Raw genomic sequence first — 144,179 nt, forward strand, 5'->3', positions numbered from 1 at the left:
GACGATATTATGTACAATATTCACCGAAATTGTATGAGAGGTCGTATTTGAAGTTCCTAGTAGCTACTACAGGCTGTGACAGAAAATTGTCTATACAGATCCCGCTCTTTGTATAGCTCCGATAGAACGGTACCTCCCTATATTCGGTTTATTGATGATTTTAGCTACATTATTCACCGTTTTTTTTTCTAGTTTCGTATTTGAATATTTTAATGGCTTATGACAAAAGTTGCCTATGCAGGTCCAGGTCTTCGTATAGACCCCAAAATAATGGCTATATTCGGTGTTTTTTAGATTTTAAGAGGATTTTCAACGGATTTAATTGTTTTATTTTTTTTTTATTTATTTATTTTTTTTTTTTAATTCCAAATTCGGTCCAAATATTTATTTAATGGTATTTAAAGTTTGGCACGGCAGAACTTTGGCTTTTTTTACTTGTTTTTTGTTTTTTTTTTTTAATTTTGAGTTAGTGACCCGTAGAGCTAACTTCAAATTTCACAGCCCCCTAAAACTGACTCCGAATTTTTTTTCGAGAAATTTTTCCAATCTCGAATTGTCTTTGTGATTTTTAATTGGTCTGCTAAACTTGCACTTGCCTCAATTATTCCAATATTATCTACGAATCACATTTGTTAATAGAACTAACATAAATACTTGCTTTCTTAATATCAAAACAATTTTCAAGATTTTTTTTTCATTGTTCTTAGACATTTAATAAATTGTTTAAATTAGAGACTTTCAAATTCTATTTTGTTATTATTACATATTTGTATATTTTAAATTTTTTAAACCATCATGTAAATATTTATAATGTTATAATTTTAGGTTTTTTTACAAATTCTTGTTTTGTTTTTTTTTTTTTTAATATGAAATTATAATTGTGCTTCCTCCTCGATTCAATGTTAAACATTGGCTAAAAAAATTATTACTATTTTTAATGAATATTATTATTTAATAAAAATTTATCAAAGAGAAAAAAAGAAAAATATATATATATGAAAAATACAAAAAAGAGGTCTTTTATTTATCGAGAAAATGGTGGAGAATTATTTGAAAACCATCTCTAAGTTATGTGGATAGGGATAGATAAATTAAGTAACATGTGCCTTTTCTTTTTTGTATCAGAATATGGTTAAAAATATCCTTACTCTATAGTGTCTTGTAACGTTGGGCGCCATTTTTACCTTAATTAATAATTTAATATATATTATTATTTTAAAAAATGCATCAAAGAAAAATAAATAAATACAGGGTGAGATGAAAAAACTGCAACCAACTTCAGGCTGCTGTCATTAATAAGCCACTCGTCCGATAGCTGTTAAAATTATTCCAGTGACAGATCTTTATATTTTTTACAAGGGTACAAAAGCATTTTGGTGAGAACTTTCCAGAAAAAAAGTTATTCGTTATGGAATTCAAGCGTGAGTCCTTATATTTGGCTGGAAAACCACAAGGTGCTATCGTTAGAGCACTCCAGCATTTATCTTTAAGATAAATTGTTTGTGTCTCGTACCATCTCTCGGTACCGTGACACTGGTAGCATATCCCGACGTCAAGGAAGTGGACGGAAATGGTTCGAAAAGCAAAGAAGCGACTTGATCGAAACAGCAAGAAAATAGACTTCTAAGAGCTAAAGAGTTGCTTCGCTTGGCCGAAAGTGGTGAACTGCCGAATTTGGTACACTCCGATCAGAAAACATTCGTTGTCCAGCAGTTTGTAAACAAACAAAATGATCGTGTTTACTTGCCAAAGAGGTCAGCTGAAACGGTTGGACACCAGAACTCAAGCGCCGGCCATGGTAATGGTTTGGGCCGCCTTGGACAATCGAACAAGACTCAGCACCAACTCACACAGCACACGCCACCCAAGAATGGTTACAAAATGAGGTTCCTCGCTTAATTTCCAGCGTACAATGACCACCAAAATCTCCGGATATCAATCCATTGGACTATTGTGTCTGGAGTATTTTGGAAAGAAAGGTTGGCACTAAAAAATAAGTCATGCCAAACATGACAAATTCGAACAAATCTAAACTTATTCTAAAATTTGATGCTAACATTTTTGCTTTCATTCAATAAAATTTAGAAAAAATGTAAAAATTATGGCGTTTGACTTTGTTGCAGTATTTTTATCTCACCCTGCAAAATACAAAAGAGAGGTATTTTATCTATTGAGAAAAAAACAAGCAGCTAAGTTCGGCCGGTCCGAAATTTTAATACCCTGCACCATTTGGAAGGAAATGAAAAAAAATGGACTGAAAAAAATCAAAAAAAAAAAAAAAAATCCGAAAACTGCCACTTAAATGATTGTCCCTTTCGTAAACCTGGATATGAAATTTTTTGTCATAGGCTGTAATCACCATTACGAACTTCAAATACGAAGACGTGGACCTGCGTACGAATATTTTTGCCATAAGTTGTAGTACCCATTAAGATCTATCAATACGAAATTTGAAACGATTCCGGAGAATATTGTTTCTGAAATCGTCAAAATACCGACTATCGGGGGTACCGTTATATGGGGGCTATACGAAGACGTGGACCTGCATATAAACATTTTTGTCATAGGCTACAGTATCAATTACGAACTTCAAATACGAAATTCGAAATAATTCCGGTAAATAATAAAAATACCGAATATCGGGAGGTACTGTTATATGGAGGCTACAGGAAAACGTGGACCGACATGACCCATAACTTAACCTGCCTACTGGTAAACCATGCATGTATGCAAAATTTTATCCTTCTATCTCAATTCGTTCCAAAGATAGCGTCATTAAAACAGACAGACGGATATCGCTAACCTTTTTAAAATTTTACGCTGATCGAGAATATATACTTTGTAGCGTCTATTATGAGTATTTGGAGGAGTTAGAAACGGAATGACAAAGTTAATATACCCTCCATAGAATGGTGGAGGGTATAAATAGGGGGAGACATTTTTGGAAACCATCTCTAACTTTTATGGATAGGGATACTTGAAATGGCATGTTCCTTCTGTTTTTGTTTTCTATCATGCTGCGATGTCGAAAAATTGCAACGTTGGGCGCCATTTTTGCCTTACCAAATAATTATGGGCCACCTAAAGACATTCCCATTCCCAAATAATTTGCACTACCTTGAAGGTTGTTTGTTTTTGTTATCATTTTTATTAGTAATCATATATAGGGGAGTTTCTTTTAGTTTAAATTTTAATGTTTTGCAATAAATGATGATATGTAATTACATTGCTAATTAAATTTATGAAACTTGTTTTCTTTAACATTTTTTTTTAATTAATGATTACTTATTGACTTTACAAATACAATGATGTTTGAATGTTTCCAAAAAGGGGAGGGAGGGAGTATAAAAAGATCAATTAAAAGAATTATGTTAAAAATTATATCAATTAGAAGAAAAATAGAGTAATAAGATTTTGTTTAAAGCAAAGTAAATGGGATCAATACATTGTTGTGTTTCTAACATTTAACATAAAAATAAAGGAATTGTTGGATCAATGTTATTGTTTCACTTTTGTTTTCTGTCTCTTGCCAGAGAGGGAAAAGTATTTCAATTTTTCTTTTACAATTAAATTACATGTTTATGTTTTTTTTTAATTGTTTTAGCAATAATAAATGTTCAACATTTAGGCACATACTACAATATTGCTTGGTTATTTTTGTTTTGTGTTTGTTGTTGCTGTTATAATTTTTTTTCGATAATATTTTATAACGCCCGCTCTATTTGAATTCCCTAGGGAAATCCAAAGAAACAAAAATACATGATAAATAAATGTTATACTTAAATTGAGAGAGAAAAAAATTATTAACAAAAAAAAAATATATATATAATTAGAGCTATAATTATAATCAAATCATTTAAAGTTTTTAAATCGTTTTTTTTTTTTCTTTTCATTTCAATTAATTAATAATTAGGAATCATTTATGTGTGTATTGGTTTTTTGTTTTTCAATTAAATGTAAATCTCATCAAAATATTTTCTCCTTCTCCATTGTTTTTGTTGTTTTTGCCTTTTTTGCCATTGCGTTCTTTTTTTTTGTGAATTTATGAATTATTTCGTTTGGGCGATGAAGTCAAGACTTTTTCTTTGGCCTTTTCGTGTTCGTCTTCGAAGATAATCTTGGTAATGACAATATCGCCAGTACTCAAGGTTTGTGATGCTGCGTCAATCATTTTTACTTGGCCTTTGTCCACGGTATTGCGTATAATCTGGTTGGCTGTGGGCGTGGTGCTGCGTTCACCAACACAATTGCAATTTTTCATGCTGTAAATAAAAGAGAGTAAAAACTTAGATTTATTCAAAGCAAGTATAACAAGTAAAATAACCTAGAGTTACGACTATTCAAATTGTTGACCCTTTATGGGGTCAATGTTGACCAATTCGTATCTGACCTAAGACTGATAAAAATATTACAACGTGTCAGATTTGGACTATATCGACAACTTCCAATACTTTATATGAGATCTGTGCAAATTTTTGGAAAATGTGGAAATATGCGTGATGTAATAGATATAGCGGTCCGAAGTATTCCAATTTCATACTTCATCTAATACAGATAAAAAAATTGGTATGGGCAAAATTTCAAAATTTCAAAATCCAATTTTATGCGAAATCATACATTTCGATAAATTCGATGTTCATCTGAGGTTTCTGGTTGAGAGAAATTTTTAGATATTTTAGTTGTAAAGAATCGCCAACTTGTTTCGCAAGTTATGACAGATATAAGTATTGGAAATTGTGACCCTTATTATCTTCACAACAGATCTTTCGTTAGCAAAAATATTTGGATGTGTGAAATTTGAGGAAAGTTAGATTCTTATTTCGCTTTGTTAAAAAAAAAAAAAAACTTGAACCATTGTGGGGGAGGTACCAGAACAAAATGATTCCATATCTGTCATCTTATAACAGATCTTTTGTTAATGGAAATATTGAGATGTACCAAGTCTGAATGGAATCGGATGTTTATTTCGCGTTTTAGAAGCTTCGTGGATATTCAAAATATTGACACTACCAGAAGGAGTGGTCCAATATATTCTATATGCATACCAGATCCTGGATTAATAAAAATATTGTGATTTGTGGAATTCGAAGACAATCGGACTCTTATATCACATTTTATAAGAGTTATAATTTTTCCAAATTTTGACCGTTTGGGGGGTGGTACTTGATGGAGTGGACCATTTTCCCACCTGACCTAACACCGATGCAAATATTAGGACTTGCAAAGTTGAAGCAAAATCGAATTAATCAATGTAATGCAATCAATATAAACATTAGGAACAAGGTCCTAAAATCGCTAGCCGGGGTGCGGACAAGGAAACCTTCTTGACCTCTTAGAAAGCGATAGGTCGGTCTGTGGTTAGCTATGCGGCTCCAGTGTGGTGTGCGAATACGAGTGCAAAGTATTCAGACCTGCCAGAATACCGCCCTGAAAACTGCAACAGGGTGACTCCTCATGACTCCTGTGGACCATTTACATGAGGAGACGTAGATTCTTCCCTTACCTGATATGTTTTCCTTGTAGTATCTGGGTGTTATCGTGGGAGTAATTCTAACCACCATATGGTGGACAGAACTACCCTACCCAGGCGTGTCAGGAAGGACCTGCATGATCTAGATAGAGAGGTCCAGCCCCTAGATCATGGAGCCTATCAAGCGGATCTGAATAGCATTCATACTGATGCTGTCGCAGACGTAGTTAACAATTACAGTATAAATGACATCCTCGTAGTCCACCCCCCATACATTGCAGCTGAAGAACGTCGTTTGCCTGGCCAACTACACGTCGTCTGTCTTGTCCCAACTACATTTAGGATGGTCCAGCCATTACAATTTATATTGGGCACGAATTAACGAAGATGTGCGAAACGCCTGCCCAGCGTACGATACCGGCCCGCACAAAATAATCGAACATTGGCTAATGGTATACATCTGTCGGCAAAACCGGCCGATACCTTTTTACTTGTTTTATTTTGAGGAAGGTCGGTCTATTCTTTCCCTCTTCCTTTTTTCGCAGCAAAAAATAATTAAAAATTTCAAATGGAAATTAAAGCTCCCACTTAAGTCGTTAGCATTTGTTCATCATGCAATTACAAACGCAATTTTCACCACTTAGCAATGATGACTAGTCCTAGTTATATGCGTTGAATTTCCGAACTCAATAATAAGAGATATTTTTAAAGGCTAAAAGTATCTATTCTAAGCGCTCGTTGTTTTTTGGAAAACCATTTAAGGAGAAATTGTTTCATTGAAGAAATTCTATTTGTAATTCCTTCTTCTCCGATCTTATTTAAGACCTTATGCTTTCAATATCATACAGCCTCTACTCCTCGCGATCTGTGTTCCATAATTTTTTTGAGAACAAATACTCTTTGTGCTCATTTTTGAAAATATGAATTTTAATTCGTTTTCTTTTTTCTCTCCCCCCCTTCTCACACTTACTTTTTCGTTTTTTCTCTGACGATCTGTAAGTTATCAGTTGTTGCTATGGTTGTGCCCAATTGGTCATTGGAAGTTATGATCTGAAAACAAAGAAAATAATTCAATATATAACAAAAAATACATTACAAAACATCACTTACCTGATCACTTGGCAATAGGGTCACAGCCGATAATATTGCTTCAAGTTTATCAATTTTGGCCACACGGTCCATAGATTGATTTGCCAAAATCTCATCCATCATTTGCATGGATTCGGTCAGGCTTGGTGGTTCTGAACTGAAACGTGGCGAAAAGGTGCCGGTCAATGAATTATCCGATGGCACTGAATCCAAACTGGGGAAATTTTCGTTGTCATTGGTCTCTTGTTCATCTTCGGAGTCACTTTGATCTCTGCATAGAGAAGCAGATAAGGACATAAAAAAAAAACATTTATATTGAACCTAAACAAACATATCCATTATTAACTTACTTATTCTGTTGTCCAGATGATTCCATTTTTTCCAATTTCTTGGCCACCTTATAGTAACCCTTTACACGTTCCTTTTCATCTTCAGTCAAGTCCATATATCTGCAGAAAAAGGAAAGGGATGATATAATTATCAAAAAAAAAATCAATTTTGTATTACCCTACCTTAACAAACGTATTTCCCGATTGGAAAGCACAATACTCTTGGTTTTGGTTTGAGCTAACTTCTGTTTGAGATCGGATACTTCAGTGGATATCTTTCGTTGTTTCTTGCGTATTTTCACTTCGTTTGGCTTGATATGCATGAGAATTTGTTCGGTACAAAGTTCAGAAAATAATTGCAGATTTTCTGGCTTTATTTGTCTGCAGAGAGAGAGAGAGAGGGATATAAAATATTATTCAAATTAGTTATATTCATTGATACTCCATTGGCTTACCTTGTCAGATTGCCATACAACTGATCATTGATTAAAACTAAAACATCTCCGGCAGCATAGAGCAACATTTCTCGGGTCAATGGCCGTTTGGCCCAATACTTTTGATCTCGTCTATAGATTTGTTTTAGTTGCTCTTTGATTGGATTTATGGGAGCATTATATTGTTCACACAGTGAATTTAAGGATATGTATTTGGCTTTGTACACCTGCTTACCGCTCTCCTGGTATTGTACAATAGCATGGGCAGCCTGAAAGTAAAATGTAAACAATTTTAATAATTGTATTAAATCGAAAAAGAAAAATTGGATAATTCTGTAGCATTTTAAGGTCTTTTAAAAAAGAAGACATTTCGCTAGATTTTTTAAGAAGGAAGATCTGCATAAACTGGAAGACCTTTATATGTCCTCTAAAAATAGAAAAAGATTCTAGATAGGAGAATGGAAGGCTTGAGGATATTCTCCAAATCTGTTCCTTTTTAAAGACCTCTTACAGGTCTTAAATAGAAGATTTATAGGTAGAAGATCTTGACAAGTCTTCTGGAGATAGAATACCATCTACAGCTTTTATTCAGATGGGTTTAGGAACAGGTTTTCAGTACTATATGTACGGCTATGACTGGTTCCTATAGATATATTATCATCTACAGATCTCCACTATATAGACGATTTTTTTCTATAGGTTGATTCTCTATAGATAAATACCTTCTATATGGCTTCTATATTTACATGTTCCCCTTAAAAAGGACCTGCAGAAGGTATTTATCCAATATAGATTTTCTATCTATAAAGACCAATAGATGGTCTTCTATATATGTATACCAGTCTTCTTTAGAATTTGATTTAAAGAAAGCCTGTAGAAAGAAGACCTTTAGACATTGTATTCCGAATATAAACATGTTGAAGAACCTGTATCTACTATTGAAGGTATGTGCAAAAGGCCTTCTGTCTATAGTCGACCTACAGAGAGCCGTCTGTCAATAAAAACTCTGTAAAAGCGTTTCTTTTAATAGACCCTAATAACTTCTCCCTTCCTTCCCCGCTCCACCTACCTGTGTATCGAAAACATTTCTCAGCAATATACCAAATTGTAGATATAAATTAACAGCATCATTGCGACAATCGTGGACCACCTTAATGACATTCTCGTGTTCCAGCAAGGCCTTCAAACCGCCATCATTAATCATTTCAGGACAGGTGCGCACATCAAATATGAATGCCTCACCACGTGTCGTACCGATTTCAATCAACGTAATTTCACCTTTTATGCCCAAATTGATGCCCTCACAGTCGAGTGACACCACAATCGATTGATTCTGTTGGGCAAACTTAAGCATTGTCTCCGTGACAAACAGCGACTGTTTAATATTCGCTATGACACTGGTATTCTGTAGAACCTTTATCTTCCAGGTATCACCCACGAAATAATTTTGACTAGGAGAATTATATGAATTGACATTTTGCAATGAGCTATGGCCCGACGAGGACGACGACGATGTGGTGTTATTTACATTTCCATGATTTGGACTGTGATGGGGTGAGTTCTGGGGATTGTAACCAACAGAGCCAGCCTGTTGATTGGCCATCGATTGTTTGTCTTTTTCATAGTTTTCGGCCAGGGTCCGTATGACCAGATTATTGATACGTTGTTTCAACGTTTGATTGGCACTGTTCAGACGTTCGGCAACTGGTGGTGGTGCCTGCAGTGGCAATGATATGGCAGGTGGTGTTGAGTGATTATTCTGGTTAGCCCCTCCTCCCGTATTTTGTTGATTTGAGGTGGCCCCGTAGGAGGAACAATTATTGGGTGCGGGATAATTGCGTTCACAAAGATTTTCCAATTTCATCTCTGAGATGGGTATGTAGCTATCGAAACCGGAATTGGGTTCGGAACGATTTTGTGACAAATCACCATTGGAACCAGACGATGCTGATGCATTGTGAGTGGTAACGGGAGCATTTAGCTTAAAATTGGGTGAAGCAATGCTATTGTTGTTGTTGTTATTATTGCTTGAAGTATTGTTGTTATTGTTTTGCAATGAGGAGTTGTTTTGTCCCACATTGTTGTTGCTGTGATTCAAGCGTGGCGACAACAAACGTTGCTGTACCGCACTAATGGCCGGTTGAGACGTTTGCTGCTGTTGCGACGACTGTTGCTGATGTTGACTATTCCGATTATTGTTCATAGCATTGTATTGCTCCCGGGACTTGGCCTGTGACTGTTGTATGTGAGAATCGCTTAGCTTAGGTTTTTGTAAGAGAGTGACTAGATTGGCTTGAATGTGAAAACAATCCGAGAAAAGTCGTAGGAAAGTCATCAAATCGCTGGGTGTTTTAAACATCCGCAGCCATTGTTCCTGGGGAAAATTGGTGGTAACCAAATGGAATAATTGATCGACCATGATGGGTCCCTTCATTTCAATGCACTGGGCAAAGAAATCCAACATCTGTTGCGTGGCCCTGGTGTCGATATTGGTCTGGGGCAAATGTAAACGATCACGGGCCGGCAAATCGGTCATATCCTCACAGCCCACCAAAACGACATGGTCATCCACCACATGAAAGGTGTCGGGATGCTTTAAGAGAAACTCCGTAAACTCTTTAATGTGTTGGCCTACAAAGAGAACAGAACAGAACAGAATAGAAGAGAAGAGTGTGAATAATGGTTATATGCGAATTATGTCACCCCAGCACATACCTGATATATGTCTGACTTGTGGTGATGCCTGTGATCTATGGCCCAACAAGCTGCGCACCGGCACCTCCACACCAATGCCATACTGCAGCAATTTATTTTTGAAATAGTCTTTTGCCTCCTGTATATAATCACGTCGGCCGCCATAACCGCCATCATCGGAATTGGAATGTTGGTAGCAGTTCACTTGAACATAATCACCATCGACCAGGAAAATGGAAGGATACTGAGCCAAGAACTTCTTTAAACCTGTGGAAAATATAGAAAAAGAAAACGTTGTTAGAAAAAGGTAAAACGAACACAAACAAACCTATGCATGAATGCAACAAATGTATATATTTGGCAATAAAGAAATGCACGTGAGTGGCCAGATCCCAAGTGAAGTTGGTGGGAAGCAAAAAAGGAAGTCATAACCTTCCTTAAGCATAAGGGTTTTTTTTTCTTTTTTTAATATGGACTATATAAAAAATATAAACAATTTTCTTAAGAGCTAGGGTATACAAAATGTAAGTTTGAGGAGGGTGGAGGACCTCTTTACCACAGATATTGCCAAGAAGCCAAAATCATATCTTTGCCATGCTGCTTTTCTGGCATCTTCATCTCCGTTGCTTATTTATTTATGAAAATAAAAGTGCAACCATGATGATATAATGCACGAGAAATGTAGACGTGCTGTGCCAAAAGAAATTGAAATTGCTGTCACGTTTGGGGCTTTATAGCTATATGCGGAACTTATTAGCAAATTGAATTAACATTGGGAAGTTGAAATATTGCTGGCAATATTTTTTTTTTTTTTTTTCAAAATGTTGTTAAAGTACAATTGTATTTATATTAAAAATGATGGACTCAGAAAGAAAGGTGTTCGACGATTCTTTCTACCAAATCCGTTGATATCGAAAACCACGTCCATAAGTTATGGATAGGAGACCGGGGAACTGGGGGCTCATTTCTTGTTTTAAGAAAAGTGAAGTTCTATGAAAAAGTGAAACCACATCCATAAGTTTGCTATGCATAGGTGACCTTGGGGTTAATTTTTGTTCTACGAAAAAGTTAAACGAAAAGAAGTTAGAAAGTATCAGTCGGTTTTGCCGACAGATGAATACCCTCAGCCAATGCTCGATTATTTAAAGTCATTTTGACTTGTGATATGATTAATCAAATTGTTGATCCTCTACGGAGTAGGTTCGGAAGGTATGGGCCAATATTGTCCATTTCGTATCGGTCCTAAATAAATATGACATAAATATTGCGACGTGCCAGGTTCGGACTAAATTGGTTACTTCCTAAAAAATCTGATAGTTTTTAGAAATTGTTAAAATGTGGGTGAGGTATAGTCAACCCATGTATTCCATTTTCATTCGAAATTCGAAAAGAAATGGATGCTTTTTTTTTCAAAATCTCTACCATCTTTACAACAAATCTTTTGTTGACAGAAATTTTGAGATGTACCAAGCCTGAATGGAATCGGATGTTAATTTCGCGTTTTATGAGCTTCATGGATATTCAAAATTTTGACCTTTTGTGGAGGAGGTACCAGAAGAAGTGGACCGATCTTCACAGCAGATCTTGTGTTAGTAGAAATAATGGGATGTGTGACATATGAAGAGAACAGGATGCTTATTTCGGATTTTATAATCGTTTTGGTTAATCAAAACTTTGATCCTTTGTGGGGAAGCTACCACAAGGAATGGTCCGGTATCTACCATCCTTATAACAAATCTTGTGTTGCCAGAAATATTGAGATATGCTAAGTCTGAATGAAATCGGATGTTAATTTCGCGTTTTATAAGCTTCATGGATATTCAAAAATTTGATTCTTTGTGGGGGAGGGGTACCAGAAGGAGTGGACCGATGTATTCCACCTTCACACCTGAACTTGGGTTAACAAAAATATTCTGGTGTGTATATATTAAAGAGAGCCGGATGCTTGTTTCCGATTTTATAATCGTTTTGGTTATGTGAAACGTTGGCCCTTTGTGAGGGAGGCACCAGAAAAAATGGTCTGATCTCTACCATATTTATTACAGATCTTGTGTTGATAGAAATATTGAGATGTGCCAATTCTGAATGGAATCGGATGTTGATCAGGCGTTTTATAAGCTTTATGGATTTTTAAAATTTTGACCATCTGTAGGGGAGGTACCAGGAGGAATGAACCGACATATCCCATCTTCACATTTTAGTAAAAATAATAGTATGTATGAAATATGAAATGAACTGGATGCTTATTTCGAATTTTTTGATCGTTTTTGGTTATTCAAAAATTTGACTCTTTGTGGGGGAATTACCAGAAGGAGTGGACAGACTTATTCCGTCTTCACACCAGACCTTGGGTTAATAAAAATGTTGTGACGTGTGTAATACGAAGACAATCAGAGTCTTACATCACATTTTATAAGTGTTATATTTATTCCAAATTTTGACCCTTTGTGGGGGAGGTACCTGATGGAGGGGTCCGATATCGTCCATTTTCGAACCCGACCTAGCACTGATACAAATATAAGCATTTGCAAAGTTTGAGCAAAATCGGATTATCCTTTATATTCCCGTGAAGTAAATTACATTTAAATGACATTTTGTGTGGGAGGTACCAGAAGGAATGGACCATTATTGCCCATCTCCGAACTCGGTCTAAGTTTGGTAATAATATTACGATGTACCATGATTGGACCAAATTGGATACTCCCTTTGAGAGTTATCGTGCACACCAGCCATCCACAGACAGACAGAAAGACGGATGATCGCTAGATCGACTCCAAATGTCCTGAAATGGATTTGGTCCACAGAGATCTAGGGTCTGAAACCGTTATTTCAATAAGGCACGCTTTGCCGTTTCAAATGATATATACCCTCTCTAGCCATATGGCTAACTATGGAGTTAGGAAGAAAGGGTTCGGCTATTCTTTCTACCAAAGCCGTTGATATCAGAGACCACCTCATTCATAGTCTTGTTCTATGTTACTTTTTCATAGAACAAGAATATGGATGAGTGAAAATAGAAAAGAATGAAAATAAAGAAAATAAATATCAAATGAAAAAAAATTGTAAAGGGAATATTTTTCATTTCAGATTTTTTTAGAAGAAGAGTCGAGCCTATTTGACAACTAAGCTTGCCGTCATATTGTGATTTGAAATTAAAAGAGAGTCAAATCAAAAACAAAAAAAAAAATGCAAAAACTAATGTTAAATTGTTGTAAAAAGTAGTCTTCTTGGCCGAAGTTATGAATTCTACCTTGGCGAGTCTCTACTAAAATAACAGTAGGAAAATCTCACAATAAAAGTCCCTGGAAAAAGGACTTTTGTCTATGGAAAACCATTTTTTCATATTCAAAGCCTAGTATCAAAATATCTTCCAGCTCTCATTATAAACTGAAATGACATCATCATTTTTTTTTTATATGAAAAGTGCATAACATTCCAGAGAAGCTCTGCCATATAAGGTAGCCTTACACAGCAGCGATGTAGTACAAAAAATAAAATAGATACGCCATTGAATATTATTATTTAAGTAAACATTGCACCACTATAACAAAGAGATTTCTGTGATCCCAGCTGACACACTACGTCCCTGCTGCACCCTCCCACCCAACCAATAAACGAACGTGCAGAATCTGCAATATCAACAAAAAAAAAACTGCAACAAATCATTATTGCAATGTAAACAACAACCAACATCATCATCATCATTCAACCCTAGAAGATATTCAGCACATTTTATTAGTTTTTATTTCAGTTCTTCTTCCCTCCCCATCCTTTTATAATGACATAGCAAACAACATAAATTCAGAATGACAAATTAATTCCACCATTAACGACAATGCTTAGCTTGTACTTTTGCCAAGCCACGAATGCGGATTAAGGTTTATTAAAAAAAGCCTCTGAAATTAAAACAAACATAACAATGCTAGACCTCGCCAGAAATCCTTGTTATTTCCTCTCACAACAGTTCGCATTGTGAAAATAATGTCAAAGACATCCCTATTCTGACAAGGAAACTGGCGACACAAGGTTCGGAAACTGCTGCGGAATGCAGCAGCAGCAACGGCTGCCACATGCCTATGGAAGTGATGTTGATCTATTGCGAGCCTTGTAATGTTACATGAGCTGAGATATGACATTATAACTTATTTAATAGTTAGCTTACACAGACACACACACACCCTTTGTCAGCCAAGCCGACAAGCTTATTTATGCATTCCGTCAGTCATGCAAACATTGAAGGAAAAAATACAGCCTCTCATGCAAACAATCTATTTGGTTCACAATGGGAATAGTTTTTTATAACAAGTCCATGGAAGATCTTCAATTCATAGAAGACCTTTAGAAGTTCTTCAATCCATGGAAGACCTGTAGAAAGTCTTCCATACATAGAAAACTTGTGAAAGGACTTTTATACATAGAAGACCTGTAGATGGTCTTCTATAATTATTTTCTTTCTCTAATCATAGCAGACCTGTAGAATGTGGAAGACCTGTAGAATGTGGAAGACCTGTAGAAGGTCTTCCATACATGGAAACCTAAAGAAATTCTTCTATCCATAGAGGAACTACAGAAGGCCTTCTATCCATAGAATACCTCTAGAAGGTCATATATTCTTGGAAGGCCTGTACAAGTTCTTTTATCCATGGAAGACCTTTAGAAGGTCTTCTATCCATAGAAGACATTTAGAAGGTCTTCTATTCTTGAAGGACTTGTACAAGTTCTTCTATCCTTAGAAGATTTTTAGAAAGTGTTCTATCCTTGGAAGACCTGTACAAGGTCTTCTAACTAAGAAGACCTGTAGAAGATCTTCTATCTTTGGAAGACCTGTAGAAGGTCTTCTATCTTTGGAAGACCTGTAGAAGGTCTTCTATCTTTGGAAGACCTGTGGAGGGTCTTCTATCCATAGAAGACTTGTACAACGCCTTCTATCATTAAAAGACTTGTAGAGGGTCTTCTATCTATAGAGGACCTCTAGAAGGTCTTCTACCCTTAGAAGAACTGTACAAGGTCATCTGTGAATAGAAGACCTGTAGGGTTTTTTTTAGCCATAGAAGTCCTGTAGGGTTTTTTAACCATAGAAGTCCTGTAGAAGGTCTTCTATCCATAGTAGACCTGTTCCACCCATAGAAGATCTGTAGAAGATCTTCTATCCTTAGAATACCTGTTCCACCCATAGAAGATCTTCTATCCATAGATCTTCTATCCTGTAGAAGGTCTTCTATCCTTTGGAGACCTGCACAAAGTTATCTATTCTTAGAAGTTCTTCTACCCACAGCAGACCTGTAGAGGGTCTTCTATCCTTAGAAGATCGGTACAAGGTCTTCCATCCTTAGAAAACTTTAAAAGACTGTAGAAATTCTTCTTTCCGTAGAAACCCCGAAGAAGGTCTTCCAACCATAGAAGACCTGTAGAAGGTCTTCTTTCTGTAGAAGACCCGGAGAAAGTCCGCAGGATACCTCTGGAATGTTTTTTTTCCGTAGAAGAACTATTGAATGTCTTTTCTCCCTAGAAAACCATTTGAAGGTATTCTCTCTATAGACGACCCATAAAAGCTTTCTTGAAAGTCTTCTATCTATACACGATCTCTTAAATATCCTCTACTCATAAAAGACCTCTTAAAGGTCTTCTCTCCAAGAAAAGCTCCTGAAGAATTTCTCTCCTCTGAAAGGTCTTTCTCCAAAGAAGACTTTTTAGAGATCCGCTATTCATAAAATACCTTTCGGCTCTTATCCATAAAAAAATCTCTGAGTTGTCTTCTATTCATAGAAGACTTCGTGAAAGTCTTCTATCCATAGAAGTCCCATTGGAGAAATTCTTCGAGATGTTCCAACTGTAAAAGGCATGCTGAATGGCATGTAACCACAAAATAACTTTTAAAGGTCTTCTATCTTTGGAAGATCTCTAGCAGGCCTTCATCGGCTTATTATTTTTAATTTCCAAACATTGCCCCCATTGTCTCTCTCAATGCATGTAAATCGGTTGCGGTGACGGGGGGCTCTTTTGAATGACAACGCCCGCTCACATGTGCGAGCACTCTGTGAACTGTGTTTAAAAAGCGTTAGTGAAGACGTAAACAAACACAAACACAAAAACGAAAAAGAAAACAGCGACGTTGACATAATTTGATGTAAATACTGCTGACAACGACGAAACGTTGCATGTCTGTCCCCCTTCTTTTTTGTGGGTAGAAGCAGCTTACCTCTCTCACACCGTGTGTTAGCTTGTGAGTGATTGTGACGTTCAATCAATGTTTAAAGAGAACAAAAAAATAATTGTTTGAAATTAATTCAATTATGTATGTGATTAAAAGAGCAACAACAATAGCATAATTTTAAACAATACCCCGAATGGGTTGAGGTGTTTGCTATGAGTGAGTATTGGCGATGATGGCATTTGTAATTTTTGGAAAATTTATTTGACGACTTCAGTGTAAACAAATTTTGGGTGACATGCTCCGTTAATTTTTCAAATTTCTGTTGAACGAAATTGAGCATTTAATGGCAAGTATCAAAAAGGAAGTGGAAATAATTTTAAATAGTAATGACTTCCAAATATGGGAATTGAATGTTTCAGAGATGCCATTTAGAGTACTTATATTAAATATTTGGATAAAGGGGATAAATAAACAAAATAATACGATCTGATACCCAACTACTGGTACAGTATAGGTTAAGAGAAAAGAATCGGTTAAATACAGTACACAATGATAAATAAATTACACAAACAAACCGAACCTCAATTTTTTATGCACATAACATGTTGTTTGAGGTCTATCTGTAGTTACCAAACACATCCATAACAAATAATGTTTTAAACAAATGCGCATTGCAAATTTCTGTTGATTGCAAAGAGACGTGACAAACCTAACAACATTGCACAAAAATCAAACATACTTCCACATTTCTCAATATGGTAAATTAATATAGGTAACCTTCCCAGAGCCATATATAATATAGGTTTTCCTTTGGCAAACAAAAAACTTTACGGACATGGTGGGAATTTTCAAAATTGGAATATGATTGGAAAATTATTGAAATAAACTTAATTTTTAAGCACGCAATATTTTAAAAGCCTTTAGCTGTGAATTTTAAAATAAAATTTTTAAGTTGCATCATCGTCAAAAATATGAATGCCTTAAATTAATTTTTCCAATGTCTAAAACGTAGATATTGGAATGTCTAAAACGTAGATATTTAGGGGCTTAAACGAGGAAATTAAAACATTATTTACAAGAGCTTTTCAAGACCTTAAAACAAGACTTGTTCAAAGCCTGACCTTTGTCCTTTTTCAAGACATTCAACAGACATCAAAGCCTAAAATGTGAACGTTAGTAAGAATTTTTAAAGATTTCCTAAATGTCTTACTAAAGGCCTAAAACGTAAGTTTTCCAAGACTTGCTCAAGATCCGAAAGGGTGAATTCTCAGTGATGGTTTAAGATATTCTAAAGGCCCTGTAACATGATTTTATTAAGTAAATGTTCAAAACCTTTTCAAAGCCCATAACGATATATTTTCTGTGGTTTTTTAAGATTTTGTAAAAGACAAGAATTTTCAAAGTTAAATCACATTTAAATATTTTAATATTCAAAATATTTGTTCTAGGCATTAAAAGAAAATTTAAAATATTTTTTTTAAGATTTTCAACGATTTTTCCTAAATTCCTTAAAACGATCAACGCTTAAAAAACGTTTTAGATCGCAAAAAATGGGGAACTTTCAAATATTTGTTCAAACGTAATCAGTCCTTCGGAACGTGGAATTTTCCAAGACCTCAAAATGTGTGAAGAATTGATGAATACCTCAAAACGTCGATTTTTCGAAGAATTTTTCAGCACAAATCCACGTTTAAGATTTTTCAAAGGATTTTTGAAGAAATAATTTCTCAAACATTTATTATTTAAGGTCTAAAGCGAGAATTTGTCAACGAATTTTTGTAGACATCACCTGGGTCTCAAACGTGGATTTTTTAAGGCTTTATTCGGGTCTCAATACGTGGATTTGTAAAAGAATCTTTCAAGGATTAATTTTCAAGACTCAATTAGGGTTTCAATACTTGAATATTTTAAATAATTTTCCAGGATTTATTCCAAAGTTGTACTATTCAAATAATTCTTTAAGTCTCATTTAGGATCATAGAACGTGGATATTTGAAATTTTGAAAAAAAATTTAAGCTATAAAATTAAAATTTTCAAAAAAAAAGAAACACCAAGTCTTTATCAGGTCCTCGAAGAGTTGAATTTTGAGGGATTTTCAAAACAATATCTTAAGGTCCTGAACTATGGAATATTAAAAAACTTTTTCGGCACAAGAACGTTAATTTTTTTAAATTAATTTTCAAGATGTGGATTATTTAAATAATTGTTCACGATCTATTCCGGTCATCATCATTTCGAGGCCTTAAAGCATGGAATTCCAAAGAATTTTTTAGAATTAATCAACTTTACAAAACCGGCAATTTTAAAGTTTTTTTTCGAGGCATACAATTCGGATTTCCAAAGTAAATTTCAAATCTGCCTCAAGATCTTAAAACGTGATATTTTTAAGGAAAGTTTCGAAACGTGTTCAAAGTCTATAAACGTGGATTTTAATGAGCATTTTCAAGACTTGCTCAGAGGGCCTGAAAATGTAGATTTTTCCAAAGAAAATTTCCAAAAAAAATAATAAAAAAAATTGATTGGAAAAAATCAAAATTTTAATTTATGCCCACAAGTATGTTTCAAAGACATATAATATAATAAGATGGGGCATTTTATTGTAGCTTTGATACAATAGATGACGTTGGTAGTAGAGAAATTTAAGAGTGCTGACACTTTGATAGGATTTTCGGTGATTTGTATCAATTCTATGAATTTTGAGACTATGTGTATCATATCCCCCATTTTTCGCGATTGTGGAATAACATATAATGGGCAACATTTTTGAAATTAAAAAAAAATTAACATCTTTTGTATCGTAAAACTTTGATTTTTCAAAGAAGGATTTTTAGACACAAAACAAATCTGGATGTTTAATATTCACATTTTCTTCTTCAGCTCCCTTGATCTCTCTGGGACTTTCAGCATTCGATACACACCATTTTTGTTTTACCTCGTCAAGAAATACTCATTTTCCTTCATCAGCTCCTCTATATAAAACTTACTCGTTTATAAAATAACCTCTCTACTTACAGCTCGTCTCTAAAGATTCCCTGTTCCTTCAGATAGCCCATAAAAATTTTTGGAACTTTATTTCGGCCTTTCATTCCCAAGAGGAATTTTCCTCCTCCAAATTTTCGATTCACAGTGTAGCAATAAGGTCTTAATACTTCTGTGCGTGTTCGTTGTTTTCTGTAAAGAAGTTCCTCTATTCTGTTCTCCATACTTCAATATTTTTAGGTTCCACTGTAGCTTCAAAATTCAAAAATGCCATGAAAAATCATTAATTCTCAAGTTGAAATACATGAAAACGAATGGAATTCTGGTCGGTTAAGCAATCTGCACAAAGCTTTGATTTGTTTGTTGTTGTTGTTATTGTGGCTTAATTAAGTATTTCTGAAGAGGCACGGAAGAGACTGACATTGCTTTCCGTTTCATACTTCGAGGTAAGCGATGGTTTTGGTCTTGGTGGTATGTCATTAGAGGTGGATCAACTTATTAATTAATTACGTTTAAGACAGAACTGGAGTTAATTGGACACAAAAACATATGATTGACATCATTAAATGAAAAGTTTCGTATTGAAACTTTACAGAGAAAATCTAAAACAGTGGTCAGTTTACTTTTCATATTTTTTTTTTCAAACAGTTGGATGTATGAGGTTTGTGACATTAACACTTTTATACATGATAGCATTGGTTGAGCTTATCTCTGCATTTGTCAAAATATTACTTTGGTACGAAGTGGGGGAGGGGACATATTTTGCACAAAAAAATTCAGTCATTTTTGCAAAAAAAAAACCAACCACTTGAGTAATGCCAACCAAAAACGTCACAAACAAGTTTCTTCACATGGCCATCAATGGCTGGCGGCAGGCACGCAGGCAGGTGGTTGTGTGTTGGCTGTCAATGATGGGAAATCGTTTCAGGTTTGCCAATTGTATGAGCCCCCCTTCTACAACAACCACATTCCGCACAACCATATTTATTTTTTGCACCAACTTTATTCACATCCATATGCCGGGGTTAGCGGTCTGTCACCGATGGACTAACTAATGTTTGAATGAGTGTTGGGAGGTGATAGATGACGGACGAGAGGCCCGGACAAGGGACAAAGACACATCGAAATGAACGAATTGCCTAATGGAATGTTGTTGTTCAAGTTAATGAATTGTTATTAGAAATCATTGGAAAACTGAAAATAAAAACAAAAACAAACTGTGGTCACACAACAAGGTAGCCAGCCTCATTATGACGTTTTGATTAAGGAATTAATTGCGGCGAAATGAAATTACGCCCATTTATCAAATGAAATAAAGAAAACAAGTTCCCCCTCCCTTTTTCCTCTACCACCTTGTACGTCACGATATGTGACATTGCACTTTTTCGGATGAAGTTAAGTGCTGTCATAATCTTCGCCTCTTAGTCAGCCACTGAAATTAAATGATTAATATCTTTTGCATTATCGCCGTTTAATATTAAAACATATAGCCGACTTCTGATCGGAGATAATGACAATGGATGACGTTTAGCTAGATTGACATCAAAATATTATTAATTTTTTGGAAGATAAATAGGCTGTTACCAAGTGAATGTTAATAGAAGTGTTTTCCAATTATTTTTGGTGCTAATTTTTGAGGTGATATATTGAAAGGCTTTTAATCTACACAAGTAAATTAAGTTCGGCCGGACCGAACTTTCAACGGGTAAAGAAAATATAAAAGTAAATGAAGTCAAACGTGTTCTACTTTAAACTACAAATACCAGTAACACCGTTTAGATGAAGCTGACAAACTTTTCAAGAAAAACATAAAGTGCGTGACGCCGTTATATGGGGGCTATACCAAAATGTGAACCTCAATAGACAATTTTATACTTCAAGGATTGTCATCTGCCAAATCTTCTTAAATACCAAATATGAAACAATTTCGTGGGTAAATGTGACTAGGATTACCAAAATATCGAATATCGGTGGGTATAGTTATATGTGCGCTATGGGAAAACATGGACCTAAATGTTCAATGGATGAAACTGATAAACTTTTCAAAAAGCATAAAGTGGGTGAGGTTTTTATATGGGGGCCATACCAAAACGAGAACCTCTATAGAATAACTTCGAGAATTTTCATCTACCAAATTTTCTTAAATAACAAATTTGAAACAATTTCGTGGGTAAATGTGACTAGGATCATCAAAATATCGAATATTGGTGGGTATCGTTATATGTGCGATGCATGAAAACGTGGACCAAAATATTCAATGTTCTGCCACCGGAATTAGAACCGATTATGAACTACATATACCAGTTTTTAGACAAATTCGTGGAAAAATGTGCCAAAAATTATCAAAATACCGAATATCGGGAGATGCCATTTTATGGTGAGGTGAGATAAAACAAGTTAAAAAGCAGTAAGTTCGGCCGGGCCGAACTTTTAATACCCTCCACCATTTGCAACGAATTTGGAAATTTTTAAAAAATAAAATCCTTAAAAAATTCTTTTAAAATTTTAAAAATACCGAATATAGCCGTTATATTCGGGTCTATACGACGTGGACATACATAGGCATTGTTTGTCATAAGCCATTACCATATTCAAATTCGAAACTTGAAATAAACAGTGAATAATGTAGCTAAAATCATCAAAATATCGTATATAAGGAGGTGCCGTTATATCGGAGCTGTGCGAAGACCTGGACCAGCATAGACAATTTTTTGTAACAGGCTGTAGCATCCATTACGAACTTCAAATACCACATCTCTAACAATTTCGGTGGGTATTGTACCTAAAATCGTCAAAATACCGAATATAGGGAGGTACTGATATATGGGGCCTATACGAAGACCTGGACCCGCACAGACAATTTTCTGTCACAGACTGTAGTTCCCATAACGAACTTCAAATACCAATTTTGAAACAATTCCGGTGAATAATGTTGCTAAAATCATCAAAATACCGAATATAGGGAGGTCCCGTTATATGGGGGCTATATGAAGACGTGGACCTGCACAGACAATTTTCCGTCTTATGGTGTAGTATCCATTTTGAACTTCAAATTGCAAATTTGAAACAATTCCCGTGAATAATGTCGCTAAAATCATCAAAATACCGAATATCGGGAGGTACCGTTATATGGGGGCTAATGGGTGTGAAGATAAATTGGAAAGTTAAATTGGATGTTAACAGACACAGTTACTTAACAGAGCTCTGTTAAGGACTTAACAGAGCTTTGTTAAAGACTGAGTAAAAAAGAAAATTTTGAAAAATATAAATATTTGTTAATTATTATATTAAAATTTATTACTTCGGTAATAAAAATAGCTTGAATACAGATAAAATAAATAATATGCAGCACCAACTATAGAACAAACCGTTTCAGACACCCGAATTGGCTCATATCTTTATTATGATGTAAAAAAACGGAATGGACCACTGTGCAAAGCCTATAAAACCTGCGCGGATCAAACTAGGTTTAAATGAAAGGTCTCTCCGAGCACTTTCAGCCCATATATAGGTTATAGTCCAAAACCGTTTCAGAGACCCAAATTGGACCCATCCTTAATAATAATAAGGTCCTAACAGATTGAACCACTGTGCAAAGCCTATAAAACCTGCGCGGATCAAACTAGGCTTAAATGAAAGGTCTCTCCGAGCACTTTCAGCCCATATATAGGTTATAGTCCAAAACCGTTTCAGAGACCCAAATTGGACCCATCCTTAATAATAATAAGGTCCTGACAGATTGAACCACTGTGCAAAGCCTCTAAAACCTGCGCGGATCAAACTAGGCTTAAATGAAAGGTCTCTCCGAGCACTTTCAGCCCATATATAGGTTATAGTCCAAAACCGTTTCAGAGACCCAAATTGGACCCATCCTTAATAATAATAAGGTCCTAACAGATTGAACCACTGTGCAAAGCCTATAAAACCTGCGCGGATCAAACTAGGCTTAAATGAAAGGTCTCTCCGAGCACTTTCAGCCCATATATAGGTTATAGTCCAAAACCGTTTCAGAGACCCAAATTGGACCCATCCTTAATAATAATAAGGTCCTAACAGATTGAACCACTGTGCAAAGCCTATAAAACCTGCGCGGATCAAACTAGGCTTAAATGAAAGGTCTCTCCGAGCACTTTCAGCCCATATATAGGTTATAGTCCAAAACCGTTTCAGAGACCCAAATTGGGCCCATCCTTAATAATAATAAGGTCCTAACAGATTGAACCACTGTGCAAAGCCTATAAAACCTGCGCGGATCAAACTAGGCTTAAATGAAAGGTCTCTCCGAGCACTTTCAGCCCATATATAGGTTATAGTTCAAAACCGTTTCAGAGACCCAAATTGGACCCATCCTTAATAATAATAAGGTCCTAACAGATTGAACCACTGTGCAAAGCCTATAAAACCTGCGCGGATCAAACTAGGCTTAAATGAAAGGTCTCTCCGAGCACTTTCAGCCCATATATAGGTTATAGTTCAAAGCCGTTTCAGAGACCCAAATTGGATCCATCCTTAATAATAATAAGGTCCTAACAGATTGAACCACTGTGCAAAGCCTATAAAACCTGTGCGGATCAAACTAGGCTTAAATTAAAGGTCTCTCCGAGCACTTTCAGCCCATATATAGGTTATAGTCCAAAACCGTTTCAGAGACCCAAATTGGACCCATCCTTAATAATAATAAGGTCCTAACAGATTGAACCACTGTACAAAGCCTATAAAACCTGCGCGGATCAAACTAGGCTTAAATGAAAGGTCTCTCCGAGCACTTTCAGCCCATATATAGGTTATAGTCCAAAACCGTTTCAGAGACCCAAATTGGGCCCATCCTTAATAATAATAAGGTCCTAACAGATTGAACCACTGTGCAAAGCCTATAAAACCTGCGCGGATCAAACTAGGCTTAAATGAAAGGTCTCTCCGAGCACTTTCAGCCCATATATAGGTTATAGTTCAAAACCGTTTCAGAGACCCAAATTGGACCCATCCTTAATAATAATAAGGTCCTAACAGATTGAACCACTGTGCAAAGCCTATAAAACCTGCGCGGATCAAACTAGGCTTAAATGAAAGGTCTCTCCGAGCACTTTCAGCCCATATATAGGTTATAGTTCAAAACCGTTTCAGAGACCCAAATTGGGCCCATCCTTAATAATAATAAGGTCCTAACAGATTGAACCACTGTGCAAAGCCTATAAAACCTGCGCGGATCAAACTAGGCTTAAATGAAAGGTCTCTCCGAGCACTTTCAGCCCATATATAGGTTATAGTTCAAAACCGTTTCAGAGACCCAAATTGGACCCATCCTTAATAATAATAAGGTCCTAACAGATTGAACCACTGTGCAAAGCCTATAAAACCTGCGCGGATCAAACTAGGCTTAAATGAAAGGTCTCTCCGAGCACTTTCAGCCCATATATAGGTTATAGTTCAAAGCCGTTTCAGAGACCCAAATTGGATCCATCCTTAATAATAATAAGGTCCTAACAGATTGAACCACTGTGCAAAGCCTATAAAACCTGTGCGGATCAAACTAGGCTTAAATTAAAGGTCTCTCCGAGCACTTTCAGCCCATATATAGGTTATAGTCCAAAACCGTTTCAGAGACCCAAATTGGACCCATCCTTAATAATAATAAGGTCCTAACAGATTGAACCACTGTACAAAGCCTATAAAACCTGCGCGGATCCACCTTAAAAAATTCCATGGGACATACACATGTATGCTTCACCAATATTTTTCTTTAACATTTCCTCTTTTATGTTTTATCGCTTAAGTTCTTATTTTATTTTTGTAATAAAACAAAATTCCCGTGCCGGGATTCGAACCTACGACCCAACAGATTTCTGCGAAACACTCAACCGACTCGGCCACTGCGCCAGTGGGAGCGCGTTGGCTTAAAGTTATTAACAGTGCCGTACAGTATGAGATCATTTTTGCTGTTGTCAACGTTGATAATCAAAACAAAATCGGTAACGAACATTTTATTGATTTCAGAACCTCTTATGCAGTGGGTTGCATATTGGCGTAGGTAGGAGGTAGGTTTTTTTACTTATACCTATATATTTAAATTTTTTTATTTATATTTATATTTTCTTTATTCCGTATTTATATTTATTATAATATATATCTTTATTCAAAAAAATATTTTATATATTATATTTTATTATAAATATGTTAAAATGTTATATTAAAACTAAGCCCTTTTTATACTTATTTATCATGTTGTTAAATACAAACATATTTTATTTTGAAATACCCACATCACGATATTTCACACATTCACATCAGTTCATACTTTTTATTCAATTGCATTTATGTGAAGTAACCTATCTGAAAAGCTAAATTCCGAAGAATGAGAACCGTTACATTTCGCATGTACTATTGTTGTTGTTTCTCTTAATGTTCGTTTTATTTATTTTTTTATTTTTTTGACGAATAACTCTTGTTTATGTTTTCACAAAATTTTTGTGAACATAAATTACATTTATTCTGTAAAAAATTCTTAATAAAAAAAATTAAATGCAAAAAAAACATATTTTTAAAAAATAGAAAAACACGCCTTGTGCGGGATTCGAACTCGCGACACAAGACATGAAAAACAACGGCGTTACCACTTAAGCTACTACCAGCTCACTTCAAATGTGAACCTAAGTTGTGGAAGTAACATAAACAATTTTTTGTGAAAACATAAACAAGAGTTATTCGTCAAAAAAAAAAAAAAAAAATAAAACGAACATTAAGAGAAACAACAACAATGGTACATGCGAAATGTAACGGTTCTCATTCTTTGGAATTTAGCTTTTCAGATAGGTTACTTCACATAAATGCAATTGAATAAAAAGTATGAACTGATGTGAATGTGTGAAATATCGTGATGTGGGTATTTCAAAATAAAATATGTTTGTATTTAACAACAAGATAAATAAGTATAAAAAGGGCTTAGTTTTAATATAACATTTTAACATATTTATAATAAAATATAATATATAAAATATTTTTTTGAATAAAGATATATATTATAATTAATATAAATACGGAATAAAGAAAATATAAATATAAATAAAAAATTTTAAATATATAGGTATAAGTAAAAAAACCTACCTCTTACCTACGCCAATATGCAACCCTCTGCATAAGATGTTCTGAAATCAATAAAATGTTCGTTACCGATTTTGTTTTGATTATCAACGTTGACAACAGCAAAAATGATCTCATACTGTACGGCACTGTTAATAACTTTAAGCCAACGCGCTCCCACTGGCGCAGTGGCCGAGTCGGTTGAGTGTTTCGCAGAAATCTGTTGGGTCGTAGGTTCGAATCCCGGCACGGGAATTTTGTTTTATTACTTTTTTAGACGTAGAACATTTAAAGAAATTAACAAGTAAAAAAACTGTAAGTTCGGCCGGGCCGAACTTTTAATACCCTCCACCATTTGGTACAAATTTGGCAATTTTCAAAAAAAAAAATCTGTTAAAATCTTAAAAATGCCGAATGGCTATACGACGACGTGGACCTGCATAGTCAACTTTTGTCATAAGTTATTACAATATTTAAATGCGAAACTTGAAGAAAAATCTGTTTAAAATATAGCTAAAATCATCAAAATACTGAATATAGGGGGTACCGTTATATGGGGGCCATACGATGACGTGGACCTGCACAGACAATTTTCTGGGATGGGCTGAAGTATCCATTACGAACTTCACATGCGAAATTTAAAACAATCCCGGTAAATAATGCCGCTAAAATCATCAAAATACCGAATATCGGGGGGTACGGTATATGGTGGCTATACGAAGGCGGGGACCTACATGGCCCATTTTCTGTTTTATGCTGCAGTATGTATTACGAACTTCAAGCACCAAATTTGGAACGATTCCGTTAAATAATGTCGCTAAAATTATCAAAATACCGAATATCGGGGGGTACCGTTATATGGGGGCTATACCAAGACGTGGACCTACATGGCCCATTTTCTTTCTTATGCTGCAGTATGTATTACGAACTTCAAACACCAAATTTGGAACGATTCCTTTAAATAATGTCGCTAAAATCATCAAAATACCGAATATCGGGGGGTACCGTTATATGGGGGCTATACGAAGACGTGAACCTACATGGCCCATTTTCTTTTTTATGCTGCAGTATGTATTACGAACTTCAAACACCAAATTTGGAAGGATTCCTTTAAATAATGTAACTAAAATCATCAAAATACCGAATAACGGGAGGTACCGTTATATGGGGGCTACATGAAAACGTGGACCTATACATATAATGTTACCCCACTGGAGCTAGAATCCATTACGACTTACAGAGGTCAATTTTTAGACAAATCCGTGGAAAAATGTGGCAAAAATAATCAAAATACCGAATATCGGGAGGTACCGTTATATTGGGGCTATACCAAAACGTGGACCGATATATCCCATTTCCAATACCAACCATCCTAGGAACAATACACACACTTGTGCCAAATTTCAAAGGTCTACGTCAAATAATGTGGGCTCTATCGTGATTTCAACAGACAGACAGACAGACAGACATCGCTAAATCGTCTTTATGGGGTCTACGACGAATATTTAGAGGTGTTACAAACGGAATGACAAAGTTAATATACCCTCCCACCCATGGTGGAGGGTATAAAAATAAAATAAGAACTTAAGCGATAAAACATAAAAGAGGAAATGTTGAAGAAAAATATTGGTGAAGCATACATGTGTATGTCCCATGGAATTTTTTAAGGTGGATCCGCGCAGGTTTTATAGGCTTTGCACAGTGGTTCAATCTGTTAGGACCTTATTATTATTAAGGATGGGTCCAATTTGGGTCTCTGAAACGGTTTTGGACTATAACCTATATGTGGGCTGAAAGTGCTCGGAGAGACCTTTCATTTAAACCTAGTTTGATCCGCGCAGGTTTTATAAGCTTTGCACAGTGGTTCAATCTGTTAGGACTTTATTATTATTAAGGATGGGTCCAATTTGGGTCTCTGAAACGGTTTTGGACTATAACCTATATATGGGCTGAAAGTGCTCGGAGAGACCTTTCATTTAAGCCTAGTTTGATCCGCGCAGGTTTTATAGGCTTTGCACAGTGGTTCAATCTGTTAGGACCTTATTATTACTAAGGATGGGTCCAATTTGGGTCTCTGAAACGGTTTTGAACTATAACCTATATATGGGCTGAAAGTGCTCGGAGAGACCTTTCATTTAAGCCTAGTTTGATCCGCGCAGGTTTTATAGGCTTTGCACAGTGGTTCAATCTGTTAGGACCTTATTATTATTAAGGATGGGCCCAATTTGGGTCTCTGAAACGGTTTTGGACTATAACCTATATATGGGCTGAAAGTGCTCGGAGAGACCTTTCATTTAAGCCTAGTTTGATCCGCGCAGGTTTTATAGGCTTTGCACAGTGGTTCAATCTGTTAAGACCTTATTATTATTAAGGATGGGTCCAATTTGGGTCTCTGAAACGGTTTTGGACTATAACCTATATATGGGCTGAAAGTGCTCGGAGAGACCTTTCATTTAAGCCTAGTTTGATCCGCGCAGGTTTTATAGGCTTTGCACAGTGGTTCAATCTGTTAGGACCTTATTATTATTAAGGATGGGTCCAATTTGGGTCTCTGAAACGGTTTTGGACTATAACCTATATATGGGCTGAAAGTGCTCGGAGAGACCTTTCATTTAAGCCTAGTTTGATCCGCGCAGGTTTTATAGGCTTTGCACAGTGGTTCAATCTGTTAGGACCTTATTATTATTAAGGATGGGTCCAATTTGGGTCTCTGAAACGGTTTTGGACTATAACCTATATGTGGGCTGAAAGTGCTCGGAGAGACCTTTCATTTAAACCTAGTTTGATCCGCGCAGGTTTTATAAGCTTTGCACAGTGGTTCAATCTGTTAGGACTTTATTATTATTAAGGATGGGTCCAATTTGGGTCTCTGAAACGGTTTTGGACTATAACCTATATATGGGCTGAAAGTGCTCGGAGAGACCTTTCATTTAAGCCTAGTTTGATCCGCGCAGGTTTTATAGGCTTTGCACAGTGGTTCAATCTGTTAGGACCTTATTATTATTAAGGATGGGTCCAATTTGGGTCTCTGAAACGGTTTTGAACTATAACCTATATATGGGCTGAAAGTGCTCGGAGAGACCTTTCATTTAAGCCTAGTTTGATCCGCGCAGGTTTTATAGGCTTTGCACAGTGGTTCAATCTGTTAGGACCTTATTATTATTAAGGATGGGCCCAATTTGGGTCTCTGAAACGGTTTTGGACTATAACCTATATATGGGCTGAAAGTGCTCGGAGAGACCTTTCATTTAAGCCTAGTTTGATCCGCGCAGGTTTTATAGGCTTTGCACAGTGGTTCAATCTGTTAGGACCTTATTATTATTAAGGATGGGTCCAATTTGGGTCTCTGAAACGGTTTTGGACTATAACCTATATATGGGCTGAAAGTGCTCGGAGAGACCTTTCATTTAAGCCTAGTTTGATCCGCGCAGGTTTTATAGGCTTTGCACAGTGGTTCAATCTGTTAGGACCTTATTATTATTAAGGATGGGTCCAATTTGGGTCTCTGAAACGGTTTTGGACTATAACCTATATATGGGCTGAAAGTGCTCGGAGAGACCTTTCATTTAAGCCTAGTTTGATCCGCGCAGGTTTTAGAGGCTTTGCACAGTGGTTCAATCTGTCAGGACCTTATTATTATTAAGGATGGGTCCAATTTGGGTCTCTGAAACGGTTTTGGACTATAACCTATATATGGGCTGAAAGTGCTCGGAGAGACCTTTCATTTAAGCCTAGTTTGATCCGCGCAGGTTTTATAGGCTTTGCACAGTGGTTCAATCTGTTAGGACCTTATTATTATTAAGGATGGGTCCAATTTGGGTCTCTGAAACGGTTTTGAACTATAACCTATATATGGGCTGAAAGTGCTCGGAGAGACCTTTCATTTAAGCCCAGTTTGATCCGCGCAGGTTTTATAGGCTTTGCACAGTGGTTCAATCTGTTAGGACCTTATTATTATTAAGGATGGGCCCAATTTGGGTCTCTGAAACGGTTTTGGACTATAACCTATATATGGGCTGAAAGTGCTCGGAGAGACCTTTCATTTAAGCCTAGTTTGATCCGCGCACGTTTTATAGGCTTTGCACAGTGGTTCAATCTGTTAGGACCTTATTATTATTAAGGATGGGTCCAATTTGGGTCTCTGAAACGGTTTTGGACTATAACCTATATATTGGCTGAAAGTGCTCGGAGAGACCTTTCATTTAAGCCTAGTTTGATCCGCGCAGGTTTTATAGGCTTTGCACAGTGGTTCAATCTGTTAGGACCTTATTATTATTAAAGATTGGTCCAATTTGGGTCTTTGAAACGGTTTTGAACTATAACCTATATATTGGCTGAAAGTGCTCGGATAGAACTTTCATTTAAGCCTAGTTTGATCCGCGCAGGTTTTATAGGCTTTGCACAGTGGTTCAATCTGTTAGGACCTTATTATTATTAAGGATGGGTCCAATTTGGGTCTCTGAAACGGTTTTGGACTATAACCTATATATGGGCTGAAAGTGCTCGGAGAGACCTTTCATTTAAGCCTAGTTTGATCCGCGCAGGTTTTATAGGCTTTGCACAGTGGTTCAATCTGTTAGGACCTTATTATTATTAAGGATGGGTCCAATTTGGGTCTCTAAAACGGTTTTGGACTATAACCTATATATGGGCTGAAAGTGCTCGGAGAGACCTTTCATTTAAGCCTAGTTTGATCCGCGCAGGTTTTAGAGGCTTTGCACAGTGGTTCAATCTGTCAGGACCTTATTATTATTAAGGATAGGTCCAATTTGGGTCTCTGAAACGGTTTTGGACTATAACCTATATATGGGCTGAAAGTGCTCGGAGAGACCTTTCATTTAAACCTAGTTTGATCCGCGCAGGTTTTAGAGGCTTTGCACAGTGGTTCAATCTGTTAGGACCTTATTATTATTAAGGATGGGTCCAATTTGGGTCTCTGAAACGGTTTTGGACTATAACCTATATATGGGCTGAAAGTGCTCGGAGAGACCTTTCATTTAAGCCTAGTTTGATCCGCGCAGGTTTTATAGGCTTTGCACAGTGGTTCAATCTGTTAGGACCTTATTATTATTAAGGATGGGTCCAATTTGGCTCTCTGAAACGGTTTTGGTTTATAACCTATATATGGGCTGAAAGTGCTCGGAGAGACCTTTCATTTAAGCCTAGCTTGATCCGCGCAGGTTTTATAGGCTTTGCACAGTGGTTCAATCTGTTAGGACCTTATTATTATTAAGGATGGGTCCAATTTGGGTCTCTGAAACGGTTTTGGACTATAACCTTTATAAGGGCTGAAAGTGCTCGGAGAGACCTTTCATTTAAGCCTAGTTTGATCCGCGCAGGTTTTATAGGCTCTGCACAGTGGTTCAATCTGTTAGGACCTTATTATTATTAAGGATGGGTCCAATTTGGGTCTCTGAAACGGTTTTGGACTATTACCTATATATGGGCTGAAAGTGCTCGGAGAGGCCTTTCATTTAAGCCTAGTTTGATCCGCGCAGGTTTTATAGGCTTTGCACAGTGGTTCAATCTGTTAGGACCTTATTATTATTAAGGATGGGTCCAATTTGGGTCTCTGAAACGGTTTTGGACTATAACCTATATATGGGCTGAAAGTGCTCGGAGAGACCTTTCATTTAAGCCTAGTTTGATCCGCGCAGGTTTTATAGGCTTTGGACAGTGGTTCAATCTGTTAGGACCTTATTATTATTAAGGATGGGTCCAATTTGGGTCTCTGAAACGGTTTTGGACTATAACCTATATATGGGCTGAAAGTGCTCGGAGAGACCTTTCATTTAAGCCTAGTTTGATCCGCGCAGTTTTATAGGCTTTGCACAGTGGTTCAATCTGTTAGGACCTTATTATTATTAAGGATGGGTCCAATTTGGCTCTCTGAAACGGTTTTAGACAATAACCTATATATGGGCTGAAAGTGCTCGGAGAGACCTTTCATTTAAGCCTAGTTTGATCCGCGCAGGTTTTATAGGCTTTGCACAGTGATCCATTCCGTTTTTTTACATCATAATAAAGATATGACCCAATTTGGGTGTCTGAAACGGTTTGCTCTATAGTTGGTGCTGCATAGTATTTATTTAATTTGTATTCAAGCTATTTTATTACCGAAGTAATAAATTTGAATATAATAATTAACAAATAATTATATTTTTCAAAATTTTCTATTTTACTCAGTCTTTAACAAAGCTCTGTTAAGTCCTTAACAGAGCTCTGTTAAGTAACTGTGTCTGTTAACATCCAATTTAACTTTCCAATTTATCTTCACACCCATTGGGGGCTATACGAAGACGTGGACCTGCACAGACAATTTTCCGTCTTATGGTGTAGTATCCATTTTGAACTTCAAATGCCAAATTTGAAACAATTCCCGTGAATAATGTCGCTAAAATCATCAAAATACCGAATATAGGGAGGTACCGTTATATGGGGGCTATATGAAAACGTGGACCTACATGGCCCATTTACGAACTTTACCTGCCTACTGGAAAAATAAACATGTGTGCAAAATTTTAGCCATCTATCTCAATTCATTCGAAAGATAGCGTGATTACAACAGACAGACAGACAGACAGACAGACAGACGGACAGACAGACAGACGGACATCGCTAAATCGACTTAGAATTTTACGCTGATCAAGAATATATATACTTTGTTGGGTCTGATATGAGTATTTCGAGGAGTTACAAACGGAATGACAAAGTTAATATACCCTCCATAGTGTGGTGGAGGGTATAAAAAGAGCAACAAAGTCAAACGCCACAATTTTTACATTTTTTTTAAATTTCATTGAATGAAAGCAAAAAATATCTGAAATAGCATTAACTTTTAGAAAAACTTTAGATTTGTTCGAATTGGTCACCTTTGGCACGAATTATGGCATTCAAACGGCCAATGAAACCCTCACATGCTGTCCCAATGTTGCTCTGCGGTATTTTGGCCTTGAGATGATCGACACCTTGGTATTTTAACGCAACCATTCTTGGGTGGCGAGTGCTGCGTGCGATGGTACTGAGTCCTGTTGGAATGTCCAAGGTCTGCGGCCAAATTTTTTGCGTGTCCAAAGCTTTAATACACCCTCCAGAATATTTTCGCGATAATATTCAGCATTTATTCTGATGGCACGGTCGATTAATACGAGCGGAGAGCGATCATCGGCTCTTATGGCGGCCCACACCATCACCATGACCGACGCTTGAGCACATTTTCAGCTGACCTCTTTGTTGGAATGTCCAAGGTCTGCTATCAAAATGTTTGCATGCCCAAGGCTTTAATACACCCTCCAGAATATTTTCGTGACAATATTCGGCATTTATTCTGATGACACGGTCGATTAATGCGAGCAGAGAGCGACCATCGGCTTTTATGGCGGCCCACACTATCACCATGGCCGGTGCTTGAGTTCTGGTGGCCAACAGAAGGTGCACATTTTTAGCTGACCTCATTGGCAAGTAAACATGATTTGATTTGTTTGTTTACAAACTGCTGGACAACGAATGTTTTCTCATCGAAGAAACCCCATGTCGGTAGTTCACCACTTTCGGCCAAGCGAAACAACTCTTTAGCCCTTCTAAGTATATTTTCTTTCTGTTGCGGTACGGTTCTTGTACTTTTTGAATTTCAATGGCATTAAACCGAGCTCATTTTTCAATATTTGCCGAATGGAATATTGCGATATGTTCAGCTCACGAGCAATTTTTCCGCCACTGCGATGTGGGTTTCGATCAAGTCGCTTCTTTACTTTTCGTACCATTTCTGATGATGTTGCTGTTTTCCACTCCATTCCTTGACGTTCGGCTATGCTACCAGTATCACGGTAACGAGCGATTACACGAGACACAAAAGATATTTTCACATTTAAATTCTGGAGTGCTCCAACGATAGCCACTTGCGGGTTTCCCGTCAAATATACAGAAATCACACTATCAGGCTTGAATTCCATCACGAATAACATTTTTTCTGGAAAATTCTCACAAAAATGCTTTTGTACGCTTGTAAACAATATAATGAGCTGTCACTAGAATAATTTTAACAGCTGTCGGACGAGTGGCTTGGGAATGACAGCAATCTGAAGTTGGTTGTAGTTTTTTCATCTCACCCTTTATATTTGTTATCCTGTTGGAGATTTTTTAGTTTATAACCCAAATAAGTTTTCATTCTATATTCGCGAACAACCTAATGTTCATTAAATTCACAACTTCATTCACTCTATTTTTGACTGTTCGCCACTTAGTTGAAAAAATGGAAGGATTGAATAATTTCAACATATTGCATGTCCCGAGAGGGGAAATATTCGCTCCCCAATCGCGTGTTCTTGCCACGTACTGCCAAATATGAAACCTAAATCTGTTGTTGGTTGTCTGGATAAAGAGCAACTCCTTGGTTTACAATTAGGTAGTTAACCCAGATATATTAAAGTGCGTTCATACATTCATACATATTCAGAACATTACTTTGGTTGACATAAAGCCAACATTCAAATACTGAATGAGAGGTTTTTCCTTAATAATTTTAGGTATAAACTGAACTGAATATATATATATTTTCTGTACTCACAACACTCCTTCTTGCGGATTTTAAACTATCCGAAACGTACCTGCAATAAAATAAAAAGATATATTATTAGCATTGAATGTAATACTAATTTTAGATAAGCTTAAACGTTCATTCAATTTTTATACCCTACAACACTATGTGTTGGGGGTATTATAAGTTTGATTAGCCGTCCAAGTTAATTTGTAATCACTCTACAGGTCGCAATTATGTTCCGATCTTCACGAAATTTAGAATGGAGGTGGGGCTAGAACCAGAATAGAACCCTATTGCTTTTGGAGATGATTGCATAATATTTAGGGGTTGAAATGGACCAAAACAGAAAAATTTCCTGATTTTGCAGTTGCTCTATAGGCCACAATTATGAACCAATCGACGCGAAAATTTACATGCAGTTAGAGTTTGGGACTGGACAGAAACCTACCAATTTGGGCGGCCAAATTAACGGGTAAAATTGACCCTAACTTTTATGTAAGAAAATAGGAAATTTTCCACTAAACAGCTAAATCACAAATACATTAAAAGATCACATCTGACCATTATAGTGATGATAATAGCCAAGAAATCGGATATATAGCAAAGTAGGTGCAATACAGATGTAAAAGAATTGATCTTATTTATTCTGCTTATAAATCAAGAATCGCTGGGCCGATGTTCACAATTCCCATCAATTCGGAATGGTCTCTTACCAGAAAACAATAAAATCTCAGAAAATCGCAGAAAAATATACCAATAAAAAAGTGAATATCTTTTGTCATATTTTTTATCGCATGCGATTTTTTTCAATTTGACTTACAATTTTGAATTGTAAATTTTCTTTTTTACACACCCCAACACTACGTTTTGAGGGTAATATATGCATATCGCAATTATCGTCCGATCCTCACGGAATTTTGCATGAGGGTAGGGTTAGGGTCAGAATTAAAGCCTATTGTTCTTAAGATGTACATTTAGAAGTGCAAATAGACTAAAAAACTTAATTTTTTCTAATTTTGTAGTCGCTCTATAGGCCACAATTGAAACTAATCGACACGGAATTTCGCATCAGAAGAGAGTTAAAGTCAGGGAAGAAGTCTAGCATTTTGGATGACTGCAAAATGAACCACAACTTTCGTGTGAAATTGTTTTGATTACTTAAAAATACTACGAAGTGCGTAAATATTGGCCAAATTCTCCGGGTCAAAAAACTAAGGATAACTTCTGGGCGGGCTCTTTGACTTTATTTCAAAAACGAAATCTTCCAAAATGTATTTGGATATAAGGGGACTTCGAACATATTGCAGTGTTGTAGGGTATCACATGGTCGGCCCCGCACGACTATAGTCTTTGCTTACTTGTTTTGGTTATTATTTTCTCGATAGTATTTCATAAAAATTACCCTAAAACACCTAGTAAAAAGGCAATATGTTCAAATTATATATTTTAACAGTCCTTGAAAAAATTCCCCAGCTGTCCATAACAAGGTAAAAAGTATCAGTCGATTTTGCCCACAGATGTATACCCACTGACATGTTCGATGATTAAAATATATTTTGACTTCTGTTATGATTATTCAAATTGTTGACTCTCTATGGAGTAGGTTCCGAAGCAATGGACCAATATTGTCCATTTCGTATCGGACCTGAATAAATATGAAATAAATATTGCGACGTGCCAGATTTGGCCTATATAGGTTACTTCCTTCACTTTATATGAGATATGTGAGATTAGAAAATGTTAAAAAATGTGCGTGAGGTACCAGGTATAGTCGACTAAAGTATTCCATTTTCACACTTCATCACATACAGATAAAAATATTGGTATTGGAAAAAGTACAAGAAAATCGAACATCTATATCCAATTTTATGTGAAAGGTGTCAGATACCAGAAGGGATTCGCAGATTTCTATCATCTTCACATCAGATCTTGTGTTAGCAAAAATGTTTGTATGTGTGAAATATGAAGAGAGTTGGATGTTTATTATGCTTTAGTTAGGAGTTTTGTTTTTAAAAACCTCCGATCTCTACCATCTTTACAACAGATCTTGTGTTGATGGAAATATTGAGATGCTCTATGTCTGAATGAAATCGAATGTAAATTCCGCGTTTTATGAACTACATAGACATTCAAAATTTTGATCCTTTGTTGTGGAGGACCGATTGGATCGGATGTTTATTACGCGATTTATGATTTTCATGGATATTCAAAATTGTGTCCTTTTTTGTGGAGGAGGTACCAGAAGGAGTGAACCGATATATCTCATCTTCACAACAGATCTTGTGTTAGTAGAAATAATTGGATGTGTGAAATATGAAGAGAACCGGATGCTTATTTCGCATTTTATTATCGCTTTGACCCTATGGAGGAGGTACCAGAAGGAATGGTCAGTTCCCTTACATCTTTATGACAGGTCTTGCGTTGATAGAAATGGACCGATATATCACATCTTCACACCAGACCTTGGATTTGAACACAATCTGACTCTTACATCACATTTTATATAAGTTATAATTATTCAAAATTTTGACCCTTTTGTGTGGAAGGTACTTGATGGAGTGGCCCGATATTTTCCATTTTCGCACCTAACCTAGCACTGATGCAAATATTAGAATTTGCAAGGTCAGAGCAAATTTGGATTATCCTTTCTCTTTCTGTGTAGTGAATTATTTTCTTTGACAAATTCGTCCTTTTGTGGGAAGGTACCAGAAGGAGTGGACCGATATTGTCCATCCTCGAACTCGATCTAAGTTTGACAACAATATTACAATGATACCCTTTCGAGAGTTATCGTGCGCTCCAGCCAGCCAGACGAACGGGCATCGCTAGATCGACTCCAAATGTCCTGAAACATATTTGGCCCAAATATGTATATCTAAATGATGTACATCCTCTGTAGCCATATGGCTGAGGGTATAAAAAGGATTTTATCTTTAATTATAAATTTGCAATAATTTTGTTTCCCTTAGATTTATCCCCCACCCCGAATACCCTGACACCTACCTCTACTTTTTCCATTCCATTAGATGTAATGAAATTGAAATTGGAACAGAAATTGTGACAGACAAACACACACACGCTAAGTTTCATAATTCCGATTACTTTCATTCTTTGACATCAGATTTGTATTGTCTGTCTGGGTAGTTGTTGTTTCATAATTATTAAAAAAAACTACAGCAACAGAAGCCAACAAATAACAATACTATCAACAAACTCCAGAATCATTTCCACAAACAATGGAAGAAACATGAACTGGAATTGGGTTACAACAACAAATCAACAATCTATGGAGGAATGGCAACAACGAAAGAGGAGGAGAAAGAAAAAACAAAACAACTCAAATTTGATAAGAATAGTTTCCATTACGGCAAATGAAATTGAAGAAAAAAAGAGTAGATGACGGTTGTCTATTTGGGTGGGTAGTGGGCGGAGAACAATCACTTCGAGACACTAGCATTATTCCATTGAAAAACAATAAAGTTTTGAATTTTAAAACCACTTATTCATATTTTGGAAATTGCATGTTTCGCAACCCTCCTTAAGCTCTATTGTTATTTGTAACATTGAAGGAATTATTATTACGGAATATTCTTATAATTGTTTATTTCATAAATTTAAACATTTAACTTCAATAAAGTTTCGAATCACACTTGGTGCAATTCAAAGTGCCAAACTTTTGGCCCAATTATTGTTTCACCCAATCATCTGACTTTGTTTCTGGCTGCCAATTCATTCACCTTAACTTTTCTTTTCATTGGTTCTCGGGGTGCCATAATATCGTGGAGTTTTCAACAAAGAAGCGATTACAATTCACTTTCCAAACTTTCTCGTTATCGTTGTTTATTTTTTAGCCAACAAGAAGTTAACTACAAAATTCCTTTGTTTAAAGTTCGTAAATAATAATCGTAAATAAATGAATGTAATTGGAGCTGCCGACAAAAGAGCCTACTTCCTTATCGACTTTGTTACATGTCAGAACCAACTGACACGAAATTTAATTTTCAACATTGAAAAAGTTAAGCAAAGGAGCTGTATTCGGATGAGGATTATGGTATGCCGGGGATATACTGCTTAATTTTCAATTTAATTCTTAAATAGTAATTTAGGATTTTTAAACAAATTTTTGAGGCATTTAACATAACAATCATGGGTTTTTAAATAATTTTCTAAAGGACGCTTAGGTTGATTTTTTTTAACAATTTCCTAAAGGGGTAAAAAATCCATAACGGTGGACTTAAAAAAAAATCGTTAACTTGTATTAATAAAATTTTTTAAGAACTATTAGAACCCTACATTTTAAAGAAATATTTTAAGAATTTTTATAGCCTTCAACTTTAATTTAAAACAAGTAAAAAAGCTGTAAGTTCGGCCGGGCCGAACTTTGAATACCCTCCACCATTTGGAACAAATTTTGCAATTCTCAAAAACAATTAAATCCGTTAAAAATTCTGTTAAAATCTTAAAAATACCGAATATAGTTGTCATATTGGGGTCTATACGACGACATGGACCTGCAAAAGTAACATTTTCATAAGCCATTAAAATATCAAAATACCGAATATCGGGAGGTACCGTTATATGGGGGCTATGCGAAGACGTGGACCTGCACAGACAATTTTTTGTCTTAGGCTGTACTATCCATTACGAACTTCAAATGCCAAATTTGAAACAATTTCGGTGAATAATGTCGCTAAAATCATCGAAATGCCGAATATCGGGAGGTACCGTTATATGGGGACTATACGAATACGTGGACCTGCACACAGAATCTCCTGTCATAGGCTGTAGCATCAATCACGAACATCAAATACCAAATTTGAAACAATTCCGGTGAATAGTGTCGCTAATATCAACAAAGTACCGAATATCGAGAGGTACCGCCATATGGGGCTATATGAAGACGTGGACCTGCACATACAATCTCCTGTCATAGGCCCTAGTATCCATTACGAACTTCAAATACCAAATTTGAAATAATTTCAATGAAAATTGTCGCTAAAATCATCAAAATTCCGATTATCGGGAGGTACCGGTATATGGAGGCTATACCAAAACGTGGATCTACATGGCCCATTTTCAATACCAAAAGTCTTGCAGACATAACATACATTGGAGTAAAATTTTATCAATCTACTTCATTTCGTTTGGATGCTAGAGTGATTTCCAAAGACTGATAGACCGGCGGACCTCGCTATATCGACTCAGAATTTTATGCTGATCAAGAATATATACTTTGTGATGTCTAAAATGTATATTTCGAGGTGTTACAAACGGAATGACAAACTTAATATACCCTCCATACTATGGTGAAGGGTTTAAAAAAACAGTTAAGAAAGGCCAATGTCGGGCTCAGCCGAATTTTATGATACCTCGGGTGAAGGTATTTATGGATATTATATTAAAATTTAGCAGAGGTATTTCTATGCTGTTTCTTATAGTTGACACCAAATACCGTTGTTGTGGATAGTATTTTGCGGGTATGAAGGAGTAAAATACAAAATCGGATGAAACATATACAGGGTGAGATAAAAAAATGCAACAAAGTCAAACGCCATAATGTTTATATTTTTTTCAATTTTATTGAATGAAAGCAAAAAATGTCGGAAACAGCATCCAATTTTAGAATAACTTTAGATTTGTTCGAATTGGTCACCTTTGGCACGAATTATGTCCTTCAAATGGCAAATGAAACCGTCACACGTTGCCCGAATGTTGCTCTGCGATATTTTGGCCCATTTCCGGCGAAGCGCTTACTTGAGGTGACCGACACTTTGGTATTTTTTAGTGCCAACCTTGCTTTCCAAAATACTTCAGACAAACTACTCCAACGGATTGTGCGCTGGAAATGAAGGAAGGAATTTCATTTTGTAACCATTCTGTGGTGGCGCATGCTGAGTGCGATGCTGGTTAGTCCTGTTGGAATGTTTAAGGTCTGCGGCCTAAGGCTTTAAGGCTTTATATTTTCGCGATAATATTCGGCATTTATTCTGATGCCACGGTTGATTAATACGAGCGAAAAGCGACCATCGACTGTTATGACGGCCCTCACCATCACCATGGCCGGCGCTTGAGTTCTGGTGGCCAACAGAAGATGCACATTTTCACCTGACCTCATTGGCAAGTAAATACGATCATTGTGTTTGTTAACAAACTGCTGGACAACGAATGTTTTCTCATCGGAGAAAACCAAATTCGGCAGTTCACTACTTTCGGCCAAGCAAAGCAACTTTTTAGCTCTTTTGAGTCTATTACCCCATATAAGGGTACCTAGCGATATTTGGTATTTTGATTACTTTTGCCGCATTTTCAACTGATTTATCTAAAAATTGATATTTGCAGTTCGTAATGGGTTCTAGCTCCGGTGAAGAACATTGAATATATAGGTCAACCTTTTCGGATACTTGGTATTTTGACGATTTAAGCCACATTTTCTAACAGATCTGCGTGAAATTTGGTATTTGCACTTCATAATGGGTTCTACAACTGGTCCATTGAACCTAGTCATCCACGTCACATTTACCCACGAAATTATGAAAAATTTGTTTTTTGCACCAAATCTGTTTCAGGATCTAGCGATGTCCGTCAGTCCTTCTATCTGGCTGGCTGGTGCGCACGATAACTCTCGAAGGGAGTATCCGATTTGATCCAAACTTGATACATCGTAATATTATTATCAAACTTAGATCGAGTTCGGAAATGGGCAAAATCGGTCCACACTTTATGGTACCTCCCCCACAAAAGGTCAAAATTTTGAAAGAATTATTTTAATGCACACAAAGAGAAAGGATAATCCGATCTTGCTCCAACTTTGCAAGTCTTAATATTTGCGTCAGTGCTAGGTCAGGTGCGAAAATGGACTCCATCATGTACCTCCCCCACAAAGGGTCGAAATGTTGAATAATTATAACTTGTATAACATTTGATGTAAGAGTCCGATTGTCTTTAAATTATACATATAACAATATTTTATTAGCCTAAGGTCTGGTGTGAAGATAGGATATATCGGTCCAGTCCTTCTGTTACCTCCCACACAAAGGGTCAAAATTTTGAATATCCATTAAGCTCATAAAACGCGATACCATTCAGACTTGGTAGATCTCTATATTTCTATCAACAAAATATTTGTTATAAAGATAGTAGAGCTCGGACCATTTCTTCTAGCACCTCCTCCGTATAGGGTTCACGATTTATAAAAACAAAACGCTCAAAGAAAGCGGATTAGCCATCCAACTCTCTTCAAATTTCACACATACAAACATTTTTTCTAACACAAGATCTGTTGTGAATATGATATATATCTGCGAACCCCTTCTGGTACCTCACTCACAAAGGGTCAAAAATTTCAATACTACATAACTTGGGAAACAAGTCAGCGATTTTTCTAAAAATTATCACTTTGGGAAGACAAGTAACTAATTTGGTCGAAACCTGGTACGTCGCAATATTTATATCATATTTATATAGGTCCGATACTAAATGGACAATGTTGGCCCATTCCTTCGGAACCTACTCCATAGAGGGTCGGCAATTTGAATAATCATAGCAGAAGTCAAAATATATTTAAATAATCGAACATTGGCTGAGGGTATACATCTGTCGGCAGTACCGACTGATACTTTTTAATATGTTTATTAAATATTTAAAACTACCATTAGAGCCGTCATCTCCAGTTTTCTAGAAATCTTTGACTTAAAATCAGAGCCATTCAAATGGATTTTCTAATATTTTTTTCCAGGCCCTCAAGGTGAATTTCCTAAAATAAAATTCTGAATATTTAAGACCTTCTTTAGGAGTCCTACTTACCCCATCCCTACATACCATCGATTTTAATTTGCTATTTTCTCTCATGTCAATGTCCTTTTAATTGGCCAATTACAAAAAAAAAAAATAACCACAGCAATAAATTGCTACTATCTATTACAACAAATCCAAGCTATTTACAAGCCCCATTACACATGTTTACAAAAATGTACAGAAGCGATTTACCAATTGATAAATTCCTACACACACATGTTGTTGTGGAGCCATAGCCCATTTCATATAGAAGTATGTACTATTGAAAAGGGGGGAAAGGGAGGTCCCCTTCTCTCTTGGAAATAAAATCATAACCTTGACTGAATTCTTGTGGCGGCGACAATGACCTTTCTTCCCAACATTTCCAACTACACACATACAAACATACATATATTAAACAATTATATCATCCAAACAAACTCAACCTAACATAACTACGTCTGGTTTACACTGACTGACTATTGTCAGTTCGTCCGTCCGTCTGACAGTCATTTGTCTATTTTAACTAGTTAAGTGATTGTTTTTGTTATTGTTGTTGGGTTCTACAACAATCAAATGTTACAAATGTTGCTTTAATGGCAAAGAAAATGACTTCATGGCACGCACCCATCAACATTGAGACGAAAGCTACAAAGAAGACACAGCGACGACGAAGTGAAGCGAAAGAATCAAAAGTAGAAATTCCGTCATGCTATAGCTATGAAAGTTAAGCTGTTGGCTAATACAGAGCTAAGTGAGATTTTTTAAGTTAGCAGCAGGGAAATGTATAATAGAAACATAAGTAAGGAGGGAGTGGAAGGGAGGAGAGAGAGGGGGGCAACTAATTTGAAAATAAGAGCTTACATAGGTCAACCTATGATAAATCTTTAAAGGGTCTTCTATCTATGAAAACTATTACCCTATGAAGACCCTAACCATTTTCAGATATAAAAAGTACTCAAATTTAAACAGACCTTTGGAAGGTCTTCTTCCCATAGGAAAATTTTAGAAGATATCTCATATATGGTCTATATAGCCTGCATTTTATCTATAAAAGATTTGTGGAAAGTATTCTATTCACTAAACACAATTTTTCCCAAGAATTCTTTTGGGAGGCATTTTCTTCATGAAAAAATCTGTTAAAGGTCTGTTATCCCAAGATCTTATAAAAGACCATTAGAACATGCATAGGAGCTCTGTGAAAGAAGACCTGTTGAAGATATTCTTGACACAGAAGGTCTGTAGAATGTCGTCCTGAAGAAAGTTTTTTATTCATAAAAACCCTATCTACTGAAGACCTTTGGAAAGCCTTCAATCCATGCAAGACTTATGAAATGTATTCTATACAGGGTGCGATAAAAAAACTGCAACAATGTCAAACTCCATAATTTTTACATTTTTTTAATTTTATTGAATGAAAGCAAAATATATCGGAAATAGCATCAACTTTTAGAATCAGTTAAGATTTGTTCGAATTGGTCACCTTTGGCACTAATTATGACCTTCAAACGGCCAATGAAACCGTCACACGTTGCCCGAATGTTACTCTGCGGTACTTTGGCCCATTCCCGGCGAAGCGCTTGCGCTTGAGGTGATCGACACTTTGGTATTTTTTAGTGCCAACCTTGCTTGCCAAAATACTCCAGACACAATAGTCCAACGGATTGGTATCCGGAGATTTTGGTGGTCATTGTGCGCTGGAAATGAAGCGATTTTTTGTAACCATTCTTGGATGGCGCGTGCTGAGTGCGATTGTGCTGAGTCCTATTGGAATGTCCAAGGTCTGCGGCCAAAATGTTTGCGTGCCCAAGGTTTTTATACATTCTCCAGAATATTTTCGCGATAATGTTTGGCATTTATTCTGATGCCACGGTCGGTCAATATGAGCGGAGAGCGACCATCGGCTGTTATGGCGGCCCACACCATCACCATGGCCGGCGCTTGAGTTCTGGTGACCAACCGAAGGTGGTGCATATTTTCAGCTGACCTCTTTGGCAAGTAAATACGATAATTTTGTTTGTTTACAAACTGCTGGACAACGAATATTTTCTCATCGGAGAAAACCAAATTCGAAAGTTCACCACTTTCGGCCAGGCGAAGCAACTCTTTAGCTCTTTTGAGTCTATTTTCTTTCAGTTGAGGTGTAAGTTCTTGCAATTTTTGGAATATCAATGGCTTTACCCTGAGCTCATTTTTCAATTTTTTCCAAATGGAATATTGCGATATGTTTTGCTCATGAGCCATTTTTCCGGCACTGCGACGGGGGTTTCGCTTCCTTTTCGAACCATTTCTGCTGATGTTGCTGTTTTCTTCCGTCCACTTCCTTGACGTCGGGCTAAGCTACCAGTATCACGGTAACGAGCCATGGTACGAGACACAAAAGATTTATTCACATTTAAATGCTGGAATGCTCTAAAGATAGCCACTTGTGGTTCTCCAGCCAAATATAAAGAAATCACACTATCACGATTGAATTTCATCACGAATAACTTTTTTTGTGGAAAATTCTCACTAAAATGCTTTTGTACGCTTGTCTGGCAGCAGTCTGCAGTTGGATGCAATTTTTTCATCTCACCCTGTATATGTGGTAACCTATCAAGACCTTTGGAGGAATTCTATTCAAAGATCAGATATCACTGGTAAACGTGCATATGTTCCTCCATATATAAAATACCTACGGAAAACCATTGAAGACCTGGAAAAACACTTCAATTTCTAAAGAGGGTATATTTTGTGAAATGGGTCCTTCAGACCTTAACCACCTTTGGAAGACCTTTTCTCTATTGAAGACCTGCAAAAAATACTCCATCTCTGAATAGCATATATCCTTTCAGGATCTCTAGACCCTAAACACAATTTTAATACAGAATTGCTATTTGTTTTAAGTTTTACATTTCCTATCCTATTCTCGTTTGTTTTGTCGGGCTTACTCAGGTGTTTTTTGTTGCCATCATTTTTTTTTTTTTTTTTGCTCTTTTTATTTTTCTTTAAAAGCAATACTCTTATGGCGCGGAAAGAAGTCCTCTACAAAAAAAGATTGACAAAAAGCCAACCCACATAAGTAGTTTACAAGGTAGGAATCCTAGAGTAGGATTGTCTAAGTGTTTACCACCCACTTTTGGGTGGTATATCTTAGGGAGAGTAGGTGTGTATGTGTGTGTTTGCATTGCTTGGCGGGGAATATGTTTCAACTTAACAACCGGTGGTAAAGCTAAAATTTTATTGCAACCATAAATTTAGTGTTTCCCTCTCTCTCTCTCTCTCTCGCTCTCTCTCTCTCTCTCTCTCTCTCTCACCCTGTAGCATTATTGATGTGAAGGCTATACATTCAATATTTGTTGCTGTGTCCTTGTTGTTGGTTTACCTTCAAGTTATGGTCTACTCATATGTTACCTGCTGCTTCTTAAGGACTTGGACTCACCAAAAAAAGATACGAAGTACTGTATTAAATTTTAGTATTTGAATATTTTAATAGCAACGTGCGGATGTAGTGGGTTGTTGTAAAATAAATATTGAAATATTGATCACAAAAACATACATTTCAGTAATAACACTTTTATGTTTCATTTTCAGTTTTTGCAATACCAAATGTCGATGACTTCTGAGTGGTGATGATGGTGGGTGGTAAGACCATGAAAATGTAATTTCATAATTGCTTTGAGGAATCGAAACATTTTTTAAGGAGCTAAATGGAATATAATAAATCAGCATCGAAAGTTAATGGAAGGTATTTTAAATATAAAAGGCTAAAAGTTATTTTTTTCTAGAAGAAATGCGGAAGATTTTTATCAGTTTTTAAGAAATTTTTGAAGAACTATCAGAGGCATCAACAAGAATTTTTAGGAATGTCTGATGGATTGCCATTTAAAGGGATTACAAAAAAAGATTTTCAGAAAACTTTCCATGAATATTTAAAAATCCAACAAGTATTTTTAAGAATATTTCTAAAGAATTTTCATAGCTTCCATATAATGGTAACACCTGATTTTCGGTGTTTTAAAGGCTTTGACAAAAGCTTCATAACGGAGCACCGAACATCTACAGGAGCTTTGAAGTTCCACGTCACATTTTTCACCGGCTGTAATTTGATATTTCTAAACAATAACCACTATTTCTTCATCATCTGACATCTTGACTCAAAAGTCCGAAATTTTGTAATAGTTCCGTAGAATGATAGTCCCCTAATTTTAGGCATTTTAAAGGTCCCTTTTCAATTTAATGCATTAAAATTCAATATTTTATAGGACGACCTATGTTACCTGTTACAATATTCAAGCCTCTACTATCCATAGAAGTTCGGAATTTTTTATACCCTAAGCCATATGGCTAGAGAGGGTATGTATCATTTGATACGGCCAAAACATGCCTCATCAAAATGTCGGTTTAAGACCCTAGGTCTCTTTGCACCAAATCCGTTTCAGGACATTTGGAGTCGATCTACCGATGTTCGTCTGCCTCTCCGTCTGTCTGGCTGGCTGACGCGCACGATAACTCTCGAAGGTAGTATCCGATTTGGTCCAAATATGGTACATAGTAATATTATTATCAAACTTAGATCGAGTTCGGAGATGGGTAATATCGGTCCACTCTTTCTGGTACACGACCCACAAAGAGTCAACATTTAAAAAATATATATTTTCCTAATATTTGCATCATTGCTAGATCAGGTGCGAACACGGACAATATCGATCTACTCCATCAAATACCTTTCCCACAAAGGGTCAACATTTTCAATAATTATAACTCTTATAAAATGTGATGTATGTGTCCGATTGTCTTCAAATTACGGGGCCCAACCCTTCTGGTACCTCCCCTACAAGGAGTTATAATTTTGAAAATCCATGAAACTCATAAAACACGATATTAACATCCAATTCAATTCAGACTTGGCGCATCTCAATATTTCCATCAGCACAATATCTGTTATAAAAATGGTAGAGATCGGAACATTTCTGCTTGTACCTCCCCACATAGGGTTCAAGATTTTGAAAAACGAAACGATCATAAACTCGGAAATAAGCGTCCGTTTCTCTTCATACATCACAGATCTCAACATTTTCGATAACGCAAGATTTGTTATGAATATGGTAGAGATCGGACCTTTCCTTCTAGTACCTCCCCCACAAATGGTCAAAATTTTAAATAACCAAAAACGGTCATAAAATCCAAAATAAGCATCCGATTTTCTTCATATTTCACACATCTCATTATTTCTACTAACACATGATCTCCTGTAAAGATGGGATATATCGGCCCACTCCTTCTGGTACCTCCCCCACAAAGGGTCAACATTTGGAATATCCATGCAGCTCATAAAACGCGAAATTAACATCCGATTTCATTCAGACTTGGTTCATCTCAATATTTCCATCAACACAAGATCTGTTATAAAGATGGTAGAGGTCGGACCATTCCTTTTGTGGTACCTCCCCCACAAAGGGTCAAAGTTTTGATTAACCAAAACGATCATAAAATCCGAAATAAGTATCCTGTTCTCTTTGTATTTTCACACATCCCAATATTTCTACTAACACAAGATCTGCTCTGAAGATGGAATATATCTTCGGGTACCTAACCACAAAAGGGTCAACACTTGGAATATCCATGAGTCTCATAAAACGCGAAGTTAACATACGATTTCATGCAGACTTGGTACATATAAATATTTCCATCAACACAAGATCGGTTATAATAATGGTAGAGATCGAATCATTCCTTCTGGTACCTCGCCAAGATTTTGAAAAACAAAACGCTCAAAGAAAGAGAAATAAGCATTCGGTTATCTTTAAATTTCACACTTACAACAATTTTGGCGAACACAAGATCTATTGCGAAGATCCTAGATATCTGCCAAATCCTTCTGATACCTCGCCCACAAAGGGTCACAATTCTCAATACTTTCAACTGTTATAACTTGCGAAACTTGTCAGCGATTCGTTACAACTTGCTATATCTGAATATTTCTCTCAGCCAGAAACCTGAGATTAATATATAATGCATGATTTCGCATAAAATTTTATACAAATGTTCGATTTTCTTGTAATTTCGTCGATACCAATATTTTTATATGAATACTTCGGTCGTCTATATCTGGCACTTCACGCACATAAAATGTGAGGCAAGTACCCAATATAGTCCAATCCTGGCACATCGCAATATTTATATCATATTTATTTAGGTCCCTTTCGAAATGTACGATGTTGGACCATTCCCTCGGAACCTAACTTCATAGAGGGTCAACAATTTGAATAATCATAATAGAAGTCAAAATATATTAAAATATTCGAACATTTGCTGGGGGTATATACCTGACGGCAAAACCGACTGATACTTTTTATACCCTACAACACTATGTGTTGGGGGTATTATAAGTTTGATTGGGCCAAAAATTATGTAACACCTCGAAATATTGGTTTCCCACATAGGAAAGTATATATGGATCTTCCTAGCTCGCCGAGCTGAGTCGATCTAGCTATGTATGTCCGTCCGTCCGTCTGTCCGTTTGTCCATGTTAATTTGTAATCACTCTACAGGTCGCAATTATAGACCAATCGACCCGAAATTTCGCATGTAGATAGAGTTTAGGGCGGGGAAGAAGCCTACTAATTTGGGTGGTCATCGGATAATATTTAGCGGGTAAAATATACCATATCTTTTGTGTTGAAAAAAATCAAAATTATTCATTAAACCGTGAATAATTTAAATCCCGGCGAAATCACAAAGCCATCACAAGGTTACTTCTGACCTTTACATTGATGTTATTATCCAACAAATCGGATATATAGCAAAATATGTGCGATATATATGTCTATCAAAGAAGATATGCTTGAAATATCTCTTATATGTCGAGAACGGCTGAACTGATTTCAACAGTTTTCATTAATTCAGAATGGCCTCTTGGCAGGAAACAAAAAACGTCTAAAAAATCGCATAAAAATATCTCTCTAAAGATGAAAATATTGATTTTGTAAAATTTTCTCATATTTTTTCAATTTTGTCATATTTTTTTGGCATATTTTCCTTTTGAATTAAACATTTGGTAATATTTCTACAGCTAACAAAACTAAGTAGTTAGGATATCATATACAGATCTCATTTATGGCCCGATCCTTACGAAATTTTTCATGGGGATAAGATGAGGGTCAGAATAGAAGCCTACTCTTTTTGGAGATGATCGCCATATATTTAGGGGTTAAAATGGACCAAAAAACTGCAAAATTGTCGGCAGGTCGTAATTATCGCCCGATCCTCACGCACATTTGAATGGGGGTTACCGCACATTGCAAAAGCCAAGCAGTTTTGGATGGCCATCCAAAAATATTCAATGTGTGAAATAGTTTGCCAACTTTTGTAGACAAAATATGAAAATGTCCATTCCAGTGACTTTTTGGAGAATTCACAAATACAGGAAAGACGCACTTCCGACTATTTCGTTAACGCTGATTTCGTTTAAGAATATAGTCAAATGTCTGTATCTCATATAGATGCGTTTCAGTCAAAAACCAATAATAAATGTTAATCTTTTGCCACTTGTGAGAGGTTATAGGTCTTTGGGAAATATTGGTTCCAGATCTAGGAAGACCATTTACGTGCAACATCTTCCAAAAAAATTGGAAATGAGCAAATTAGTTTAAGTTGCTATTTTTCGAATATTAGAGAACGAAACCTGATGGTTTTCTTTTATTATTTGTCACAATATCTTGTGGAATTCTGTCGAGTATTTCGCCTACATAAACTGTATGGTTTATTATAGTGATGTAGGGTATACAACGGTCGGCCCCGCTCGACTGTAGCCTTTGCTTACTTGTTTTAAAAAAGGTTTGATTAATTATTTTTTAGGAAACTCTATTAAGGCACATATCCTTCCTCCTCAATATCCCCCGTAATCCAAAGAAAAAAAAACATAAATAAATCCAAATCCAAGGTGTTGTTTACATCCACCCTGCTAGGATATAAACGCATACAAACAAATAAATATCTCATACACCCCTCATAAATTTATGTTTCGTTTCTTCTTAGGGGGGAGGGGGGGTATTAAGAAAATCTTTGAATGTGATTGTTATTGCGATTGCAAATGTGGTCGTTGTAGTTGTTGTTTTTGCCATTCAATGTTAAGGATTTTGATTTAAAACACTGAATGTGTTTTTGTTTTTTCTTATAAAAAATATATACATTTGCCTCGGAGGTTTTCCATGTTTCCTTTTGCCACATATCGCATGAATAATGGCGGTGCTAAAGAAAACAATAACAATATGTTCATTAGTTGGAATTGTTGTGGGGATGGGTGCAGCTGCTGCTCCTCCAGGCCTTGGCTAAGAATGACAAATTGTTGTCCTTTTTATTATTTTTTTTTCAGAGAATAAATATCGTAATGGATTTTAATAATACAGATGATGTAGAACACAATATTGGGAGAGGATTAACTTGGACATATACTTTTTATGGAAATCATAATTACAGAATGTATAACACTTGTTGCAAATTAGAATCTGCGCAACAAGTGGCAGACATCAATGCCATGTTTGACAGGAATAAATACCGACAAATATTTAAAAATAAAAAAACAATTAAAAAAGCAGCTAAGTTCGGCTAGGCCAAAACTTAAATAGTCTCCAAAATTTGGAAGGAAATTGAAAATTTCCAAATAACGCTCAAATGAAAACCGTTATATGGGGACTATACGAAGACCTGGTCCTACATAAGTAATTTTTTTGTCGTAGGTTGTAGTACCCTTTACGAATTTCAAATACAAAATTTGAAACAATTCCGGCGAAAAGGGAGGTATCGTTATATGGGGGCCATAGGAAGACGTGGGCATGCATGGACAATTTTCCGTCATGGGTTGTAGTACTCATTACGAATTTCAAATACGAAATTTGAAACAATTTCGGTGAATAATGTCGGTGAAATAATCAAAATACCGAACATAGGTAGGTATCGTTATTTGGAGGTTATACGAAGACAGGGACCTGCATGAGCCATTTTTGCCTACTGGCAAAATGTACAAAATTTTAGCCTTTTAGCCTTCTATCTCAATTTGTTCCAAAGATATCATTATTACAACAGACAGATAGACGGACATCGCCAAATTGACTTTTGGGGGAGTTACAAACGGAATGACATAGTTAATGTACCCTGCACCATACTGTGTACCAATCTAACCAAGATAACCTAGTTCACCGAATCGCTGACTTGTTTCGTAAGTTATGATAGATAAAAGTATTGAAAATTGTGACCCTTTTGTGGGTGAAGTACCAGAAGGGGTTCGAAGATATCTTGAACCCTATGTGAGGGTTCAGGTAAAAGAAGAAATGCCTCGATCTCTACCATTTTTACAACAAATCTTGCGTTGATGAAAATATTGAGAGTGTATCAAGTCTGAATGAAATTGGATATACATTCCGCGTTTTATGAGCCTCATAGATATTCAAAAATTTGACCGTTTGTTGAGGAGGTACCAGAAGTAGTGGACAGATATATCCCATTTTCTTGTTTTAGTAGAAATAATGGCATGTGTGAAATATGAAGAGAACCGAATGCTTATTTAGGAGTTTATAATCGTTTTGGTTATTCAAAACTTTGTCCCTTGTGGGGGAGGTTACCAGAAGGAATGGCTCGATCTCTACTATCTTTATAGCACATCTTGTGCTGCTAGAAATATTGAGATGCGCCAAATCTAATTGGATATAGGATCTTAATTTGGCATGTAATGAGCTTCATGGATATTCAAAATTTTGACCCTTTTGTGGGGGATGTACCAGAAGGGGTGGGCCCCGATATATTCCATCTCCACACTAGACCTTGGGTTAATAAAAATATTGTGATGTGTGTAATTTGAAGACAATCGGACTCTCACATTACATTTTATAAAATTTATAATTATTTAAAATTTTGACCCTTTGTAGGGGGAAGGTCCTCGATGGAGTGGTACAAATATTTCTCTTTCGGAGCAGCAAAATATTTTTTTGAAAATGCCAACCTTTTGTGGGGGAGCTACCAGAAGGAGTGGACCGATATTGAAGATCTCCGAACTCGATCTAATTTTGATAATAATATTAGGATGTACCAAGTTTGGACCAAATCGGATACTTCCTTCGAGAGTTATTGTGAGCACCAGCCAGCCAGACAGACGAAAGGACGGACGGACATCACTAGATTGACTCCAAATGTCCTGAAAAGGATTTGGCCCGAAGAGACCTAGGGTCTAAGACCGTGTGATTTCTTTATATTTGGCTGGAAAACCACAAGTGGCTATCGTTAGAGCTCTCCAGCATTTTAATGTGAATAAATCGTTTATGTCTCGTACCGCGATAGGAAGTGGAAGGAAGTGGACGGAAGAAAACAGCAACATCAGCAGAAATGATTCGAAAAGTAAAAAAGCGACTTGAAACCCGCGTCGCAGTGGCCGAAAAATGGCTCGTGAGCTGAACATATTGCAATATTCCATTCGGCAAATATTGAAAAATGAGCTCGGGAGAAAGCCATTGAAATTCCAAAAACTGCAAGAACTTACACCGCAACAGAAAGAATATAGACTCAAAAGAGCTAAAGAGTTGCTTCGCTTGACCGAAGTGGTGAACCGCCGAATTTGGTTTTCTCCGATGAGAAAACATTCGTTGTCCAGCAGTTTGTAAACAAACAAAAGGATCGTGTTTACTTGCCAAAGAGGTAGGCTGAAAATGTGCACCACCTTCGGTTGGCCACCAGAACTCAAGCGCCGAGCATGATGATGGTGTGGGTCACCATAACAGCCGATGGTCGCTCTTCGCTCGTATTAATCGACCGTGGCATCAGAATAAATGCCGAATATTATCGCGAAAATATTCTGAAGGCTGTATTAAAGACTTGGGCACGCAAAAATTTTGGTCGCAGACCTTGGACATTCCAACAGGACTCAGCACGCTCAACCCAAGAATGGTAACAAAATGAGGTTCCTCGCTTCATTTCCAGCGCACAATGGTCACCAAAATCTTCGGATACCAATCCGTTAGACTATTGTGTCTGGAGCATTTTGGAAAGCAAAGTTGGCACTAAAAAATACCAAAGTGTCGATCACCTAAAGCAAGTGCATCGCCGGGAATGGTCCAAAATGCCGCAAAGCAACATTTGGGCATCGTTTGACGGTTTCATTGGCCTGTTGAAGGCCATAATTCGTGTCATTCTTAATCCTTATTCTAAAACTTGATGCTATTTCCGACATTATGTGCCTTCTTTCATTTTTTTTTTAAATTTTGACCTCTTGGGTACCTCCCACATAGAAGAAGTGGATTAATATTGATGATCTCCCAACTCGATCTAAGTTTGATTATAATAATACGATGTATCAAATATTGACCAAATCGGATACTTCCTTCAAGAGTTATCGTATGCACCAGCTAGACAGGCGGAAGGATGGATGGAGAACCCAAGATCGACTCCAAATGTCCTGAAACGGATTTGGTGCGAAGAGATCAGGATCTTGGCTCGTTTTGGCCGTATTAAATGATGTATGCCCTTTCCAGCCATATGGCGGGGTGTATAAAAATTCTTCTCTCTGCTAAAGACCCATTGAAGTTGTTTGATTTGTAGAAGAAAGAACTTCGAAGTATGAAACGTCTGGGTTGCCCATATTCGACGGACCTTTGGGCCCATTCCAATCGACGAGGCTTGTCCGCAGGCAACATTCTTTGCGTCAATTGAATTTTGTACGGGAACAAATGCAAATCAATGCGAATAATCCGTTGTAAAGTGGACCGAGCCATGCCCAACTTCTGAGAACGGCGTTTTTGGGATGTTCTTGGGGACCTCTCAACACTGGCTCGTACGGCAGCGAAATTCTCGGCCGATCGCCTTGGTCGACTTTTATATGGCCTCTTCGGATTAGAAAGAGCCTTACCAGTCGAACATTTTTCGTATAAACGCTTAATGGTGTTCTTAGAAGGCGCACTTCTCACATTTTTTAATGTTTTAAAAGCACGTTGAGTTTTCACAAATGACTTCTTAAATTTCAACTATTTCAGAGCGCTCGCGTGGCGTGTATTGGTTCATGGTAAAAATCTGCTTGGACTGACGCTTCAAACGCGGTATGTCATTAAGCGATGTGACATCTCTGTCAAAAGTTATGGCGTTGCCAGATAGGTCCGTCGAATATGGACAACCCTGTATAGATGTACTCCAAGTAAAGACGACCTTTTAAGGGAAGTAGACTTCTATAATTATTACGCCGAAAAAGAGGCCTCCTCCTCTGTTAAAGAGGCAAATATTGTATAGAAGACCTTAAAAATGTTCCCTAAAGTCATTTTTGTACCATATTCAGGTAATTTCAAATAGCACACCCACGATCAAATTAACTGCTGAATTATCTTCTTCTTCCCAAACTTTGTTCAGCAAATGAAGTTAATTTCACTACAAATTGCCCGACAAAATAGTTTAATTTCCCGCCATTAAACTAACTACGTTATTATCACTTTTAGAGCCGGATCAGATATAAGCTTAAGAAAAAACTATGGCAAAAACAAACTAATAGTTGCCAACGACAACAACAGCACAACAATCAGGGCAAATGTGCCTAAGATTACAAAGAAAAACAAAAACAAACACAAAAAAGTTTCATAAATTAACAACGAGACCAAACACAAAAAATTGTTAACCGACATTGTAGTGCGGGCCCCGGGGGCCTCCTGTCTCATATGGCCATCATGAAGGTAATAATGAAACTGATTGTTAAGGCGATAGCGATGTGCAGTTGCTGCTACCAACTACCACACATGGATTCCATTCGGAAGAGAGTCGTCAGTCAGCCAGTCAGTCATTCAAACAAAGGATTATAAATCGCGTGACTTTAGGTGCGTGAGTGAATAAAATGAAAGTAATTCGCAAATATCCTAATTCATATACGGGGGGGAGAACCGGGGAAAGGGCCAGCAATTTTCCTCAATAGAAAAGTTTACTCCAATGAGTGGTTGCTTAGCACAATTAAATCATGGCAAGGCGTTCTTCTTTTTTGCCATTGTTTTATTGCAACGATCTCAGTCGACAAACCAAACACACAACGACCACGACGAGCAGCACACCTTCCGCCACCTACTGGGCGTTTTGCTTTGCTGGGTCAACAATTCTCTCCGCGAATGATGACTCTATACTCACAGTCATGGCACGCTTGAAGGAAATCGAAATTACACCTAAAAAATTCATCGTCGCACAACCCACATAACAAAGAGATATTCGGAATAACCAATAAAAAATAAAGTTATTTTCCAAATGAAGTCTGTTAACCGGGCTAAAATCGAACAATAAACTGCGGGAATTAAAACTTAATTAGGCAACTAATTGGCACATATTTGTTAGACCCATTAAAATGTAGTAAATTTGTGTTAAGTAAATAAATAAATAAATAAGACATATTCACACAGTAGGGTAGATGAGGTGAAGTGGGTCGTTAAAAATATTTAAAAATTATTGGAGGAAATTTTTTGTGTCTTGCATACGAATATGACTTTTATATGACTAGACTTTTTATATGGCTAGACAGGGCATACATCATTTGAAACGGCCAAAGCATTTCTCATAGAAATAACGATTTTGGACTCTAGGTCTCTTTGGACCAAATTCGTTTCAGAACATTTGGAGTCGATCTAGTGATGACAGTCCGTCTGTCTGTCTGGCTAGCTGGTGCGCACGATAACTCTCGAAGGGAGTATCCGATTTAGTCCAAACTTGGTACATCGTAATAGCAATATCCAACTTAGATCGAGTTCGAAGATAGGAAACATCGGTAATCTCCTTCTGGTACCTCCCCCACAAAATGTCAAAAATTTCACAGTGTCACATGTCACAAAAATTTCACATGTCGGAAATAGCATCAAATTTTAGAATAAGTTTAGATTTGTTCGAATTGGTCACCTTTGGCACGAATTATGGTCTTAAAACGGCTAATGAAACCGACACACGCTTCCTGAATGTTGGTCTGCGGTATTTTGGCTCATTCCGGGGGAAGCGCTTGTTTGTAGTGATCGACACTTTGGTATTTTTTTAGTGCCAACCTTGCTTTCCAAAATACTCCAGACACAATAGTCCAACAGATTGGTATTCGGATTTTGGTGGCCATTGTGCGCTGGAAATGAAGCGAGTAACCTCATTTTGTAAACTTTGTTGGGTGGCGCGTGCTGAGTGCGATGGTGCTGAGTCCTGTTGGAATGTCCAAGGTCTGCGGCCATAATGTTTGCGTGCCCAAGGCTTTAATACACCCTCCAGAATATTTTCGCGATAATATTCGGCATTTATTCTGATGCCATGATCAATTAACACGAGCGGAGAGCGACCATCAGTTGTTATTGCGGCCCACATCATCACCATGGCCGGCTTGAGGCTTGAGTTCTGATGGCCAAACGAAGGTGTACATTTTCAGCTGACCTCTTTGGCAATGGATCGTGTTTACGATCATTTTGTTTGTTTATAAACTGTTGGACAAGGATTGTTCTCTCATCGGAAAAAAACCAAAGTCGGCAGTTCATCACTTTCGAGCTCATTTTTCATTATTTGCCGAATGGAATATTGTGATATGTTCAGCTAACGAGCCATTTTTCGGCCACTGCTACGCGGGTTTCGATCAAATCGCTTCTTTTCTTTTCGAACGATTTCTACTGATATTGGTGTTTTCTTCCGTCCACTTCCTTGACGTCGGGCTACGCTACCAGTATCACGGTAACGAGCGATGGCACGAGACACAAATGATTTATTCACATTTAAATGCTGGCTGAAGGTAGCCATTTGTGGTTTTCCAACCAAATATAAAGAAATCAGACTATCACGAATAACTTTTTTTCTGGAAGATTCTCACCAAAAAAATTTTGTACGCCTGTAAACAATATAATGAGCTGTCACTGGAATAATTTTACAGCTGTCGGACGAGAGGCTTGTAAATGACAGCAGTCTGAAGTGGGTTGCTGTTTTTTCATCTCACACTGTATATTTTTTGCACAGAAAGAGAAACGATAATCCGATTTTCTTCATATTCACACACATCCCATTATTTTCGCTAACACAAGATCTGCTGCGTATCGGTCCACTCCTTCTGGTGTCAAAATTTTGAATATCCATGAAAAAGCTAAATTAACATCCGATTCCAATATTCAATATTTCTATAAACACAAGATCTGTTATAAATATGGTAGAAATCAGAACATTTCTTCTGGTACCTCTCTCACATGGGGTTCAAGATTTTGAAGAACAGAATAAAACGCTCTTTAAATTTCACACACACACACACAAACATTTTTGCTACCACAAGATCTGCTGCAAACCCCTTCTGGTACCTCACCCACAAAGGGTCACAATTTTCAATACTGTCATAATTTTATCTTTTATGACTTGCGAAAAAGTCAGAATATTGAATTTATGATTTCGAATAAATCTATATATATAAAAATCAATTGTTGTTTGTTGGTAACGGAATCAGTTGAAAACGGCTGGACCGATTTGCATAATTTTTTGTACAAACGTTCGTCATACTCCGAGTTAGGTTTTTGAAGAAAAAAATATTGACCACGCCTCCTTTTACGCCCGCTATTACGATTTATCTGAAATCTTTATATTTGCCAAAATAGTGAAGATACCGGTTTGAGGATTATTACACGAGATGCTGTTGGCTTTCCATCCAACCCTAAGTACTTATTTAGGGGCTGAGGAACGCGCCTACTTTTAAATCTAACTCTCTATATGTAAAAGAAAGTTGTGTTAGTTACTACTCTTATAACATAAAGACCGCAGGTCTGATTTTAACGATTTAGACAAATTCGGAATTGCCTCTTGGCAGAAAAGAATAAAATCCAAAAAAAATCGCGTAAAAATGTGAAATTTGAACATTTTCATTTTGACTTTTAAAATGAACAATAGTAATGTTTTATATTGCATATTTTTTTCCATTTTGACTTACTATTTTCGAATGTACATTTGTAGTGTTTTTTTTTTTTTTTTTTTTTTTTTGAATTCTAATTAGATGTGTAGGTTTTTTTTTGGGTAATATAAAGCCACAACGGATAAAACTGTTATTTATAGATTTTATGTATTTATTCGTAATACCCAAAAAATACATAAAATCTATAAATAACAATTTTATCCGTTGTCGCTTTTTACGAAAATTCTAGAATCGGGAAAAATCGACAATTTTTCAATGGAATCGAATTTCAAAATAATAGTACATTCTACCGAGAAACTTAGTAATCACCTTTAAAAATTTGCCGCAAAAAATCAGATTCTTTTTCTTTTTTCTATATTGAAGTGTACATTTTTTATTGGTTTGAATTCTGAATGAATAATATAAAAATGAAATGAAGATACCTTAAATCGCTTTGGCAGGTCATAATATGGATCATAACCCCTGATAACGGAACAACCCGATTTCAAGTATATTCTACATTTTAATCATATTTTCGTACTAATTTTAGCTTATGTTGATAATTTAAGAAGAAACCATCTTTGCAAAAAATTATCACGTTTTGGTATCACCATCATATGATTTAAGGTATTTTCGGGGTCTTGGCCACTTTTTTAATTTTTTGGCTCTTATTTGACATCTTTGTTTCTAAGGGGGAAGAAAACCTCTTCTTATAAAATTTTTATTTTTCGGAAAAGTGCACATCTTAGTCTTGAGGCTACCTGGGGTAAAAAACCCTGGGGTAGAAAATCATCTTACAAAAGTATATATTATTTAAGTATAGTCCCCACATTAGTATACCCCAAGTCCACTTTCCCAACCAATGTGTGGTCAGAAAAGAAAATTTGGTATTCTATTGAATTTGTAACCCCCAAGAGAATATTGGTTGGGAACGTAGATTTGGTATGTACGTCTATATGAAATAAACTCCGAAATGTCAATCTGGGACTCATTCAGTCGGAAATTGTGGCAGAAACATAACAAAATACGAAATTATAAAGTAACTTTATTGGATCTCCACCGCACAATTTAAATGACAAACAATTAATGCCCATCTTACGGTAATCGGAGCAAAAGAGTAATTCTTTTGGCTATTCTGACAACATTCTGCCTTCAAGTATGAGGTGGACTAAACTGAATACCACGCAGTACGGGATTTTAAACGTTGGAATTACAAATTTCAAATTATAGCTAAAGCATTCAATTTTTACAATATCAAAAATTGAGCTGAATTTTCACATGGGGCTATTATAGATGTTCTTTATCATATAGGTATTTAACACTCAAATTAAAGCCTATAGCTGAAAAATAAGATCAGGCTATTCAAAATATCTAAAACCGAAGGTAATTATAATTTTTGCCCTAAATATTAATTTATATTTAGTCATGGAATCATTACTCATAATCAAGTCATTACTTAAAATCAAAACTGGAGTATTTATAATGGAGTCATTACTTATAATCAAAATTGTTCCGCCTACATAAGTCAGATCCGTGATTTATTATGCTTTAAAGACTAAAAGTACGGGCCGGCAACGCGGACCGGGCCAGCTAGTTTGAATATAAAAATTTCGATTTTCTTGTTATTTTGCCCATATCAATATTTTTTTTATCAGAATTAGATGAAATATAAAAATTAAATATTTCGGTCGACTATATCGTCTACCTCACGCACATTTTAACCTTTCCTAAAAATCAGCACATATCTCATATAAAGTGACGGAATTAACTAATATAGTCCAAACCTAGCAAGTCGCAATATTTATACTATACGAAATGGACAATATTGGAGGGTGAACAATTTGAATAATCATAAAAAAAGTCAAAATAAATTTAAATAGTCGTATAGGGTGTACATTCGATGGGTAAGCCGTATACATCAGTCGGCTAAGCCTAATACCTTTTATCTTGTTTTTTTTTTTTACCTACTGTTAATGCAAGAGATAGTTTGTTGTTATTACCTTGTAATGGGTTATTCACCTGATTTGGCTCCAAATTTTTGTTGGCTTGTTTCCGAAAATGTTATTTTAGTATTATTAGTATTGAAAAATGTTTTGTTTTAAAAAAAATTCTTTGGTTTCTGAGTAATGACTTCATTTTATACCCTACAACACTATGTGTTGGGGGTATTATAAGTTTGATTGGGCCAAAAATTATGTAACACCACGAAATATTGGTTTCCCATATAGGAAAGTATATATGGATCTTCCTAGCTCGCCGAGCTGAGTCGATCTAGCTATGTATGTCCGTCCGTCCGTCTGTCCGTCTGTCCATGTTAATTTGTAATCACGCTACAGGTCGCAATTATGGCCCGATCCTTACGAAATTTTGCACGAAGGTGGGGTTTGGGTCAGAATAGAACCCTATTGCTTTTGGAGATGATCGCCAAATGTTTAGGGGTTGAAATGGACCAAATACTGAAAAAATGTCGGATTTTGCAGTAGCTATACAGGTCGCAATTATAGACCAATCGACGCGGAATTTCGCATGTAGCTAGAGTTTAGGGTAGGGAAGAAGCCTACCAATTCGGGTGGTCATCGGATAATATTTAGCGGGTAAAATAGACCATATCTTTTTTTGTTGAAAAAATTCAAAATTTTTCATTAAACCGCGAATATTTTAAATCCCGGCGAAATCACAAAGCCATGACAAGGTTACTTCTGATCTTTACATTGATGTTTACATCCAACAAATCGGATATATAGCAAAATATGTGCGATATATATGTCTATCAAGGAAGATATGCTTGAAAGATCTCTTATATGTCGAGAACGGCTGAACTGATTTCGACAGTTCTCATTAATTCAGAATGGCCTCTTGGCAGGAAAGAAAAAACGTCTAAAAATCGCATAAAAATATCTGTCTAAAGATGAAAATATTGATTTTCTAAAATTTTCTCATATTTTTTCAATTTTGTCATATTTTTGGCATATTTTCATTTTGAATTAAACATTTGGTAATATTTCTACAGCTAACAGAACTAAGTGGTTAGGATATCAGGATATCATATACAGATCGCATTTATGGCCCGATCCTTACGAAATTTTGCATGGAGATAAGATGAGGGTCAGAAAGAAGCCTACTCTTTTTGGAGATGATCGCCATATATTTAGGGGTTGAAATGGACCAAAAAACTGTAAAATTGTCAGCAGGTCGTAATTATCGCCCGGTCCTCACGCACATTTGAATGGGAGTTACCGGACATTGCAAATGCCAAGCAGTTTCGGATGGCCATCCAAAAATATTCAATGTGTGAAATAGTTTGCCAACTTTTGTAGACAAAATACGAAAATGCCCATTCCGGTGACTTTTTGGAGAATTCACAAATACAGGAAAGACGCACTTCTGACTATTTCGTTAACGCTGATTTCGTTGAAGAATATAGTCAAATGTCTGTATCTCATATAGATACGTTTCAGTCAAAAACCAATAATTTTTGCCACTTCTGAGATGTTATAAGTCTTTGGGAAATATTGGTTCCAGATCTAGGAAGACCATTTACGTGCAACATCTAACAATAAATTGGAAATGCGCAAATTAGTTTAAGTTGCTATTATTCGAAAATTAGAGAACGAAACCTGATGGTTTTCTTTTATTATTTGTCACAATATCTTGTGGAATTCATTCGAGTATCTCGCCTATATAAACTGTATTACTTATTATAGTGTTGTAGGGTATTCAACGGTAGGCCCCGCTCGACTGTAGCCTTTGCTTACTTGTTTCATATGAATATAATTCTTATCATTTTTTTACATTTACCAACAAATTTTGGTCTTCAAAAAATAAATATGCCACGAAATTCCAAACGCTAAGACTTTGTGTCCTCTAACACCAAAATAAAATCATACAAATTGTTTTTTGATGTTTCGGCGTTTATAACATATTCGCTTGTTCTAAATACGTGGGGGTAGTGCCTGACATTTATAGTCAGCAAAGTTGTGATATTTTCTCGCCTCGTTTTTCATTTTTCCCCCCAATATTTCACCCAAATGTTCCGCGCCATAGAATTTTTTTTCCAATCCTAGAAATGGTAACATGCAACAGCATTGCCTCCCCCTCAGAATCAAAAAAAAAAAAAACATAACGAAATGAAAATACCGTGTCGTGTTCCTTTTATTATTGTAATGGATTTTAGATATACTGAAATTGATGTTAATGTCATTATTTTGCATTTTCAACAAGAATGTCCAACAAACCTCCCCCTTTCATGGTCTTTGAGGCCATGAGGAGAAAACCCCTCCATACATCACTTCATTTGCACGGAAATTGTGTTGACATTTTGGTCGTTGTCGCCGTCTTAGCCGTCGTCGTTTTCTTTCCTTCACTTTCTTACCACCGTCACTGACGGTTTTGGTTTTGTCGTTGCCCCATTTTGGACAGAGAAAAAAGTGTTAAATGGCATTAAAGTTTCAACTAATGAGTTCATAACTTTTTCATGTTCGACAGAATGGGGAGAATCGGTCTGTTGTTGGAAAAGCACTACTAATATTACAACTGGGACAAGTCAGAGTGTGCGTGTGTGTGCGTGTGTAAGTGTTGTAGCAAAAGCTATTTCCCTTTAATGGCATTTTGCTATTGGCGGTGGTTATAAATATGAAATTCTCCAAGGGCATTTAATTCAATTATCAATTTTTTGTCGGAGCATCAATTTCAAAAAAAAAATATTTTAAAAAGTCTTATTTAGGATTGAAATTTTCACAATAGGGAAAAATGCACACCCTCCATTGAATTTTTTTCCATAAAAAATTCAAACTCAATATTTGGGTTTTTTATAAAAATGTAAGAAGGTAGGATTCATATTTCGATTTCTTTAAGCGTTTTGTTTTTCAATAATCTTGAACCCTTTGTGGGGAAGTTACCAGGAGAAATGGTCCGATCTGTACCATCTATATAACAGATCCTGTATTAATTGAAATATTGAAATGTACCAAGTCTGGAATGGAATCGGATGTTAATGTCGCGATTTATAAGCATCATGGATATTCAAAATTTCGAACCTTTGTGGGGAAGGTACCAGAAGGAGTGGACCGATATATCCCATCTTCACAACAGATTTTGTGTTAGCAAAAATAATGTGATGTGTGAAATATAAAGAGAACCTGATGCGAATTTCGCGCTTTTATGACCTTCATGGATATTTAAAATTTTGGTCCCTTTGTAGGGGAGGTACCAGAAGGAATGGTCCGATCTCTTACGTTTTAATAACAGATCCTATGTTGATGGAAATATTCAGATATGCCCAGTCTAAATGGAATCGGAAGTTAGTTTCGCATTTTATAAGCTTAATGGATATACAAAATTTCGACATTTGTTGGGGGAGGTACCAGAAGGAGTGGACCGTCCTTAACACCAAATCTGGAGTTTATGAAACCTTAACACCAAATCTGGAGTTTATGAAAATATTGGGATGTGTGAAATTTTAAGACAATCGGATTCTTACTTCACATTTTATAAGAGTTGTAATTATTCAAAATTTTGACCCTTTGTGGGGGAGGTACTTGATGGCGTGGACCGACAATGTCCATTTTCGCACCTAACCAAGCACTGACGCAAATAATAGGAATTCCAAAGTTGGAGCAAAATCGGATTATCGTTCTACTTTATGTGCAGAAAATATATTTTTTGAAAATTTCGATCTTTTTGTGGGGGATGTATCAGAAGTAGTACACCGATATATTCCATCTTCGCACCAGACCATGGGTTAATAAAAATATTGTGATGTGTACAATTTGAAGATAATCGGACACGTACATCACATTTTATAAGAGTTATAATTATTCAAAATTTTGACCCTTTTTGGAGGAAGGTACTTGATGGAGCGGACCGATACTGTCCATTTTCGCACCTGACATAGCACTGATGCAAATATTAGGATTTGCATAGTTGGAGCAAAATCAAACTATCCCTTCTCTTTCTTTGCAGAAAATATATTATTTGAAAATTTCGACCTTTTGTGGAGTGGTACCAGAAGGAGTACACCCATATATTCCATCTTCACACCAGACCATGGGTTAATAAAATAAATCAAATTTTTTAAGAGTTATAATTAATCAATATTTTGACCCTGAAGAGAATCGATATTGTCCATTTTCGCACCTGACCTAACACTGATAAAAATGTTAGGATTTGCAAAGTTTGAACAAAATCCGATTATCCCTTCTCTTTCTGGGCAAGAAATTATTTTTTGAAAATATTGAAGGAGTGGACCGATATTGCCCATTTCCGCACTCAATCTAAGTTTGACAAAAATATTACGATGTACCAAGTTTGGACCAATACTCCCTTCAAAAGTTATCGTGCGCAACAGTCAGTCAGTCAGACGGACATTGCTAGATCGACTCGAAATGTCCTGAAATGGATTTGGTCCAAAGAGAACTAAAACCTTTATTTCGACTAGGCACGTTTTGGCCGTATCAAATGATATATACTCTCTCTAGCCATATGGCTGAGGGTATAAAAAGACCATCTTTGCGATGAAAATCTTCTTCTGTAGAAAAGAAAAAAGTCCATTTTCAAAATTGTTTCTATAGAAAAAAAAATATTCCTCAACATCGTCAAGATGGGATTATTTATTTCATTTTTTTTTTGTTTGCAAACCTCTTAGTTTTCGATAATCGGTTTTTTCACAAGAAAAACAGTTTTTACCCAGTTACAATATTTTTCGATAATTGTCTACTTTTACAAAGTAATAATAATAGTGTGGGTGCTCCAACCTCTCTCCCTCCATTCGTTTATTAAGTGCGAAGAAAACCGGACGGAAATAATGTGCCCACAACTTCCATTATATGATAATTTCTTTAAGCCACCATTTAACGAGTTATCATCTAAAAATGATAACCCACCACCACACCTTCTATTTTTTCTCATCGCCTAAAATATGTATGGCCATGGAGGAACTGGAAGAAATCCACAAATCCATTAAACTTTGTACAACAAAATTTGTTATTCTTCGCATTTTTCCAACCCCCAACCCCCCCTCCAAAAAAACAAGAACAACAACAATTTCAACTACATAACATTTGCATTTCACCGATATCGAATATTCGGATATTATAATTTCATTTTCAATTGACTAGTTTGGTCACGTAATCGTCTATTTCTATACCAACACAAACCATCGAACCCTCCCCCACCCCCCCCCCTCTTCATACTTTCTTTTTTCCCATTCATATCTAATGGAGAAACGAGGGGAGAGGGGGGAGAGTCAGTGCCAATTCAACTTTCTTAACTGAAAATCGAAAAGCCAACAAAGAGACAGTTATTTGGTAATTGAAGATGTGTGAGTGTGCGAGTATGTGTGTGTGTGTGGTTGGAAGTATGAATGTGTGTTTGTTGATATGAATTTTTTACTCACTTCACCCGGTAACTTAAGACTTTATTACCCTTTGGGGATGTGGGTGAGGGTGTGTGTGTGCCGGTTGGTTTGTCTCATGGCAGTCTCAAGAGGTATTATCAAGGATACTATAAACATATCAAAACATATTAGTATGTCAGGATAATGTTGTTTTAAGAAAGTCCTGTTTGCGGTGTCCCTATTTTTGGGCAGGGAGAGGGGCGGATCAAAGTATTTATCCCCCCAACCCTACCTCCTTAAAGGAGAACTCAAGAGCCATGGGTATGTGTGTGTCTGAGGATAATGTGATGTTGTTAACATTTCGGGCTTTACACCTTCTGACATTATTGTAACACTGTCGTTATCCCTTAAGTCGGCAAAGGTCATTCTATTAGTAAAAAAGTTAAATTGCGAAAAAATAAACAAATATTTATGACAATTGCCAACAAAAGGGTATTATAGAGAGGACTTCTCTATGGTACATCTATTTTAAATGCCATTTATGGACACTAACAGAAGACCAAGTGGAGTTCTTAGCGAAAAACAAATGGTCTTCTTAGAGAAGGCCAAGTGTCGAGAGAACCAAGACCCCTTCTTAGAGAAGACCAAATAGACAGGTCTTCTCAGTGGAGACCTAAGAGCAGGAGGTCTTCTTAGAGAAGAGCACGAGGTATTCTAAGAGAAGAACACGAGGTCTTATTAGAGAAGAGCAAGAGGTCTTCTTAGAGAAGAGCATGAGGTCTTCTTAGAGAAGAGCACGAGGTCTTCTTAGAGAAGAGTATGAGGTCTTCTCAAAGAAGAGCAGAAGGTCTTCTTCGAGAGAAGAGCTGAAGGTCTTCTTCGAGAGAAGAGCTGAAGGTCTTCTTTGAGAGAAGAGCAGAAGGTCTTCTTCGAGAGAAGAGCAGAAGGTCTTCTTCGAGAGAAGAGCAGAAGGTCTTCTTCGAGAGAAGAGCTGAAGGTCTTCTTCGAGAGAAGAGCTGAAGGTCTTCTTCGAGAGAAGAGCTGAAGGTCTTCTTCGAGAGAAAAGCAGAAGATCTTCTCAGAGATGAGAGCAGAAGGTCTTCTTAGAGAACACCAAGCAGTCTTCACCAAGTGGCCCTCTTAAAGGAGACCTTCTTGGAGCAGACCAGAAAACCCAGTGGTCTTCCTGGAGGAGAGCAGAAGATCTTCTCAGAGAGAAGAGCAAAAGATCTTCTCAGAGAGAAGAGCAGAAGGTCTTCTTAGAGAGAAGAGCAGAAGGTCTTCCTACAGAGAAAAGCAGAAGATCTTCTCAGAGAGAAGAGCTTCTCAAAGAGAAGAGCGAAGGTCTTCTCAGAGATAAGAGTAAAAGGTCTTCTCAGAGAAGAGCAGAAGGTCTTCTCAGAGATGAGAGCAGAAGGTCTTCTCAGAGAACACCAAGCAGTCTTCACCAAGTGGCTCTCTCAGAGGAGACCTTCTTGGAGCAGACCAGAAAACCTAGTGGTCTTCCTGATCTAGTGGTTTTCTTGAAGAAGGCCAAGTGGTCTTCTTAGAGAAGACCTAGAGGTCTCCTTAGAGAAGACCAAGTAAAGCCTAGTGGTCCTCTTAGAGAAGACCAAGTAACGCCTAGTGGTCCTCTTGGAGAAGACCGAGTGGTCTTCTTGGAGATCTAGTGGTTTTCTTGAAGAAGGCCAAGTGGTCTTCTTAGATAAGACCTAGAGGTCTCCTTAGAGAAGACCAAGTAAGGCCTAGTGGTCCTCTTAGAGAAGACCGAGTGGTCTTCTTGGAGAAGAACAAGAGGTCTTATTGGAGAAGAATAAGAGGTCGTCTTAGAGAAGACCATGTGGCCTTCTTCTGGTGGACTTCTTGAGGAGAACCAAGAAGTCTTCTTAGAGACCTAGATCAAGTGGTGTGGTAGTAGAAATAGTGGTTCTGTAATATAAGACCAAGTAGCCTTCTCCGAGTTGTTTTAACGGAAGACCTGGAGGACTTCTCAGAGACGACCAAAGGCTCCTCTCATAGAAAACAAAGACTTCCCACAAGGTTTCCTCTGATAGAATCTGTTCTGCAGGTATCTCCACTTTTTTTGGATAGAAAAACAAGACAATTCAAATCACTCTTTTTCTTTCATTTTGCGTCTAAATCCCATAAAAATTATGACATGTGTCAAACTGTCAATTGAAAACTGTCGCGGCATATGACAAGAAAAGGCCTTAAACTCGCCCATTTATCACATGGTCGTATATTAGGGGTGCGAGTAAGCACATTATGTTCAATGTCGGAAAATAACCATCAACCCAATTCTTGGCAATACATCTGTCATTTATTCCAACACTTGTCGGAAAAGCAGACAGACAAGGCCCCATGCAAATCAACCAGAATCTGTCACCTACTTTTACTTCGATGGAATGGAAGACAAAACAGAATTATTGGCATTTTTCGTTGTCGTGGTTACATGCAAACAGCGGATATATCTCCTTTCCGAATTCCAGCGAGAAAATAAAATCAAAAGAATTGACAAAAGTATTGATGGCTGATGATATCACACACTCTCCATATGAGACCTCCTTCCCCCATTCGAGCAAAGGGAAAAACTCCATTTAGAATGTGATTCAGAAAAATACAGGAAATACCAGCCAGCAACAGAAGATGGCTTTATTTCACACAAGCCATTTCGTGGCATGCAACATGTGGAATCGGTGTCTTTGTGTGTTGGGACTAAACACCGACACCATGGCAAATAAACCAGAGGCCACCAGAAGCCCAGCGCGCCCAAGAAGAAAAAAGAAAACTAACAACGGGTATGAATAAATTAAGACCCAGCTGACTGCCGTGGATGGATGCTAAGATGGATGTCGGAATGAATGATTTGGTATTGAATTGGTTGCTGGCAGTTTTTAGGTGATTTCACAGAAACAAATCAATTGTAAACAACAACAACAACATCACAATGTGTTGTTGTTGTTGTTTTCATAACAATAACAATAAAATATCAGCCTTTCGACGACAATGTTTATTTCTCACACACATATGTCTTCCTAATGCCAGGCAGCCAATGTTAATGACTTGGATGTGCATTGGGAGTGGGGGAGGTGAAATGCCAGCAACCATCAGGGCACTTGACGACGACCAACCTTTCTCGAGAGAAGGCTGTTGCATATGCATACCATGAATGGAATTGAGGCATTTAAATGTTGCATTTTGGGGTTGGATGTTTGTACATAACCTCCAAGTGGTGGCGGCAACCGAACACAATGTCGAACACGAAGAAAGGCAATGACATAAAACACCTGCACAACGACAAACATTTCAATAGAAATCGAAAAAAAGCGCCGAACCAAACAACAAGTTATATGATAACATGCATCCACATGTGGATATTAGGGTGGATCCTACTGAAGAGAAAATAGACTTCTTACAGAATTCTCTGAAAGAAAAAGGCAAATGGACTTCTCAGAGAAAAGACATTGGCCTTCTAAGAAAAGGGCAAGTGGTTCTCTTATAGAAGATGAAATGCCCTACTCATGGAAGACGCAGGGATTTTCTCCGAGAGGAGCAAGTGGACTTCTCCAAGAAGAGCTATTGGTCTTCTCCGAGAGGATCAAGTGGACTTCTCCAAGAAGAGCAAGTGGTCTTCCCCGAGAAGAGTCAGTGATCTTCTCCGAGAAGAGGTCTTCTCAGAGATGAGCAAGTGAGAAAAGACAGTGATTTTCTGAGAGAACCGCCAGGTGTCTTCTCAGAGAAGAGCCAGGTGTATTCTCAGAGAAGAGTAAGTGGTCTTCTCAGAGAAGAGCCGGGGGTCTTATCAGAGAAGAGCCAGGTGTCTTCTCAGAGAAGAGCAAGTGGTCTTCTCCGAGGAGAGCCAGGTGTCTTCTCAGAGAAGAGCAAGTGGTATTCTCCGAGGAGAGCAAGTGGTCTTATCAGAGAAGAGCCAGGTGTCTTTTCAGAGAAGAGCCAGGTGTCTTTTCTGAGAAGAGCAAGTCTGAGAAGAGCAAGTGGTCTTCTCCGAGAAGAGCAAGTGGTCTTCTCCGAGAAGAGCAAGTGGTCTTCTCATAGAAGACGAAGTGGTCTTCTCATAGAAGACGAAGTGGTCTTCTCATAGAAGACGAAGTGGTCTTCTCATAGAAGACGAAGTGGTCTTCTCATAGAAGAGCTGAGAATTATTTTATGTTTTTGAGAAAGAAAATCCCTGAATCACTTAGGGCCACCCTTATACCCACCTCATCATAAATGGTGCACGGTCTGCCGGTAATAACTCAGCCAGTTAGCAAAGTGACAGAAAAACGACAATGTTTTTGTTGGTAGTGGTGGTGGTGGTGGTCTGAATGTCTACAGTTTCATGAAATTGAGATGAAATTTGAAGGAAATACAGTTTCTTCAACGGTAGCGGGTGAGGGGATAGGCTGATGCAGGAAAATGCAAGGTGATGCTGTTATAAAAATGTTATTGTTTGTGGCTCTAGTGCCAACAATAGATTTTCATGTTTTGATCTTCACATTACATCTGTCATCAGAGATCGTTCACCTACAACGAACGGCAGAGATTCCAAGTGATTTTATGGTCGGAATTCCTGGAATTCAGGAAATAAAAATATAATGGAAAAAAAATAACTTGCCATGGTCTGCTTGCAAATGGTGTGAATGCGAATGGAGATGTCTGTGATGTTATAACCCACCCAACGATTAAGGGTTCAGTTTCAGTTGCATATGTCCATAAGATGTGGTGTTATAACCCACCCAGCAGAATTTGTTATCGTCGACCTATGAGCGATGTAGTGTCCAGTTTTCAGATTGTCCATAAAATTTTGAATTTTGTCATAATCGACACAGTTTTCAATTCTTAACGGATTTTTAATTAAAAATAATACTTTCAAAATTTTCACTTACCTGACTGTGATCCGCCGGCGATTTGACGCATCTCCTTGGTAAACTCTTTGTTGCCAAACTGACATGACAAATCATGAACGGTGCGTGGCTCGCCCTTATCCAATAGACGTTCCAAAAAGAATAGCAACGTCATGTTGCGTGCCATTTCATATTCCATGGACTCCATGTTGGCGGTGTTGTTGTTGGTGTTGCTGTTCCTCTGCTCTGTTCAAATTTTTTAGTTTTCCTCTGCAGTCCGTGTTATTGTTGCTGTTATAATTGTTGTAATTTCCTTGTGTAATTGAGTGTTTTTCGTAGATTTCTTTTTTAGCACAACCCTTAAAACGAATTATTGTAATTGGGAATTGTCGTTGTTGTTGTAGAGTCTTTTTTTTTGTTGTTGTTTAAATTTACAAGTCCGTGATAAAAATATAGGAAGCTCACGATTTTTTGTTGTTGTTGTTTTTATTTATTATGTGATTTTTGTTGTTGGCGGTGTTGTTTTGATTTTGTTTTCTTTTAAGGCAGTTGCGGGGGGAAACTCTGACGTTTTAATAAGCTATGTTGTTATCTAGAAAAAGACGAAAGAAAAAAAACAAATTAATTAAATTATATTATATTTTTCAATAATTTTGCCTTTTTTGTGGCATTATGCAATTGTTTGTGAGGTATTAAAAAAATTATCGAACAAAATCGATGGTTTTCCTTAAAAAAATGCGATATTTATTGTAAATAGCGATTTTTAAGGGTAAATAAACCCTTTCACATGTCTTCTATAAATGATATCACTTCTAGAGAACTTATATGAATAAAAATCGTTATAACCTCAGCCATATGACTACAGAGCATATATATCATTTAATACGATCAAAATGTGCCTCATAGAAATAACGGTTTCAGACCCCAGGTCTCTTTGGACCAAATCCGTTTCGGGACATTTGAAGTCGATCTAGCGTTGTCCTTCCGTCTGTCTGGCTGGTGCGTACTCTCAAAGGGAGTATCCGATTTGGAATAAGCTTGGTACATCGTAAAATTAATATCAAACATAGATCGAGTTCGGAAATGAGCATTATCAGCTTGTACCTCTCACAAAAAAGGTCGGAATTTTCAAAAAAAAAATAATAATAATAATAATTTTACTACACAGGTGCGAAATGGGACCATATCGGTGCCCCAAAAGGGGTCAAATTTTTGAATAATTATAACTCCTTTAAAATGTGATGTAAGAGTCCGATTGTCTTCAAATTACACACATCACAACATTTTTATTGACCCAAGTTCTGGTATGAAAATGGAATATATCGGCCCACTCCTTGTGGAACTCCTCCCCCAAAGGGTCAACATTTTGAATATCCATGAAGCTCATAGAACCCGTAATTAACATTCGATTTCATTCAGACTTGGTACATCTATGACTTGGCACATCTGTTATAAATATGGTAGAGATCGGACCATTGTTTCTGGTACCTCCCCCATAAAAGGTCAAAATTTTGAATAACCAAAACGATCATAAACTCCGGTTCTCTTCATATTTCACAAATTCCATTAAATCTACTAACACAAAATCTGCTGTGAAGATGTGATATATCGGTCCACTCCTTGTGGAACCACTCCCCCAAAGGGTCTAATTTTGGAAATTCGTAATAAAACGTAAAATGGACATCCGATTCCATTCAGACTCGGTACATCTCAATATGTACATCAACACAAAATCTGTTATAAAGATGATAGAGATCGGACCATTTCTTCAGGTAACTCACCCACATAGGGTTAAAGATTTTGGATACCAAAACCCTCTGAGGAAGCGGAATAAGCATCCAACTCTCTTTAAATTTCACACATACAAGCTTTTTTGCTACAAAAGATCTGCTGTTAAGATGATAAATATACAGGGTGAGATGAAACAACTGCAACCAACTTCAGACTGCTGTAATTTCCAGGACACTCGTCCGACAGCTGTTAAAATTATTCCAGTGACAGCTCATTATATTGTTTACAAGCGTTCAAAAGTATTTTGTTGAGAATTTTCCAGAAAAAAGTTATTCGTGATGATTTCTTTATATTTGCCTAGATAACCACAAGTGGCTATCGTTAGAGCACTCCAGCATTTCAATGTGAATAAATCTTTTGTGTCTCGTACCATCGCTCGTTACCGTTGGTGATACTGGTAGCGTAACCCGACGTCAAGGAAGTGGGCGGAAGAAAACAGCCACATCAGCAGAAATGGTTCGATCGAAACCTGTATCGCAGTGGCCAAAAAATTGGCTCATGAGCTGAACATATCGCAATATTCCATTCGGTAAATATTGAAAAATCACCTCGAGGTAAAGCCATTGAAATTCGAAAATTTGCAAAAACTTACACCGCAACAGAAAGAAAACAGACTCAAAAGAGCTAAAGAGTTGCTTCGCTTGGCCGAAAGTGGTGAACTGCCGAATTTGGTTTTCTCCGATGATAAATGGTTACAAAATGAGGTTCCTCGCTTCATTTTCAGCGCACAATGGCCACCAAAATCTCCGGATACCAATCCGTTGGACTATTGTGTCTGGAGTATTTTGGAACGCAAGGTTGGTACTAAAAAATACCAAAGTGTCGATCATCTCAAGCAAGCGCTTCGCCGGGAATGGGCCAAAATACCGCAGAGCAACATTCGGGCAACGTGTGACGGTTTCTTTGGCAGTTTATTGGCAGGGCATTATTCGTGCCAAAGGTGACCAATTCGAACAAATTGAAACTTATTCTTAAATTGATGCTGTTTCCGACATTTTTGCTTTCATTCAATAAAAATTAAAAAAAAAGATGTAAAAATTATGGCGTTTGACTTTGTTGCTCAACCTATATATTTATTTTAACCTATAATGGGAGTTAGTATATAGCTGGTCCTATCTCGATAAAATTTGGCAGAGTCATTTTCGAACCCCATAAGTTATCTGGTACAAAATATCATTTTTGTGGTGTGCATATTACGCATGTGAGGGACTTAAAACATATATGCTATATCTGAACCTCATTTCATGTACTCGCATCTAGACTGATCAGATGTACAAAAATGCAGGTCATTTGGACTGTTGTTGGTCATATGGTGCACAATTAACCCGAGATAGGTTGAAGATATTTATGTGAGCTACATCTAAATTTAAATCGATTCGCACCAATTGTCCTTGAGCTAAACAGTTATTGTTTGCAAAATTTCATCTCAATGGGATAATAAATGCGACCTGCATTTTGTTAACAAAAATACATAAACAGACGGACGGACGATGCATGGACAAAACTATGGGTCTTTCTCGCTTCCTTCTCCATGTTACAAACAAATGCACAAATATATAATACCCTTACCCCTATGTGGTGTAGGGTATAAACATATCGGATGCCCATTTTGAATTTTATCAAGGTATTCGTTCGAGGTTCGTTCAGGCTATCCCAAAATATAAAGTGGATAAAAATATTAGGATATGCAAAAGTTGAAATTGAAAAATTTATCATTTTTAGGGGAGATATTAGAAGGAGTGGTCCGATATTGCCCATTTTCACACCTGTTACAAATATTGGAATTCGCAAAGTTTGCAAAAAATCGATTGATCCTTCCATTTTTATTTGAGATACATTTTCTCTTTGACCCTTTTTTGAGGGAGGAAGTTTACCCACACTGCCATCTACGAACTCAATATAAGTTTCATAATAATATTATGATGTACCAATTTTGGACCAAATCTGATAATCCCATTGAGGATGCGCACCAGCCAGTCAGGCTCCAAATGTCTTGAAATTGGTAATATATCCAAACAGACCTGGGGTCTAGACCGTTATTTTGACGAGGCAAGTATCAAATGGCCGTATCAAATGATAATTTGATCATTTGATACTTGCCTCGTCAAAATATCGATCTAGACCCCAGGTCTGTTTGGATATAATACCTATTTCAGTAGCCATATTTTCATACGGTTTTTAGTTTAAATCGAATCGAACTCGGACAGTGTGGTTCGCTGGAAAGTTACAATTAGCTAGGAAGGGGTAATAAGATGGCTGCAGTGTTTGTGGTCAAAACATCGGAAGAATAACAAAAAATCTAAGCTATGGAATTGTTTTTCGCAATATATTGCCGATAATACACACATTTTTCCAAGTGAATTTTTATTTATTTGACGAAAGCAATATGCCCGTGAAGGGAAACTGCATGGAAAATGCTGAATTGCACAAAAACTATGCTAGCTGCGTCATTGAGGCGGGTCTTAAATGAAAGGTCTCAAGGAGTACTTTCTGGCGATATATGCCTTTTATTCCCAACTGATTTCAGATAAGGCATATATAGCCAGAAAGTACTCCTCGAGACCTTTCATTTAAGACACGCCTCAATGGCGCAGCTAGCATAGTTTTTGTGCAATTCAGCATTTCCCATGCAGTTTCCCTACCCAAACCGCCACTTTGGTTAGAAAATCGGAAAATTCGGTTATCTGAAATCAGTTGGGAATATAAGTCATATATAGCCAGAAAATACTCCTCAAGACCCTTCATTTAAGAGCCGCTTTAATGACGCAGCTAGCATAGTTTTTGTGCAATTCAACATTTTCCATGCAGTTTCCCTACCGCCAACACCACTCTGGTTATTCGTCCTCATCGGGAAATTGTGTCATTTTCCTGTTAAATTTATTTAGGAGAATTGTTATTATCTTAATACTTATTAAAAATATGTTGATTTATCCAAAAAATGGTAAAAATCATTAATATTAAAAAAACTATTTTTTAATTAACCCCTTGCGCACCAACACAAAATACAAGTGGTTTGTGTCATTGCTTTTTAAATTTTAAATTTTTTTAAATTTATCTTCATGGGTATGAAAGCAATAATAGTATGTTTTAAATTGCTGAGTTTTCGAATAGTAACGATACCAATATTTTCGGATTAAAGATTTGAAATATTAATGGTATTTAAATTTCGGAAGCCTTTACAGGGCGCAGTAGAGACAGAACAAGACCTTAGACTGTCATTTCTTGAGTCGCCAAGAATAGCAAAACCTTCCCAAAATAAACCAAAATACACTCGTCACATAAACATGTAAACATATTTAATTCTCTTTTTTTTTGCATTAGTCATGTAAATATTCTAAATAAGGCCAGTTGTTAGTTCGACATTAAGTCTTTTTTTAGCTGGACATTGTTTATTGCACCGTCTCATGCATTAAACACAACAATAATAATAAAAAATGAGCAGCAAAAAGGTAATCTATGATTTCTAAGCACGTTTGTTATATTTTTTTCTCTCTCTGCCTCTCTATTTTGTCATTTCTACTCAACGTAAATAATTTAACAAAACTTTTACCGTAATGAAACAGAAGAAAAAAAAACCAAACAGCAACAACATCACACACACACACAACACGAAGTTGTTGAGCTATTTCATTAAGCAAATGTCCCGACTCGTTCACGTTTTGTTTGTCCACTTCTTGTAATTTGTTATTCGCTTTTTGTTTCTATCCTCGTCCCGGTTAATCGAAAAATTCAAACGTGCAACGATGACAGTTAAAGAAGTTACCAATCGTAACGTAAATGGTTGTTGTTGGTTTTAGTTAAGCGCGTTGTTTTCTTGTCGGTTTGCTTATCCTTGTTGAGGATACCGCTGTCGTAGATGAACTGAATGGTTAGATGGCAACAACACAAACAACATTCCTTTGGTCGAGCAGTTCTTGCCAGAGGCAGCAACAATAGGTGGTGTTGGAATGTTGAGATTCTGCGCACACCAAATCAGCTGTTCTATTTTACTATGCTCCATTTTCACTACTCCACCATCTCTTTACCGTACTTTGCAGTCATTTCGCCGCAAAAAATGTAACGTTTTTTGTTACTATTTTGTATTTTACCGGTTTTATGTTTGGTTTATTTCTCTTCATTCATGGAGATTCAAAGTTTTTTTTCTCGCATAGATTTTCAAAAAAAATTTTGGGTGAATTTAAAAAACGCCATTTTATATCGGCTTCGATTTTCCATAAAAGAATTTATATTTAATTTATATTAAAACAAGTTAAAAAGTATCGGTCGGTTATGCCGTCAGATGTATACCCCCAGCCTTGAGTTATGATTATTCTAACTTTTGACCTTTTATGTGTGAGGTTCCGAAGCAGTTGGCCAATATTGACCAATTCGTGCCAATTTGGACTATATCGACTACTTCTTATACTTTATATGAGATATGTGCAAATTTTTGGAAAATGTGGAAACATGCGTGAGGTAACAGATATAGCCGATCGATGTATTCCATGTTCATAATTCATCTAATACAGATACAAATATTCGTATGGGCAAAATTTTAAGAAAATCGAACATTTATATACAATTTTATGCGAAATCATAAATTTCATATTCATCTCAGCTTTCTGGGTGACTGAAATAGTTAGATATAGCAGACTTGTTTTGCAAGTTATGACAGATACATATATTGAAAATTTTGACCTTTGTGTGTGAGGTACCAGAAGGGGTTAACAGATATGTATCATCTTCACAACAGATCTTGTGTTAGCAAAAGGGTTTGCATGTGCGAAATTTGGACGCTTTCCTTGAACGTTTTGTTTTTCAAAGTCTTGAACCCCATGTGGGGGAGGTACCAAAAGATCATAACCATAACAGATCTTGTGTTGACGGAAATGTTGAGATGTACCAAGTCTGAATGGAATCGGATGCTCATTTCGCTTTTTATGACCTTCATGGATACTCAAAATTTCGACCCATTGTTAGGGAGGTACCAGAACGAATGGACCGATATATCCTACCTTCACAACAAACCTTGGGTTAATAAAAATATTGTGATGTATGTAATTTGAAGAGAACCAGATGCTTATTTCGGATTCTATGATCGTTTTGGTTATTCAAAACTTTTACCCTTTGTTGGGGAGGTACCAGAAGCAATGGTCCGATATCTACCATCATTACGGCAGATTTTGTGCATATAGAAATATTGAGTTGTGCCAAATCTGAATGGTTACAAAATGGTTATAAAATTCATGGTTACTCAAAATGTTGACCTTTTGTGGGGGAGGTATCAGAAGAAGTGGACCGACATATTCCATCTTCGCACCAGACCTTAGATTAATAAAAACATTGTGATGTGTGTAATTTGAAGACAATCGGACTATTATATCACATTTTATAAGCGTTCTAATTTTTCAAAATTTTGAAACTTTGTGGGGGAGGTACTTAATGGAGTGGACCGATATTTTCCATTTCCTAGAACTGATGCAAATATTAGGATTCGCAAAGTTGGAGCAAAATCGTATTATCCTTTCTCTTTCTGTGCAGTAAAATATTTTTTTTTTGAAAATTTCGAGCTTTTGTGGGGGAGGTACCAGAAGGAGTGGACCGATATATTCCATCTTCACACCAGACCTTGGAATAATGAAAATATTGTGATGTGTGTAATTTGGAGATTATCGGACTATTATATAAGATTTTATAAGCGTTCTAATTTTTAAAAATGTTGACCCTTTCTCCATTTAAAACCCTGACCTGGCACTGATGCAAATATTAGGATTTCCAAAGTTGGAGCAAAAGCGGATCAGGCTTTCTCTTTCTGTGCATTAAAATATGTTTTTGAAAATTTTCACCTTTTGTGGGGGAGGTACCAGAAGGTGTGGGCCGACATTTCCCATCTCCGAACTCAATTTAAGTTTGATAATAATATTACGATGTACCAAGTTTGGACCAAATCGTATACTTGCTTCGAGAGATATCGTGAACACCAGCCAACCAGACAGACGTTCGGACGGACATCGCTAGATCGATTCCAAATGTCCTGCAACGGATTTGATCCAACGAGACCTATGGTGTAAAACCGTTATTTCGATGGGGGCACGTTTTGTCCGTATCAAATGATATATACCCTCTCTAGCCATATGGCTGAGGGTGTTACGCTTCTTTAGTCCTCATTATTTAGTCCCATTTTAAAAAATAAAAACTCCATAGAGGAAGGTCCTTCAATTTTCGAAAATTGGTTCCTTATAAAAATTACTAAAAATTGCATTCCCAATTATATCACGATTATGCGAAAAAAAATGTTCCTCCACATTTCTCTAAATATTTCCAACCGGCACTACCAACGGGGTTTGTTATGTACATGCCAGTGTGTGTGTGTGTTCCGAAAAAAAGGCTGGCCCCCTAAGCACCAGATATTGCCACTTGCCGGCACCGTAAAAGGGCGCCAAAAATAGCACAAGGTAGACGACGGACGGCATGCATAGTCAAGCATTTAGTCATTTCATGCCGCCGCCTCAGAGACAAGTAGAAGTAGTTGTAGTTTTTTCCACTTATTTCAATTATACGACCATTCGTTATTATTTTTTTTTTCTTTCGTGTAGCCTCTCTCTCCACGAATACCAACAAATGTGAAAGTTTTTCAAAGTTTGCTTGCAAAATATTTTTGATAAAAGAAAAAAGAAAATAATTTGCAAAAGCGAAAAAAAACGCAAACAGAAAATTTAATAAACCCACCGAGATAAGAAATGGTGATTTTGAGGAAAATGTGTGTGTGCGGGGTCTTTGGAGAGAAAAAGAAGAACAGTGGGCCAAAGAGTAGCCTATGAAACAAGCGAAGAGAAAATTATGGTCTGTTGTAAATCCATTTTCAAATTCCTCTTTTGCGATTGGTATTTCTTGGCATTCTGTTTGTGTCGTATTCTTCTTCTTCTTTGTTTAATGTTTTGATTTTGTTGTTCTTTTTCGCGTGTTTTGCGTGTGAAAAATTGCGGCCACAATGAAAGACAAGACAAAGCAGATGGTCTAGCTAATAGCCAGTCAGCTAAGCAACCGGCTAATGCCTCGAGAATGTGTGGCTAGCATAGCCGTTGGGGGAACAAGGTGGGATGGGGGAATACGACATGAATCAGTTCTTGCACAGGTAGAAATGTTGTGACACACTTATCGTCGGGCCAATGTATTCGTTGTGTGTGTGTGTGTGGACAACGACGCGAAGATGGCAAGCCATACAACAAATACAAAGCATGTTTGTGTTTAAATGGCAATGGTCACACGCCGCTGCCATAAGACCCCTCTGGCCCTCATTTCATGGTTTTGCATTGGCTGGTGTCGTTAGCAGCGGGCTTGGTCACTTGGTTACCGCCTTCAATCAATATGATACGAGGTGTCATTGTACATAGTTATGAAATAATTTAGTGAATATTTATACCCTCAGTCATATGGCTGGAGAGGATATATATCATTTGATATGGCCAAAACGTGCCACATCGAAATATCGGTTTTAGACCCTAGGTCTCTTTGGACCAAATCCGTTTCAGGAAATTTGGAGTCGATCAAGTGATGTCCGTCCGCCTGTATATCTGGCTGGTGCGCACGATAGCTCTTGAAGGGAGTATCCGCTTTGGTCCAAACTTGGTGCATCGTAATATTTTTGTCAAACTTAGAACGAGTTCGGAGATGGGTAAATCTGTCCACTCCTTTTGGTACCTCCCCCACAAAAGGTCGAAATTTTCAAAAAAAAATATTTTTTTGCACAGAAAGAGAAACGATAATCCGATTTTGCTCTAAATTTGCAAATCCTAATATTCACATCAGTACAAGGTCAGGTGCGTAAATGGACATTATCGGTTCACTCCATCAAGGGCCAACATTTTGAGTAATTATAAATCTTATGTGATATAAGAGTCCGGTTGTCTTCAAATTACACACATCGTAATATTTTTGTTAACCCAAGGTCTAGTGGTAGGATGGAATATATCGGTCCACTCCTTGTGGTACCTCCCCCACAGAGGGTGAAAATTTTGAATAACCACGAAGCTCATAAAACACGAAATTAACATCCGATTCCATTCAGAATTAGCGCATCCCAATATTTCCATCAAAACAAGATCTTTTATAAAGGTGATAGAGATTGAACCACTCCTTCTGGTACCTCTCCCACAAAGGATCAAAGTTTTGAATAACCAAAGCGTTTACAAAATCCGAAATAAGCATCAGGTTCTCTATATATTTCACACATTCCATTATTTCTACTAACACAAGATGTGTGGTGAAGATGGGATTTATCGGTCCACTTCTTGCGGTAGCCCCCCACAGAGGGTCAAAATTTTTAATATATCAATGAAGCTCATAAAACACGAAATTAACATCCGATTCCATTCAGACTTGTCACATCTCAATATTTCCATCAACACAAGATCTTTTATAAAGATGGTAGAGATCGAACCATTCCTTCTGGTACCGCCCCACAAAGGGTCAAAATTTTGAATAACTAAAACAATTATAAAATCCGAAATAAGCGTCCGGTTCACTTAATATTTCACACATTCCATTATTTCTACTAACACAACATCTGCTGTGAAGATGGGATATATCGGACCACTCCTTGTGGTTCCTCCACACATTTTGAATATCCATGAAGCTCATAAAACGCGAAATTGGCTGAGGGTATACATCTGTCGGCAAACCCGACTGATACTTTTTTTTAAACACCTGATCCATGAATAAAATCTATTCGAAAACCATATTTGCAAAAAAAAATGTTCATAAATTATTCTATAAATATTCATAAATGATTCTACAAATATACCAAAAAGTTCCACGACAGTCCCCCCTCCAAAAATTACTTGCAATGACAGAAGGTTTAGTAATATGACATATTTTCAAGTACTGTAATAAATAATAATTATTAACACAGATTGGTGTACGGATTTGTTTGCCCCAACTCCTGTCGGAGTCTAATATTGTCTTTTGCCGGCTAATTGTCTTGACATTCAAAAACCTAATTCAATCCGTAAATTCCCTTTTCACATATTAATAAAAATAAAAACACATTTTTATCTACATAATTGCGTGCCAAATCTTCATCTAAATGCTGATGAAAATATTAAAAGGATATCCCCTCCCATCCATCGTTAAACATAATAAAGGAACATATTTTTTAAAAAATTATATTTACCAAGGTAAGCATGTCGTCTTAAATCATTTATTACAAAAAATGCCAGCATTTTAAAAAAATCAATTATGCAGTCATTTTTAAATTCGATCCTGTTCGGGGTTTGTCAACAATGAAAAACGAAAACAAATCCAGAGAGAAAAATGTAAACAAACAGTTACCAACAGACCACCAACAACATCTCAGAGTCTGAGACTCAGACTCAATAGATTCTCAGAGCAAATGTAATCAATTTTGTTGTTCTCATTACAATGCAATGTTGTCAATGTTGTTATGAGAAACTGGAGTTGTGGGGGTGAGATTTGGGATGTGCCCACAACAAGTAAGAGACAGAACATAGGTGATGATTCGTCTACAGTGTGGCCAATGTTATGGTGTGAAAAAATCGCTAAAATGACTTTATTATTGAGTACAGATGCTAATACCACCCATAAAATTTACGACGCATTTTTTACAATATATGGTGCATAATATAATAAGGAAATACAAACAATCCCAAAAACATAGTATGGTGTAGGGTATTATGGAGTGCATTTATGTATTTCTCGGTTTGCAGAATTTATTTTGGCATACATTTTTATACCCTCTACCCTGAATAAATCTTTTGTGTCTTGTACCATCGCTCGTTACCGTGATACTGGTAGCGTAGCCCGACGTCAAGGAAGTTGATGGAAGAAAACAGCAACATCAGTAGAAATGGTTCAAAAAGTAAAGAAGCTACTTGATCGACACCCGCGTCGCAGTGGCCGAAAAATGGCTCGTGAGCTGAACATATCGCAATATTCCATTCGGCAAATATTGAAAAATGAGCTCGGGGTAAAGCCATTGACATTTCAAAAAGTGCAAGAACTTACACCGCAACAGAAAGAAAATAGACTCAAAAGATCTAAAGAGTTGCTTCGCTTGGCCGAAAGTGGTGAACTGCCGAATTTGTTTTTCCCCGATGAGAAAACATTCGTAGTCCAGCAGTTTGCAAACAAACAAAATGACCGTGTTTACTTGCCAAAGAGGTCAGCTGAAAATGTGCATCTTCGATTGGCCACCAGAACTCAAGAGCCGGCCATGGTGATGGTGTGGGCCGCCATAACAGCCGATGGTCGCTCTCCGCTCGTACTTATCGACCTTATCAGAATAAACGCCGAATATTATCGCGAAAAAATTCTGGAGAGTGTATTAAAGTCTTGGACACGCAACCTTTTAGGCCGCAGACCTTGGACATTCCAACAGAACGCAGAACCATCGCACTCAGCACGCGCCACCCAAGAATGGTTACAAAATCTCCGCATACCAATCCGTGGGACTATTGTGCCTGGAGCATTTTGGAACGCAAGGTTGGCACTAAAAAATACCAAAGTGTCGTTCACCTCAACATTCGGGCAGCGTGTGACGGGTGATCAATTCGAACAAATCTAAACTTTTGTGGCGTTTGACTTTGTTGCAGTTTTTTTATCTCCCCTGTATATGAATTCAAACTGGAAATGTTTGGTCTAAAATTCGGATATATATGCAACGCTAGATTTTAATTTAAGTCTTCTCAAAGTCATGTACCCATATCAATGATATTTGGTAGGGGAGTTCATATACAACATAATGGTGGGGTTTTGAATATTCGAAGGAAAGATTTAAGAAATTAAAACAACAGCAATAACTAGAAAGCAATGTTTACAGCTCTGATAATTCCTATAGAATTTTTTTAAATAACCTTTAATCCACAGTAGTTTGCATCAGATGAGCTTTTAAAGAAGTTTTTAAAATGCAATGAAAATATATTTTTTACTGAGACGTGATACAATGTAATCTAACCAAGAAAAATGCCACAATTTTGAATTCAACACATTCTTAAAAAAGACCAAGATATATGTGTTAACTATGATTTCTATCTCGATACAAAAAGTTTTTTAATAAATCCGATAAAGATCTATAAATGTGTTTTTTTTTAATCTACTATAATTCTTAAGCATTCCATTCTTGTTCAACGTCCGTGTTGCCAGGTCCATATCTAACAACTAACGAAGTTTTAAAAAAAAACCAATAGTTCAAGAATTGAGGGCTTAACTCTAATTCAGTAAAAACTCTTCAATTTTTTGGGATTTTTTTTCAGGGATAAGTATTTTTTTTTTTAGTTTCCAGAACCAATTTAAAAATACCTACCAATGGAAAAAAATTAAAAAAATTGAGAGTTTTAACTAAACTATAGTTGTTTCGAATTGATGTGTATATCTTCATTTGTCTGTCAAACATATAGTTTTAATTTTTACAATACATTTGAATTTGCAAGCAAAATTTAAATTAATATATTGGGACTCTTAAAAAATATAAAATTACAATGTATTCCCAGAAACGTTAATCCAATCAGAACACTATTAGCATCAAATAAAAAAATCCCACCATCCGCTACCACCAATATCAACAAGTAAAAAAATCACCAAATTGTCATCACTGTTTCAACAAACCAGTCATCGAAGTGAAAACAATAACAAAACAAACAAAAGCGGCTCCAATGCATGCCAACACACTCAAACAATTACACACATATACGGTTTCGTCGTCAACCGAAGACTTTGGGGCCACAAAAGAGAAGAAATAAGAAAACAAACAAACAAATGAGAAAATAAATAATTTCATGTTTTCTTTTTTCATACATTCTTTTCTGTGCAAAAAACACAAGAAAAACAATAAAACTCAAACATGCATAAATACAAAATATAGATGAATGACGATAAACGCTAGCAAGTAATATAGGTTATGATAATTAAAACAGCAACTAGAACTCATTAACTAGGCAAATAATTTAAGACTTTATGCGTTCTTCTTCATCTTCTTGTTCGTCATGTTTGCTTTTATTGCTTCGCCCTCAACTGACGTTTCCCCACCTGGAGCTAAGAACAAGAGAATTCACTAACTCACTTTTAGATATTTCAGTCTTTACGGTCGGTGTTCGGTGTTGTCGTTCGTTCTGTTAGCTTGTTTCCAGCTAACATCAGCAGTTAAATCGCCGAGCCGACCAACAGTCTTAATGAAGTGGAGCATATGAATAGCCAGTAAAGACACTGACACTTATTTTCTTTGTTGTTATTGTTTTATCTTTACCTTGTTTTTATCGTATTTTATGTAATCCACCAAAGAAAAAGGCACTTGAGGTGATGATGATTCGTTTATAAGATTTTTGAATATTTTGTTTTCTTTTTTCCTTTCGTTGTCGTTAAACAAACACAACAACACGATACAGATCCTCGTGAAAGGGATTGCAAGAAAAAGCGCACTTTGATTATCACTTTGTTACGATCATTGGCAGCAATAAAAAAAAATAAAACACAGCACTACTTTTTCATATACGCGAATTTCAAAATCATTTCAATTTGTTTGCAAAAATACGACTTTTTGACTACTTAACAATTCATAAGGCCACAGATGATGAAGATCGTTTTAATTTACAATGCAAATCAGTCGAATACAACAAATACTACGTCGTTTTGTTGGATTTTTTTAATTGCTTTTGGTTTTCGCTCGCTTACTAATAGAAAGGTAGCAAGGTGTTAACGCACAGGAAAAGAGAAAAACGACGAGATGTAAGAAACGACCAACAAGAATGAAGTTTGAGACGTGTTTAATACGGTTCCCCGTTGGTAGTTTCAATTTAATTCTAATTTTTTCTTAATTTTAGAATATTTGCAAATAATTCTTTTGAAAACAAAGGAATTTAGGAGCTTTTAAATTTGTTTTCTACTTGTTTAAATAAATCCAAAATGAGAAAAAGCCACGAAACGAACCTTCGATAGGAAACGTCGCGCAACAACTGATTAATAGAGCTGGCAAACAATCGATGGTAATATCGATACTACATTTTAAAAGGGAGTATCGTTTGATTGTTTGTTCTATCGATAATAGGTCTACCTATTACTCGACGTACGCTTTCAACGTTTTTCACCACAAAGGTTGAACTTACGTTATTTTGCACTGTCGGAATATTTAGAGATTCCTGACCAGTAGATGGCTTTAGCCAGTAAAATCGCCTCCTATGTTGTCAAATGAATAAATTTGAAAAAATATAAACATATGAATGCATGATTTTACCTTCTTAATTCTACCATGCTTTCATACCTTACTTCTTGTGTTCTACACATAATTAATTTCATAAAATTATGAGTTTTATGCGTCATTTTCTACAAAGCCGCACCTCTTTCACCTAAAGGCATGACCAATGAACGTGACGTTAGTTATTACGCCATTATGAGATCAAAAAGTACGACATTCAATGGCTATAGAAATGTCAAAATTAGATGTCTATCCTTCAAAAACACCATATCAGCCAGTTCAAATTGGCATTATAACAGAAACACGTTATAGGATTGCCAATTCCTTTGATTTGATTCCTCGTAAAGCGGGTAATATAGGTGTCCGTGTAGAGCAGACTAAACTTTTTTCAAACAATTATATTTTTTATCTACGATCAAGTTTTTCATTGGATCAGAACAGAAGAATTTACAGTTTTTAATATAAATACATTTTAAAAGCCATTGCCAATGTAGGAGAAATATGACTCCTTAAACAGTTTGAGAAACTCTACATTGGATTTACCTCAGAGTTTTTCAATATATTTTGTGTATTCAGCAGCTTAAACTTAACAATAGATTTGTGTATTGCATTAAAACTTTAAAAGACAATTATTATTTTTAAATATTGGTGGTATTTAATCGTTTTCAGCAAAACTGTTCAATAAAAGATTTTGTTACAGTTTGAAGAACTCTGCGTTCGACTAACGGCGGTATTTTCGACTTTGCAGTGTAAGCAAACCAATAAAATTAGATATTTATAAATTATGTCAGAGATATGGGAAATAACTGAATTAAATTATGAAATCTTGAAGCAAACACATATGTCACAACTGGGAAATTTCAATTTCTGCTAGAAATATATAAAAAACTATACATTACAGTTTGAGGAACTCTGGATATAACAAACGGCGGCTTATAACAGAGGAATACGTCGACTTTGAAGTGACGCCGCCGCCGATAAGCGTTTTAGTTTGGCTCCGTCCAACTGACGTAAAACCTCGTGGTCTTTCTTTTCGTGGAGTTCTTGTAAACAAAAACGTGCATTTTCAAAATATCAATTAAATTGAAGATATTTTGTTTGATTGACTCCAGTTTCTTAATAAAAACTTTCTAAAAAATGGGCTTTGGTGGCGGCGGTGGACGTGGTCGTGGTGGTGGCGGTGGTTTCGGCCGTGGTGGTGGAGGAGGCGGTGGATTTGGCCGTGGAGGTGGTGGCGGACGTGGAGGAGGTGGTGGTCGTGGTGGCGGTGGAGGTCGTGGCGGTTTCGGTGGCCGCGATCGCAACAATTTCAATCAAGGACCACCAGATCGTGTCATTCCCCTCGGTCACTTTGCCTACAAATGCGAAGATGATTTGGTGTGCAAAGTAGAAATCGATGATGTGCCTTATTTCAATGCTCCAATCTTTTTGGAAAACAAGGAACAAATTGGTAAAATTGATGAAATTTTCGGTACCGTCAAAGACTACTCGGTGTCGGTGAAATTGTCGGAAAATATGAATGCCAGCAGTTTTAAGCCAAATCAGAAACTCTTCATTGATCCCTCAAAATTGTTGCCTATTGCGAGATTTTTGCCCAAACCTCCACAGCCTAAGGGTGCCAAAAAGAAGGGACCAGCCGGTGGTGTTGGTGGTGCTAGAGGCGGTGGTCGTGGAGGTTTTGGAGGACGTGGTGGCGGTGGCGGCCGTGGAGGTTTTGGTGGTCGTGGCGGCGGTGGCCGAGGAGGTGGTGGATTCAACCGAGGCGGTGGCGGAGGAGGTTTTGGCAGAGGCGGCGGTGGTGGTGGCCGCGGAGGCGGTGGTGGCCGTGGACGCTGGTAAAAGAGACTAAGTTAATTTTAAGTGACTACATATTTCGGTAGTTGTTAGAGAAAAAATATAGTTTTAAGATTATGTTAGAGAGCATTTTTAACATATTCAATACCGTTTTACACATAAACATAAGTAAATTGTAAATTTGTTTTTACAATGGAAAGAAGTTACTTTTTTTAAACAGAAACCCTGAAATTCAAAACTAATAAAAAAAACAAAATACTAATAAAAACTCGTTTTATACATGTTTTATACATTTTTTATGGGAACTGTGGGAAGGAAACAGAGTATTTGGAAAGTAGTCCAACTTGGAATATCTTAGGAAACATGGATTACAAATACATCTGGGCGCATTTAAACCAAACACATATTTTGATCTTTTACCCTTAGTTAGCAGGTTAATGTGTGGTACCACGGGCAGCAACAAGTGGAAATCATCTATTGCCTTATATTAAAGGCAAATAGATTTAGTCTATTTTTTGTAGTCTTTGGAAGTACACCTATGGGGAAGAATACGTTTTCGATGAACGATAGCAAACATATAAAACTATTTGAATAAAATAGTTTCATTACGATTTTACTTTATTTAAATCGTCTTTATAAGAATTAAAAAAAATAGATACTAAATGCCAAGCATTTTAATGGAAAATAAAAACAATTTCAACAATTATATAGCGTTTCAACACTTTATTTGGTTAACCTTGTCCACTTTTCGCTAACAGCCCAGAGCCATTTTGCTAATGCATCATCCTTAGCCTGTGGTGCCACATCTTTAATGTTACAGTCACTGAAGTATTTACCGCTTACAGTAGCTAAGTCTTCATCCAGAGCGGCGTATAAGGTAGTTTGGGCTCCGTTTTTGGGTGACTTAAGGAAGGGCCAGGACAACGGCTTAAATATCAAGCTTGCAAAGAATGAATTAAAGAAGCCCATGTGTCGGAAAAGCTCAGTATCCACAACACCTGGATGGAGTGCATTGACGGTGACACCAGTACCTAGAGAAATAAAGGAAATTATGTATTTTAAGTGATATTTTTCTTCTTTCTTTCTTTCTTTCTTTATTCAATTCATACTTAATACTAAAGCCTCCAAGGCCAATTAATTGTATTAATAAGGTACTCAATACCAAGTAGAAAAAATTCAAAATAACTTATAATTAACTATAACATTATTAAAAAACCAATTATAAAAGGCTCCCCAGCCAAAACTACAAAAAAAACAAAAGTAAAAAAATGAGTCAATAGAGGCAAAATAACCAACAACAAGCAATTAAATTTTTTTTAGAAAGGTGAACAATAAAGGCGACGATAAAAATAATTTAAAAATTATTATTTAATAATTAAAAAGGAGTAAAATGAAGAAAATAAAAGCTCAAAACAACGAAAATAAAACTAATTGAATGGTGTAATATCAATGTAGTTCAACGTATCAGTACTACTTTTATAAGAGATGACATGTCTTGGCCGAATAGAACTCTGGGACCTTATTCTCTCATTCGATATCGAACAAATTTAATCTAATTGAATTTTAGCATCATCGAATCAAAAATGTTGGTAGCAAAAATTAGAGATTTAAAACCCAGTTGAATTCTTCAATATTGTCTTTATTATCAATCTTGACATCGAATGCTAGAATTTTACCCTTGGTCTATATTTTTTCCTGTTTTCTTTTATACGTTATGTCATCTGTTATACAATTTAAAATAATACATTCCCCAAAGTTTTGAATAAATTCAAAATTAACTATTATATTAAGTTATTAGCTAGAAAATCACATACCTTCAAGTCTTCTTGCCAATTCTCGGGTGAACAAAATATTTGCCAATTTACTTTGATTGTATGCCTTGCCTTCGTCATATGATTTTTCACTGTTCAGATCACCAACATTGATTTCTCCGCGGGTATGTGCCATACTGGAAAGTACAACAATACGGCTGGGAGCGGATTTCTGGAAGAAACAAGCATACATTTTATAGTTTTTGTTGGAATTATGTATAGGAATCACCTCATACTCACCTTAAGTTCATCCAGGAGAAGATTTGTTAAGAGGAAATGACCCATATGATTGACACCCAATTGCAGTTCAAAACCTTCCTTGGTTAGAGAGCGAGGACAACGCATTACACCGGCATTGTTAATTAAAATATCTAAGCGTTTTTGCTCCGCTTTAAATCTGTAATGTAATAATTTTGTTGTTAAGTCAGCTAAAACGTATTCTTTCTAATTTAACATACGCCTCAGCAAATTGTCTAATCGATTCCAGGGAAGCTAGATCACATTCACGGCAATAGACATATTTATTCTTGGTTTCCAAAACAATTTCCTCTCGAGCCTTTATCATATAAAACACTGATTAAAAAAATATATATTTTAATAATTTTGAAATCGAATTCTACCTCTTCACATTTCTTCATATCTCGGCAAGCCATGTAAACTGTTGCTCCCCTCTTTGCCAATTCTCGTACGGTTTCCTTACCAATACCGGTATTGGAACCAGTAACAATAATGACTTTACCATCGGCTCTTGTGGGCTTTGTAAATTTGCCACCTTGCATCATATCTCTGGAAGACAAAATATGGAAGCCATTCATTTAAATACCTTAAATTTAAAGCATAGGTTCTTACTTAACAAAACATGCTACTCCCACCGTTGTGCCGGCAACACTTGTCCAAAAAACCGGACGGCTTCTGAGAAAGCTGAATAAACCTTCCATGACAGCACAGGAAATAAGTTACTTTGAACTGTGTCTTTACTAAATTTAAAAAATAATTATTGAGATAATTAATTAAAAACAAAAACTTTATCAAATATTATACAAGTACGTACGCAGCACTCAACACACACACGAATGTCAGTGTCATGTTAAACTCGCCAATAGGTAACTACTTTCATGGTAGAAGAATACAGATAGATGCATACACGCTTGAGAACATTGAAATGTCAAAAGTTTTTAAATCTTTTTTTTTTTTTTTTCAAAAATAAGATTTGTATATGTTTTCCTATATGGCGCCCATCGGCGGCTGTGTTCTAATTCAAAATGTCAGTTGTCCATTCAAAAATGTCAGTTCCCAAATTGGTTTGACAACTCATTGTCCCAGCAGCTGCGCCGATGTGACAGTCTGTATTCTTCTACCATGACTACTTTGCAATATAATAGCACGTTTATACCATGACAGATTAACCCATTGGGTTTATTAGATCCAGTGGGTTAACCTTGTGCATTTAGATACACTCCGACAGGGTATAAGTTGTCAATAGAAAATCTAATAAATACCGCGAAATATTTTGTGAAAATAAAAAAATGGAGCAAATTGACAAAAAAGATTATGCTTCAATATGTTAACAAATATGAAACATTAATTTAAAATTATGGGTTTATATTTCACAAATATATTAAGGGCTAAATACATAAGAAGTTTGGAGTCATGGCTAGGCATGTTTTGTGACATTTCATAAAGGGATTACAGAGCCGCACTAAAATCCTGCCGTCGTTTTCCATTATAATTTTCATTAATATGCCTAGCCATGACTTTAAGCTCTTTATGTATTTGCAGCTTTAGAAGTTTTTCACAAGCCTCATATTTTTTCAACTTTTTTCCACACTGACTGCAAATATTACCTTTTGTTGAGCGGACCGACGTTTCTTTTTAATTTGCTACTCTTCCTATGAAAATAAAAAAAACTGACTTAAGCCAGCCATATAAGCGCTTTATGTATTCCCATCTTTACATTCACGCTTAAGTGAAATTTATATTAAATGTATTTATAATAAAATGTGTTTCATCTTTTTTTAAATGGGTTTAAGAAAGCTTCCGGCAAATAAAACATTGTTCTTGTTCCATATAAAATAGAAGAATGGTCTATTAGCATCGAATTCCATTGGCATACAACAAAGCATAATTTTCATGGCAGTGGCGGCAGCTGCTTCTGTTCCATCCTCAGTAACTTCAATGCTGGTTTTATGAAATATTTCTGAAACTCGAATGGGTTGTGTGGAATCCAAAATATTTCGCAAGTCTGCGGTTTCATGGAACACTTGTGTGACTCCCATCTAAAATGAAATTAAGAGTACGTTTACAGTTTAGAAGGAAAATTAATATTTTATTAGAAGTATAATCAATGGTATTTATAAAATTTGTGTTCCGCACATAAATTGTCTTGAATCGTCAGTGTTGTTTTCTACGTTCATTATTCATCGATTTTTTTTGTCCCTGTCAGCATTTTATAAATACAGTAAATGCAAGCAAATTAAAAGGAAAAATTTGAATAAAAAACTAATAAGAAACGAAAGATTTTGCCGCCAAGAAAACTAAGTTAATGAGAGGGAGTAAGGGTGAAAGTGCATAAAAGGCTTTTTGCCAGTCATCAGCTGGCTTCTTCGTAGAGGAACAAAGGAGTTTTAGGTTGACTTAGTTCGATTTCGGCTCTAGGCTCATTTGTTCTTTTCCGAAGACGCCAGCCGATGACTTAAGCCAATCTGAACATTGTTCTATGTATTCTCACCTTAATTTCATTAAGACAAATAACACTTTTATCGGTTAAAAAACTCTCTCTTCGATTAAATCAAATTTATTTATTATTTGAAGGATTCACAAATGCTCCAGAAAATAAGATATTCTTTTTATTCCAAATAAAATATAAGAATGGATGATTAGCAATATATTGTAGTGGCATGCAATAGGGTACAGGTTTCATTGCCGTTGCTGCATCTGCTTCAGTGCCTTCTTCATCTATGTGAATAAAGGTTTTGTGGAAAATTTTCGAGATTTTAAGGCATTGCGTGGATTCTAGAATTTTACTCAAATCGGCTGAGTTGCTAAAGGCTGTATTCAATCCCATCTGAAAAGAAATAAAGGAGATATTTATTATAGATCTCCCCTACTTTATTAAAGTTACCTTAATTATTTATGATTTTTTCATGTCATGACTATGTGTAAATGTAGCACTTAATTATTGTAAAGTTATAAAATCGTCATTCACTTGACGTAAAATGAATGAAAACTAATCATGAAATAATTCATCATAAATTAATAGTACGGTTAGATTTACAAAATCCACACGATCTCAAATGAGAATTACATAGCGTATATACGTCAAATAATAACCACTGGGCTTATAAATATGATTTACGTGTCGTATACGCTACGCTATGGAATTGACATTTGAAAAATAGTGGATTTTATAGTCTGAACGTGCTCTAATTTGTATGAAATAGCATGGTAGAAGAATACAGATAGTAGCATCGACACAGCTGCTGGGACAATGAGCTGTCAAACCAATTTTGGAATTGAACTTTTTGAATGAAAAATTATTCAAATTTGTAAAAATTCATAAAAAAGGCATATCATAAAAACCTCCAATTGACGTCGTGTAGGAAACCTTACACAAGTCTATTTATTTGTAAAAAAAACATTTACAAAAAACCTTTGATGCTTCTACCTGTATTATTCTACAATGTAAAATAGTTTTCCTTCAGGCTAGTTTACATATCGTGTAAGAGTCCTATGTACTGTCACTTTTTCCACCTTTGTGACGTTTATTTAAAAAATAAACATAATATAACTCCGACAATTTTATATATAAATTATGGTTTTACAAATGCTCCAGAGAATAAGATATTCCTTCTATCCCAAATGAAATAAAAGAATGGATGAGTAGCAATAAATTTCTTGGGTAAACGGCAGCATTTGGGTTTCATTGCCGTTGCAGCATCTGCCTCAGTGCCGTCTTCATCTATATGTATAAATGTTTTATGAAAAATATTAGAGATTTTAAGGCATTTTGATGTTTCTAAGATTTGACTCAAATCGGCTGACTGACTAAAGGCCTTATTTAATCCCATCTGAAAAGATATTTAAGATAGCATAATTATATGCATTACAGAATCGTAATTATAATACTTGAGGAAACTGAAGCAGCATTAAAAGCTTGCAGCATTGACAAACGTATTTATTTCGTGTTTTTAATATTCAAAACGGTAAAAGTTGCAAAAATAGTAAAAGCTGCTTATGTGTCCTCACCTTAAAGGTGGAAATACATAAAACGCTTATTTGACTGGCTTAAGTCATCGGCTGGAGTCTTCGAAAATGAACAAAGGAGCCTAGGGCTAAAATCGAACTAAGTCAACCTAAAACTTCTTTGTTCCTCTACGAAGAAGCCAGCGAAATAAGCGCTTTATGTATTCCCACCCTAAGTCATCGGCTGGCTTCTTCAAAACAAAGGAGCGTAGGGTTAACAAGTATAAATGGATATATGGACTGAAATTGAACTAAGTCAACCTAATGCTCCGTTGTTCTTTTACAAAGAAGCCAGCCGATGATTTCAGGTGAGGATACATGAGCAGCATGGCATTATGGCTAGGCATATTAATGTCAAATTATAAAGAAAAACGTGCGGCTCTGGCATCCTTTTATGATATGTCACAAAATATGACATGCGAAGAATTCAGGCTGCTTATGTACCCACACCTTTAGGCCTTTCAAAAGTTATTTTAAGAATAAGGTAAGAATACCTTAATTTGTAAACACGGCTCTCCTTTGAATTGTTCTACTATTTTTTGGAAAGGAACACAATAAAACGGAGGACTATCATGAAGATAGTTACAAAATTTCACAAATAATCAAAGAATTTAATAATCTATATGAAATGTTTAATTAAAATAGCTTTGACAACCTTTTTTCATAAACAATTATTTATTTAATTTTTGATAGAAGAAATTACATAACAAACATTTATACAACAAATACCTGAGATTACTTTGCATTTTAATTAATAATTTAATACAACCTCTATGTACAGTTATTCTTAAATATTTTTGGGTTCTACAAAAGCTCCAGCAAATAGTATATTTTTCTTATTCCAAATAAAATATAAAAATGGACAATCGGCTATAAATTGTCGAGGCATGCAACGTAATCTGGCTACAAATCCTGTAGCGGCAGCTGCTTCACATCCTTCTTCATTTACTTCAATAAAAGTTTTGTGGAAAATTTCCGAAACATAAAGTTCCTGTGGCGATTCTAGCATATTATTAAAATTAGCTGCTCCGAAAGCTGATTTAATTCCCATCTGGAAGAGACCACAAAGATAATGTAATTAGTGGAATCATATCGTGATTGTGACTATATGAAACACACACTAAGTGTATTGTGATTGGTCAATCCGGTGTCAATCGGGTAGAGATTTAATATGTAATCCTTCTTTAAGTTAGCCTTAAAACGGCGTGACCAATCAGTTACAGTTCAATTTGCACTATGGTACGGCACGGCGGAATAATGTGTTTCTCCAATCTGACCATGGTAGAAGAATACAGGTAGTAGACAATGAACTGTCAAACCAATTTTGAGACTAAATGTAGAATGAAAAATTATTCAGAATCGTTGATTTTGTTGAAAAAGCACCGATTGGTATCGTAGAAGAAAATATAAAAAATCTACTTATTTTTATTTTGACAAAAAAAAAAACATTTACAAATATTTGACATATCAATGTTCCCAAGCATTGAAGCATCTACCTGTATTCTTCTACCATAAATATAACGCAACTTCAAGTGTTGATCGTAAAGGTAAGAATACATAAAACGCTTTTTCGACTAGCTTCTTCGTAGAGGAGCAATAGGGGTTTTAGCTTTACTTAGTTCGATTTTGGCCCTACGCAACTTTGTTTCTTTTCCGAAGAAGCCAGTCGATGGCTTAAACCAGTCAGAAAAGAGTTTTATTTATTATCACCTTAAGAAATACTAAAGTCATTTAAAAATCCTAAAATGAATTAAAAAGTGGCAAACAGGACATAAAAACACTTTCACTAAATATTTTAAATTGCCAGCAATAAGACCAGAACTCAAATATTGCTAAAAATTAAAATAAATCAAATAAAAGATCAAGCAACCGTTACCCATGTTTATATTGGCCCTTGATCTGTTCCCATACTTTTTTAATTGTAGAACTTCAAGAAGAATGCATAGTCAAAATATCTTTGAGATTACTACTTTACAGCACGTTTACATATTAATGGGTTAACCCAGCGGGTTTGGATTAAAATTGTCGTATCCATTAGTTATTCTTCTGTGCTAACGTAAACATGACATTACCCAGAGTGTACGGAAAAAATTAAAATGTTAAAAACAGTGGTTCTTCCTTTTTCTGGCACAAATCAATATTTCAACAAATTCGGGTTTTCTCACTGTAGAAACAACCCTTTTTAATAAAAATTGTTATATATAAGATATACAATTGATTAAATACAAATTAGGACAAACAATCTGAAGTTCATATATTTATTTTTAGGAATATTTTTTCTTGCAGATAATTCATATGGGACTTCGCTTAGGCTGTGGCAAATGCTCCGGCAAATAAGATATTCCTTTTATTCCAAATAAAGTATATGAACGGATGATCAGCAATGAATACTGGTGGCATGCAGTAGGCTACAACTTTCATGGCTGTAGCTGCAGCAGCCTCGGTGCCTTTCTCATTTACAATAATTGAAGTTTTATGGAATATTTGAGAGATTTTAAGATCTTCGGAGGATTGTAAAATATTTCTCAAATCAGCTGCTTGACTAAAGGCTTTATTTATTCCCATCTGTAACGATACATAGATGAAAAAATATCGAGAAGGTAAAACGACAGACTTAATGGAAGTAAAATTATGTCGTTTATTTTTAATGCATTCAATGGAAATGTAAATTAAATATGATGCTTTAATATATATTTTTGAGTAAAAATATTTGAATCATCTTTTATGATGAGACTAATTTATTCGACATTTTTCAAAATGCATTTTTTTTGTCAAATTTATCATAACAGAGCAGTTTTATTTTGAGAAGGTAAAGTCATGTAAAGTCATATGTTTACAATTTTATCAAATTTATACATTTGACAACATCTCATTGTCAAAATCTATATTCAGAAATCTATTGTATACATACAAAATCAGAGATGAAAACTGTTTTTTATGCATTGAAACTTGGCAAGGTAAATTACAGAAAATGCAGAGCTGGTAATGCTAATTTGAAATGAGTTTACCTTTATTTCATTGTACCATGGTAAAACCACTAATTTTAAAAAAATGAGAAAAAATATTAAAAATGGAAACAACTTGTTGTACATAATTTTGAATGAGTCAGACAGAAAGCGGGCATAGCCTCCGGGCTGTATTTCAGTAGTTTTGCATGTATTTTGGTTGTATTTCTGCAGTTTTACGAAGCTATTCTACCTCCTTATTGTACCATGGGTAAAACCATGATACAGGTAGGTAGATTAACTTGGAATTAAATTTATTAAAGTTGACATTTGCAAAAAATAAAATATGTATTTAAGAGGTAGCTTTATTTTTTCCTGTTAGAGACCACGTTGCAATAAATACGTCTTCCAGTAATGTAATGTATAATTAAAGAGTACAAAAAGTATGGAATGCTGACATTTAAAATAGATTATAAATTATTTTGGGAACTATGGTCACATTTTAAAGTTCCCCGTCAAGTCCAACTTTGGTAATCAGCATTAATAGTGAAATCAATTATTGTCATTGACAAAATATGTCACACAATATGATATGTGAATACTTTAAATTGCTTTGTATCCACACCTTAAAGGTGAGAATACATTAAACGCTTTTTTTGTCTGTATTCTTTGTAGAGGAACAAAGGAGTTTTAGTTTGACGTAGTTCGAGTTTGTCCCTACGCTCCTTTGTTCTTTTCCGAAGAAGTCAGCCGATCACTTGAGCTAGTCAAAAAAGCATTTTATGTATTTTCACCTTAAAGGTGCAAGTACATAAAAAACTTGAAGTCATGGCTAGGCATATTAATGTTAAATTATAATGGAAAACGACGGTAGGATTTTAGTGCGGCTCTGTAATCCCTTTGTCAAATGTTACAAAATATGCCTAGTCAAGACTTCAAGCTTCTTATGTACTTGCACCCTAAAGGTGGTAATACATTAAGCGCTTATCTGGCTTAAGTGATCGGCTGGCTTCTTCTTAAATGAACAAAGGAGCCTAGGTCCAAAATTGAACTAAGTCAACCTAAAACTCCTTTGTTCATCTACGAAAAAGCCAGCCCATTACTTAAGCCAGCCAAATATGCGCTTTATGTATTTCCACCCTAACTGCATCATATTACGGGATTATTATTACTGATCTATATCAACAAGAACGTACACAATTGTTCTGTTCCAGAACTTACAAAAAACAAACATTTAATTACGATAACCGATTTTTACTTTATAACATAGAAACAAATGCAAAACTAGTAGATTCTTGCAGTTTTTTTGGAACAATAATAAAGATCTTTCGCCCAATAATCTGAAATGTAAACATAGTATTAACTAATCGTAGCATCATGATAGAAGAATAAAGGTAGTCACACCGACACATCTGCTGGGACAAAGAACTGTCAAACCAATTTTAATTAAATTTTTTTAATGAAAAATTTTTGAAATTTGTAAAAAAAAAATGAAATATGCATATCATGACGATCTCGACTCCGATTGGTGTCGTAAAAAATCTATATAGTCATGGCAGAAAAATACAGGTAGATGCATCAACGTTTGGGAGCATTGATATGTCAAAATTTTTTAAATTTCTTTTCAAATATAAGTAGATTTTTATGTTTTCTTCTACGACGTCATTCTGAGGTTATTATAATATGCATTTTTCAACAATTTTTACAAATTTAAATAATTTTTCATTCAACATTTTCAATTTCCAAATTGGTTTGACAGTTCATTGTCCCAGCAGCTGTGTCGACGCGTCTACCTATATTCTTCTACCATGTATATAGTTTTGAAAAAAAAAAAAAAAAAACATTTAAAAAATTTGATACATCAAAGTTCCCAAGCATTGATTCTTCTACCATAAGACAACCTATAAAGCATGGTAGAAGAATACAGGTAGGTGCATCAACGCTTGGGATCATTGATATGTCAAAAATTTTAAATGTCTTTTCAAATATAAGTAGATTTTTATATGTTTTCTTATACGACGTCATTCGGAGGTTATTATAATACAGGTTTTTCAACAATTTTTACAAATTTAAATAATTTTTCATTCAACCTTTTTAATTCAAAAATGGGTTGACAGTTCATTGTCCTATAAAGGAAAACGACGGCAGGAATCGAGTTCGGCTCTGACATCCCTTTTCCCAAGTTGTAATGTGCTTTTGGACACACTGGGCTACTCATATGCGTTACAAGAAAAATACTCGAGTTTTGGAAAAATCGTTTTTATTGCAAGATTCAATTCAAAATTAAAATACAAAAATACTTTCTTAAAAATAATTAATATTTTCATATCTACGCTTTCCTGAGATTCTTAATATTGCCCTGAAGTAGTATTTGAAATGTCAAATCTATTTTATGCTGAGATTTTTGGTGGCTTTACAAAGGCACCAGCAAAAAGAATGTTTTTCTTATTCCAAATAAAATACATGAACGCAGAATTGGCTACGAATTGAAACGGCATGCATCGCGCAAAGCACTCCATTCCTGTAGCAGCAGCTGCTTCACATCCCTCCTCATTGACTTCAATAAAAGTTTTGTGGAATATTTCGGAAACGCAAATTGCCTGGGCGGGTTCTAATAATTTGGCAAAATTAGCCTCCCTGAATGCGGCTTTGATTCCCATCTGGAAATAGGCGAAGAGAAACAACCGGTAACTCAAGTGATATGATTAATGAAGATTTTAGTTTTTAATTAAATTGAGACATTATTCCGTGCTTCGTTTGGGAACATTAATAGTATCAAGAAGATTAACGATACTAGGAAAATGTATCTACTTGGATTGAGTCTTCTGGCCACACAGACTTTGGACTCCTATTACAGGGCAAGGCTTCAAAATGTCATCATATTTTTGGAGAAGCTGTGCAGAGCGCAGAGTATATACAACAATCGACGTAAGATTATGAGTTAGTTCTATAATGCTATAATTAATTCGGAACAGCTCTAACTTAGCAAAAACTTCGATATTTTTGAATTTTTTTCCAGAGGTAGGTATTCTAAATATTTTTTTTTCTTGGGGAAACTATTTTTTCTTTGAGGGACGGACTCGGAAACCCAGATTTCTGTCCCGGGCTGGATTATGAAAATACCTATCCAACAAGTGGTCACATAATGGGGTAAGTGGTATTACCCAAAAAGGTATTAGCACAAATTGTAGCATTTTGGAATCATATATATAATGATTGGAGGTGACAGGTTTGGATAATGTATATATACTTTTTGGAAATGCTAAATTTCTTTGGGAAGTTATCAGAAAGAGTGGGTCAACATACCCATATACACGAGTATTGAAGAAAATCGCCAATTTTTTTACGCATGTATAAGGGTTATAATTATTCAAAGTGGAGGAAGATGAAAAGGTTTATAAGGGCGGTTGCAAGATTTCTTTCTTTCTTTATTCAGTTCATACTTAATACTAAAGCCTCCAAGGCCAATTAATTGATTTAGTTAATTGATTATTGATTGATTGATGATTGATTTAATTAACTAATTTAGAAGATTTTTCAAAAAAAAAAAATGGTTTTATGTGATTCTTTTTTTCCTCTTCGTCACTTTGTTAAAAAAGTTTTTGTTTTTCTGGGGAGAATATCCCATAAAAAAACAAACGTTGTTTTTATAAAAACAACAATAAAGGGATTAAGCCTGACCTTTGCAACAATGTTTAAAAGTGGAGAAGGCACCAAAAAGTGGTGCAACAATGTTTAAAAGTGGAGAAGGCACCAGGGGGTGGACTCAAAATGTCATATACAAGGTGTGAAATCGTAGGCATATTTCGTATGTTATGAGAGTTATAATTATTTAAAAATTGTACCCTTTTGTGCGGAGGTACCAGAAAGAGAAGACAGATATATTATATCTCCATAGTAGATCTTGTGTAGTATTAGTCCTCATGTTTCTTTATTCAAAATATTGATCCGTTGTGAGGATCTTTTGTGTCTGATCTTTTTTGTGTAGATATATTGCGATGGGGAGACAATAGGACTCTTATTTTACATATAATAATAGTTATTATTATTCAAAATGTTTCCCAGTTGTGAGGAAGTTTTAGAAGGAATGGGCCGATATATCACATCTTATTCAAATTTGACGCTTGTGGAGGAAGTACCAGAAGGTGTGAACCGGTATGTCCCATTTCCAAACCCTATCTTGTAATGGTTAAAATATTGGAATGTGCGAAATTTAAAGAGAATGCATATTTCGCATTTTATGAGCGTTTCAGATATTCCAAATTTTGGCCCTTTGTGGAGAAGGTATTCAAAGGATATTACCGATATTACCCTTTTCACATCAGGTCTTGTTTTGGTAGAAATTTTTCGGATGTATTTGGATGCATTTTATGAGCGTTTTGGTTATTCAAAATTTTGACCCTTTGTGTGGGAGGTACAAGAAGGAGTGGTCCTCTATACTCCATCTTTACACCATATTTTGTAATGGTAAAAATATTGGTATATGCGAAATTTGAACAGAATCTGCAGTACATTTCGCATTTTATGAGCGTTTTAGATATTCCAAATTGGGAGGCCTTTATGGTAAGGTACTAGAAGGAGTAGTCCGATCTTGTCCATTCCCACACTCGATCTTGCGGTAATGCAAATATCACGATTTGCAAAGTTTAAACAAAAGCAGATTATTGGAAAATTTTGACCTTTTGTGGGGTAGGTACCAGGAGTGGAAGGAGGAAGAGTTTGACAAAAAATATTACGATGTACCAAGTTTGAACCAAATCGGATACTCCCTTCGATAGTTATCGTGCGCACCAGCCAGACAGACGGACGAAAATTGCTAAATCGACACCAAATGTCCTAAAACGGATTAGGTCCAAAGAGACCTAGGGTCTAAAACCGTTATTTCGACTAGGTAAGTTTTGGCGATATATACCCTCTCTAGCCATAGGGCTGATGGTATAACTAGCCGTAAGGCTGAGGGTATAAAAATGTTGACTTCAACTATCGAGTAAATTATTATTAAAAAACACTTCATTCTATCAAATTGCATTTATGTTAATAGGAAAGGATTTTGATACTCAACTTCAACAACTGTAAAACATTGATTGATTTATTTGACTAAAATATCTTTATATTCTGGATAAAATCGTAATTTAATGAAATCGTAAATTTCTCAGTATTTGACTGTTTAAAAGCTAAGCCTGATCAATGTAAAAATGTAAAATCAAATCCTTTAACTTTTTATAATTCGTTTGCTACTCTTTGTTATTTTCAGGATGAAGCCGGTGGAATATTTTCTCCCCCCAACAATGGTCTAATCTACTTTGACTCAACAAATGCTAAGTTGGCAATTGCTCTGACCTTACTCAACGCCAACAATTTAAACAATATAATGGAATTATGCCCACCCAAATATGACAGGTACTTTAAGTTACAATTTTATCAATACTAAAATCACACGTATCTCTATGTTCATATAGGGAAGCACCATGAACACTCATTACCAAATTCAGGTCACAGCGACACAACAAACAATGACAAAGGGGTGGCAGTGAGTAATAACAGCGAAGCGATAAGATTGCAGGCAACATGACAAAATAATATATCTTGTACCCCCACACCATTTAGTTAAAAAAACACTTACCTCTTGCATTACTTTCGACAATTCAATGGAATATTCGATTTTGAATTTGGGAAATTTAACAATCATATCATTCATGGTCCTCAGTTGTTTATCCAAATCCAGCAGGTTGACACCCTTTAACTTGTCAGCCATTGCTTTGAGGCCATCCCTTTTCATGGGCAATAAAACAAACATACTCAAATCCGAATCCTTGTAGGGTATTTCCAAAGCTTCACATTCGTAGTCTGGCAAATAGCCGAACCTAAATTCGGATTGTTTACGCATAAACTGCACTTTAGTCGATTCAGTTTCATTTAGCCAGAAGTCATCTTCTTTGGTATCCTCTGGATCGAATTTCTCTTGCCACTCACCCTTAAAATGCAATGCATTTAAGAGTATTAAACGGGTGTCGGCATCCAAGGCATCGGCGGGAATTAAATCACTGATTTTACCAGCAGTTTTTTCCTCCACCCATTTGTTGATTTTATTGGCAGCCGCAACATTTTCGGCAAAATTAATGGACTCAGCAGCAGCATGGAACTTCTGCTTAGTTACGGCAGCGTATTCGGGTTTAATGGCATGACCTTCTTGAACATAAACTTTATTGGCCATTTTCACCAATTTACTATCCTCGTAGTTAGTCAAAACATGGTGGAAGCTATCGGCTACCTCTTCAGGCGAATTGGAAACAAATTTCATAACTTTGGCTATTTCATTGGCCGTATCACCCTGGGCTCCAGTAAAAGCCAAGGCCATACATGTTTGTATGGATAGGGGGGAAATTAAAACGTTTTCCTTATTTGTGGCAGCATTTAGTTTATCCAGCAGTTCGATGGTTAATTCAGCACCACCGCGAGCAAATTTCATATTGTTATCAGACATTGTTGGAAAATACGCGTCTGTTTTATTATATTGCAATTTTAAAGATTGACAAATGATGTCACTCAAAAATAAAAACACACAAAAACTGCCGACAAGCACTTCCGAAACAACTTTCTCCCAACACAGTTCCAAATGGAATGCTAAAGCCAAAATTCTGTTCAAACAACAATAGCTAAGTTATTTGGTTAATACTCACTCTTCTTTTCATGCAAGAGATTTGGAGGAGGAAGGCGAGGGCCAGCTGTTGTCACTGAATTGATGATTTAATATGCACACAATCCACACACAATCTCATAAGTCTATGTTCACATAGAAATTGTAGGCAAATTTTGTTTCTCGCAGAAATAGCGAAGAATTTCATTTCATTTCATTTATTTACCTTACAAAGAAATATAAATAAGCCCACAGGGCCCATAACTTATATTATCTATCTACAATACCCTAACATAATACAAATTCAATGATTAATTCAAACTTAACAAATAACATATTAAACCTAATAATTTATCTTAATAATTCACGAGAAGCTCGAACCCTACACCTCAATTCACCATCACCAACTAAACAATAGTCTAGTAGAGCAGTGAAAAAGTGTAGCAGAAACGAGCTAAAAATAAGAGATAACTATTTTATTACTCACAAAACAGAGTATAAATAGTAACTCACATTATACCCTACAAATAAAATTAAGAAGATAATATAGTGGCTCCCCAGCCCAAACAAAAAGAAAAGCAAAAAGAAAGACCCATAATAAACCGACGCAACCACTACAAAAACATAGCCTACATATTTAGGCGAAGGTATTCAATTACTTTAACCCTAAACAGATAATTGGTATGGGCAAAAGTACGTAAGGCCAAAGGAAGCTGATTCCACAATCTCACCGCCCTAACCACAAATGATCTCTCACCAATGGAGGACGAAAACCTTGGACACAACAATTGAGGATTTCGAGATGATCTACAAAACACAAAGTTGTCACGAAGAGGCGAGTCAAAATTGCACATAACACTGTAATGAAATTGAAGAATACGAAGATCAACGTAGCTGCTAAATGGCAATCCCAGGAGATCATTAACAAAACAAGAAACATGATCACCACGACGCAAGCCATACACATAACGAACAATCGAATTTACCGCCCTACGGATACGTTGCATTTGAGAAGAAGTAGTACCGGAGACTACCTCTAGACAATAATTTACCTGCGATAGCAGCAAGGATACAACCACTCTCTTCCTAACATGACAAGGCAAATAAGCATTAAGACAATACAGCCTCCGCAGCTGAAACCTTATACGACAAAGCAAGGAATCAATGTGTCTCTTAAAGTCCAACTTCCGATCAATTATAACACCAAGACATTTCATTTCATCAACAAATTTCACTAACACAGAACCCACAGTAATATTAAGAGAACCACCATTACCATGATCATTGAACAGCATAGCTTTAGTTTTATTCCAATTAATCATAAGGCCATTTAGCGAAATCCACGACGAAAGAGACAAAACAATAGAATTAACCAACCCTTCCAACCCAGCAATATCAGCCTCTCTGAAGAAAACATGAATATCATCTGCATACAAAAACAGACAACACCTGTCATCAACAACTGAGTGCACAATGTCATTAATGAACATAATAAATAACAACGGTCCCAGTACAGAACCTTGCGGGACTCCACATTGGACACTACAAACTTCAGACGAAACACCCAAATGAACAACAAACTGAGACCTACCTTCCAAATATGAAGCCATTAAACGACACGCAGAAGATGAAAAACCAAACTTAAACCTCAGCTTGTCAAGTAAAAGGGAATGGTTTATCAAATCAAAAGCCTTTGACAAGTCAAGGCCCAATAATAACCCAACATCAGATGAATTAAATACATCTCTGATCATGTCAGTAAGATATAATAAGTGCGTGGTCGTACTACATCGTCGCCGAAAACCAAACTGAGAACTACTCAATAGCCTACGATCATCAAGGAAGTCAACAATCGCTTCTTTAATAATATGCTCAACGATTTTTGACATAGCAGGTAGAATGCTAATGGGACGCAGATTCGGCAAATCAAATGATTCACCAGTTTTCGGCACAGGAACAATTCGTGCAACCTTCCACGCCCGAGGAAAAGTAGATGTCATAAAAATCGAGTTAACAAAATGCAGGAAATGACAGGAAATGTATGGAAATATAAGTTTAAAAAACTTTACTGGCACGCCATCAACCCCCACAGCTCCCGACTTAACTTTATTTAATGACCTTACAACATCAGAATAAAATATGCAATAAAACCGAAAAACATCATCTCCCACATGACCCTCACTATAAAGAGACTGACCACGCTCACCCACAAAACCAGGATTCCCACTGGAAAAATAATGATTAGCAGCATTGACATCAATTGGTGGAGCTTCATTATCACTACCCAAAACACCAAACGACTTTAGAGATTTCCACAGCTGATTATTATTCATACGACCAAAGAGATCATTATAGTACTTACGCCTCTCATTCCTCATCACAGCCTTACAACGATTCCTATACATACAATATATTATTCTATTACCCTCCATAGGTCGCTTGCGCCACTCAAAGTACGCAAGATCTCTAAACATCCGTGCCGATTTTACCACATCAGATTCCAACCATGCATCATTCCTGGGGTTGACCTTACGAACAGAAACAGGAACGAAAGACAATAGCGCGTTAAACAACAAATCAAATAGTGAAAGTTGACAATTCACATCAGAAGTGGAATATAAGGGGTTGAAGTCAAAATCGGATATGAAATTTAAATTGCTCGGCCAAAGTTACGATACTCAATAAATCTCTCCTCTGAAAATACAGGCAGGTTAAGCGAACCAAAAACAAAGGCATGGTGTGATATACCAGGACATCGACCCTGAGACGAGAAACCCAAGGACAAATTATCACTAGTAAGGCAAAAATCAATTAACGAGGTAGAGTTATGGGCCAAATCATAATGGGTAGGTTTCATGTTATGCACAATAGTTAGCCCCAATGATCTGCATAATCCTCTCATCGAAACAGAGTTCGAAGACACAAATAAATTACAGTTAAAATCACCAAGGACAATGATATTAGAGAAGCGATCAAACAAACTCTCATGTACATCACAGAAAGACTGAACATCGCCATGGGGAAGATATACTACCGCCACAAGCAAAACCAATGCCCCAATATTCAACTCAACACACACCGACTCACAAACACCAAAATTATTTGAACGAAAAACTACCTTATAAGGAATGCCACTACCAATATAGAGACATACCCCACCACCAACACGACCAACACGATCACTCCGCACCAGCTTATATCCTGGAACAACCAACGATTTCGATGAGACTGCAGAATTAAGCCAAGATTCAGTGACACCAAAAATGCTGATACCACTACCAACCAGCAAGGATCGAAGCTCATCAATTTTATTATTGAATCTCGATGGGCGAATACTTTGGCAGTTCAAGTGGCCATACGTTAGTTTACCAGACAAACCCTCAAATAAGGGTTTAAAAAAGTGAGCGTCATTAATTATGGGTCCCAGATTATCATCAAGTGACATCAAACCAAATAAAGGGGCTGGGGAGCAAAATTATGTAAATTCGATTTCGCATCTTATACTAAAAATTGAAAAATATAAATATATAAATAAAAAAAAAATAAATAATAAATAATAATATGAAAGATTATTTAGAACAAATAAGCAATAATTTGCATCAAGAAAACAATTAAATTGCCAATGAGATCAAAACAAAATTAATATTAACATTACATGACTACACTCCCAGCAGCATATCACCAACCAACGGAGCACCACCCGGTTGCAGAGGACAACTACGAACAAATTCAAGAAGCTCTTGTCGCTCAAAAATTGTTTTACTTCCATCAGCAAGTATTACCTCAACTTGAGGTTCATCACTATTTAACAACCTGAATTTCTTAATCTTCTTCTTCTTGAGCAGGCCTCTGCAGGCAAAGACAAGACTAGATGCCGATTTAACAAGATGATCATTTAAGTAGATACGGGACTCCAATAGACAATTCTCCATAACTTCTTTTAGGGTTACCTTCCCTCTTTTAACAAATCGGCGGATAAGGGAATCTCTTGTCTGAATAGAATTAAACTTCACCAAAACCGCTCTACGTTCAGATATGTAACAGCACTGCTGCATGTCGCCATGAGATAGTTGCAACCCACACAAATTAGCAACTTTAACAACAAAGCTCCTGAGGTCTTTAATATTTTCCGGCAAACCTCTTATAATGATATCAGCTCTGTTAAGCCTTCGCTGGAGCACATTGTTAAAAGACTCAAGCTCAGAAATCCTATCAGCAAGTTTCTTTTCTGCTAACAAAGCCGTACTTTTAACTTCAGAGACTGTCATCTTCAACTCAACTACAGCCTTTTTAAGCTCAACCACATCACGCTTTACCTCAGATATTTGAGCATTATAAAGATCAAACAGAGCATCAGTTTTGGTACGGAATTCAGACAGACATCTAGCCATATACGTGTCCATTTGTTGTTTCATAGACAAAATCAAGTTATCCTGCAGCTCTCGCAGAGCATCTGAATTCCCAACAAAATCACACGCAGCCACACCAACTGTCCCATCACCACCATTCAAAGAAGCATCAGCTGTGGCACCAACCCTAGATGCATCAACTGCAGTGTTCGCTTTTGTTCCGCGATCAACCACACCAGCGTCACCACTACCACCAGCAGCCCGAACACAGCACACACAAGTGTATCTGAGTTGCTTATTTATTTTAGCCTCAGCCTCAGAAATGCCAACGCAATCCAAATGGAAAAAATTTGCACAGCCTTTGCAACCAATTTTATATTTGGATTTGGCAATATGATCCTTACAAACATTACAGGTCAATAGCGACGGCATTTTCAGGATTACCTTGGCAGATGCAAATGAATAAAAAAAAAGAGCGCCAAACGAAAATGCACAGCAACAGGTTAAAAAGGTGAGAAGAAAAACCAACTCCACCAAAAGCCACAGCTCCAGACCTTCAAACACCAATATCCAAAAGAAATAGTCCAGTCAATTTGTAAAAATCTCCAATTTTAAATATTTAATTATTTTCTTGACAGAGCTCAAATTTAATGCTTGTTCATTGCAGGGATCTATAGTTCGTTTTTCCAAATTCCAAATTTATTCAAAATCTTTTTTTTTTTTAATCTTTACTAAATATTCTGATTCTTTTATGAAATTTCTATCATTATAATTTGTAACGGTTTTGAATAGAGTAATAAAGGGTTTAGCAAGTGAAAAAGAAATCGTCGTAAAAAATATTCAAAACCTGTCTCCCTCGAGAACTCTACATTATATTTTTGGTTTTGACCTTGGGCTTTGCCAACAATTTGTTTGTCGTTTTTGCCGGTATTTTTTGTTTAGTTGGGAGAACACAGTTGCTATCGCTTGGAGAGGCTACTTGTTGCTCTCCACGATGTATATACTTTGCACAGATGTATACATATGTTTGTACATTCTTTAAGTACCAATTTCTATTAAATTGATGCAATTATTTATAATATTTTATACATAAACAATATAAAACATTGGTATTTTATAGGTAAACAAATAACGCCCCACAATAGCAAACATGTTGCTACTTTTGGAATTTCAAGCAATTGATAAACAAAGGCTTATTAATTCGGTTGTGTCGTGGCTTAGTCTTAGGAAATATATGATGTGATCAAAGAGAGAACTGAGTTTATATTCATTTGTTGTGCGACTCAAATTAAAAAAAATCGATTTGAAAAGCCTAAATTCCTCAAAGCCTGAGTCGTTTTTTGTACAGGGTGAGATAAAAAACTGCAACAAAATCAAACGCCATAATTTTTACATTTATTTTTTTTTAATTTTATTTAATGAAAGCAAAAAATTTCGGAAATAGCATCAAATTTTAGAATAAATTTAGTTTTGTTCTAATTGGTCACCTTTGGCACGAATTATGGCCTTCAAACGGCCAATGAAACCGTCACACGCTGCCCGAATGTTGCTCTGCGGAATTTTGGTCCATTCCCGCGAAGCACTTGCTTGAGGTGATCGACACTTTGGTATTTTTTAGTGTAACCTTGCTTTCCAAAATACTCCAACAGTCCAACGCATTGGTATCCGGGGATTTTGGTGGCCATTGTGCGCTGAAAATAATGCGAGAAACCTCATTGCGATGGTGCTAAGGCCTGTTGGAATGACCAAGGTCTGCGCCCAAAATGTTTGCATGCCTAAGGCTTAAATACACCCTCCAGAATATTTTCGCCATAATATTCGGCATTTATTCTGATGCCACGGTCGATTAGTACGAGCGGAGAACCACCATCGGCTGTTATGGCGGCCCACATAATCACCATGGCCGGCGCTTAAGTTCTGGTGGCCAACCGAAGGTGGTGTACATTTTCAGCTGATCTCTTTGGCAAATAACACGATCATTTTGTTTGTTTACTGGACAACGAATGTTTTCTCATCGGAGAAAGCCAAATTCGGCAGTTCACCACTTTCTGCCCAGCGATGCATCTCTTTAGCTCTTTTGAGTCTATTTTCTTTCTGTTTTTCTTTGGTGTAAGTTCTTGCACTCATTTTTCAATATTTGCCAAATGGAATATTGCGTTTTGTTCAGCTCACTAGCCTTTTTTCGGCCACTGCAAAGCGTTTTCCGATCACGTTGCTTCTTTACTTTTCGAACCATTTCTGCTGATGTTGCTGTTTTCTTCTGTCCACTTCCTTGACGTCGAGCTATGCTGCCAGTATCACGGTAACAAGCGATGGTACGAGACACAAAAGATTTATTCACATTTAAATGCTGGAGTGTTCTAACGATAGCCACTTTTGGTTTTCCAGCAAAATATAAATAAATCACACTATCACGCCTGAAGTCCATCACGAATAATATTTTTTCTGGAAAATTCTCATCAAAATGCATTTTGCTGTCACTGGAATAGCTGTCACTGGAATAGCTGTCACTGGAATAATTTTAACAGTTGTCGGACGAGTGGCTTAGAAATGACAGCAGTTGGTTGCAGTTTTTTCATCTCACCTTGTATGCGGATCAAAAAAAAGTTTACCTATATTTTTACCGCATTCGCATTCGCACTTATTCATCCAATATCGAAACTTTTGGGCCTGTTTTGAAAAGTAGTTTTTTTTTTTCAACAAAAAAATTGAACAGTCAAATTTCAGATGAAACGGTTAGAAGATATGAAAAAATATCACAATCTAATAGACTTCATATTGAATGTGCAAACATCAGTCAAGAAAGGATTTGGAGACTAATATTTTTAAAACGTATAATAATAAAATGTTTATTATTTATTTATCTAACATTTCAAGCCATTTTACTATAAAGATAATCTGATTTTTACCCATTGTTCGCTAAAAACAATTGCAATTAGCAAACTGATGGAGTATAGTCATTAACTATGTACGGCGCTAATATTCACACTTTATATATTTTGCTTACAAATATCATTTCGCACTTTATTATAGAGATCTTAGCAATTATTATATGAAAAAAGAACATTTCCTTCAAACAATGTAAATAAGTGTGTGCTTTTTCAAAATTCACAAACCTTGGTAAATTTTAGTGGCTATGTGCAAATAGTAAATTGAAATACATTGTTTTCATAATCTCTTTCAAAATTACTTTATTGCTTTCATAATGATGTGTATTTTTCTTCTTTTGTGGATATAATATTAAAAAAAGGGATGAAATCGACCTAACCTAAGGCTTTTACCGATTCGATTATGGCTCTATAGTCTATGCCGGTCCCATTATTAAAGAAATAAATTGAAAAACTGATTAGAACAACCAATAAAGAATAAAATAAATAATAAATCAAAATAATTTTGTTATATAAATGATAAAATTTATTTTATTTTCGCTAATAAATTACTAAAAAATACATTATACAAAAGCAATCATTAACAACTAACAATTAACTATTTACATTAAAAGCATACATTAAAACAATAAATACGAATTTCTATAATACTATTCAAATACGAATGTCATGGACTCTCAATTTCACACGTTTGTTTATGCAGTCACTTATTCCGCAGCTGGAGCATTAACAAAGGCACCGGCAAACAAAATATTTTTCTTATTCCAAATCCAATAGAAGAATGGACGATCGGCAACAAATTGCAATGGCATCAACATCATACGAGTCATCATGATCATACCGGTGGCGGCAGCGGCCTCCGAGCCTTCTTCGTTGACTTCAATGGTGGCCTTGTGGAAGACCTTGGAAACACTCAAACCCTCAGGACTCTCTAACATATTGCTGAAATCGGCAACATCACTGAAGGCCTTTTGAATACCCATCTGAAAATATATTATGTACAAATGAAGTCATTTCAATATATTTTGTGTCAGCCATTTTTAAACAATAAATTTATTTATTGGTAAATGTTTAGTTTAAACAGTAGAACACTCTGGTATGTTCCCATTTATCAAGTGGTTGAATGAAGATAATGTCATAATAAAATAGCTTTGCTACCAGTTTTTGTAGCCTACGTGGATGTTTACCCAAGGTTTTTTTTTCGAAATGTTTGATTTGATAAGATATTGAAAACGTATTTATAGAACTTATGCAATCGCCACACATTTTTGAATGCATAAGGATATATTATATTTATACGAATCTAAATCATTCAACTTATTTTGACGGTGCAGCTTATTATGCATCCTTTTCTCGGTAATTCAAAAAATGATCTAGAGTATCCCACTACAGGAAAGAAAGCTAAATTACATTTGGAAATCTTTTTCGGGGCGCATAAACATTGCAAAACTTCCATGAGCGGACCCTTTTGGTCATCGTTGGCTACGTCTATATGTAGGCCAAAAGAGTAATGTCCTCAATAGGGAATTTAGAAGGAGTTGAATGGAGTGAGTATGTTAATTAACATTGCATAGCAACGGAGTTGTCATGTTTTTTTCATTCCTTTCCTTGCCCTCAATTAAACTCCTGACCCTAGCGACCATTCTATGATACATAAATTATCGGGGGGGGACAAGACTAATATTCTCCCAAACAATATGTTTGCCAAATAAACACCATTAAATTTTCGATCAAAACTCACCTCTTTCAATGCATCTGACAATTCAACGGAATAGTCAACCTTAAATTTAGGGAATTTCACCACAACTTCTTCGGTGCTCATTTTCTCAGCCAAATCCACCAAATTTACATCTTTGAGTTTCTGAGCCAAATCCTTGAGACCTTCACGTTCCTGGGGCAACATTACAAACATACTCAAATCCGAGTCCTTATAGGGCATTTCCAAAGCGGTGCAATTGTATTCCTCGAAATAGCCATAACCGAATTTTTCCTTTTGATTCATATACTTGACCTTGACAGATTCTTCTTCGGCAATCCAGAAATCATCTTCTTCGGTTTGGCTTTCATCGAATTTCTTCTCCCACTCACCCTTGAAGTGCATTGCATTCAAGAGGACCATACGTGTGGTATCATCAAAACAATCGGGTGTGATCAGCTCGGTAATCTTTCCAGCGGTTTTTTCTTCAACCCAGGTGTTAATTTTCTGTGCGGCAGCTTCATTTTCAGCAAAGTTAACGGTATCAGCTTCGGCATGGTAATGTTCCTTGGTTGCAGCAGCGTAGGCTTCCTTGATTTCTTGTCCTTCCTGAACATAGATTTTATTGGCAATTTTCAATAATTCACTATCCTTGTATTTCTCCAAAACAAATTGGAAGGTTTCCGCCACTTCAGGTGGGAAATTTGAAACATATTTCAAGGCGGTAGCAATTTCATCGGCAGTTTCATCCTTAGCACCGGCAAAGGCTAAAGCTAAACAGGTTTGCACCGAAAAGGGGGATACAATAATATTTTCCTTTGTTGTAGCAGCTTTCAGCTTTTCAAATAGTTCAACGGTGAATTGGGCACCACCACGAGCAAATTGTAAATTGAAATCGAACATTTTGGATGATTTATACTTGTTTTGATCGTTTTAAACTTGAATACAACTTTTCTCGGCCACAGTCAGCTATGGAATGCCTTAATATATTTTCTACCTTTTAAGTAAAAGTTACTCTTTCGTTAAACGCCAAAAATGTGTTTTCATATGGTGGAGCTGTCATGAGTCATTTTATTGGTTGTTTATGTCGGCCTTTTTTGAACAACAACAATTTCGCTGTAAGAATTCTCACGAAATGTTTGGCTCATCGATATTGGGGAGCTCTTTTTTATGCTATATTTTTGGCTCTCTCTAGTACACTCACTTTCTCTCATTTTTGGAGGGGATTTACGGGCGGAATTCTCTTAACATTTATTTGTTTGGCCGAAGAAATATTTAACACATAATCTATAGATTGTTTTCAAAAGAATTGATTATCTTATCTTACCAGAAGGAATTTGAAACTATAGAATAAACGTATGGCGGCTTTCATACTCTTCTAATACCATTCAAAATTATCAATATTCTGTTGTTTAACCATCATATGAACAATATTTTAAAATAAATGATTACTAAAAAGTGTGCATTAATCTTTTTGATTATTATCGTAAATACCATGGCTCATAGCCTACAAACAGATCGCACAGAAAGCCCAACAGAGTTCATAAAAAAAAATATATATATATAAAGAAAGTACCTATGAATGAAAATTGTATGAAGCAATTGTTTTATAATAATTTAATTGAGGTCCATGTTCGTTTTTAATATCTAAGGTTTGCAGAGCACAAAAGCATTTTTTAAAGAACTTTGCTCATTTGAAGAAAAACTGCTATTATGAAGTTTTAAGTTCCCTTATACCCAGCATTGAAATTTGGATTAGAAATTGTTTCGTAGAGATTCATTAAATATTTACAGGTTACTAAAAAACTCTTAAAATGTAGCAGTTTCATTAAAATTTAATATAAATGTAGTATATAAGATTGCGAAACAAATTTCGACTTTTATTTCGACATTTTACTAATTGATAGTCAAGAGGAATATTGAAAAAAAAGATTAAATGTTATTCTCTAACATCCTCTTTCAGTCTTTGGTAACAATTATTTATGTTAACTTATGAGGCACCCTGTTATTTCATGATATACACATTTCAACAAATGGCAATGCCATAAGTTAACCCAGCCTACAAAATGCAAGTCAACAGAGTTCAGTTATTGTTTGTCGAGAAGAACAAAATTTGACTATATGACGTAGGTGTCCAGACAATTGCAAAAACAACAGATTTCGAAGTTCAAAAGAGAACAATAAAAATTGACACAAATTATTTCCTCTAGCCTGTTTAAGGAAATCATTCATGTGATAGGAATCTTCTTTTTAAGTATAGTTTATATGAAAACTGCAATGTCCTTAAAAACACAGACAATATTTTGTTTGATATTCGAAATTAATGGCACTGTTCTTGAAATTTCAATCACGTGATTCGCTCTATATTCGTTGTTCGACCATTAATTATTAAATATCTACATGATTCCCCACACAAAATTTTCTGAGCGAACAAATATTTTGGCTCTGTTCAGTTCAAATCACTCTCAGAACTGCGATGAAATGTGTGCCATCCCTAACAAATTAGAGCATTTATCGAAAAAATAAATTATGACATTTCAAAATTCAAAATAGAAAAATTTTATGAAATTTTAAATTTTTCAGGAAGACTGAAAATTATGAATTATGGTAGAATACAGGTCAAAAATGTTCACATGTTTTTTCAAACATTAGTATATTTTTATATGTTTTCTTATACGACGTCATTCGGATGTTATTATAATTCGCGTTTTTTTTTTAAATTTTTACAAATTTAGTTTCTCCTGCCCTCGTTTTTAAAATATTCGAATCAGACTCCCAATTAGACGAAGCTGACAAATCATGTTCCCAGCTGAGAAAGTCTATTTTCGCAACCAGCTACTATAAATCCTATGCTTTTGAGAATAAACCCATGGAAAGAATCACAGCACTTTTCAATAGAAATGTACTTGAAACATTGAGTACAGATCTATCGGGTTTATTCTCTGAAATTGAGCAAAGCGAGCTTGAGGCCACTAAAAAGTTTTATGCTGGTATAATTCCGATCGTTGAACTTTGTTTCAATAATAACTTAAACATAGACCGACATGAGGTACTTGCAATTATTAATAACTCCATTGATTTCTTGCAGTTTGTTGAGTGCGGCAACTTGCCATACATGCTCCAGTTATCTTTATCAACGCTATTGTCTCTGTTGATGGAGCATGAAAATATTTTACCGAAAAACTGCCTCAATGATGGCCTAGAAAGTGATTTTGTGGACATCAGGAAACGTTGCGGTGGAAGACCAACTTTTCGTGATCTAATTAATGTCAAGTCAAGGTCTGATTGCATTATTGCACTAACCGGGTCGCTTGATCGCACACTGTTTTGGTCAGATAAGTGTTTCAAATCGTAGGTTAGAAATACCTAGATTTTTTCCGATTTTTCGTCTAATACAACAAAACTGTTTGTCTTCCATTCATTACTAAGTCCGTTTATAATGTTTATAATGTTCAAAGGGTTTATGTTCAGTGTTTTTTGACAAAATAGTGCTTGCATTGCATACTGGTACTGGTTTCTTTGGTAATAGTGAGTTGTATATAAACTATTTAATGTTTGTTAACTATTTTATCTATTATTAAGTTGTTTAAGATGTTGTTCTTGTTCGTAGTGTATATAAAGTTATTTAGTTTGTAGTTATATTTTATATATTTTATTCGTTATCAGTGGTTGTTGTTCTTATTTTATTTGAATTGAATTTTTTGAATTGAATTTTTTATAGTTGTAGGTATTGTGTATTGTAGTAGTTGTTGTTGTTCTTGTCATTTTTTAAAGTTATTTATATTGTAGTTTCTTTTTTTTTTCATTTTTTTAATATATTTTTTTTAGTTGTAGATGGGGGTCAAAGGGAAAGTGATGCGAATACAATAAGTTTGTACATAAAGCCTCTCCTTTCCAAACTGTCAACCTCGCCCACCCATGGTGGCCCCTGTTAGCGCAGAAGAGGCAGTGGCAACTTACACTGCCTTTACACGGTGACATTTTTTAACCATGCCATTTTTTTTTTGTTGGTAAAAGGTGTAGAGAGACAAGGATAGAAGAAAAAATGGCACGATAAGCCACCGCACAGGGTTATATGCAATTTTCTTTGCATTTCTCTTTTTGCTTCTTCCGAATTTTTTATGATTTTGACATTTCATATCGTTTCTATATTGTAATTTTTGATGCGTTTCTTTTATTGTGATTTTATGTTTTTAGTGATTGAATTGTATAGTGAATTATATGAAAATTAATTGGAAGTATTAAAAAGTAAAAAAAAGAAATTTAAAATAAAAGTTAATAATGCAGTATTTAACACCTCAATAACTTTTTCCATAATTTCTTCTTTAGATTCACACATTTAATTTTAAATCACTTCTTTATAAATATCTGTTACAAACAATTAGCTCTATACGAAATACTGAATAAAATAAAATGTCAGAAAAAATGCCAAGCACTATTATCGTAAAATGCCACCGTGTAAAGGCGCGAAGATTTACGCAGAAATTTTAAAAGAGAATTGATAAAAATGCCAGCTAAAAATTGCACCGTGTAAAGGCAGTGTTAGTACTTAGTTATCTTGAATACAGCTCTGTGTGTTCTGTCTTGCGATGTAGCTGTCAGTCTGACATACATACAACTCTAACAACCCTCTTTTTTTGTTTTTTGTTTATTATTTTAATTTTGCGTAATGAACATTGTTCCGAGAAGTAAGATTGTTGCAGATATCTTTGGAATTAAAAATTATTGATACAATTATAAAATAAATACAATGTTGCGAAGACGAAAGAAAAACAATCAACTATTTGTGTGGTGAAGGAGAACGAACAGAGCTTGATGGAATAGTTAATAAACGTTGTCATCGTTTAGGTATTTTCCCAGAAAAACGTCAGTCATATTCATAGAAAGAAAACCAAAAACAAAGAATTCTTTTTGTAAACAATAAAATAAAAGATAAGAATTAATATCAAGTGGCTTGTCATAATACAAAGCAAAGCAATACAAAAAGACACCACATTGCGATAAATTAGAACGTGAAGAACAACAACAAAATAGTTCAAGGAACTCATCGTATTTGTTTGGGGAATCCATTGATAAACATCATCATTCCCCCTACCGTCATAGCTAGCACCAGTAATATAGCTTGCTTACGTTGCTCTTCAGATTTCTAGCAAAAATTGCAGCATCAGCACCAGACCGCCATTCCGCAAGAACGTTAAAAAACGTCAGCAGCATGCGAAGTATCGAAGGAAAAGTTGTCATTTTGGGCTCCAGAGGTAATATACGAGATAACAATTACTGCTTAATATGCCAGACGACTATAACCATCTGTTTGGCTTAATTAAATTTAATGATGCATTCATCTTCTATTATTCGTATCATTGATGCAGTACAAATTTGTTGATTATTAAATAATTATATGGGGCATTGAAAGTGGTTGAACTTAAATGTGTTTTGTAACGTTGTCCATTGCTTTCGCCGTCGTCGTCTTCGTCGTTGTTGTTGGTGTGATTTGTTTTCACACAAACAAAAAATCGATAAGGTCGCGGCCAGCCATATGCCGTAGGCATAAAATAACGACCTTGGAGGAAACCTCTTGATGTTTTCGTTTGGTGGGAGAAACTTCTAGTTTTTTCTTGATACATATTTACATGTATTTATTTTTTGCAAATTTGTTTTTGTAAGTATTTGCATTACAATGTCACGACTAGCTTCTCCAAGGTCGTGTAACGTACGCATATTTAGTTTTTTTGTTTGGTAAATAATCCAGTTTACTTTAAATTGGTAGTAAACATAACTATCAGGTATTTAGACAAAAACTATGGTAGCACTATGCGGCAACAGTTTGGAAGTATGGAGAATACTAGGTCTGTTGTTTTCCCTTAGAACCGCAACCGTTTTTATGAGAAGCTTGGGTGTTATATTGGTAGTTATCGAAATCATATCATCATCGACACAGCTACTGGTACAAAACCAATTTTGGAATTGAAAATGTTGAATGAAAAAATGTTTAAATTTGTAAAAATTGCTAAAAAAAACGCGAATGACATATAAAAATCTAATTATATTTGAAAAATATTTAAATGTTTTTGACATTTTGTTTGACATCAATGCTCCCAAGCGTTGATGCATCTACCTGTATTCTTCTGTCATGTGCTGGATACAGCGCTCACGCACTGACGTGTAAGAAAGCATCACCATGACCTAAAGATGGAGGTGCCACGATATAAGGGAGAGGCTTGTTAATCAGTTACCCTGAAAATGCTACAAAAAGTTATGCAAAAATATATTGGGTTTTATACACTCTGCTATTTCGCAAATACAATTCTGACCATTTTTAATAAGAAAAACGAATTTTATTCTTAGCCTTTCAACGTGGAAATCTTAATCAAAATTGTTCTTTCTGCCTATTTGTTTTCCTGTTGGTAGGTCGCGAACATCTTATTTGCTATCTCAATTATGACTGATTGCGTAATTCTAATCAGTATTCAAACAATGTCTGCTACTGCAAATTGTTTGTTTTGGTTCCGAAATAATCAAAATAAACAAAACTACCTCAATTTAACGCACTCACTGTCTCTAGTGGTATAGTGAGAAAATACTAACAGAGCAAAGGCTGAACAATTTTATACTGACTCCAAGTAAAAACACACAATAAAATTCGATATAAATTGTTCTTATATACAGGGTGAGATAAAAAACTGCAACAAAGTCAAAAGCCAAAATGTTTACATTTTTTTCAAATTTTATTATATGAAAGCAAAAAATGTCAGAAATGGCTTTAAATTTTAGAATTATTTTAGATTTGTTCAAATTGGTCATCTTTGGAACGAATTATGGCCATTAAACGACCAATGAAATCGTCACACGCTGTCCGAATGTTACTCTGCGGTATTTAGGCCCATTCCCGGCGAAGCTCTTGCTTAAGGTGATCGACACTTTGGTATTTTTTAGTGCCAACCTTGCTTTCTAAAATATTCTAGGCACAATAGTCCAACGGATTGATATCCGGAGATTGTGGTGGCCTTTGTGGGCTGGAAATGAAGGGAGGAACCTCATTTGGTACCCATTCTCGGGTGCCGCGTGCTGAGAGCGATGGTGCTGAGCCCTGTTGGAATGACCAAGGTCTGCGGCCAATATGTTTGCGTGCCCAATGCTTTAATACATTCTCCAGAATAATTTCGCGATAACATTCGGCATTCTTTCTGTTGCCATGGTCGATTAATACGAGCGGAGAGCGACCATCGGCGGCCCACACCATCACCATAGCCGGCGCTTCGTTTCTTGTGGCCAACCGAATGTGCACATTTTCAACTGACCTCTTTGGCAAGTAAACACGATCATTTTGTTTGATTACAAACTGCTGGACAACGAATGTTTTCTCATCGGAGAAAATCAAATTCGGCAGTTCACCACTTTCGGGCAAGCAAAGCAACTCTTTAGCTATTTTGAGTCTATTTTCTTTCCGTTGCGGTGTAAGTTCTTGCACTTTTTGGAATTTTAATGCTTTAACCCGAGCTCATTTTCAATATTTGCCGAATGAATTATTGTGATATGTTCAGCTCACGAGCCATTTTCGGCCACTGCGAAGCGTGTTTCGATCAAGTGGCTACTTTACTTTTCGAACCATTTCTGCTGATGTTGCTGTTTTCTTCCGTCCACTTCTTTGACCAGTATCACGGTAACGAGCGATGGTACGAGACACAAAAGATTTATTCACATCTAAATGCTGGAGTGCTCTAACGATAGCCACTTGTGGTTTTCCAGTCAAATAAAAAGAAATCACACTATCACACTTGAATTCCATCACGAATGACTTTTTTTCTGGAAAATTCTCGACAAAATTCTTTTGTACGCTTGTAAACAATATAATGAGCTGTCACTGGAATAATTTTAACAGCTGTAGGACGAGTGCCTTAGAAATGACAGCAGTCTGAAGTTGGTTGCAGTTTTTTCATCTCAACCTGTATCTTTCTGATCTACATTTTTTATGATTTCCATCGCAATAAATTCTTTAATTTGATTATTATATACATTTCGATTTTAGGTTTGAGTATAAAATCAATGGCTTGGACGACCTTTCTTCATCTTATTCTTTTCTCCTTTTTTTGCAGGTGTTGGAAAATCTTGCCTCGTTACAAAATACATTAAAAACACATTACACAAAGACATCGAACATGCCAGTGCAGCATCGTTCTTCACATGCAAGGTTATACTGGAAGATGCTAAAGTAAAATTACAAGTGAGTCAAGTCAAGGTCCTTTTACAGAAACTTTAAAAAAAAATAATTATTTTCTACTGTTTTCAGATTTGGGACACTGCGGGCCAGGAACGTTTTAAGGCGGTTGCTCCCATGTATTATCGTAATGCCAATGCTGCCATATTAGTTTTTGATTTATCACAATATCGTACATTCAAAGAAATCAAATCATGGATCCATGAGTTGCATCGCAACATACAGGATCCGTTGATATTGACATTGGTGGGCAATAAATTGGATTTACATGCTGAACGGGCGGTATCGCGTGAAGAGGCATTGCTGTTTGCCAATTCAATTGGCGCCACATATTTCGAAACTTCGGCCGAGACAGATCAGGGATTGGAACAGGTTTTTCTCAGCACTGCCCTGGGTTTGGTGCGTTTGGCACGTGAAGGAAAATGCCGCTCGTTGCGACAATTCGACTCATGTGATTCCATATCCACCTATACCAATAACAATACCGCCTTTAGTTATTCCACCCAAGCTTTAATGAACGGCTCAATAATTCATTTGCCATCAATACCCATGGGAATACCGGTAGATGGTGAGGATGTGAAAACAACAGATCAAGGACGACTTGAGACACCCTCCTGGAGCATAGAACACATAGCATTGGGTGAGGTTGAACCCGTCAATTGGTGTTGTTAGATATGTTGGTGATGTGGGATGCCATCGGGCAATGATTTTTGAAAACAAATTGTGATTTATTGAAAGAAACAACAAAACAAGCAAAATATTTAAGAAAACAGGATATTATTTTAAATGGGCAAAAGAAAAGCAAACGACAACAAATCCGTATCCAAATATGTATTTACATTTGCAATATAATAATGCCTCTATATACTTTACATTTACTAACCTTTGATGCTTTTGACCAAAAACAAACTCACCCAACGAATTTTTTTTTATTTAGAATGCAAAACGTGTTTTAATTTCGTTACGAACTGAATGTATATTCGTTTTGAATATTCTCAAATTTATCCCAGAATAATTCATAATTATAATGAATATAATAATAATTAACAACACATGTACAAACTTAAATCAGAATGGAGATTTTGTTGTGTTTTCCTTTCCTTTCATTTCATTTTAATTTTCAGTTCATTAAGAAAACATATTATACGTCAAATGTTCATAATTTTTAGTTATAAGCAATGATTGAAAATCATTTTATATCCTCTTTGTATTCGTCGTATCTCAAAACGGTTATGTTATTCTTTTTTTTATTATAATATTGATATTATATAATAGGCCAGTTTATTTTTAATATTAAATCTTTATGTATGTACAATGAAAACCAAAAAAAGCAGAAAATATTTTATTTTTCTCTAAATAAAATTATAAAATACCTACAGCAAAATTAAATGTATTTTTATGAAAAATCTGAAAAAAAATGTCTTCTTCTTATGGAAAGTTAGTACTAAACATCTTGATTCTATAGAAGCTGAGACGTCTGTCTGTGTAAAGGTATTCTATATGAATGCCGTGTAAAGGATTGTGTTTAGGATGCCTGTGTAATAGGTCTTAGGAGACCTGAGTAAATGTTTTCTAGCTATAAAGTTGGTCATCTGTATATAGAAGATGAGTGTATAAGCTTATATATTTATAGATGATCTTTTACATGACATATCTATAGAAGAACTATGTACAATTCTTCTATAGATTGAAGGTCTGTATTAAATTATAGATTTTAGAAGATCTGTGTAAATTTTCCTGCGTCCAAAGAAGATTTGTTCTTACAGTTTTCTATCTATAGACGATATGAGTTAAACATATTTTATTTTAAGAATATAAGTGCATAAAAAGATTTATTTATGAGGTCTATAAAAGAAACATGTAAAATGTCTTAAAGGAGGCACCGTGGAAGGTCTTGAACATATCGTTTCTGTAGCGGCTTGAACGTGATTTATGAATAAGTTAAGGATAATAAAGGGATAATCAATTACACATTACGACAATATTCGACCGGGGTCGATTATATGTGTAAAGTTTATATTGGGAATTTATGTGAATGATATGACTTCGATAGAATTATATTAAAACCCTACACCACTTTGCTCCACATAACAATTAAAAGTTTTTATGGGAAAATTCAATCATACACGCTATAATTATAATTTAAAGTTCAAAGGACTAAATATACCGAAGGATTTGTATCTTTTAAATTCGGACTTGTATTGCCCATTTGGTGCACAAATAATTTGAAATCGGATAAAATTATATATGGGAGCCTTATCCAAATCTGAACCGATCTCGATAAAACTTGGCAAAGATATTTCTGAACTGCATTTGATATATTTCCCTGAATACCGTTGTTACGGAGTGCATTTTACAGCTGTCGGACGTAGATAAATATGGGAGCTATATCTAAATTTTTACCGATTATCTCCAATTTTAAAAGGGTTCGTCCTTGGGTCAAACAAATGATTTGTGCAAAATTTCATCTGGATCGGGCAATAAATGCAATGTTTTAAAAATAAATGGACAGACGGACGGACGGACAGACATGCATAAATCGACTCAGAATGTGATTCTATGGTCACCTTCGGTACGAATTATGCGCTTCAAACGGCCAACGAAACTGTCACACGCTGCCCGAATGTTGGTCTGCGGTATTTTGGCCCATTCCCGGCGAAGCACTTGCTTGAGGTGATCGACACTTTGGTAATTTTTAGTGCAAACCTTGCTTTCCAAATACTCCAGACACAATAGTCCAACGGTTTGGTACCCGGAGATTTTGATCGACTTTGTGGCCTGGAATTGAAGCGAGGAAACTCATTTTGTAACCATTCTTGGATGGCGCGTGCTGAGTGCGATGGCGCTGAGTCCTGTTGGAATGTCCAAGGTCTGCGGCCAATTTTGCGTGACCAAGTTTTTAATACACGCTCCAGAATATTTTTGGGATGGTATTAGGCATTTATTCTGATCTCACGGTCGATTAATACAAGCGGAGAGCGACCACACCATCGAAATGGCCGGCGCTTGAGTTCTGGTGGCCAACCGAAGGTGTGCATTTTCTGCTGGACTGCTGGACAACGAGTGGTTTCTCATCGGAGTACTGGAGTCACTTGTGGTTTTCCAGCCAAATCTAAATAAATCACACTATCACCCTCGAATTCCATCACAAACAACTCTTTTTCTGAAAAATTCTCACCAAAATGTTTTTGTACGTTTGTAAACAATATAATGAGCTGTCACTGGAATAATTTTAACAGCTGTCGGACGAGTGGCTTAGAAATGACAGCAGTCTGTAGTTGAATGCAGTTTTTCATTTCACCTTGTATGTGGGAGCTATAGCTATATCTGAACCGATTTTGATGTACTTGCTTCTAGACTGCATTCGGTGGGATGTTACAACATTCAGGTCCTTTGAACTTATAATGGCAGCTATATCTAAATCTGATCCGATTATCACAAATTTCAATAGGGTTCGTCCTTCAAATATTTTTTTTGGAAAATTTCATCTCAATCGGATCATAAAAGCGACCTGCATTTTGTTCACAATAATACATGGACGGACGGATGAACGGACTGACATGTATAAATCGACTCAAAAAGTGATTCTATGAAATTCATCAAAAGTAACGATGGGTCTATCTCCTTTCCCTCTCCATGTTACAAACAAACGCAGAAAGACATAATACCCTTACCACTATGTGGTGTAGGGTATAAAAACAATGTTTGGGGGTATAAAAAAAGACACCTACCCACACCAACTTACGGCATTCTTATTTCTTATATATGGTTTTTCTTTTGTTTTCCTTTTTTGGAGTTGACCATTGAAACTCCCCTGCTTTAACTCCCTTCCCAAACCCTCCCCACCTTTACAATATTTAAGCAATACAATTATGTCGACATTATAACCCACATAACAAAACAACAAAGGAAAAGTTTACGCATCACAAAAGTAAAGTCCTTGTCGAGGCGGAAATACGGAACAAAAAAAAAGCCCCAAGTACGAAGCCCCTTCCTTTTGCAGCGAAAGGAAAACAATGATGTGGCATGTTTAAGGATTAGTAACCATAAATCTAATTTATGGCCATTGAATGGAGAGAAGGTTAAACGGCCAAACGTAGTTACTTAGCCACTGATAGCCACCCCATAACAATGAAAGGGACAAAAGGCAAAAAGTGGGAGAACTAATACAAATACTCCAGTATGCTGACAACGTTACATTCCTTTATGATGGCTGGCAAAACAATGCGGGGTAAGCCAACATTTTCTGGTGTTGTGGGGGAGGGGAGGTTCAAAGGTCAGGCTATTTTGTAATATTTTATTATGCCATAATAAGGATACTCTTATGATATGTAAAGACAATGTGAGAGGGAAAAACAATTCCTTGACCATGTTATGGCCTAAAGCACTGGATGTGGGTACAATGGAATTCCAAAAAAACAGTTTCAAATATTCCTCAGCACTCAAGCCAACCTCAAACATTTTCATTCTTGTCTAGACTGTCTTGCCGCATACCATCTGCCCCCTTCTCTTCCATCGAGAGTATGATTCTCTGTTGAACGGAAGTGCAATCATTTCTTGTTTGTTGTTTTCCTGTTTTGTGGTTTTGTTTTGTTTATAACCATTTTTTGCCCATTTTTTTGTTACAATCAATGGGAAAAATTATAGCAGTGCTTATCGCATATAAATCTAAAACAGAAGACTTCGATACCAAGATACCAAACCAACTAGTTTGCCAAAGTATTTTTATAGCCTCCACCATAGTATGGAGGGTATATTAAGTTTGTCATTCCGTTTGTAACACCTCATTACATTACATACATTTTAGAACCCACAAAGTATATATTCTTGATCAGCATAAAATTCTATATAGAATTAGCGATGTCCGTCCGTTTATCCGCCTGTGGAAATCACTCTAGATTCCGAACGAATTGAAGTAGGTTGATAAAATTTTACTCAAATGTATGTTATGTCTGCAGGACTTTTGGTATTGAAAATGGGACCAATGGGTCCATTTAGGTCCACGTTTTGGTATAGCCCACATATAACGGTACATCTCGATATTCGGTATTTTGATGATTTTAGCGACATTATTCGCCGGAATTGTTTCAAAGTTGGTATTTGATGTTCGTAATGGATGCTACATCCTGTGACGGGAGATTGTCTGTGCAGGTCCACGTCTTCGTGTAGCCGCCATAAAACGGTGCCTCGCAATATCCGGTATTTTGAAGATTTAAGAGACATTATTCACCGGAATTGTTTCAAATTTGGTACATGAAGTTCTTAATGGATACTGCAGCCTATGCCAGAAAATTGTCTGTGCAGGTCCAAGTCTTCGTCTAGTCCCCATATTTCACCACCTCTCGATATTCGGTATTATGATGATTTAAGCGACATTATTCACCGGAATTGTTTCAAATTTGGTATTTGAAGTTCTTAATTTATACTGCAGCCTATGCCAGAAAATTGTCTGTGCAGGTCCAAGTCTTCGTATAGTCCCCATATAACACCACCTCCCGATATTCGGTATTATGATGATTTAAGCGACATTATCCACCGGAATTGTTTCAAATTTGGTATTTAAAGTTCGAAAGGGATACTATAGCCTATGCCAGAAAATTGTCTGTGTAGGTCCAAGTCTTCGTATAGTCCCCATATAACACCACCTCCCGATATTCGGTATTATGATGATTTAAGCGACATTATCCACCGGAATTGTTTCAAATTTGGTATTTGAAGTTCTTAATGGATACTGCAGCCTATGCCAGAAAATTGTCTGTGCAGGTCCAAGTCTTCGTATAGTCCCCATATAACACCACCACCCGATATTCGGTATTATGATGATTTAAGCGACATTATCCACTGGAATTGTTTCAAATTTGGTATTTGAAGTTCGTAATGAATACTACAGCCTATGACAGAAAATTGGCTGTGCAGGTTCACGTCTTCGTATAGCCTTCATATAACTGTACCTCCCGATATTCGGTACTTTGTTGATTTTAGCGACATTATTCACCGGAATTATTACAAATTTGGTATTTGGTGTTCGTAGTGGATACTACAGCCTATGACAGAAAATTGGCTGTGCAGGTTCACGTCTTCGTATAGCCTCCATATAACTACTGTACCTCCCGATATTCGGTACTTTGTTGATTTTAGCGACATTATTTACCGGAATTCTTACAAATTTGGTATTTGGTGTTCGTAGTGGATACTACTGCCTATGACAAAAGCTACATTATGCACCGATATTATTTTTTAAGTTTCGCATTTGAATATTGTAATGGCTTGTGACAAAACTTACCTATGCAGGTCCATGTCGTCGCATAGACCCTAATGTAACAGTTACATTCGGTATTTTTAAGATTTTATTTTTTTTAATGGATTTTTTTTTGAAAATTTCCTAATTCGTCCCAAATTGTGGAGGGTATTTAAAGTTCGGCCCGGCCGAACTTACTGCTTTTTTACTTGTTTTTTTTTCTGTTGTTTTGTTCTTTTTTATTTCCTTCCTCTGTCTCTCTTGTGTTCCATGATAAATTATTATTGTTGTTTTTGCCTCAACACTTTAGCTGATATCTGTCTAAGGAAATAAACTATTTGGGTTGGTGGGTGTTTGGGATATGCATTAGTGTTTAATGGCAAATCAATTTCAATTTCAAAGGACTATTCATCTGCGTATTGGGTGTGCGTGTTTGTGTGTGAGGTGGATTATTGAAATCTATTTTTCAAATGAAAGCTTGGAGCCGAGTGTTGTTTTTGTTCCAATTAGAGGGGAACAAATACTAAAATTTATATGCAATAAATCAAGATGTGTGTAGATAGTTCCTAAACCTGATTTATGAAGAATCTAAGGATAATAAGGAGATAATCAAATACACAGGGCTACAAAATTGAGAATTTTTCATAATTGCGGATAAAATGCGGCAGATTATAGAAGTAGAGCCTAAAATTGAAGACACGTGAATTGGGTTTTGAAAGTTTACTTCGTAAAGTAACCTAAATGGAGGGGTAAAGTTTCTCCTCTTTAACATTTTTTGAAATTTGCCTATTGAGATTCCTTGGAATCCTTACATTTTAGGTATATAGAGGGTGAGATGAAAAAACTGCAACCAACTTCAGACTGCTGTCATTTCTATGCCACTCATTTGACAACTGTTAAAATCATTCCGGTGACAGCTCATTGTATTCTTTACAAGCGTACAAAAGCATTTTGGTGAGAATTGTCCAGAAACAAAGTTATTCGTGATGGAATTCAAGCGTGATAGTGTGATTTCTTTATATTTGCCTGGAAAACCACAAGTGGCTATCGTTAGAGCACTCCAGAATTTAAATGTGGGCTGGTAGCGACGTCAAGGAAGTGAACGGAAGAAAGCTGCAACATCAGCAGAAATGGTTCGAAAAGTAAAGAAGCGACTTGATCGAAACCCGCATCGCAGTGACCGAAAAATGGCTCGTGAGCTGAACATATCGCAATATTCCATTCGGCAAATATTGAAAAATGCCCCGAGCTCATTTTTCAAAATTTGCCGAATGGAATATTATAATAAATATAATAAATATAAATATAAATACAAATATAAATATAAATATAAATATAAATATAAATATAAATATAAATATAAATATAAATATAATATAAATATAATATAAATATAAATATAAATATAAATAAATATAAATATAAATATAAATATAAATATAAATATAAATATAAATATAAATATAATATAAATATAAATATAATATAAATATAAATATAAATATAAATATAAATATAATATAATATAAATATAAATATAAATATAAATATAAATATAAATATAAATATAAATATAAATATAAATATAAATATAAATATAAATATAAATATAAATATAAATATAAATATAAATATAAATATAAATATAAATATAAATATAAATATAAATATAAATATAAATATAAATATAAATATAAATATAAATATAAATATAAATATAAATATAAATATAATATAATATAAATATAAATATAAATATAAATATAAATATAAATATAAATATAAATATAATATAAATATAAATATAAATATAAATATAATATAATATAATATAAATATAAATATAAATATAAATATAAATATAAATATAAATATAAATATAAATATAAATATAAATATAAATATAATATAAATATAAATATAAATATAAATATAAATATAATATAAATATAAATATAAATATAAATATAAATATAAATATAAATAAATATAAATATAATATAAATATAAATATAAATATAAATATAAATATAAATATAAATATAAATATAATATAAATATAAATATAAATATAAATATAATATAAATATAAATATAAATATAAATATAAATATAAATATAAATATAAATAAATATAAATATAAATATAAATATAAATATAAATATAAATATAAATATAAATATAAATATAAATATAAATATAAATATAAATATAATATAAATATAAATATAAATATAAATATAAATAAATAAATATAAATATAAATATAAATATAAATATAAATATAAATATAAATATAAATATAAATATAATATAAATATAAATATAAATATAAATATAAATATAAATATAAATATAAATATAAATATAAATATAAATATAAATATAAATAATAAAGCATTGAAATTTCAAAAAGTGCAAGACCTTACACAGAAAGAAAAAATACTCAAAAGAGCTAAAGAGTTGCTTCGCTTGGTCGAAAGTGGTGAACTGCCGAATTTGGTTTTCATTTGGTTTTCATTTGGTTACAAAATGAGGTTCCTCGCTTCATTTCCAGCTCACAATGGCCACCAAAATCTCCAGATACCAATCCGTTGTACAAGGCAAGGTTGGCACTAAAAAATACCAAAGTGTCGATCACCTCAAGCAAGCGCTTCGCCGGGAATGGGACAAAATACCACAGAGCAACATTCGGGCAGCGTGTGACGGTTTTATTTATTTGAAGGCTATAATTCGTGCCAAAGGTGACCAATTCGAACAAATCTAAACTTATTCTAAAATTTGATGCCATTTCCGACATTTTTGCTTTCATTCAATAAAATTAAAAAAATGTAAAAATTATGGCATTTGACTTTGTTGCAGTTTTTTTATCTCACCCTGTATATTCTTCATCAGATTCTATGTCGATTTAACGATGGGCTACCGTATGTGGAAACCACTCTAGCTTCTGAGCGAATTGAAGTTGATTGACAAAATTTTACTCAAATATGTGTATTGTTTGCAGGACTTTTGTTATTTACAATGGGCTATATAGGCCCACGTTTAGGTATAGCCCCCATATAACTGTACCTCCCTATATTCGGAATTTTGATAATTTTAACGACATTGTTAACCGAATTTGTATCAAATTTTGTATTTGAAGTTCGTAGTGGATACTACAGCCTACGTCGGAAAATTGTCTATACAGGCCCATAGCTTCGTATAGCCCCATATATCAATACCTCCCTATATTTTGACGATTTTAGGTACAATATTCACCGGAATTGTTTCAAAATTCTTGTTTGAATTTCCTAATGGGTATTACAGCCTGTGACAATAAATTGTCTATGAAGGCCCAGGTCTTCGTATAGCATCCATATAACGGTACCTCCCTATATTCGGTATTTTGAAGAATTTTACGACATTATTCACCGGAATTGTTTCAAATTTCATATTTGAAGTCTCTAATGGGTACTACAGGCTATGACAGAAAAGTGTCTGTGCAGGTCCACGTGTCTTCGTACAGACCCCAATATAACGATAATTCCTTATATTCGGTATTTTTAAGATTTTAACAGAATTTAACCGATTTTATATTATTTTCGAAAATTTCTAAATGGTGGAGGGTATTCAAAGTTCAGCCCGGCCTGCTTATTTACTTGTTTCTTATAATTATTTTTTTTTCTGATGCATGAGCACGGCTTCGTGAAAGGAAACTTCTTTTGGAGTTTTTATATACCAGAAATATTATACAAATCGTATATAGATAGACATTTTTTATAAGGAGAAAATTGTTCAGAATTTAGGAATTAAATCTATGCCTCAAGACGCGATGTCTGGAGTTGATAGAAATTGTTCATCTGCCGTTGAATGATCACATTGATTTTGATTTTGCACTGATTGTCTCTTCTTTAATAAAAGCAGACTGGTGTACACTTTCCGCCAAACTTCTCGAGGTAATTTGTACAGAAAATTTTTGGAATGTTACAGGATACTCCTATTACAATTTCCGAATTGGCGATTTCGAGAGAAATTTCTATTCTTTAATAAAAATAATGTTAAGCTCTTAATTTTTTTCCTGGAATTCATCACATTGTCTCCATACGTGGTGGTGGTGGCCTGGATCTTCGTGACTAAATCACAATAGCCAAGTTCGCTCCAATATGTAACCACAAAAAAAAAAAAAACAATCACAAAACATTACTTCTTTGTGTGGAACCGCATGTTTCTTGCATTTGCTGTGTCCGGCAGTAAACGTGACAAACGTGCCTCAATTTTCACTTCACTGTGCCACAATGTAATTCATTACTTATTCCATCATTTGGTCATATTTCATTCTTCCGTACGTCCGTCCCTCCGTCTCGCTCTTGGCTTTTGGTCCATTCCAAAAAATGTATTTTTTTTTATAAATAATTTTGTTTTTGTTACATTTGTCCGTCCATTCATTGAATGGCATGGCTGGTGGCATAAAAGTGCTACTGTTGTGGACCGCCATTATCACTCATCTGGCTCCACCCTTCCTCCCTTCCGCCGTCTTTGCCACTTACCCTATTCATTTATTTGCTGGCGCTTGACTTTGGCTTTTGCTTTTTATTTTCCGGGCTGTGTGGCTGCTTGGCTGGCTGTTGAAAGTTTTAGTTGATTTTGGCTTTAAATAATGGGGTGTTAAAAGGATTCATGTTGTTGTTGTTGCAGCTTGTTGTAAGTTTTCCCCGTGTTATTTTCCTGTCCTGTCGACAATGTTGTTTATGTCGTTGTCGAAGTGAAAAGTTAAATAAAAAGGGTTGATTATCATTCATTTAGCCAGCCATCCATCCATTCAGGAAGTTTCATTCATTTGCCCTTCTAAAAATTCACACCTTCTTTCTTTTTGTTGTTGTTGTTGGAAATGAAACAGAAACAAAATGTTTGTTTTTTGTATTTCTGCTGCTGTTGAGGAGTGGATTTGGGCAGCGTACTTTCGAACTAAAAGTTTTTAGGAAACTATGTTTTTAAGTTTTACAAATCTCAGCTAAGAAATTGAATTAGTGATCGGCAAAGGTGGGGAGCGGGTGTGAAGGTGTAATGGAGATGTGATGAATGAAGTGTATGGCTGAGATGATTGATATAAAAAATACAGTATTTTTACTTATGAGATTCATAAATCAGGACTGTAAAAATTTAGCACTAGAAGCACATTTTTATACCCTCCTCCATACTATGGAGGGTATATTAACTTTGTCATTCCATTTGTAACTCCTCGAAATACTCATGTCAGACCCAACAAAGTATATATATTCTTGATCAACATAAAATTCTAAGTCGATTTAGCGATGTCCGTCTGTCTGTTGTAATCACGCTATCTTTCGAACGAATTGAGATAAAAGGCTAAAATTTTGCACACATATAACGGTACCTCCTGATATTCGGTATTTTGATGATTTTAGCGACATTATTCACCGGAATTGTTTCAAATTTGGTATTTGAAGTTCGAAATGGATACTACAGCCTAAGACAGAAAATTGTCTATGCAGGTCCACGTCTTCGTATAGCCCCATATAACTGTACCTCCCGATATTTGGTATTTTGATGATTTTAGCGTCTTTATTCACCAAATTTTTTTCAAATTACGCATTTAGAGTTCGTAATGGAAACTCCAGTCTGTGACAGAAAATTGCCTATGCAGGTCCACGTCTTCGTATAGGCCCTATATACCAGTACCTCCCTATATTCGGTATTTTGACGAGTTTAGGTACAATACTCACCGAAATTGTTTGAAATGTCGTATTTGAAGTTCGTAGTGGATGCTACAGAATATGACAAAAAATTTTCTACGCAGGTTCAGGTCTTCGCACAGCTCCGATATAACGGTACCTCCCTATATTCTATATTTTCATGATTTTATCTACATTATTCACCGTTTATTTCAAGTTCCGAATTTGAATTTGGTAATGACTTATGACAAATAATGCCTGTGTGGGTCCACGCCGTATAGGCACCAATATAACGGAAATATTCGGTATTTTTAAAATTTTACCAAAGTGTTTTCAGGATTTTATTTCCAAATTCGTTCCAAATGGTGGAGGGTATTTAAAGTTCGGCTCGGCCGAACTTACTGCTTTTTAACTTGTTGATATTAAATCTGTTTGGAAATTTGTAAATCTTTGTTCTGAATACCTATGAACACAACGGACAGGCGTTAGGGCTAATTCCACCAATCACAAACAAGGTCCGCAGAAAAAGATCGACCAAAATGGTTTGGACTCAAGACGATTTTCATATGACCCTATGATGAAAAAACTGCAATCATCTTCATACTGCTGTCATTTCTAAGCCATTCGTCCGACAGCGGTTAAAATTATTCCAGTGACAGCTCATTATATTCTTTACAAGAGTACAAAAGCATTTTGGTGAGAATTTTCCACAAAAAAAAAATTATTCGTGATGGAATTCAAGCGTGATAGTGTGATTTATATATATTCCATTCGGCAAATATTCAAAAATGATGTGAGCTCTGGGTAAAGCCATTGAAATTCCAAGCGCAAGAACTTACACTGCTACAGAAAGAAAATAGACTCATAAGAGCTAAAGAGTTGCTTCACTCGGCCGATAGTGGTGAACTGCCGAATTTGGTTATCTCCGATGAGAAAACATTCGTTGTCCAGCAGTTTGTAAACAAACTTGCCAAAGAGGTCTGCTGAAAATATGCACCTTCGATTGGCCACCAGAACTCAAGTGCCGGTCATGGTGATGGTGTGGGCTGCCATAACAGCCTATGGCCGCTCTCCGTTCGTATTAGTCGACCGTGGAATCAGAATTAATGCCGAATATTATCACGAAAATATTCTGGAGTGTGTATTAAAGCCTTGGGCACACAAACATTTTGGCCGCAGACCTTGGACATTCCAACAGGACTCAGCGGCACCATCGCACTCAGCACGCGCAACCCAAGAATGGTTACAAATGAGGTTCCTCGCCCTATTTCCAGCGCACAATGGCCACAAAATCTCCGGATATCAATCCGTTGAATTATTATGTCTAGAGTGTTTTGGAAAACAAGGTTGGCACTAAAAAATACCAAAGTGTCGATCGCCTCAAGCAAACGTTTCGCCGGGAATGGGCCAAAATACCGCAGGGCAACATTCAAGCAGCGTGTGACGGTTTCATTGGCCGTTTGAAGGCCATAATTCGTGACCAAAGGTGACCAATTCGAACAAATCTAAACTAATTCTAAAATTTGATGCTTTTTCCGACATTTTTTGCCTTCATTAAAAATTAAATTAAAAAAAATGTAAAAGTTATGGCGTTTGACTTTGTTGCAGTTTTTTATCTCACCCTGTATTCCATATTCACGCCAGACCTTTGGTTAATAAAAATATTGTGATGTATGTAATTGGAGGACAATCGGACTCTTACATCATATTTTATAAGAGTTATAATTATTCAAAATTTTGACCCGTTGTGAGGGATGTACTTGATTCAGTGGACTGATATTGTCCGTTTTCGTGCCTGACCTAGCACTGATGCAAATATTAGGATTTGCAAAGTTAAAGCAAAGTCGGATTATCTTTTCTCTTTCTGTGCAGTAAAATATTTTTTCCGAAAACTTCGACGTTTTGTGGGTGTGGTACCAGAAGGAGTGGACCTTTATTGCCCATCTCCGAACTCGATCTAAGTCTGATAATAATATTACGATGTTGGATCAAATCGGGTATTTCCTTTGAGAGTTATGGTGCGCACCAGTCAGACAGACAGATGAACGGATTGCTAGATCGACTCCAAATGTTCTGAAATGCGTTTGGTCCAAAGAGATCTGGGATCGTAAACCGTTATTTCGATGAGGCACGTTTTGTATCAAATGTTACATAGCCTCTCTAGCCATATAGCCGAGGTTATACAAATTATTTTGCACAATATTTGTTTCATGTTTATATGCTCCACCATAGTATGGAGGGTATATTAAGTTTGTCATTCCGTTTGTAACACCTCGAAATATACATATTAGAACTCACAAAGTATATATATATTCTTGATCAGCGTAAAATTCTATGTCGATTTAGCAATCTCCGTCCCGTCTGTCCGTTCGTCTGTGGAAAGCACTCTAGCTTCCGAACGAAATGAAGTAGGTTGATAAAATTATACTCATATGTATATTATGTCTGCAGGACTTTTGGTATTGAAAATGGGCCATGTAGGTCCACGTTTTGGTATAGCCCCCATATAATGGTACATCCCTTTTCGGTATTTTGCGTGATTTAAGCGACATTGTTTGCTGGAAATGTTTCAAATTTAGTATTTGAAGTTCGTAATGGATGCTACAGCCTACGACAGAAAATTGTCTGTGCAGGTATACGTCTTCGTATAGCCCCCATATAACGGTACCTCCCTATATTCGGTATTTTGACGATTTTAGGGACATTATTCACCGGAATTGTTTCAAATTTGGTATTTGAAGTTCGTAATAGATCCTACAGCCTAAGACAGAAAATTGTCTGTGCAGGTTCACGTCTTCGTATAACCCCAATATAAGGGTACCTCCCGATATTCGGCATTTTGATGATTTTAGCAACATTAGTGACTGGATTTGTTTCAAATTTGGTATTTGAAGTTCGTAATGGATGCTACAGCCTACGACAGAAAATTGTCTATGCAGGTCCATGTCTTCGTATAGCTCCCATATAACGGTACCTCCCGATATTCGGTATTTTGATGATTTTAGCAACATTATTGACTGGATTTGTTTCAAATTTGGTATTTGAAATTCGTAATGGATGCTACAGCCTACGACAGAAAATTGTCTATGCAGGTCCACGTCTTCGTATAGCTCCCATATAACGGTACCTCCCGATATTCGGTATTTTGGTGATTTTAGCAACATTATTGACTGGATTTGTTTCAAATTTGGTATTTGAAGTTCGTAATGGATGCTACAGCCTATGACAGAAAATTGTCTGTGCAGGTCCACGTTTTGGTATAGCCCCCATATGAATATTGTATTGGGTTATGACCAAACTTGCCTATGCGCTGCTATATTCGGTATTTTTAAGATTTTAACGGAATTTTTAACTGATTTTATTTTTTTTGAAAATTGCCAAATTCGTCCCAAATAGTGGAGGGTATTCAAAGTTCGGCCTGGCAGAACTTACTGCATTTTTACTTGTTAATAATAATTTTTACAAATAAAACTAATTCCCGAACCCCCTCTTTCTTCGTAATTTTTCGCTTAACATTAAATGAAGGAAGTTTTTTTGGGATATCCAAAATGGAAACAATTCCCTTTCAAACTTTCCAAAAATGGAATCATAAGTACTCTTTTGTGTCAACTTCTAACTGCTGTTTGTTAGCAGCCAGCCAGCCAGGCAGTCAGTCAGTCATCTCCGAACATAATATTTCCTGTTTCTTTTTTGTCCAGAACATTTTCTTTGCACTTTCCTTCCTCAGGCGACGTTGTTGTTTGGCCCGTCTCTTGGAAGTCCTGCAACAAAGGCAAAATTATTAATTTTGCAACATAGCACAAATTATGTGGTTTCAATGGGGACTACTTATTTGACAAAAGATGACAACAAAATTGTTATTAAATTTACTTCTCTGTTGAATGTCTTGTTGATGTTGTTGCTCCTGCTTTTGGATGAGGTTGGCTTGGTTGAGAGTGATAATGCTGATGACCAAATGGAGAAAAAAGAGACATCATCATCATCAACAACAACTTGAACAATAATCATAAATTGAATTCATTACAGAAGAATTTAGAAAAATGAGAGAATGAAAAAAAAAAAAAATAAAAAAAGTAAAATAAAATAAAATTCAATTTAATTTTGACATCCTGCCGCTTTTGTGGCTTAGTAACAAAAGGATACGAAGCTAGTTTGTGATTTGAGTGTATTTTTATTTTAAATCTCAATGGTGTGTTTTAACAGCAAAGTTAATCGTCAGATGGACATAGGCCATTGCAAGGAGTATATATTAGGTAGTAGCCTGGAACATGACCTAATCCTTACAAGATAATGCTGGATGATTAAATTTAACAAATTAAAAAGTAGCAGTCGGTTTTGCCAATAGATGTATACCCTAGGCCAATGTTCGATTATTTTAATAAATGTTAACTTCTGTTATGATTATTTAAATGTGTGACCCTCTATGGAGTAGGTTCCGAAGAAATGGCCCAATATGTATTGTCCAATTCGTATCGGAATTAATAAATGTTCGGAGCCACCGCCAATCACTATGACGATCATAAGTTTCAAACCTAAATACAGGGTGAGATAAAAAAAAACTGCAACAAACTCAAACACCATAATTTTTACATTTTTATTTTAATTTAATTTTTAATGAAGGCAACAAATGTCGGAGATAGCGTCCAATTTTAGAATAAGTTTAGATTTGTTCGAATTGGTCATCTTTGGCACGAATTATGGCCTACAAACGGGCAAAATTACAAGGAAATCTAATCGAAGGGAAATCGAAGGGTGAGATGAAGAAATTGCAACCAACTTCAGACTGCTGCCATTTTTAAGCCACTCGTCCGAGAAATATTCCAGTGACAGCTCATTACGTGTTTTACAAGCATACAAAGCATTTTGGTGTGAATTTTCCAGAAAAAAGGTTATTTGTGATGGAATTCAAGCGTGATAGTGTGGGTTTTTTTATATTTGGCTGGAAAACCATAAGTGGTTATCGTTGGAGCCCTCCAGCATAAAAATGTGAATAACTCTTTTGTGTTTCGTACCATCTCTCGTTACCGTGATACTGGTAGCGTAGCCCGACGTCAAGGCAGTGGACGGAAGAAAACAGCAACATCATCAGAAATGGTTCGAAAAGTAAAGAAGCGACTTGATCGAAAACCGCGTCGCAGTGGCCGAAAAATGGCTCGTGAGCTGAACATATCGCAATATTCCATTCGGCAAATACTGAAAAATAAGCTCGGGATAAAGCCATTGAAATTCTAACAAGTAAAAAAGCTGTAATTCCTGCCGGGCCGAACTATCCACCATTTGGAACGAATTTGGCAATTCTCAAAAACATCCGTTTTATCCGTTAAATATTCTGTTAAAATCTTAAAAATACCAAATGTAGCTATTATATTAGGGTCCATACGACGACATGGTTACCTACGCAGGTTGTAACATTTGTCATAAGCCATTACAATATTCAAATGCGGAACTTAAAAAAAAATCGGTTATAATATCGATAAAATCAAAATACCGAATTCGGGAGCTACCATTATCTGGTGGCTATACGAAGACGTGGACCTGCACAGACAATTTTCCGTCATAGGCTGTAGTGTCCATTATGAACTTCAAATATCAAATTTGAAACAATTCTGGTGAACAATGTCGACAAAAACCTTCAAAATACTGAATATCAGGATGTACCGTTATATGGGGCCTATACCAAAACGTAGACCTACATGGCCCATTTTCAATACCGAAAGTTCTGCAGACATAACATATATTTGAGCAAAATTTTATCAATCTATTTCAATTCGTTCGGAAGCTAGAGTGATTTCCACAGACGGACGGACATCGCTAAATCGACATAGAATTTTATGCTGATCAAGAATGTATATACTTTGTGGGGTCTAAAATGTGTATTTCGATGTGTTAAAAACGGAATGACAAACTTAATATACCCTCCATACTATGGTGGAGGGTATAAAAAGTGTAAGTACTCACACCGCAACAGGAAGAAAAATGGACTCAGAAGAGCCACAGAGTTGCTTCGCTTGGCTGAAAGTGATGAACTGGCGAATTTGGCTTTCCCCGATGAGAAAACATTCGTTGTCCAGCAGTTTGTAAACAAACAAAATGATCGTGTTTACTTGCCAAAGAGCTCAGCTGAAAATGTGCACCTTCGGTTGGGCACCAAATCTCAAGTGCCGGTCATAGCGATGGTGTGGGCCGCCATAACAGCCGATTGTCGCTGTCCGCTCATATTAATCGACAGTGAAATTAGAATAAATGCCGAATGTTAAACCCCAAAATATTCTGGAGGGTGTAGTAAAGGCTTGGGCACGCAAAAATATTAGCCACAGACCACAGACATTCCAACAGGACTCAGCACCATCGCACTCACCACGTGCCACCCAAGAATGGTTACAAAATGAGGTTCCTCGCTTCATTTCCAGCGCACAATGGCCACCAATATTTCCGGATACCAATCCGTTGGATTATTATGCTTGGAGTATTTTGGAAAACAAGGTTGGCACTAAAAATACTAAAGTGTTGATCACCTCAAGTAAGCGCTTCGCCGGGAATGGGTCAAAATACCGCAGAGCAACATTCGGACTGCGTGTGACGGTTTCATTGGCCGTTCAAATGTGACCAATTTGAACAAATCTTAACTTATTCTAAAATTTGATGCTATTTCCGATATTTTCTGCTTTCATTCAAAATAATTGAAAAAAAAAATTGTTTATTGCGTTTGCTTTTGTTGCAGTTTTTTTTATCTCACATATGTATTCGGAGATATGACGACATCAATCAAAAATTATCGTAACTCTCAAATAAATACATTTATGTGGCTTATACTTTGACCCCCACTAGTTTAGGATAAAGAACATCCTAGAACGGGTACTGATATGACCCTTTTAAATGCCAACGATTTTAGAAATAAAATAAAGGTCACCATTACATTTCAAGGGTATGCCATAAATATTGAAGGATACTCCACAAAAACTCAGGATCATTTGGTAGCCGGTTGAGGGTATATAAAGGCCTCCAACGCAAGTGAAGCCTAAAAATCCCAAAACCTTTTGGATTACTTATCCTCCTTTTAAAAGAGAAGCCAGAATCTTTTGGATTATCTATCACCTTTAAAACATTGGCAATATAAAGAAAATCCTTTTTCATATTTAAACCAGTAAAGAAAGCCCTAAAGTTGGGCGGGCCGACCTATTGATACCCTACACCACTTTGCTAATTTAGTAGAGCTCCGCATAACAATTAAACGTTTTAATGGGAGAATTTAATCATACAAGCTATGATAATAATTGTAATTTAAAGTTCAAAGCATTTAAGTCTTTAAAATTCGGACTTGTATTGCCCATTTGGTGCAAAATTAATTTGAAATCAAATAAAGATATATATGGGAGCTATATCCAAATCTGAATCGATCTCGATACGATTTGGCAAAGATATTTCTGAGCTGTATTTGATACATTTCCCTGAATATCGTTGTTACGGAGGTGCATATTACGGCTGTGGGTAACAAATACAACAAATCGGATAAACAATATATATGGGAGATATAGCTATATCTGAACTGATCTTCACCAAATTTGGCATACTAGCTTCTAGACTCAAATCGGTCGTATGTGCCAAATTCCATCTCATTTGGGCAAATATTAGACGTCTGGTGTACAATAAAAGCTAAATCGGACGAAGTTATATATGGGCGCTATATCCAAATCTGAATCGATCTCGATATAATTTAGCAAAGGTATTTCTGAGCTGCATTTGATATATTTCCCCAAATATTGTTGTTCCTCTATGAATGGAAGACCATTTTTAGGATTTTTTAAAAAGATAAAACATTATTGCCGCCTCTTGCAAAACATTCCAATATTAATTGCATATTTGAAACTCGTTTGCCCCCATCCCCTCTCTTAACCCTTAAATAAATATTTAAATTGTTTTATAGCAACAATTTGGCAGATAAAATTATACCCTTGTTGTTGTGAAAATAATTCCTATTCGTTTTTTATACCCTCCGCCATAGTATGGAGGGTATATTAAGTTTGTCATTCCGTTTGTAACACCTCGAAATACGCATTTTAGACACCACAAAGTATATATATTCTTGATCAGCATAAAATTCGATGTCGAGTTAGCGATTTTCCGTCCGTCTGTAGAAATCACTCTAGCTTCCGAACGAATTGAAGTATATTGATGCAATTTTGCTCAAATGTATGTTATATCTGCAGGACTTTTGGTATTGCAAATGGGCCATGTTGGTTCACGTTTTGGCATAGCCCCCAATGTTACGGTACCTCCCGATATTCGGTATTTTGATGATTTTAGCGGCATTATTCACCGGAATTGTTTCAAATTTGTTATTTGAAGTTCGTAGTGGATACTACAGCTTACGAAAGAAAATTGTCTGTGCAGGTCCACGTCTTCGTATAGCCCCCATATAACCGTACCTCCCGATATTCGGTATTTTGATTTTATCGACATTATAACCGTTTTTTTAAGTTTCGCATTTGTATGTTTTAATGGCTTATGACAAATATACCTACCTGCGTAGGTAGGTCCATGTCGTCGTATAGACCCTAATATAACAGCTACATTCGGCATTTTTAAGATTTTAACAAAATTTTTAACGGATTTTATGGTTTTTGAGAATTGCCAAATTCGTTCCAATTGGTGGAGGGTATTCAAAGTTCGGCCCGGCCGAACTTACTGCTTTTTAACTTGATTTTTTTGTTGTGACGTAGAATAGAAAACTTTATTTGAATGGAATTCAAAAAATTTTTGTAACATTTTATTTAATAGCAAAACTTTTTACCATTTTTGGTCTCATGTCCTGCTCGACATATTTCCGTTTGGATGGAAAGGCGGAGGGGGGTTAATGGTAAACTTTTTGTTGTCGTTGGTTAAAAAAAACATAAATAAACACATAATGGACATGGGTAAGTGAGTTTGAATTTAAAAGCTTAACTGACGGCAGAGTAGATGTTTGGAAAAAAACGAATTTGCTTTTAAAGGTTAAGGAATTATCTTTAGGACTAGGATAGGATAAATGTACCATGAACCATATGGCCACAGAGGGTCATTTGATACGAACAAAACGTGCCTCTTCAAAATAACGGTTTTAGATCCTAGGTCTCATTGGACAAAATCCGTATCAGGATATTTGGAGTCGATCTGAGGGTGCAGGATAATTCTCAAAAGGGTGTATCGGACTTAGTCCAAATTTGGTACATCGTATATTGATTATTAAACTTTGGTATTTTTTGATGACAACTTTGCTTTCCAAAATACTCCAGACACAATAGTCCAAAGGATTGGTATCCGGAGATTTTGATCGACATTGTGGCCTGGAATTGAAGCGAGGTACCTCATTTTGTAACCATTCTTGGGTGGCGCGTGCTGAGTGCGATGGTGTTGAGTCCTGTCAGAATGTCCAAGGTCTGCGGCCAACATGTTTGCGTCCCCAAGACTTTAATACACCCTCCAGAATACTTTCGCTATAATATTCGGCATTTATTCTGATGCCACGTTAGATTAATATGAGCGGAGAGCGACCATCGGCTGTTAAAGCGGCCCACGCCATTACCATCACCCTGGCCGGCGTTTGAGTTCTGGTGGCCAACCGAAGGTGCACAGCTGACCTCTTTGGCAAGTAAACACGATTATTTTGTTTGTTTACAAACTGCTGGACAACAAATGTTGTCTCATCGGAGAAAACCAAATTCGGCTCTTCACTAATTTCGGCCAAGCGAAACAACTCTTTAGCTCTTTTGAGTCTATTTTCTTTCTGTTGCGGTGTAAGTTATTGCACTTTTTCGAATTTCAATGGCTTTACCCTCAGCTCATTTTTCAATATTTGCCGAATTAAACATTGCGATACGTTCAGCTCATCGATCACTGCGACGCGGTGGTACCAGACACAATAGATTTATTCACATTTAAATGCTAGAGTGCTCTAACGATAGCCACTTGTGGTTTTCCAGCCGAATATAAAAAAATCACACTATCACGCTTGAATTCCATCACGAATAACTTTTTTTCTGGAAAATTCTCACCAAAATGCTTTTGTACGCACTCCGTGGAGCTGTTAGTTGTTGTGGTCCATTTTACAGCTAAATATAATCCAATGGTCATCCAAAATGCTAGAATCCTTCCCTGTCCTTAACTCCCTTCTCAGGCGTGTCGATTGGCTTCAATTGTGTGATCAGGAATTTTTTTCTGTTTTTGGTTAATTTTAGCCCCTTAATATTTTGCGATCACCTCCAAAAGCAAGAACCCGCTCTGCATCTACAAATTTAGACTCATCTATATGATTTGCTTGTCTACGATATTTGGCTATATTCGTCAACGAAGTCAGCATAAACCAGTAAGGAAAGCTCAAAAGTCGGGCGGGGCCGACTATATGATACCCTCCACCACTATGCATATTTAGTAGAGCTCTCGTAAAAAGGTTTATACAGGGTATTTCAGAGCTCTATGAGATATTTGGTACAAAATCAAAATCTATCTAATTCTATCGTGCATTTTACGAACTATAGCTATCTCTGAACCGGGTTTCTCCAAATTTTACGTACTAGCTTCTAGACTGGTGATTTGGGCTGATATTGACCATTTAGTGCACATTTAACCCGAAATCGGATGAAGATATATATGAGAGCTATATCCAAATCTGAACCGATTTCGATAAAATTTAAAACAGCTATTCCTGTGCTCCATCTAGTACCTGGTACCAAATATCACGGTTGTGGAGTGAATATTACGAATGTATGGGACTAAAACTCTAAATCGGATGAAACATATATATGGTTGCTGTATCTATATCTGAACCGATTTTCACTAAATTTGATATACTTGCTTCTAGGCTGAATTTGGTCCGATGAACTAAAATTCAGTCCATTTGGACTTATATCGGCCATTTGGTGCACAATTAACCCGAAATCGGATGAAGATATATATGGGAGCTATATCCAAATCTGAACCGATTTCGATAAAATTACAAGCAGCTATTTCTGGGCTGTATCTTATATCTGGTACCAAATATCATTCTTGTGGAGTGCATATTACGAATGTGAGAGGCTTAATCACCAAATCGGATGAAAGATATATATGGGAGCTATAGCTATATCTGAACCGATTTTCTCCAAATTTGATATACTTGCTTCTAGGCCGAACTCGGTTGGGTGTGCCAAAATTCAGGTTATTTGGACTGATAGTGGACATTTGGTGCACATTTAACCCAAAATCGGATGAAGATATATATGGGAGCTATAGCTGTTTCTGAACCGATTTTCTCCAAATTTGTTGTATTTGCTTTAAGGCTAATCTCGGCCACATGTGCCAAAATTCGGGCTGATATTGGCCATTTGGTGGTCAATTAACCCGAAATCGGATGAAGATATATACGGGAGCTATATCCAAATCTGAACCGATTTCGATAAAATTTAAAACAGCTATTTCTGTGCTCCATCTAATACCTGGTACCAAATATCACGGTTGTGGAGTGCATAGTAGGAATGTGAGGGACTTAAAGATCAAATCGGATGAAAGATATATATGGGAGCTATAGCTATATCTGAACCGATTTTCTCCAAATTTGATATACTTGCTTCTAGGCCGAACTCGGTTGGGTGTGCCAAAATTCAGGTAATTTGGACTGATAGTGGATATTTGGTGCACATTTAACCCGAAATCGGATGAAGATATATATGGGAGCTATATCTAAATTTGATCCGATTCTCACCAATTTCAATAGGGTTCGTCCTTGGGCCAAAAAAATATTGTTTGGAAAATTTCATCTCAATCGGATAATAAATGCGACCTGCATTTTGTTCACAAGAATACATGGACAGACGGACGGACGGACGGACGGACAGACGGACTGACATGCATAAATCGACTCAGAAAGTGATTATATGAAGGTTCTCAAAAGTAACTATGGGTCTATCTCGTTTCCTTCTCCATGTTACAAACAAATGCACAAAGACATAATACCCTTGCCACTATGTGGTGTAGGGTATAAAAAGCCAGAAGTTTGCCTTTTGTGTATTTCGGATATCGCCTGTAAGTAATGTTGGTATTTTTGTCACACAAAAGTAGTGGTCTATTCTACCCGCTGTCTTAAACTCTAACTTCATGCAAGATCTGGTGTCCTTTG

The 144,179-nt window shown here is 36.0% G+C and overlaps 7 protein-coding genes and 1 long non-coding RNA gene across 15 annotated transcripts; 3 read left to right on the forward strand and 5 right to left on the reverse strand.

The window, feature by feature from the left end:
* Positions 1-3,125: 3,125 nt before the first annotated feature.
* On the reverse strand, positions 3,126-85,315 carry LOC101900410 (uncharacterized). The gene is made up of 10 exons (XM_059130826.1): positions 84,617-85,315; positions 70,630-71,179; positions 10,038-10,283; positions 8,392-9,953; positions 7,344-7,591; positions 7,072-7,269; positions 6,910-7,008; positions 6,581-6,830; positions 6,441-6,520; positions 3,126-4,262 (listed from the first exon to the last, which is right to left on the reverse strand). The coding sequence occupies exons 2-10, from the start codon at positions 70,793-70,795 to the stop codon at positions 4,043-4,045; spliced, it is 3,069 nt and encodes a 1,022-aa protein (XP_058986809.1). The 5' UTR covers positions 70,796-71,179; positions 84,617-85,315; the 3' UTR covers positions 3,126-4,042.
* A 1,246-nt stretch (positions 85,316-86,561) lies between these two features.
* LOC101891654 (probable H/ACA ribonucleoprotein complex subunit 1) lies at positions 86,562-87,623 on the forward strand. Its single transcript, XM_005185675.4, has one exon. It carries the CDS (start codon positions 86,699-86,701, stop codon positions 87,398-87,400), a length of 702 nt encoding a protein of 233 aa, XP_005185732.1. The 5' UTR covers positions 86,562-86,698; the 3' UTR covers positions 87,401-87,623.
* Positions 87,624-88,058: 435 nt separating this feature from the next.
* LOC101892171 (retinol dehydrogenase 13) lies at positions 88,059-90,200 on the reverse strand. Its single transcript, XM_020037537.2, has 6 exons — positions 90,016-90,200; positions 89,787-89,952; positions 89,625-89,722; positions 89,407-89,563; positions 89,170-89,338; positions 88,059-88,386 (listed from the first exon to the last, which is right to left on the reverse strand). Exons 1-6 carry the CDS (start codon positions 90,102-90,104, stop codon positions 88,079-88,081), a joined length of 987 nt encoding a protein of 328 aa, XP_019893096.1. The 5' UTR covers positions 90,105-90,200; the 3' UTR covers positions 88,059-88,078.
* Positions 90,201-91,166: 966 nt separating this feature from the next.
* LOC101892339 (serine protease inhibitor 42Dd) lies at positions 91,167-103,165 on the reverse strand. Of its 6 annotated transcripts, none has more exons than XM_011295115.3 (3): positions 103,034-103,165; positions 101,977-102,977; positions 91,167-91,442 (listed from the first exon to the last, which is right to left on the reverse strand). In XM_011295115.3, the coding sequence occupies exons 2-3, from the start codon at positions 102,835-102,837 to the stop codon at positions 91,182-91,184; spliced, it is 1,122 nt and encodes a 373-aa protein (XP_011293417.1). In that variant the 5' UTR covers positions 102,838-102,977; positions 103,034-103,165; the 3' UTR covers positions 91,167-91,181. The 6 variants fall into 6 exon arrangements, with proteins under 6 accessions (XP_011293417.1, XP_011293413.1, XP_019893095.1 ...); XM_011295111.3 differs by lacking the exon at positions 91,167-91,442 and adding an exon at positions 91,949-92,230; XM_020037536.2 differs by lacking the exon at positions 91,167-91,442 and adding an exon at positions 92,961-93,233.
* Positions 98,958-111,061, forward strand: LOC131806646 (uncharacterized). Its single transcript, XR_009344130.1, has 3 exons — positions 98,958-99,040; positions 101,608-101,753; positions 110,931-111,061. It is a non-coding gene; the product is annotated as an uncharacterized LOC131806646 (long non-coding RNA).
* LOC131806645 (uncharacterized) lies at positions 106,354-108,013 on the reverse strand. 2 transcript variants are annotated; one of them, XM_059131171.1, is made up of 2 exons: positions 106,641-108,013; positions 106,354-106,493 (listed from the first exon to the last, which is right to left on the reverse strand). In XM_059131171.1, the coding sequence occupies exon 1, from the start codon at positions 107,769-107,771 to the stop codon at positions 106,650-106,652; it is 1,122 nt and encodes a 373-aa protein (XP_058987154.1). In that variant the 5' UTR covers positions 107,772-108,013; the 3' UTR covers positions 106,354-106,493; positions 106,641-106,649. The 2 variants fall into 2 exon arrangements, with proteins under 2 accessions (XP_058987154.1, XP_058987155.1); XM_059131172.1 differs by having other exon boundaries at positions 106,356-106,493; positions 106,646-108,013.
* On the reverse strand, positions 110,731-112,934 carry LOC101891824 (serine protease inhibitor 42Dd). The gene is made up of 2 exons (XM_005185676.4): positions 111,969-112,934; positions 110,731-111,210 (listed from the first exon to the last, which is right to left on the reverse strand). The coding sequence occupies exons 1-2, from the start codon at positions 112,824-112,826 to the stop codon at positions 110,935-110,937; spliced, it is 1,134 nt and encodes a 377-aa protein (XP_005185733.1). The 5' UTR covers positions 112,827-112,934; the 3' UTR covers positions 110,731-110,934.
* A 3,586-nt stretch (positions 112,935-116,520) lies between these two features.
* LOC101891998 (uncharacterized) lies at positions 116,521-121,500 on the forward strand. Of its 2 annotated transcripts, none has more exons than XM_005185677.4 (3): positions 116,521-117,178; positions 120,017-120,144; positions 120,211-121,498. In XM_005185677.4, exons 1-3 carry the CDS (start codon positions 117,136-117,138, stop codon positions 120,808-120,810), a joined length of 771 nt encoding a protein of 256 aa, XP_005185734.1. In that variant the 5' UTR covers positions 116,521-117,135; the 3' UTR covers positions 120,811-121,498. The 2 variants fall into 2 exon arrangements, with proteins under 2 accessions (XP_005185734.1, XP_058986935.1); XM_059130952.1 differs by having other exon boundaries at positions 116,527-116,611; positions 120,211-121,500.
* The last annotated feature ends 22,679 nt before the right edge of the window (positions 121,501-144,179 follow it).

The sequence above is a fragment of the Musca domestica genome, unplaced genomic scaffold, assembly GCF_030504385.1.
Source record: "Musca domestica strain aabys unplaced genomic scaffold, Musca_domestica.polishedcontigs.V.1.1 8, whole genome shotgun sequence".
NCBI lineage: Eukaryota > Metazoa > Arthropoda > Insecta > Diptera > Muscidae > Musca > Musca domestica.

What these genes read in the sequence shown, in the direction of transcription:
- LOC101900410 (XM_059130826.1), bottom strand. Translation starts at nt 70,795, where the DNA reads ATGGAGTCCATGGAATATGAAATGGCACGCAACATGACGTTGCTATTC. An exon ending in CGCCGGCGGATCACAGTCAG is followed by an intron (nt 10,284 to 70,629) that starts GTAAGTGAAAAT and finishes TATTTTCCACAG; the next exon opens with GTTTAAAGAAGTTCTTGGCT. An exon ending in GTCAGAGAAAAAACGAAAAA is followed by an intron (nt 4,263 to 6,440) that starts GTAAGTGTGAGA and finishes TTTTATTTACAG; the next exon opens with CATGAAAAATTGCAATTGTG.
- LOC101891654 (XM_005185675.4), top strand. Translation starts at nt 86,699, where the DNA reads ATGGGCTTTGGTGGCGGCGGTGGACGTGGTCGTGGTGGTGGCGGTGGT.
- LOC101892171 (XM_020037537.2), bottom strand. Translation starts at nt 90,104, where the DNA reads ATGGAAGGTTTATTCAGCTTTCTCAGAAGCCGTCCGGTTTTTTGGACA. An exon ending in ATATGAAGAAATGTGAAGAG is followed by an intron (nt 89,723 to 89,786) that starts GTAGAATTCGAT and finishes TATATGATAAAG; the next exon opens with GCTCGAGAGGAAATTGTTTT. An exon ending in ATTAGACAATTTGCTGAGGC is followed by an intron (nt 89,564 to 89,624) that starts GTATGTTAAATT and finishes ATTACATTACAG; the next exon opens with ATTTAAAGCGGAGCAAAAAC.
- LOC101892339 (XM_011295111.3), bottom strand. Translation starts at nt 102,837, where the DNA reads ATGTCTGATAACAATATGAAATTTGCTCGCGGTGGTGCTGAATTAACC. An exon ending in TGTCGAAAGTAATGCAAGAG is followed by an intron (nt 92,231 to 101,976) that starts GTAAGTGTTTTT and finishes ATTTCTTTTCAG; the next exon opens with ATGGGATTGAATACAGCCTT.
- LOC131806645 (XM_059131171.1), bottom strand. Translation starts at nt 107,771, where the DNA reads ATGCCGTCGCTATTGACCTGTAATGTTTGTAAGGATCATATTGCCAAA.
- LOC101891824 (XM_005185676.4), bottom strand. Translation starts at nt 112,826, where the DNA reads ATGTTCGATTTCAATTTACAATTTGCTCGTGGTGGTGCCCAATTCACC. An exon ending in TGTCAGATGCATTGAAAGAG is followed by an intron (nt 111,211 to 111,968) that starts GTGAGTTTTGAT and finishes ATATATTTTCAG; the next exon opens with ATGGGTATTCAAAAGGCCTT.
- LOC101891998 (XM_005185677.4), top strand. Translation starts at nt 117,136, where the DNA reads ATGCGAAGTATCGAAGGAAAAGTTGTCATTTTGGGCTCCAGAG. An exon ending in TGTCATTTTGGGCTCCAGAG is followed by an intron (nt 117,179 to 120,016) that starts GTAATATACGAG and finishes CTTTTTTTGCAG; the next exon opens with GTGTTGGAAAATCTTGCCTC. An exon ending in ATGCTAAAGTAAAATTACAA is followed by an intron (nt 120,145 to 120,210) that starts GTGAGTCAAGTC and finishes TACTGTTTTCAG; the next exon opens with ATTTGGGACACTGCGGGCCA.